At 41.5% G+C, this 127,636-nt stretch overlaps 1 protein-coding gene across 1 annotated transcript; it reads left to right on the forward strand.

The window, feature by feature from the left end:
- Positions 1 to 15,447: 15,447 nt before the first annotated feature.
- LOC126281387 (odorant receptor 43a-like) lies at positions 15,448 to 106,407 on the forward strand. The gene is made up of 7 exons (XM_049980313.1): positions 15,448 to 15,669; positions 23,001 to 23,144; positions 31,824 to 32,317; positions 40,244 to 40,343; positions 71,291 to 71,404; positions 76,299 to 76,454; positions 106,297 to 106,407. The coding sequence occupies exons 1-7, from the start codon at positions 15,448 to 15,450 to the stop codon at positions 106,354 to 106,356; spliced, it is 1,290 nt and encodes a 429-aa protein (XP_049836270.1). The 3' UTR covers positions 106,357 to 106,407.
- Positions 106,408 to 127,636: the final 21,229 nt, after the last annotated feature.

A 127,636-nucleotide genomic window follows, 5' to 3' on the forward strand; every position in this document is an offset into this window, starting at 1 on the left:
ATTTGAAAATAGATCAACATAAACATCAACTCCGCTCTTTTTATTGGTCATGAAAACCACACATTGCATTTTGTACCAACATACAGCGAGACCTTCAGATGTGGTGGTCCAGATTGCTGTACATACCGGTACCTCTAATACTCAGTAGCACGTCCTCTTGCAATGATGGTTGCCTGTATTCATAGTGGCATACTATCCACAAGTTCATTAAGGCCCTGTTTCTCCAGATTGTCCCACCCCTTAACGGCGATTCGGCGTAGATACCTCAGAGTGCTTGGTGGATCACGTCTTCCATAAACAGCTCTTTTCAATCTATGCCAGGCATGTTCGATAGGGTTCATGTCTGGGGATCATGCTGGCCACTCTAATTTAGCCATGTCGTTGTCCTGAAGGAAGTCATTCTCAAGATGTGCACTATGGGGGCGTGAATTGTCGTTCACGAAGACGAATGCCTCGCCAATATGCTGCCGATATGGTTGTACTATCGGTCGGAGGATGGCATTCACGTATTGTACAGCCGTTACGGCGCCTTCCATGACACCAGTGGCATACGCCGGCATCACATAATGCCACTGCAAAACAGCAGGGAACCTCCAGCTTGCTCCACTCGCTGGACAGTGGATCTAAACCGTTCAGCCTGACCGGGTTGCCTCCAAACATGTCTGTGACGATTGTCTGGTTGAAGGGATATGCGATACTCATTGGTGAAGAGAATGCGATGCCAATCCTGAGCGGTCCATTCAACATGTTGTTGGGCCCATCTGTACCGCGCTGCATGGTGTCGTGATTGCAAAGATGGACTCCTCTTTCGGGAGTGAAGTTGCGCATCATGCAGCCTATTTCGCTTAGTTTGAGTCGTAACACCACGTCCTGTGGATGCACGAAAAGCATTATTCAGCATGGTGGCATTACTGTCAGGGTTCCTCCGAGCTATAATCCGTAGGTAAAGGTCATTCGGTCATTCACTGCAGAAGTACCCCTTGTGTCGGCCTGAGCGAGGCATGTCATCGACAGTTCCTGTCTCTCTGTATCTCCTCCATGTCCGGACAACATCGCTTTGGTTGACTGGCACAAAGTAACAATGTGGACGCGATCGAACAGTGTTATTGACCGTCCAGGCATGCTTGAACAACAGACGAGCCGCGTACCTCCTTCCTGGTCTGGTGGAATGAACTGAACTGATCGGCTGTCGGTCCCCCTCCGTCTAATAGGCGCTGCTCATGCATGGTTGTTTACATCCTTTCGGCGGGTTTAGTGACATCTCTGAACAGTCAAAGGGACTGTGTCTGTGATACAATACCCACAGCCAACGTCTATCTTCAGGAGTTCTGGAAGCCGGGCTGATGAAAAACTTTTTTTGGTGTGTGTATAAACATAATTAAGTTTGTACGGAACCCCCAGAGCGAGAGTCGTACAAGCACATGTTTTATATGTAGCTTAACCCGTTTCGAAATCTCAAATTTCATTTTCAAGTGCATCTGTACAAACTATCAACATCATTTATAACATCACTCGGTCGTACCCCTTTATGTCTAGAGAGTAAATAATTATTGCCAAAGTAAAGGCTGGGGAACATAGCCACATGTGATGTCTGTGAGTAGCATTCGGTTTTTTTCCTTTTTTTTCAATCTTTGACTGGTCTGATGGGCCCGGCACGGCTTCCTTTCGCGTGCTAAGCTTTTCAGTTCAGAATAGGACTTTAAACTAACCCCCTCAGTTATTTGTTCGATATATCCAATGTCTGTCTTCGCCTACAATTTGTATGCTTTACAATTTCCTCTAGCACCATGGAGATTATTCTGTGACGCATTAACACATGTCCTGTCACCCTGTCCTTACTTCTTGTCAATGGTTTCCTCATATTTCTTTCCTCATCGATTCTGCGAAGAAACTCCTCATGTATTATGTTATCAATCTACCTAATTTTTAACATCTTTCTATAGCACCGCATCTCAAACGACTCAGTTCTCTTCTTTTCCTGCTTCATCACTGACCATGATTTATTTTCGTACTATGCTATGCTCCAAACGCAGATCCCCCGAAATTTCGTCCTCAAATGAAGGCCAATGATTCACACTAGTTGACTTCTTTTGTTCTGGAATGCCGTCTAAGCCTGAGCTAGTCTGCTGTTTATGTCCTCAGTACGTCATGCGTCATTTATTAGTGTACTTTGAAGGCAGCCGAATGACTTCACTTTGTCCGTTTTATTGTCCCCAATTATGGTATTAAGTTTCTCACTAATTTCATTTCTGCTACACCCCATTACTTTCGTCTTTCTTCGGTCTTCTCCCAATCCAAATTCTGTGCTCACTAGACTATTCTTTCCATGTCCTGTAGTTCTTCTTAGATTTCACGAGGATAGAAACGTCGTCAGAGAATCTTATCATTGATGTTCTTTCATCTAGAATTATGATCCCACTCCTGAACCTCTCTTAAATTTATGTCATTGATGTACAAGTTGAACAGTAGAGGAGGAAGACTGCATCTCTGTCTAACAAAAATTTTAATGCGAGGACTTCACTCTTGTTCTACAATTTTTATTGTTGTCCGCCCCTGGTAGCTGAGTGGTCAGCGCGACGGAATGTCATACGTAACGCCCAGGGTTCTATTCCCTGCTGGGTCGGTGATTTTATCCGCTCAGGGACTGGGTGTTGTGTTGTCCTAATCATCATCATTTCATCCTCATCGACACGCAAGTCGCCGAAGTGGCTTCAAGTCGAAAGACTTGCACCCGACGAACGGTTTACCCGACGGGAGGCCCTATCCATACGGTATTTCCATTTTTCCATTCTTGTTCTTCCTTCTTGGTTCTTATTACATGTATTCCAGCGGAAAAAGCTCGTACCAGAGCACAAAAAAGGCAAATCTGTTCCTGTTCAAAATTCTCTGACTGAAAAGTGGGGTACCAGCTGCCTCGTTCTACCTTTAAAAGTTTTCCAAAAAATTTTGGCATGTGAATATATTCACGATTTTTTATGCTGATAGAGAAGTAGACAGTGGCAGTGGAAAAGAAACGGAAAATAAATAAATTTTAGAAGACAATAGACAATGTTTGTGGTACAGAAAGAGTGAAGAAGACGATGGCTGTGTGGGAGAAAGAGAGATAAACAGATAAATATATTAAGAAAATTTTGAAGTTATTTTAGAAATACATCGTAAAAGCTTCAGCCTTTAGATTTACATCTCCGTCTTCGAATCCGCGACTCGGTGCTGGTATCCAAAAACCATGTTTTTGGGGTGTTTCTCGATAACGGATGAAGGTTTTGAAACCGGGAACATGGCACTTCTAGATAAGTGTTCAGAGAATATACCACTACAATTTGAGCAGTTTACTGCACTTATTATTTAGATATCCACTGTTAACGGCGAGAAATGGGTTTTCTCAGGAACCGCCCATGAACTAAATAGTGCCTCCACAAGCCCTTTAAGGCGCACCGCGCCCGCAGCTCGTGGTCGTGCGGTAGCGTTCTCGCTTCCCGCGCCCGGGTTCCCGGGTTCCATTCCCGGCGGGGTCCGGGATTTTCTCTGCCTCGTGATGGCTGGGTGTTGTGTGCTGTCCTTAGGTTAGTTAGGTTTAAGTAGTTCTAAGTTCTAGGGGCCTGATGACCATACATGTTTAGTCCCATAGTGCTCAGAGCCATTTGAACTAAGGCGCACCGTAGAGAACGTCTAATGCAAGAAGAACCAGCCGATTCGTGCCTTGGTTTTTAGAGCGACTGAGAAATGACATTCTATAGGCCTCTGTCCGCACCCTCTTATCGTATTCTAAAGGTCCTTACAGCTGGCTCACATGGGACGAGGCAGCTAACATTGACGTGGACTTGGGTGAGACGTCTGACCTCAGGAGAGAGAGCGCCAGCGACACACAGGACGAGCTGGTGAATATGATTTGCGTTCCAGCGTTCGCAAACCACACAGTTTCTTTACGAAAATGGACGCACATCCATAATATCCGTATTCTCGATACTGAATTGACTGCCAACACTCTGAAATAACCTACTTCATCACATAGATTTCACTATCGAGATTCGTTCCGTAATTCCATTCGAATGGAAGAGGATATTTTTACAAGATATGTACCCGCAAGCCGGCCGCTGTGACCGAGCGGTTCTAGGCGTTTCAGTCCGGAACCGCGCTACTGCTATGGTCACAGGTTCGAATCCTGCATCGGGCATGGATGTGTGTGATAACCTTAGGTTAGTTAGGTTTATAAGTTCTAAGCCTAGGGGACTGATGACCTTAGATGTTAAGTCCCTTAGTGCTTAGAGCCATTTGAATTTATACCGGCAAGATACAAACATGAGCCAGTCCATAAATCCAGAGATAGGTACACGTTTCACAGAAAGTTTAATAATGGATAAGTTGTAGGTGAAATTTGAATTTCCTTTCGGACGTAGAATGGCAGCCGCGTTAACGTTTCTGCCCACTGGGGAAACATTCCAGGCCAGTCGTTGGTCTTTGCAAGAAGAATTGCAGCAAATACTTTATTTATAATAACAAATATCGAATTAATAAGAAATACCCAGAATCTTTTAGGAAACAGAAGGTGAAGAAAACTGGTACGAGATGGTCTCAGATCTACTACCTTTATCATAACAACTCATTTTTAAAAATTTTTTGGTTACCTTTTTCTTTTTTTAACCATACCCACTTTTTTATTTTTCGTTCTTATCTTTCTCCCCTCGACTACAAAAAAAAAATATCTACTTGTCACCGCCAAGAAAAAAAAAAGGAACTGTGCTTATTCAGGCGTTGGTGTCTATATATGCCCGAACTCATAATAACTACCCTATTACTTAAAGAGGAGAGGAAATGAAGAAAGTATGGGAGGAGAACACACAGGGGAGCAATGAAAATTGAAAATGAAAGGAGTTTTGTAGTGGTCTCTTTTTTTCGAAATTCTGAGAGTCGGTCGTCCCTTCGGATGGTGGAACATGTAAACGCGTCTTTTCGAAATTTTTATGGAGATTCTGTTTGTAGTTCGTTCAGAGCATTGTGTCAGCAAAATAAACATCAGCATCTGACGTCTTGGAAGTTTCAATTGGAAGGCATTCCATGAAAGGCGTTTCATAGAAAATCTATAAAGAACTGCTTGCGTCTGGGGTTGCAAACAAGTGTGCGGTGTCGATCATTAAAGTACGTCCATTAACCAAGTTCCCATTTCACGTTGGGGTCAAAAAGGTAGCAGACCGTATGGTCATGTATCCAGTTCACAGTGTTAGTTTTTGTTGCAGGGTAATAAATCACATCCAGGAATACAATGGTCTGGAAAGCGATCTGAGCAGGTACCTATTGGCTAAGGTACTCCAAGATATGCTACATAAGCCTCCAGACACCAGACGACGGACCATAGAAGAAATGGTAGGTATCTCTGTCGTTCACAGCACAATCAACACATAGGGGAGTGACGGTTAGGCGGATGCTGTGGAAACGAAACTGGTTGACCTGTTTGCCATTGATGGTCATACACCAGGCCGATACATTTGTAGCGCTTTGTGTACTATCTTTGTGCGGAATATTCATGGATGTGGTAAGGATTGGAGAATGTAACTCAATTCTAGAAAGAAATACAAAAGTGATCAAAGGAGGGGTGGGGAGTGGAATGTCTGATAAAATGACTGAGGAAGACGTGGAGACAGCACATGTTCATGTAAAAGCAGTCTGGCTAGGCTGGGACTTTCAGTTGTGAGCTAACAAAAAGTGCCGTAACTCTAGTAGCTCTGTCCAGCAGAAGGAATAAGTCAACCCCACCACGCTCCTATAGGAGGGCAAGGGAGGCATATAGAACTTTGAGTAACTTCCCAGTACATACAAAGGGTCCCATCGCAGTCAACATATGACAGGCAAGATTAGTCGGGAGTGGTAACACCTGTGCTATGTGAAGGATGCGAGATGAGTGGTAGACATTCATGTATCATGCATGCTGCACAATGTCAATGGATCTAAGCTGAAGATCAACGAGGCCAGCACAGATCGTTTGGAGAAGACGTCCGCCGTTTGATGCCAACACACGACGAAGGTCATTCATAGAATCAATCCCCAAGTAGTGGACGGTAGTGACCACACATAGAGGAGTGACACATCTCTCAAGTAGGCCCTCTACTACGAGCAGAACCTGAGATTTTGAAACGTTAAGAGAACTTTCCAATGTCTCACCCTACGAGTATGTCGCCAGTCATGTCAGAGCCACGCGGACATCAACTTCACTGCGTAGGTGAAGGCCGAGATCGTTAGCATAGGCCACACAAGAAATGAACTATCCATGCAATTACAGGCCCACCAGGTTTTGGCAAAGTTTCTGGAGTAGGGTTCTAACGCCAGAGATCACGGTATCATGCAAAGTGGGTAACCCTGTCCAATGGAGCACTCAGTCGCTAGAGGCACCGTGAGGAATCCATTACAGAGTATTCTCGAACTCGCTCTCCTCAAGAGGCGCATTACCACTTAAACTATATTAGCAGACTTCATCTATGGTCACGTCTTCCTGAATTTCTAAAGCCATGTCCTCTGGTACAGTGTTTGCAGTGAATGCCGCTACTGCCTTTGAAGGCTGGGTTGTGTGGAATGCCAACGTACAGCCAGGTGAAATGGAAATCGTGACCAGTGGCGCATTGCGTATTATATCGTCATCCTTCCTCATTGGCGAGGATATGTATGAGAGCACGATGACGATGACGGCATTCTGTAAGGAGGTGGTACGTCATGGCATTTTGTGAGGCAGTCACGGCTGCAGGATCTGACAATGGTATCTTCCAGGTGTCGTTGTATGAGTGAAGTGTTATTGCCCCACAAGCATTGATGGGCGAAGGTGTCATTGCAAATGGAGGCTTCGTGCTCAGAGAAAGCTAGAGACCAAATTCGGCATGTCTGGTGTCGCCAGCAAAGGAGCTTGTGAGGCAGATATGGTTGAGGAACTGAATGAGTGCGGTGTATAGAATGTGAAACGTGTACGGGTGTCATGAACCTTTGTCCATGTGACAATAAGATAAAATCAATCGATGATGACAGAGAGGGACACACATGGGGAATGTTGTGGGAGTTGATCAGTGGGCACTTACGTGGAGTTGAAGTTCCCACTAGGGACCAGATCATTAAGCGACCCTTAGAAAGTGGCATAAAAGGAGTGTCATTCGCGACATCGACTGGAGCCAGAAGGTGAATATACATTTAGGATGCGGACACCAAATAGCGTGAGGACCATACCTCCAGCATTAGGAAGGTACACTACATCTTCAGTGGAGAGCCCTGCACTACTATTGATGGGCGCTTGGGAGATGTGGGCTATGTATCTAGTGGAAGTGTACACATCAGTGATGACCGCTTAATGGAGGAAGGCAATATTGACATCAGTAGCGTAAATGGTGTCTCTGAATATTTCCAGTTAATATGGAGCCTGAGTGGGGGCGAGATTCATTGTCGCAATGTGGTATTTTTGTGGACGTTCTCCCCTTATTGGTACAGATGGTCCTGCAGAGCTGTCCAGCTGGTGTGAAACATCTGGCGCAGCCACTGTGGCATCATGAGTCCAGGAGGCTGAAACTAGTGGCGGACGACTGCCATCCTCAACAAGGGCAAGGGGTGGTTACGACGCGACAGTGACATCTGGGGAATCTCCCTCCGTGGAATCCGTTGTTGTTTGGCGAGACCACAGGTGATGGAAAGGATGTTCCTCAGATGGGACCACAGGAGCAGCCACCTTTGCCGTCAGGTCACTCAAAGGGATATCACTGTCTTGTGTCTGTAATGCCATATGAAGAAGTGTGTCATTGAAGGGCATTCAACTTCGCCCCTTCCGTTTTCGGGATGACCGCTACTTTCAGATGTGCTATTCTGTGTCAGAATGTGCCTGCCCATTGTCTGACGTTGTGCCTGTCTGGAGGAAAGCAGAAGTAGGCACCACACTCGATTCGATGTCCATCACGTCGAATGGACCATCCATCGAGTTCTGGGGTTGTTGCTCTCGCCGACGTCAGAGGAGATGATGCCTTTGAGGTCTCGCCCTCATGTTGGTCCTGAGGGGGAGTGCTGGCAGGAAACAGGTGCATCCAGAAGTGATGCGTCGGAGTTGCGCATAGCCTAGGTGTAGGTGTCAGGTAAAGGACTGACTGTCACTTTGGGAGCTGTGTCACCAGTCTGGATCAGGAGAAAACGGCGACAGAGACTATCGTACTTAATATGAACCCCTTGTCCACATCCTGTACATGTTTGTGGCTGGCCATCATACATGATGATAGCTTGCACGCCACCTGTCAACATATTATGGTGGTACGTGTTTGGACTGATCGATCTCGATTTGTCAGAGAACGTCTCCCATTTTTCCGCTATATGGCTTACAACTTTGCTGTAAAATCCGAAGGCTTCAACGACTACGTCTTGGGGCACCTCGAAAGGGTGCTCAAACACCCGAATTGTTCGGAGACCGAAACCAGCGTCGTCTACCATCACCTTCCCAGCACGCCCGTCAGAATGTTTGTACTTTAGTCCGTGTGCTTATTGTCGAACTAAGTCATTTTAATGTAGACGATGCTGCCGGTCATAGAGAAGTGAGTACCTTCCACTTCTTGTTTGTCCAGGCGTAGATGTTCCAGAATGAGTTGTTCGATTTCATAGGCGCATGGTAATGCGTATTCGGTTTGGAATGTAACTTTAAGTAACGCTCGGCGGTAAGGGTGCGTCATAGGGTACAATAAGATGGAAGCTGTACAACATAAACACCACAAGGTGGACGTGAACAACTCATTTAGCAGAGCTCTGTCCGGCGCGCGAAGCCAGTCGACACGCGACCACGGCCGAAATCCTACTGACTAATGACCACACAACGCTATCAACTACTCTACAGTTCCAACACAGCAACCGGATCTCCTCAGACGGTATAGACTGCATGTTGGCTGTATATACAAATGTCATTTGATATTTAATATGCATATTATATAAAAAAAGACGCGCTTTTGACAAGCTGTCATTATTCGTAGCATTGAAAGGGTGTAACTTTGTAGCACCCAAGTTATGACACTACAAGTATGACTTACAGGAAGCCTGTATCTACCGATAAGTAGTTCCTTGTTCTTTTATTGTAGCGAATTGTAGCTAAAATGACTCATTTTAGGCACATCCTCAATTTGCTGGTGCTCTGAACAGCATATTTTCATACCACGTAATCTGTGAAATGGAAAACCCACCACATACGACGTTTAGGCCAAACAATATTCCGGTTCCTTTGTTCTGTTTATGACGTAAAACGGTATCGCATCTCACTGCCACGTTCCTCTCCGCGGGACAAAAATCTGACATGCAAGAATTTATTTCACGCTCCGCAGTGTAGTGGAATGTGTTTTCCACGCTGAGATGTCATCAGCTTTTTGTCCACGTGCGTTTTCACATCCGTCAGAGGACGGCTTACGCAAGATGTACGCTGGAGGTAGCAGAACAACCACACAGTCGTCTTAGTATAACGGTTCTCTGAACCTACCCAGTAGTGTATCACGTGAACAGCTTCGTCTTATTTCCAAAGATTCCCGCTGTAATTCCTCAGAATCTCTGTTACAATTTCACAGGGCTATATCGATTTAACCAGCGCGTCTCTGAAACCATTCGAGGCCTGTCGTGACGCTGGCCGCTGTCATGAATACCTGTCAAGGTCGCCTAAAAGAAAAAGTTAGAAGTCACAGCCCGTGACAGCGCTACTGGCCGCACTGTACCTAGAGTACATCCTTTCTTCAGAAGCTTCCGGACCCTGTGCTGAAGGGAATATGAATGAAGAAAATCCGCTTGCATCATCACTTTCTTACAATTTTATTGTACAGTTTCATTATTAACTATGTAATTATCAGTTTTACTTTTATTAGTTTAATAAGCATATTTCAGAAAGGAGTTAAAGTCTGTGTTCAAAATGTTCTCCACCAACATCCAAGCAAAATTGTTCACGTCGAAGCATGTTAAAGAAAATACGTTTCGGTACTCTTTGAGGAATGTTCGAAATTCCTTCACATACGTTGTTTTTTAAGTGTCAAGTGTTCTCGGATTGTTGCGGTAGACTCTAGCTTTTAGAAATCCCCAGAGGTAAAAGTCACACGGTGACACGTCGGGATAGCGGGGTGGCCACAAGCCCTTATTAATGGTCCTCTCTTCTGTAAAATCAGTATGTATACGAGCTGAGGACATATCCGACATATGAGAAGTTGCCCCATCTTGCTGGAAATATGCAGAACACTTTCAGTTTGGACTTAACAGAGCCGAAAATTCTTTGTAGTGATGCAAGTAAACATGTGTGTTGACAGTTTCTTTGAAGAACAATGGCCCAATAATTCTGATACCAGATAGAGCACACCATACAACAATTTTTAAACCGTGTAACGGCTTTTGCAGTATGCCATGGGGATTCTCTGTAGCCCACTATCTTGTGTTTTGTGAGTTAACGTAACCCGACTGATGAAATCAAGTTTCATCCGTCGAAAAAAGGAGGAACGGATCAAAATGATTTTCCAGCAACCAATTACAGTAATGTGTACGCTTACCCTTATCCGCTTCTTTTATTTGCTGAACAGCAGCCACAGGGTAAGGTTTCATTTTTAAGCCATGAAGGATGCGTTGATATGATCTGCGAAATATTCCACATTGCTGTGATAAACGTCGTGTTGACATGTAGGGACTTCTTTCAATGAGTGCCGTCACGTTTGCCACAACTTCAGGTGTACGTACCGTCGGTGCCTTACTTCTCTTTGAATTAACAACACTGCTTGTCGAGCGCCACTGTCTCACTAGATCATGAATCGTTAATTTTGCAGGAATATTTCTAAGGAAACTTTTCAAGAAAAGTGTCATGAACAACTTTAATGGATTCAGACCGCACATATTCTTCAGCAATGAACACACGTTCTTCAGTGGAGTAAGGCATGACAATGAAGTACACGGTTTATAACGACTACTTTCCGTATGAACTATTCACACGCTACTGCTGCTGGAAGGTGCCAAAGAAACTGACAAGCTAGTAATGCTACTCACGTGCGTTCGCATTCCGGTTCGGGCCAGTTTTATCTGCGCCACTCTGTATATATATATTTATACTATTAGACTATGTACTATTCATCGTCCACATGGCACTGCTATGTAATGCTCCACACTAGAAAAATACTATTAGGATGGACTTCCTCACATTTAAACCTATATTAGATATCAACGTATTTCTATGTTTCAAAAAAAAAGTTCTTGGTATTGCCAGTCTCCAATTTTTATTCCCTTTCCTTCTACTATCATTAGCTAAGTGCGTGTAGTACATAGCAAAACTTGTTTATTAGTTTTAGTGTCTCGTTTGCTATTTCTTTTTCTAATGTAATTCACTCACCATCATCTGACCTAATTCAACTTTTGTTGATGTCAGCAATATAATATCTTTGAAAGACACTATTCATTCCATTTAAATAATCTTCCAAGTACTTTGCAGTCTCTGACGGTATGATGTCATTTTACTCGGCCCAGTCTCATTAATGCGACCACTGCTTACGGTTGACGTCAACGTGCAATAACCACTCTCAGACGGCAGATGGCAGCACCAGTAGCAGAGGGTGTATAAAGTGTGTGGGGAGACGCGGGAAACAGTGCAGTTGTTGTTATGATGCGGAAACAGAAAGATTTATCAGACGTCCCAATGGTCATGATCATTGGCTTTAGGGCCTAAGATCGTAGCATTGCTACGTGCTTAAAGTATACCATGCATGGCAAAATGGCACTATCCAAAACCCGCGTCTAGCAACTGTGGTGCATGACGGACCAAAGATGACAGAGGTGAAAGACAGCTGACTAGACGTGTATGGGTGAATAGACGTTTAACGGTTGAACACCTGACCGCCCACATGAATCAAGGGTCCAGCAACAATGTCTCCTCAATGAGCGTTGAGCGAAAGTTGCTGCGTACGGGCCTCCGCAGCAGGCGCCTGGTACATGCACCCATGCTGTCTGCTATTCATTGGCAACGAAGGCTGGAATTCTCATGCCAATACCGCAACTGGAAGTCCACTGAGTGGCGAAAGGTAGCGTTTTCGGATGAATCACAATTTAAATGCGTAGGCTTCCGCGGCCAGTATCATTCGACATAAGACATTACTGGGTATGGTAACGTGTCATAACGTATAAAACTACTGCTGCTGGATAAAAACAAACGTTTCGGCCATTGTTGCAGCGGACTACTTCTGGGTCTACCAGTTCCTGTGCTTGGTCCACTAAAATGCTCAGGAATCCTCTTCCAAATGTCCACAGCTTGCAATTCTCTCTTGCAAAGTTCGATCGGACATTGGTTGAGATTAATCTACGTTCACTAACAACAGCAATTCTTATCAGTTTTGATACCGGCTGTCAATGACAAGGAGTGACACTCATCTCCAGACTCTGCCAGTTAGGACCTTTTTACAAACACTGCTCTTGCGCCATTTTACATGGCTGAGATAGTACACAATTCTTTGTACACACAACAGACAGACAGCGTTGGTACACCAACAAACCGGACAACTTCGTTCTCGGTGTAGTCATGGACACTTCTCTACACACTAGCTCCTTGCCACCATTCTGTCCTGTCAGCCCGTCGACCCAGGTTCCCGTACTGGTTCCGCGCATCCAACAGCCACACACGCACCAGTTTACCGTCTGACGTACGTCGGCAATGGAGGATCACGTGACCATCTGGTACCAGGTCTATATCATCTGTAGCACTCTAGTAGAACTAGTGCTCTCTTTTACATGGCTCACTAACATTCGTCCGGTGAGCCCTTTCAGTGATCAAAGATCTAATGCATGCACTCGGAACCATATGTAATCTGTTGCTTCAGATGATAAGTACTTTACTAAATAATCTGTTTCGCAGCGCGGACGTTCAGGAAGAGAGTCAGTGAGGTTTTGGAAGGTACTGACAGGGATGTGGAACCATGCCGACTCAAGTTCCGTTTCCAGGTGCGCCAGGTTTCTCGGTTGAGGATCCATGGCGCGAACAGTCCGGTCGAAGTGGTCCCACAAATTATCGGTTGGATTTAAATCCTCAGAGTTTCGTGGCTAGAGGAGTATGATAAACTCATTTTGGTGCTGTTCGAACCACGCACGTACACTGCAAGCTGTGTTACACAGTGAATTGTCTTGCTGGTAGGTGCTGTCGAGTTGGGGAAAACACAAAATGCATATAGAGGCCGACATGGTCTCCAAGGGAGACACATATTTGTGTTCATCCATTTTGCCTTGCCTAATGACGAGATAATTAACCAGACCACAAGGCTCCCTCCTCTGGCCTGAACCCCTTCTGACAGTTGTGGCAGATTGTTTGCTTTTAGGCGGCCATCTCTCTGATGGAGCATAAATCGTGATTCGACATAAAAGTTTTCTGGATATGGTGCTGCGCCATAATGTATAAAACTACTGCCACTGGATAAAAACCAACATTTCTGCCTTCTTCTGGGTCTTCTGGGTCTCCCAGAAGAAGGCCGCTGCAAGAGAATTGCAAGCTGTGGACATTTGGAAGGGGGTTCCTGGGCGTTTAGCGTAACAAGCACAGGAACTGGGCAGTAGCTAACTGGAAACGTGTAGTGCGGTCCGGCGAGTCGCCTTTTTACCTCTTTCTAAATCATGCGAAGTTTGGCCGTCAGTGAATAGTAGGTGTGGTTTAGGGCGGAAACGGGTCAGTGATATTTAAAATGTCATTTTTGTACGATGAGTTGAGATCACTAGTTTGCCATGAACATGAACTACGAGGGGCGTTCAATAATTAACGCAACATATTTTTTTCTAAAAGTCATTCGGTTTTATACAGGATTCCAACACACCATATTATTCCCCACTCTTCTGGGTACAAAACCCTATTTTTCAACATGCTGTTCTATTGTCAGATGTCAGAGTGAAAGTATTGCTGCTCCAGTAACCGCCCGATCAGTCACATGTTGCTTCCCCTGCAGTGCATCCTTCACTGAACCAAACGTATGGAAGTTGGAAGGTATGAGATCCGGGCTGTTGAGCGGATGAGGGAGATGAGTCCACTGAGCTTTGGTGAGCACCTCCTCAGTTTGCACACTTGTGCGGAGCCTTGCATTGTCTTGGGGAAGAAAAAGTTGGTTTGCATTTTTGTAGCGATGAACGCGCTGAAGTCGTTTCTTTAATTTACCGAGGGTAGCAGAATGCACTTCAGAGTTGATCGTTGTACCATGAAGGAGGATATCAAATAGAATAACTCCTTCAGAGTTCCAGAAGGCCGTCGCCGTGACTTTACTGGCTGAGGGTGCGGCTTTGAACATTTTCTTTGGAGGAGAAGTGGTGTGGCTCCATTCCATGGACTGCCACTTTGTTTCCGTTTCTAAGTTATGAACGCATGTTTCCCGCCTGTGATGAAGTTCGACAAAAATTGCCACGATCAGCCTCGTAACGCGCAAGCAGTTCCGAACACGTGGTCCTCTGTTGCTCTTTATGGTCTTCTGTTAGGCGGCGAGTAACCCAGAGGGCACACATCTTTGAGTACCCCAACTGATGGACGAGTGTGTCAACACTACAAACAGAGATGTCTTGTTAAGTAGGGAGGTGTCTGATTGTGTTCCGTCGATCTCCTCGAATGAGAGTGCCCGCACGTTCCAACTCTGTAAAAGTCACTGGTGCGTGAGGCGCGCGGGAAAGTGGATAGGTCTGCGTGACTTTGTTGCGGTGATGACGGACGCCTCATCCAGCCACTCACCATGCTTTTGTTCACTGTCGGTTCTCCGTAGACATTCTGCAAGCACTAATGACTATCTGCCATGCTCTGCCTTTGCACCAAAAGAAACTGGAACTCACCTCCGTTACACACACCGTCCAATCTTGGATGAATTAGCGGAGCACTCATGATTCGGTAGGGTTCGTGCAAGGTGTGCGTGCAGCCAACGCCACCTAGAGAGAAGGCCTCTGCGCTCCCTGTGAACAGCATGACGGGTATCCAAGAGTAGTCATAACAAAAGGAAGTGACAAGTGTCTTATAACGTTGTGCTGAGCATGGGAGTACGTGAATGTAGTACAACGTAACTGTGTTAGAACGTTTTTAACGTTATTTATGTGATGCACTGTTCAAATTTGTGTTAGTAACAGACAAAATGCCGTACAGATGTTGTGTGACCGAGTGTAAAGGCAATTACCCGACGGGACCGAAAGTTGAAATTTTTTCATTTCGAATCACATAAAATATCCAGGACTATTTAGAAGAGCAAGTGAAATGTAGCAGTCAACATCCTGGCTATGTTTCAGCTCCAAGGGATCTGATCATCCATGAATGACTTTCGCTAAATACGGCATACCCGAAGAAACTTGTGGGTTTACTTCTTTACAGAATATGGGCATTATTATGTCTAGAGGCAATATTACGCGGTCTTGGCATGACGTGCACTGGGAATGACTAACTTTTTGTCCGGTGTTCTCAGCTGGTGGTGGCTGACCGCCCCCACAGCCCGTGTCAGGATGCGCGACGAGGTGGACGAGCTGCTGGCGCCGTGCGCGGCGGCGCTGCGCCTGCTGGGCATGTGGGGCGTGGCGACGCGGCGCGGCGTCTTCGTGCTGCTGCTCAACCTGGCCGGCACCGCGTGCGCAGCCGTCACGCTCGCCTTCCAGCCGCCGCGAGGCCTCGAGCGCCTCGCCATGAACGCCTACGTCTGCGCACAGGGTACTCTCCTCTCCGTCAAGGTACCGCATCCCCACAGTGTGACCGAGTAGTCACAGCACCCATAGCTCACTAGAATGAGGTAGCAACAGTCGTGGGACTACGATAACCACTTACACATATGGGAGCACTTTCACGTACACAAGATACAAAAGGCACTGAATTGGCGGACCTGTCATTTGTAGACAAGTGGTTCGAGAGAAAAAAAATTCCAACGTTGTTATGGATGCACGACAGGAGCTAAAAAAAAAAATTCGATAGCGAAACGGTAGTTGTAGCTCCACTACTGGCCATTAAAATTGCTACACCAAGAAGAAATGCAGATGATAAACATGTATTCATTGGACAAATGTATTATACTAGAACTGACATGTGATTACTTTTTCACGCAATTTGGGTGCGTAGATCCTGAGAAATCAGTATCTAGAACAACCGCCTCTGGCCATAATAACGGCCGCGGTACGCCTGGGTATTGAGTCAAACAGAGCTTGGATGTCGTGTACAGGTACAGCTGCCCATGCAGCTTCAACACGATACCACAGTTCATCAAGAGTAGTGACTGGCGTATTCTGACGAGCCAGTTCCTTGGCCACCATTGAACAGACATTTCCAGTTCGTGAGAGATCTGGAGAATGTGTTGGGCAGGGCAGTGGTCGAACATTTTCTGTATCCGTAAAGGCCCGTAAACGAAATTCAACATGCGGTCGTGCATTATCCTGCTGAAATGTAAGGTTTCGCAGGGATCGAATGAAGGGTAGAGCCACGAGTCGTAATATATCTGAAATGTAACGTCCGCTGTTCAAAGTGCCGTCAATGCGAACAAGATGTGACCGAGACGTGTGACCAGTGGCACCCCATACCATCACGCCGGGTGATACGCCAGTATGGCGATGACGAATATATGCTTCCAATGTGCGTTCACCGCGATGTCGCCAAATACGGATGAGACCATCATGATGCTGTAAACAGAACCTCGATTCATCCGAAAAAATGACGTTTCGCAAATTCGTGCATCCAGGTTCGACGTTGAGTACACCATCGCAGGCGCTCCTGTCTGTGATGCCGCGCCAACGGTAACCACAGCCATGAGCTCCGAACTGATAGTCCATGCTGCTGCAAACGTCGTCGAACTGTTCGTGCAGATGCTTGTTGTCTTGCAAACGTCCCCATTAGCTGACTCAGGATCGAGACGTGGCTGCACGATCCGTTACAGCCATACGGATAAGATGCCTGTCATCTCGACTGCTAGTGATACGAGGCCGTTTGGATCCAGCACGGCGTTCCGTATTACCCCCCTGAACCCACCGATTCCATATTCTGCTAACAGTCATTGGATCTCGACCAACGCGAGCAGCAATGTCGCGATACGATAAACCGCAATCGCGATAGGCTACAATCCGACTTATATCAAAGCCGGAAACGTGATAGTACGCATTTCTCCTCCTTACACGAGGCATCACAACATCGTTTCACCAGGCAACGCCGGTCAACTGCTGTTTGAGTATGAGAAATCGGTTGGAAACTTTCCTCACGTCAGCACGTTGTAGGTTTCGCCAACGGCTCCAACCTTGTGTGAATGCTCTGAAAAGCTAATCATTTGCATATCACAGAATCGTCTTCCTGTCGGTTAAATTTCACATCTGTAGCACGTCACCTTCATGGTGTAGCAATTTTAATGGTCAGTAGTGTAGATGCATAGGACATTCCATTTCGGAAATCGGTAGGGAATTCAGTATTCCGCGATCCACAGTGTCAAGGGTGCGCCGAGAGTGCCACATTTGAGGCAGTACCTCTCACCAAAGACAAGGCAGTGATCGATAGCCATCACTTAACGATCGAAATCAGAGGTGTTTGTGTAGACTAGTCAGTGCTAACACACAAGCAACACTGAGTGAAACAACAGTAGAAGTCAAAATGGTCCTTACGACGAACGTATCCGTTACGGCAGTGCTGCGAAGTCTGGCGTTAATGAGCTATGGCAGCAGACGACCTACGCGAGTGCCTTTGCTGACGGGACAATATCGCCTGCAGCGCCTCTCCTGGGCTCGTGACCATATCAGTTGGAACTTAGACGATTGGAAAACCATGGTCTGGTCAGATGAGTTCTGATTTCAGTTGGTAAGGACTGATGATAGGGTTCGAGTGTGGCGCAAACCTCGCGAAACCTTGGTCCCAGGTTGTCAAAAAGTCACTTTGGAAGCTGTCGGTGGCTCCATAATGGTGTGGACGTGTTTACATGTAGTGCGCTGGGTCTTGTGGTCCAACTTGACTGATCACTGCCTATAAATGGCTATGTTCAGCTGCTTGGAGACCATTTGCAGCCATTCGTAGACTTCATGTTCCCAGACAACGATGTCACGAGGCCACAATTATTCACGATTAGTCTGAAGAACATTCTGAACAATCCGAGTGTATGATTTGGTCACCCAGATCGCTTGACATGAATCCCATCCAACATTTTTGCGAGAGGTCAGTTCGTTCACAAAATCTTGCACTGGCAACACTTTCGCAATCATGGATAGCTAAGTGGCAGCGTGGCTTAACATTTTTACATGAGACTTCCTACGACTTGTTGAGTCCATGCCACGTGATCTGCTGCATTACGCCAGCGAGAAGGAGGTCCGACACCATATATTAGGAGGTGTCCCATGAATTTTGTCACCTCAGCATATTGTGTCTGAAGGTAAAAACTTCTGGGTTCTGAAGCCACATCATGGTAATTCCTCTTCAAATTTCTTCTTCAGTACTCGATGTTTCTTCAGGACTTTATTAGCGTTTCTGCGTGGCTAAACAGTTGGAAGACCAATGTCATATTCACTTATAAAATAATGTTTCCCAATGTTTGTTCTGAAGAGGTACAGTTATTTAGTAAAATTATTTGTGGTGGTGTTGGTGGGTTATTATCATTGGATATTCAGCGATGACAGGCAGTGGAAGAGATGAAAAATGTTCACCAAAACATTCTTGTCGTACCATGTAGTTGTGTTTGTGGTTGTTGTTTGTATTCCCGAATATTGTGGCTGTGTATTTACATCTTTCACCTTCAGCACTCTTTTGGTGTTCTCAGCTGGGTGAACACTGGGGAAGACCAGTGTCACATTCAATCTCCTTTCCTTTATTTCATCTCCTTCATTCTCTCTCAGTTGCGCCCACAAGAGAAACTGTGCGTTTCACTAGTTAGCCTTGCCTGACTGCTTTATTTTATTCTTCTTTTCCCAAAATATTTCATGAATTCGTTGAGCTGTTTCCTGCGTTCCTCTGTCCATTGCTTTCCAGCGGTCTTTTTAGCTTTTTCTACAAATGTGTCCTTTGGAACCAGGATTCCAAAGGCACTGCGTCCTCTGATGACATCGTCTGTTGGTGTTCATTTCTCCTGTTTAATTTCTTAGAGTCGAGTGATTTTTAATTTTTTGAATTTATTATCTTAAGTAGTTTTTTAGTTAATCTAGTGTCGTCGATTCTGCAGAAGTGACGATAGAATTTGAAGCATCGTCTGTGTATTGGATCAGTGAACCCGTCTATTGCTGTGTATCGGTCTGTAGTTCCTTCTATCCATATGCCATTTATATTTATGGGACCAAAAATTTTCTGAGAACTTTTTGCTCTTACTTTCTGTTTACATTAATGTTTTTGTGGCCTTCAAGAGATGGATCTTTTGAGGCATTTAATTCTCGAGACGTGACAACTGTCTTGTAATCATGAAGTTTCACGTTACTGGATACCAGTCGTTTATTCCTGTGATTCCATGTTATGCTGTTCCTTGAGTTTGATTGCTCTTTATAAATTCGCTTTACTGTTTATTCCAGATGGTACTACGATTTCTCCAAGAAATTTAAGGTCGACAGACGTGATAGTGTCCCCTTTTCTGTGTTTATTACTACCATTTTTTTTTTGACATAAAAAACTTGATGCTAAATATGTCATTGCAACTTATGCCACAAGAACAATATTTCTTTTTCTTTGTTAACCTACGAAAAATCTAATGCACACACATCCATGGAAAAATTAGGCGATCTGGTCATCCACAAAATGAAATAAGTCTATCCATCTATTTGAAAATTTCTGTAAACGTTTCAAGCTTACTAACTGAAGCGACTGTTCGATTCTTTGTGAAGACGACTGCTTTCAGTTTCATCGATGAATAATAATTGAAGGGTAATCATCAATAAAACTACATCATGTGTACCCCAGAAAGCAGACAGGACTGCTAATCCCAATGTACAAAAATAATTTACTCGTTAGGAGGAGCGTCGCTGATCGTTCACTAACGATGCTCCTGTCTACAGGAAAATAACATCGCTAGATAACTGCAATGGAATGGAGAATGCCGTAGAGAAGATTTTCGTTTGACACAAACTGTCCATTCGACTTCAGAATAGATCACTACTATGTAATGCACATAAACAGGATGAAAATCCTTTATTTTCATTTAAAGCACCGGTGATAACTCTCTATACCGCCACATCAGTTATTTATCTGCAAGTAATGCTACTAAATGATACAGAGCGGGGTGTAATATACTTGTTCTCACCTGCGTTGCTGTTATCAACTATGAAAAATTAACAGCTGAGAGCATTATGGGCCAAAATAACGCATATTTTGCACAGACAAAGAAATGAGACCAAGCAGTATTACCAATTTTTTATTTATTTGGCCACTCTTGTTGCACCTTTTGATTCACCGTAGCTCATTGTTAAACATTCTCCTCGGGTTTTTCAAACTCAGTGGTGAATTATTTATATTTTTGGTTAGCAATAGAAGGACAGTGCCACTCAATTTGCTAGTGAGCGTTGTTTAACATTTAATAAACAGCGTACGTTGTAATTTAGAGGGCTTATATTTCATGACTTTTAATGTATCGTGAAGACTTTTAATGTACTTTGTTGGCTATTAATTCCTGTAAAACTGAGCAAATTAAAGGATCACAGGCAGTCATTTTAACCGATGTGATATTTTTTATGTTTCATGTCTCTAAAGGCACAATTATGGATGTTTACATCCACTTATTTTATTTCATTGTTGTGATCGCGTTCCCTTTTTTTGCTTGCCATTTTACTTTGTTTAGTGGAACAGTGAACATACGTTAGTTGCAGTTCTCTGTGAAAGCGTTGTTGTACTCGGCAGAAATTTAGTACTCCTCATTATTACGGTGAACGTTTTCGTTCAGAAGAGCTTCCACGATTTCACAAAATTACGAGTTAACATTGTCGACTAGATGCCTCGTCTGTGCCTGTGCACCTTTTTATCATCGTGCTAGACCTTGGGGTGTGTTTGCAAGGAATGGACTGGGTGCTGTGTTCCAATTGGACCTATCATTGACTGGAAATGATTATGTTCCGCTACTTGGAGGCCTTTTGCAACCATTCAGGGACTTCATGTTCCCTGCACAATTCGAGCGAATGGTTCAGCCACCCGGATCACCCGACATGAATCCCGTCAAACTTTTATGGGACCTAATCGAGATGTCAGTTCATGCACAAAATCCTGCAACAGCCACAGTTTCGCAATTACGGACGGCTGTAGAGGCAGCACGGCTTAGTATTTCTGCAGATGACTTCCAATGACTTGTGGAGGCCATATCGTGTCCGGTTACTGCACTATGCCAAGCGAAAGGAGGTCAGACACGGCATTAGGAAGTACACTCCTGGAAATTGAAATAAGAACACCGTGAATTCATTGTCCCAGGAAGGGGAAACTTTATTGACACATTCCTGGGGTCAGATACATCACATGATCACACTGACAGAACCACAGGCACATAGACACAGGCAACAGAGCATGCACAATGTCGGCACTAGTACAGTGTATATCCACCTTTCGCAGCAATGCAGGCTGCTATTCTCCCATGGAGACGATCGTAGAGATGCTGGATGTAGTCCTGTGGAACGGCTTGCCATGCCATTTCCACCTGGCGCCTCAGTTGGACCAGCGTTCGTGCTGGACGTGCAGACCGCGTGAGACGACGCTTCATCCAGTCCCAAACATGCTCAATGGGGGACAGATCCGGAGATCTTGCTGGACAGAGTAGTTGACTTACACCTTCTAGAGCACGTTGGGTGGCACGGGATACATGCGGACGTGCATTGTCCTGTTGGAACAGCAAGTTCCCTTGCCGGTCTAGGAATGGTAGAACGATGGGTTCGATGACGGTTTGGATGTACCATGTACTATTCAGTGTCCCATCGACGATCACCAGAGGTGTACGGCCAGTGTAGGAGATCGCTCCCCACACCATGAAGCCGGGTGTTGGCCCAGTGTGCCTCGGTCATATGCAGTCCTGATTGTGGCGCTCACCTGCACGGCGCCAAACACGCATACGACCATCATTGGCACCAAGGCAAAAGCGACTCTCATCGCTGAAGACGACACGTCTCCATTCGTCCCTCCATTCACGCCTGTCGCGACACCACTGGAGGCGGGCTCCACGATGTTGGGTCGTGAGCGGAAGACGGCCTAACGGTGTGCGGGACCGTAGCCCAGCTTTATAGAGACGGTTGCGAATGGTCCTCGGCGATACCCCAGGAGCAACAGTGTCCCTAATATGCTGGGAAGTGGCGGTGCGGTCCCCTACGGCACTGCATAGGATCCTACGGTCTTGGCGTGCATCCGTGCGTCGCTGCGGTCCGGTCCCAGGTCGACGGGCACGTGCACCTTCCACCGACCACTGGCGACAACATCGATGTACTGTGGAGACCTCACGCCCCACGTGTTGAGCAATTCGGCGTTACGTCCACCTAGCCTCCCGCATGCCCACTATACGCCGTCGCTCAAAGTCCGTCAACTGCACATACGGTTCACGTCCACGTTGTCGCGGCATGCTACCAGTGTTAAAGACTGCGATGGAGCTCCGTATGCCACGGCAAACTGGCTGACACTGACGGCGGCGGTGCACAAATGCTGCGCAGCTAGCGCCATTCGACGGCCAACACCGCGGTTCCTGGTGTGTCCGCTGTGCCGTGCGTGTGATCATTGCTTGTACAACCCTCTCGCAGTGTCCGGAGCAAGTCTGGTGGGTCTGACACACTGGTGTCAATGTGTTCTTTTTTCCATTTCCACGAGTGTATATCATGACTTCATCAGCACAGAACATGTTTGGTCTAACTGGACGAATAAATCTTTGTAGAGGATCTTGAGCTTTTTTGTAAACGAGTATAATGCTGTAGAATCGTCTGGAAGGACGTGCAAGAAAATATTTTCTCATGCCCATATTTTCTGCGACATTGGGTCATTTATAACAGGGCTCGGCTTTTTTTATCTGCCAGATCCGTAACATTACAACCCCGCACTAGTTTACACAGCTTCAGATGCATTAAGCAGCTGAGCTCCCGTGCACTCACAGTCGCATTGTGTGCAGGTGGCCGCCTTCCTGTGGCACAGAAAGCGTCTGCGGCAGCTGGCGCTCCAGCTGGTGAGCTGCTGGCGCCAGTTTGAGGATGTAGGCGGCGGCGTGCGCGCTATCTACCGCAGCCAAGCTGCCAGGGTCGTGCGCTACATGCAAGTAAGTCGCTGCTGATTTGTTCTCACTTCCAAGCGGAAACACATGGCTGTTAGAATAATGGAAACACATAAAAAGTACTGGATAAGCTACCTTTAACCACTCGATGAGCGCTCATTCCGGTCGTATTGGATGCGTTATACAGTCTTTCCAGTAGAATTATGCACCGTTGAGTTTCAGTGTCGCTTCATAATGGGGATCTGCGGCTGCAGAGCTCAGGATTAGTTTCAAAGCATCTTTTTCAACTAATCTCCATAATGTCCTAGACTGATAATTTCGTGGAGTGTAGTATATGCTGAAGTTCATTCCCATGTTGATCACACGATGACTGAGACATAATCTTTAACAACCAACGACTGTAAAATACAGAATGTGGCAGAAAAACGGGCTGTTTTAGTTATTCTCTGAAAGTGAAATGGCATTATTGGCAACACTGGATGTTTGTAATGTACGGGTATAGCAGGTAGGTGCGCGATTTGCTGAGATGGAGCGCTGGAGCAAAGCTGAACGTGCTATGGCTGTGAAGACCTTTTACAAGAATGGTGTCTGTGTTGCTGCTGCTAGACGGGAATACCGTCGTCATTTCAACTTTAGGTGGAGTGGTGGCAAATGTAGTCAGGTTATCGGTGAAAAACTTTCAAGCAACAGGAATAGCACATAAGATAAAATCGTCAGGTCGGCCCAGATGTTGCTGCTCACAGGAAATAATAGAGGGGGTCCAAAATGTTCTAACCAAGATTCCAGAGCGTTCCATGATAAAAATTGCGGCAGCAGTGTGAATGTACTATCACACCCAAAAGCGTTGCACCTTATTTGCATACAGACCACATGGCGTAGCTGTCATGCAGGTAATCGAAACTTTTTCCACTACAGTCATTTGATTGAACAAAATGGATACCACAAAAGTTCACTAGAGAACACTGATATTTAAGTTAACCAGTCCGGAAGTAAATCAACACCACAATACTGTAAATACCAGGAAATGTGCCATTAGAGATGAGACAGTCCTTAACGCCTGTAAACTCAATTTTATTACAATAAGTGATATTTGAAAATCACTACCAAACTTATAAGAATTTGTGTTAACTAACTCCATCACATAAGTTATTCCACTAATCTTCAGGCAAAATTAAATATCTTTATGAACAAGAGATTTTGAGACAATATCTCGACTCCTGAAGTTCTATTACAACTTGAAGTATTTTCGCTCTTTAATAGATTTTCTCATACCTGGGTAACGTCGTTCCTGATATGAATGGTTGGTCGTAAATTGGATATTGAACTAATCAGTTAAAAGCAACGCCTTTAACAGCGACAAGCGCTCTATGGAAACCTCAAAATCAACATCGTATCACCAGTAAATTCTCTGTACTCATGATTGAGCAATTATTTGAGCACCGTTTTAAACTTAACCTACAACCACTGTAACTAACCCAAGCTTTCGTGCCTGGCAGAGACTCGATCACAGCAACGTTCGTCACGTGACTAAGCGTAAAGAGTCGTAAAATATCAAAGTTTTTATCAATATCGGTTAGCAAATCTGAAAATTTTTGTGCCCTACCTAGAATCCTGTCAACATCGTTATCTGTCAGTTAACTAACCACGAAAAAATTTAATATAATTTCAAGTTACAAAGTTTGCACGTGTTTAAAACGAAGTGCCATGATGTAAAGTTTTGTGAGGCGGACTAGAACCCTTCACGTAATCAGATTATTAACTAAGTAAAACCGGATGTTAGATATAGAAATTTTTCACCATCAGCGAGATATCTGATTATGAACTGGGGATACATTTTTTTTGCCTGTGCAGGAATCGCATCTGGCACCTACCGCCGTTGGTTCCTGTCCACGAATTGTTTGCTCACCAGTACTGAGATGTTTGCATGTTCGATTAGAAATAACAGCACCTATCGTTATGGTTGTCAGCACCCGAAGAGACATTAAAAATGAAAATTCATCAGTAATAGGTTGGTGTGAATACGCTATGGCTTGAAATGAAACCATGAATATTTCTGTGCTGGACCAGGATTCGAACCCACATAAGTGTCTCTTTTGGAGGCCTAGAAGAGTTTGCAGTCTTGGTGAAAACAGCGAGACTACATCGTTCTGTGTGAGTGAGATACCCAGAAAGAGGATATCCGTATCCGAATCGCAGTCCAGCACCAAATTTTTCTCGTCTCAAGTCCAAATGAAATAAGAGCCCTGTGACCTGAAGTGACTATTGGCCCATTAAACAAAATGAACTTTAGAGCGTAAGGAAGCTCACTGGCGACAGAGTTTCTGATTTCATCGACAATCAATGATGAATTAAAGTGGCTATAGTACATCCCAGGAGTATGGTCCCAGGGTTCATTTGTGCTAGGCACTGTGTTCCATGTACCAGACAATAAGTCAAAGCATGTCTCCCAACAATAAACAAACACAGTTCACAACCAGATTGTACAATACAACAACCCTTGGTCATGTTTTTCCAATGGTACCAACTTTGGGAGCAGATATGTCTCCCCCCGCCAGTTTAAGGAATGTGGACTCACAAATACAAGGTATAAATAGGTAGGGGGGAGTCTAAACATTCATGGTGGTGTCTGTTTGTACTATATCGTGTCTCCCTACCACTTTCGCGCAACGACGCTCTGAGTGTGTTTTTTAGGGAATTGACTAGTTTGAACCTGGGACCTGTTGCTGGTAAGGAGACGCCAGACCACACATGACATGTAGAATTCAGAAGAGTTCAGTGAGACTAGCGATGATATAACCAAATACTAAATGATCTCAGCGTCAGCTCCACTGCTCTCCCTGTAAAAGAATCTTAATACTAACTAAATATAGTGGAAAGGGTTCAAGGCTTTCCTATTTTTAGTTAGCTGGTAAAATAAGGAAGAAAAAGCAGTTAAGTTTACCATTGATAATTTTATTCTACTCTTAAAACATCGTTTATAAATTGCAATATTGATAAAAGGAAATGTTTCAATACAGGATGGTAAAAACCAACTGCGTTCAACAAAAATGTGAACGAATATTCCCTGAATGGGTTTCCAAGTTCTACAATCGATCGAAGGATGACCTATGCCATATCACATCTATAATCTAGGTTTAATTTAAGTTTCACAAAAGAGAAAACTATCAAAATGGTCTACAGTGACCCTCAATTATCTTTAAGTACTTATCTAACTTGTCGTAAATTACAGTGGCTGATGTGGCTTCTCAATAACTATATAAAGGAATCATCGCGTTTCAGATCTGTTCTTCAAGTGGCAAATGTGAATACCATGAGTTTTAATTAACGATCGACACTAGTATTACGCGAAAGGGGGTGTAACAGATGAGACTTCTGCAGTTTTGAGTGAAGCCTTATGCGCTCAAAAATGCGGCATCGCGTGCGTTCATTACCTTGTCGGTGTTTAAGCAGTGTCAGGGCGGCTGCGGCCGGCGCAGCAGCCATCCAGCTCGCCGTCTCGGAACTAACTCTCCTAACTTCTCCTTACTACAATTTACCGAAGTTAGTTTGAAAAAACTATCTGGCTATGTTTTCATCTGACCAATCAGGGTCTCAATGTTAACCTTAAGCTCCGCCTACAAAAATTCTGTCTATCCAATGAGAAACGTTATATTTTTCGTGGTGGGGCAATGTTTTTAAAGTTTGCAACGTAACAGAGACGCTGAAAAGTCTCACGCTAAAACGTGCGGGTAGTGTGGTCCTTTTAGCGTTATCGTAAGATCTATACTGTTCTTCTGGAGGGCTCTATCTTTTAACATGGGCTGGGGGGTGGTCCTTGACGTACCTGAGAAACGAAAAAGTCTCACGCTAAAACTTGCGGGCGGTAGTGGCCCTTTTTTTGTGTTATCGCAAGATCTATACTGTTTTTCTGGAGGGCTCTAGCTTTTAACATGGGCTGGGGGGTGGTCCTTGACGAACCTGAGACGCTTTACCTCACGCTAAAACGTACGGGTTGTGTGGCCCTACTGGTTAGCTGGTGCCATAGATGTCCAGACCTTCCCTTATCGTAGGGCCTTCTAGCTTAACACGGTTCTGCTCTCGGCTTCTGTCCTCGTTTCTCCCCTCGGAACTGCGTCTGCCTCACAGTGAGAAGGTACGACATGCATTTAGGCATTCTTGTGTTAGTCTGTGGCATTCCATTTGCTCACTCGTTACTTGTATTACTTTGGTTAATTTAATGTCACAATTTATTCGGAGCTATGTGACATACTAGTAGATTTGCTTATTATGTCAGGGTTTTCATGTAAGGTGTTGGATTTGCCTGACACCTTACAGGAGTTAGGTTAACTGGACAGATTACGTAAACTATTCCTTGCTTGTAAACTCTAGTGAAAGTTGTTTCCTATGTCTTCCACCAGATGGCTAAAGAAATTTCTCAGATCAAACTACTTTCGAATGGCTTTGTTTGTTTTGAGAGGCCATAAAAATTTTCCTGCTCATTTTATTTATTGTTTACATGTTATTTCAAAACGAGTACTATGAAATGATGTGTAAAATGCCTCGTATTAGAGTAATTTTTGTGTTCATTTGAAAACTGGTCTTAGGTTTTACAAGTCTGTAATGTTTTCGAAACTATGAAGAATGTAATAAATTATCATTAATATTTTATAAATATCAATTCATTTTGTGAGTATGGGTTGCAGTTGTATGTGTAAAATATTTTCTTTTGTTCTCTAGGATCAGTCGACTGAACGCCACTTTTCAAAACAATCGTTTAATTGAACTTCAGAGTGCATCAACATTCAGAATATGCATTTCTTACAGGGATCTAAAATACAATTTCAGAATTGCGAATAACAAGCAATCAGCAATGTTGTGTTGTTGTTTTAAACATATCTTATGTATAAAAATAGTATTTACGTAGTACTGCAATATCAGTTTAGGATAACGTCAAAGAATTTGTTGATAGGAATTGTGATCGATTTTGCTTTTTTAAATGATAATCGAATATTAAATTACGCCGGCTATTCGGAAAGTAAGGTCTGGTCGATAGTGAAGTGGAAACTATAGTGAAAGTCCGATGGAGGTTTGCTTACATGTGTTCGATAGTGTCCCTAGTATGCCCGTGAATCTCGCTCTTTTCAGTTCTGAGGGCACAGTGAGCACGTAAAGATGCCTAGAACAACTACGTCTCCCTCCAAGTAAGGGTGCCCTCTGCGAGGTTTCGCCTGATTTCATGCACCTCCACACAACGTACCTGTCATAAATTTCCTTCTTCATGACAATGAGGACGCCCCTGAAGTGTTTTCGATGGAAAGTGTTTGGTCACCCATCATACAGCCCGGACTTGGAGCGCTCTTATTTTCTTCTCTGCTCACATGAATCGCTGGCTACGAAGAAAACATTTTGGTACAGGCAACAAGCTGCAGATCAACACAAATAATTGGCAGAAAGCACAGTCTTCTATGACGAGGGTATTGAAAAGTTGGTGGAATGCTACGATAAATGTCTCAGTCATAGCGGCGAATATATACAGGGTGGTCCATTGATCGTGACTGGGCCAAACATCTCACGAAATAAGCGTCAAATGAAAAAACTAAAAAAAACGAAACTTGTCTAGCTTGAAGGGGAAAACCAGATGGCGCTACGGTTGGCCCACTGGATGGCGCTGCCATAGGTCAAACGGATATCAACTGCTTTTTTTAAAAAATAGGAACCCCCATTTTTATTATATATTCGTGTAGTACGTAAAGAAATATGAATGTTTTAGTTGGACCACTTTTTTCGCTTTGTGGTAGGTGTCGTTGTAATAGTCACAAACCTATGGCTCACAATTTTAGACAAATAGTTGGTAACAGGTAGGTTTTTAAATTAAAATACAGAACGTAAGTTGTTCCAATGTGATACATATACCTTTGTGAACTTATCATATCTGAGGACGCATGCTGTTACAGCGTCATTACCTGCAAATACCACATCAATGCAATAAATGCTCAAATTGATGGTCGTCAACCTCAATGCATTTGGCAATACGTGTAACGACATTCCTCTCAACAGCGAGTAGTTCGCCTTCCGTAACGTTCGCACATCCATTGACAATGCGCTGACGCATGTTGTCAGGCGTTGTCGGTGGGTCACGATAGTAAATGGTCTTCAACTTTCCCCATAGAAACAAATCCGGGGACGTCAGATATGGTGAACGTGTGGGCCATGGTATGGTGCTTCGGCGACCAATCCATCTGTCATGACGTATGTCATTCAGTACCGCTTCAATCGCATGCGAGCTATGAGCCGCATATCCATCATGTTGGAAGTACATCGCAATTCTGTCATGCAGTGAAACACCTTTTAGTAGCATTGGTAGAACATTACGTAGGAAATCACCACCATTTAGATTGCCATCGATAAAATGGGGGCCAATTATCGTTCCTCCCATAGTGCCGCACCATACATCGTGGATTTTCCGTTGCCCAATACTGCATATTATGCCGGTTTACGTTACCACTGTTGGTGAATGACGCTTCGTCGCTAAATACAACGCGTGCAAAAAATCTGTCATCGTCCCGTAATTTCTCTTGTGCCCAGGGGCATAACTGTACACGACGTTTAAATTCGTCACCATTCATTTCCTGGTGCATAGAAATATGGCATGGGTGCAATCGATGTTGATGTAGCACTCTCAACACCGACGTTTTTGAGATTCCCGATTCTCGCGCCATTTGTCTGCTACTGATGTGCAGATTAGCTGCGACAGCAGCTAAAACACCTACTTGGGCATCATCATTTGTTGCAGGTCATGGTTGACGTTTCACATATGTCTAACACTTCCTGTTTCCTTAAATAACGTAACTATCCAGCGAACGGTACGGACACTTGCATGATGTCGCCCAGGATACCGAGCAGCATACATAGCACACGCCCATTGGGCATATTGATCACAATAGCGATACATCAACACAATATCGACCTTTTCCACAATTGGTAAACGGTCCTTTTTAACACGAAGCAAATACCGTCCACACTGGCGGAATGTTATTTTTTTTTCTTTATTGTGATTTCATTCCCCTGCCCCATATGGGCAGGGGAGGGCTGTCAGTGGCACAATCCGCCGCTCTTCAGCCGAGCGACATTACAACTAAAACAAGAATAAAATGATGCATACATAAGGAGATAAAAAAGGGGAACATAAAACAGAGTAAGGGGAGAAAATGGAGGTAAAATATACACTGACATGGAGACGTTCATGGGGGACAGTTAAAAAAAGTCACCAGAAAGTTAAAAAACACAATTTGCGATTCTTAAAACACAGAGAAAACACTGCATGCGCAGGCACAGGTTAAAAGTCGGCCACAGTAGTAAAAACACTCTGGAACAACACACTTGAAACCCACTTGGAGCACACATGACGAACAATAAAACTGCCAGGCGGAACCTGCCGAGGGAAAAGGTCAGAGAGTATGGAAAAGGAAGGGAGAGCAAGGGGCAACTGGGCAAGCGGCGGGATGAAGAGAGGAGGGGCATCAGTGGGTTCACAAAGAGGCAGGAGACACGTGGGGCGGGAGAGGAAGAGGGAAGACAGGGCAGGAGGGAGCGCAGAGACACTGGAAGGATGCACAAGATATGGAGGGGGAAGCCGCTCAGGAGGAGGGAGGGGGAGGAAAGGGAGCCCAGAAGAGGAGGCAGGAAGAAGGGGTTATTGTTGGTAGGAAGGGTAGATGTCAGGGCAAAGCTCATCATCCGAGAGGGATAGACAGTGGAAGTTGTGTTGGGAAAGGAGATGGAGGGTGTGGAGATGGAGAGAGTATGGGACACAACGGTAAAGGTGCGGCAACTGGTTGGAGGTTGAGAGGATGGGAGAAACCAGGGGGTGAGGGAGATCAAGGCGGCAGACAATATAGAGTGTGCGGATGTGTTCAAGGAAAAGGAGAAGGTGGGAGAAGGGGACAAGGTCGTAGAGGATGCGCATGGGGGATGGAAGGCGCACGCGGACGGCGAGGCGGAGCGCATGGCATTCGAGGATTTGGAGGGCTTTATAGAACGGGGGAGAGGCGGAACCCCAAGCGACGCTGGCATAACAGAGGATGGGGCGGATCAAGTATTTGTAGGTGTGAAGGATGGTGGAAGGATGCAGACTCCACGTCCGGCCGGACAGGAGTTTCAGGAGGTGGAGGCGGTTGTGAACTTTGTTTTGGATGGTAAGGAGATGGGCGGAATGTTACGCGATACCACTTACTTATACGTTTGTGACTATTACAGCGTTATGTATCACAAAGCGAAAAAAGTAGTCCAACTAAAACATTCATATATCTTTACGTACTATACGAATATGTAAGAAAAATGGGGTTCCTATTTTAAAAAAACGAAGTTGATATCCGTTCGACCTATGGCAGCGCCATCTAGCGAGCCAACCATAGAGCCATCTGGTTTCCCCCTTCAAGCTAGACGAGTTTCGTTCTTTGTAGTTTTTTCGTTTGACGCTTATTTCGTGAGATATTTGGCCCGGTCACTATCAATGGACCAGAGTGTAGAGAAGTGACTGGAAGGTGTAGCTAACTGTGCGAAATATTTTTTTTTTTTTATTTTTCAATGTGGTTCCACTTTGCAACCGACCGTCACTTCCATTCTGAACAGCCCTCATACATTACAACTTCTGTCAGTTTCTCCTGTCCTAATAGCACGACGTTACTTGGGAGATAGCACGGACGTGTAGCTCACTCTGCAAGAAACCTGCCTGACGTGCGACAGGTGATGACCGGGATCCCGACGATGATGTGGATGCTGGAGCCGCTGTTCTCCGGTGGAGAGGATTCTCCGCAGGGGCGCAGCCTCCCTCTGCCCACGTGGCTGCCCGACACCCTGCAGCAGTCGCCCACGTACGAGCTGCTCTACGTGCTGCAGGTGTTCACAATCGTCGTCGCGATAGCCGTGTCCGTCTACCTCAACATCTTCTTCGCGGTCCTCATGCTGAGCACCGCAGCCGAGCTGCACGTCCTTAACAACAACATGATGGCGATGGGGAAGTTCGGGGACAACGAGACGGCCGAGAGCTACAGGGGAGATGAGGGAGTACAAAGAGACGGGGTCACTTCCAGTTTGTTAAGCAGTCATCGTAGACCTCGTGGAAAATTAGTAGCAGCGGGCCACTCGTTGCCTGTAGCTGTGTGCACACACAATGGTAGTCACGATCAGATGTATCACCAACTAATAAAGAATATTCGGCATCATCAAGTGATCCTTAGGTAAGTTGATTACTTATTTCTGTTAGTTTGACACTGGACGAATTGTGCACTCTGTACAGCAAAAAAAGGATATATGCAGTTGGCTGTAAAATTTGCAACACCAAGAAGTCGATATGCAGCAAACGTCAAAGTTGATGGGAAGTGTACTACATGCTTCGATATGCAACCACACAAAGGAGCTAGGAGTATCGTATTCCTCCCTTTCGCTGAAGACAGCAATCTCACCTGCAAATCTACATCTACACCTACATGATTACTTTGTAATTCACAACTGAGTGCCTGACAGAAGGTTCATTGTCCCACCTTCGATCTATTTGTCTACCATACCATTATCGCTTAGCGCGCGGACAAAACGAACACTTAAATATTTCTGCGTGAGCTATGATTTCTCTTATTTAATTTAGATGTTCATTCCTCGTTATTCAGGTGGGCGTCGACAGAATATTTCCACAATAAGAGCAGAAGCTGGTGACGGAAATTTCATGAGAAGATCCTGCTGCAACGAAAATTGCCTTTGTTTTAATGACTGCCATCCCACTTCACGTATCATAACCGTGAAGCACTGTATCCTTATTTTAACTTTTTCGATGTCCTCCATCGATTCTATGTGTCGCGGATCCCACAGCGCACAGTAATACTCCAGAAGAGGATATACTAACGTATAGACAATTTCTTTGGTAGACCTGTTGCATTTTCTCAGTATTCTGCCAATAAATCTTAGTTTTTGGTTTGCTTTACCCACGACATTCCAGCTTAAGTTATTTGTAATTCTAATCCCTAAGTACTTAGTCCAGTTTATAGCGTATAGTTATGTGTGATTGATCATGTAACTGAAGTTTAGCAGACTCCTTTTAGTACTCGAGTGGATGACCTCACACTCTTCGCACTTGGCCCTTTTCGCACCATATAGATATCTTGTCTAAATCGTTTTGTAATTTGTTCTTATCATCTTATGACTTTATAAGACGCTAAATGACTGCATCATCTACAAAAAATCTAACAGTGCTACTCAGATTGTCTCCTAAATCGTTTATGTAGCTCAGGAACAGCAGAGGGCCTATAACATTTTCTTGGAGAACACCAGGTAATGTTACTTCTGTTTTACTCTATGACTTTCTGTCACTTACTACGAACTGTGACCTTTCTGACAGAAAGTCACGAATTCATTCGCACAATTGAGACGTTAGTCCAAAGGCAAACAATTAGATTAGAAGCGCCTTGTAAGGTACGGTGTCAAAAGCCTTCTGGAAATACGGAATCAGTTTGACATCCCCTCCTAACAGTAATTCTCCTTCGTGAAAATAAAGAGCTAGATGTGTTTCACAAGAACGATATTTTCCGAATCCGTTTTGGCTATTTGTCAATGAATCGTTTTCTTCGAGATAGCTCATAGTGTTCGAACACAGTATATGTTCCAAAATCCTTCTGCAAATCGACGTTACCAACATGGGTCCGTAGTTCAGCGCATTACTCCTATTTACTTTCTTGACTGTTGGTTTGACTTGTGCAGTTTTCCAGTCTTTAGGTGCGGATCTTTCAACGAGCAATCAATTGTATGTGACTACTAAATATGGAGCTAATGTATGAGCATACAATGGCAGGATCCTGACTGGGATACAATCAGGATCAGAGGCCTTCCCTTTATTAAGTGATTTCATCTGCTTCGCTACACGCAGGATATATACTTTTAACTTACTGATGTTGGCAGCTGTTCTTGGTTCAAATTCTGGAATATTTATGTCGTCTTTTTTGATGAAGAGATTTCAGAAAACCATATTTAGCATTCCTGGTACAGTGACACTGTCATCAGTAAAATCACCATTGTTATCGAGCAGTGAAGGTATTGATTGTGTCTTTCCGCTGATGTACTTCACATACTACTAGAATATCTTTCGATTACACTAGTTAACAGCCATTTTGCATCTGGGATGTGATACGTCAACTAGTATGTACAGGGTGTTTCAGAAATGACCGGTATATTTGAAACGGCAATAAAACCTAAACGAGCAGCGATAGAAATACACCGTTTGTTGCAATATGCTTGGGACAACAGTACATTTTCAGGCGGACAAACTTTCGAAATTACAGTAGTTACAATTTTCAACAACAGATGGTGCTGCAAGTGATGTGAAAGACATAGAAGACAACGCAGTCTGTGGGTGCGCCAATCTGTACGTCGTCTTTCTGCTGTAAGCGTGTGCTGTTCACAACGTGCAACTGTGCTGTGGACAACATGGTTTATTCCTTAGAACAGAGGATTTTTCTGGTGTTGGAATTCCACCGCCTAGAACACAGTGTTGTTGCAACAAGACGAAGTTTTCAACGGAGGTTTAATGTAACCAAAGGACCGAAAAGCGATACAATAAAGGATCTGTTTGAAAAATTTCAACGGACTAGGAACGTGATGGATGAACGTGCTGGAAAGGTAGGGCGACCGCGTACGGCAACCACAGAGGGCAACGTGCAGCTAGTGCAGCAGGTGATCCAACAGCGGCCTCGGGTTTCCGTTCGCCGTGTTGCAGCTGCGGTCCAAATGACGCCAACGTCCACGTATCGTCTCATGCGCCAGAGTTGACACCTCTATCCATACAAAATTCAAATGCGGCAACCCCTCAGCACCGCTACCATGGCTGCACGAGAGACATTCGCTAACGATATAGTGCACAGGATTGATTACGGCGATATGCATGTGGGCAGCATTTGGTTTACTGACGAAGCTTATTTTTACCTGGACGGCTTCGTCAATAAACAGAACTGGCGCATATGGGGAACCGAAAAGCCCCATGTTGCAGTCCCATCGTCCCTGCATCCTCAAAAAGTACTGGTCTGGGCCGCCATTTCTTCCAAAGGAATCATTGGCCCATTTTTCAGATCCGAAACGATTACTGCATCACGCTATCTGGACATTCTTCGTGAATTTGTGGCGGTACAAACTGCCTTAGACGACACTGCGAACACCTCGTTGTTTATGCAAGATGGTGCCCGGCCACATCGCACGGCCAACGTCTTTAATTTCTTGAATGAATATTTCGATGATCGTGTGATTGCTTTGGGCTATCCGAAACATACAGGAGGCGGCGTGGATTGGCCTCCCTATTCGCCAGACGTGAACCCCTGTGACTTCTTTCTGTGGGGACACTTGAAAGACCAGGTGTACCGCCAGAATCCAGAAACAATTGAACAGCTGAAGCTGTACATCTCATCTGCATGTGAAGCCATTCCGCCAGACACGTTGTCAAAGGTTTCGGGTAATTTCATTCAGAGACTACGCCATATTATTGCTACGCATGGTGAATATGTGGAAAATATCTTACTATAGAGTTTCCCAGACCGCAGCGCCATCTGTTGTTGACAGTTGTAACTACTGTAATTTCGAAAGTTTGTCTGCCTGAAAATGTACTGTTGTCCCAAGCATATTGCAACAAACGGTGTATTTCTATCGCTGCTCGTTTAGTTTGTATTGCCGTTTCAAATATACCGGTCATTTTTGAAATACCCTGTATTTGGTGTGTAGAATCCGAATATACCTTTCAAAATGTTCTAGCACGTACCATTTTTGAGTTTTTAAAGTTTTTTTTCGGATTCAGTATTTTGCTGTTCTTCTGTTTTGATGTTTAATTGTTGGTTTTTGATTTGCAGAGGAGAGCTAGAAGATGTACAAATCGTCAGTAATTCAGTGGTGTGAAAGAGATCCTCAGTGAGTGTTTCTTGTGGAAGATAGTGCAAAGTTTTTGTGTTTGAAACCTACACTAAGAAAAATGGCAACTAGTAAATCTCCTTGCTGTCTAAACCACCCCGACAACTTTTGTTATGTGTGTGGGAAATTCACTCCAAAAGCCCAAAGAAAACCAATCACTGTTTTGGTTAAGAATTCACATAAATTGTATTTTGATCGTACTGTTGGTGATCAAGATAACAATTTTGCACCTCATATTGCCTGCATAACCTGCAGGAAAACCTTAACCGAGTGGTTGAAAGGAAAACGCCGAGTCATGCTGTTCGCTGTTCCGATGCTGTGGTGTGAGCCTAATGACCGTTATTCAGACTGTTACTTCTGTCTTACAAATATTTTGGGACATTCAAGCAAAACTAGACATAAAATAAAGTATCCAAATGTATCTTCAGTGCATTTGCCTGTGCCCTATGATGAGGGGTTGCCTGTTCCTGTCTGTAACTTGAAACCCACGGAACCAGACACCACGTCATGTGAATCGGAAAGTACTGAACATATAGAAGAGTGCTGCCCTCTATATCATGACACTTCGCCTCAGCTCTTCAACTAAAAGGAATAGAACGATTCGGTTCGCAATCTAAAACTTTCGAGACAGCAAGCTGAGCTCTTGGGGTCGAGACTGCAACAACGGAATCTTCTAGCTCCAGGGACAAAAATTTCCTGTTTCACATCAAGAGGTGCTTCCTTCCCTCGATATTTTGATATTGACTTCACCAGTGTATTCAGCACCCCAAAATCAGGTAAATCCACCCATTTACAAATCAGATGCAAAAAAGTTAAAATTTGTTAAGTAGTGTTATCTGTCAGATTTCGAGATACACTTTTGTCGTGGAAAATATTAAAAGCATCTCGCATTGTTCGCGCTCCATTTCGATCTTCTGCAAAATTTCGACTATCTTGAGGGTTTTGCGTTCTTTCAAATTTGCCATACTTTGTTCGTTCCTTCTGCAACAATGTTCTAATGTTGTACCATGGGAAATCAGTTTCATCTCTTATTAATTTGTTTGGAATATCTCTCTCAATAGCAGTCAATACTATTTGTTTGAATTTAAACAGCATCCGGTTTACGATTACAAATTCAGATTGGAAGCAGTCGAGACTACCTCTTAGGAACGCCTCTGTTCACTGTTATCTTTAGTTCTTCCTTTTTCCTGTTGCTTTTTACCGTTTGGATGTGGGGTCGACACTGCTGTATAGGTTTTGGCAGTGTTAGCGGCTTTTGGTGTCCAGATGTCCTTCCTGACACCAGGAAGGAATCTGTGAACCCCATGTGTCTGCTTGTAGTATAGATTACGTGTTTAGGTGGGGTAACGGTTTCTAAATGTTTTCGGGGCACAGGTCCCAGCCCAGTATTTACCTAGTTGGGGGTGGGAAACCACCTAAAAACCACATCCAGGCTGGCTGACTCATCAGACCTCGTCGTTAAATCCGCTCCTGGTTCGTCTTCCCCTGTCCCGTTTTCTTGCAATGCTCGGTTTACATTTCAGCAAGATAACGCTCGCCCGCACACGGCGAGATTTTCTACTGCTTGTCTTCGTGCTTGCCGAACCTTACCTTGACCAGTAAGGTATCTTACCAATTGAGAAAGTTGTGGATTATTATAGGCAGAGCCCTCCAACCATCTCGCGATTTTGACGATCTAACAACAACTCTACCAATCAATGCCAAGCCGAATAACTGCTTGCGTAAGGGCCAGAGGTAGACCAAGAGGATACTGACTTGCTCTGTTTGAGACGCTCTTTCTCTTGAATAAATCATTCAGTTTTTGTGAAATTGTAATAATTTGCTTTTTCTTACATATACATCGCGTCTCCCGATGTCCTTCTCATTCGGATAATCCCATCGTGGCGTGTCTTCTTCTTTCTTTCTTTCTTTCTTGAAATGACAATAATCACGTTATGTGTGCAGCAGTTCAGATATACAACCATGGTCACGTAACGAGAAACAAATATTGTATTCCATTTTAAAAGCGTTGTAATCTAGGAAATCTTGTCAGTATTGTATTTCGTAATCTGTTCGTTATTATTATGCTATTACACATCAATATTCAGAAAGTGAAATGAAATTAAGTAGAACTATTGTCAAAAATCAGTTACAAGTTAAAACATTTTGAAATAGAAACTGTTGGCAACTAACACTAGTTTCCAATTTAGAGACAGGGAAAATTGTTAATACATTAAAGAAACTCAGTTCATTTGCAAACATTACGTTTTCCATGGTAAAATGATTTCCTGTTGAAAGGTACAAGAGGATGCACGTCTGACGAGGTATGGCCTAACCGTCCACACGTTATGTAACTAATTTTAAAAATATACAGAATTTTATTCACCATAAAACTCTGTAACTGAAGAATTAACATTATGCTCAAAATACCTTTCATATGTCATCCAGCACTTAAATATGTCGAATTTGCAATGTTTACAAACGCTCCACAAAACACAACCTCACCTCTAAAAATGGTTCAAATGGCTCTGAGCACTATTGGACTTAACTTCTGAGGTCATCAGTTCCTTAGAACTTAGAACTACTTAAACCTAACTAACCTGAGGGTATCACACACATCCATGCCCGAGGCAGGATTCGAACCTGCGACCGTAGCGGTCGCGCGGTTCCAGACTGCAGCTCCTGGAACCGCTCGGCCACCTCGGCCGGCACCTCATCTCTCTCAACAACCAAAACAGTAAAATATTCCGGATACTGTTTGTGGTGGTCTCTAATGTGCTGTCCTTCATGTTATTGTAAATATTGGAACAGCGAGCAAGAAACATCATGTGTTCTTAGCTAAACTATCCTCTAGGTACAATACTCTCTGCTACGCGTTGGAGAGTAAGAGCCACAAGTTTCACTTAATGTTCTCCCGATATACACAAAACAAATATTCTTGTATTTGTAACAGCATTGTGTATAATAGCTTCTAAAAAATACACAAAACAAATATTCTTGTATTTGTAACAGCATTGTGTATAATAGCTTCTTCTCCTTAGAAAGTTTTTGTTTTGAAACCATGTTTAGTCATAGAGTAAGTATTTCACTCTACAGCGCAACGTGCGTTCGTTTAAAACTTCATGGCAGACTAATATTCTGTGATGGACCGGGACTCAGATCTAGGGCCTTTCCTTGAGGGTAGGAGAAAGATTCTAGCCGAAGCTATGCCGCGCTGGTGCCTCGTGAGTTGGGCTCGGGTAGCTCTCCACGCGAACCGACTATTGACAATTTACATCAAACTTTATTGTTTGGAAATTAGTTGCTGGTGCAATAACCACTTAGGGACAGTTAAAATTAATAAAGGAATTAAATAAAAAATACACCTGTTACTGAAACTAGGAGGACGCGAGCTGATGCCATCATAAATGCTACTTCGGAGACTTATTGAAATATGATGTCAGCCAGATTAACAAAGTTAAGGATGTGCTTCATTGCCCTCATTTTAGCTATGTGTAAATAAGAAGAGTTTTTCCATTAAAGCGTCCTGCATATGTTACTCAATCTTTTATTTCCATCACCACTAAAGAATTTTATATCTACATTTCTTTCGTGACCATAGTGGATGACGCTGTGATTTGTCCTTAAAATCCAAGGTGGTCATTTTCTCTGAGGTATGTGTATTCCAGAAGAAGATTTAAGTTTCTCAAGTATTTAGTAGTCTGCCAAAATTCCAGATCCGCCACGCTGTTTGAACCTAAAGTTTCGTATTTGATCATTCTATATTAATAACTGTTCTTGATAATTTTACGCTCGATGTGACTATTCTTCCCGTGTAGAAGTGAAGGAAGGCACAAGAGAAAGTAATTTAAACAAAGGGCAATAAAGCTTTAGAACAAAATTGATGGCCTTAGCCTTTCCAACTCTCATTTCGTTTGTAGCTGCAGGCGATTGAGCTTAATCTCTTGGGAGCATGAAGTGTTAGCTAACTGAGTTGCTTGTAGTAACATTTTATTCACACTCCCTTAAAAATGACGAGGTATCGCAGGCTGCGATAAGAAAGTGAGATGGTGTCCGTGTAACTTAAAAACAGTGATAAGTTAGCTACCCTACGGCTAATCTTAACTAACTTACGCAAAAAATTATTGTATTACGAAACTTAAACTGTAAGTTTTGGTTTAAACTAGGTGTAAGGGTGTTCTAGTGGTATAACATTTCAGATGTATTTCGGTGATATTTGCATAACTAACACTAGTTTTCGTTATTTACAGGTCTGTTGCAGAGCTGCAAAAAGCTATGACTCACTCTATTTTCGTTCTTCTCTTTTTAAACATGCTTAATATTTGCGTCGTCATCTTCGCTGGAACTACGGTAAGTTAATTCTTAACAATACACGCATAACTAAACAGGGAAAGTTGTTGCTGAAAGTGAATGTTGTTTCCTCAGGCTAGGTCTGTACACAAGATGTAATGATAAAATGTGGTATTACTAGAACCAAGGTGCTTCATAAGCTATTTTGGAATATCTTTCTTCATTAAAGCACGTATTGCAAAAAATGTGTCCGATTTCTATACGCTGAACGGGTCAACTGAATGATGGGGTCAACTTGTCGGCTTTGACCAATGACATATTTTAGCCATAGATATTAGTTTGTTTATTTTCGAGCCATAGATAATAAATTGGTTATCTTCTGTGGCAAAGCACCATAAACGTATATAAAAATAAATTAATGTACTATTAAGAGATAGATATTATGTACGCTTTTTGTCGCTTGTGGTAATTTTTAATTATTTGTGTACATATTTTGAATTATACCTTTGTCTGATACTGAGTCGTTCCAGTTGCTGATCCCTCTCCCATTGGTTTGTATCCTGTACTACGTAGGTCAAATGAAGAATAGGTTACTAGTACCAATCAAGGCGAAAAAACGACAAACGTAACACTGGCATCTTGGACCTCAACTAAACTACGAAGGTTGTATCCTATACTTCAGATGAGCTATATAGGTCAACTGAAGTACAGATACAAACGTTACGTTTGTCGCTTTTGTTACCTTCACTAGTACTATTATCCTAGTCAACAGTTGATCTATGTAGGTCAACTGACGTACAGGATACAAATTTTACTTGTGTCTCATATCTCGCCTTCGCCAGTACTAGTATCCTATTCTTCAGTTGACGTATGTGGGTCATACAGGAAGTACAGGATATAAATTTTAAGTTTGTTGCCTTTTTTGCCTTCGCTAGTGCTAGTCTTATTCCTCGTTTGACCTATATAGGTCAACTGAAGTACACATCACGAATTTTATGTATGTCGAATTATTAGCCTTTGCGATTACTAGTATCCTTCTCTTCAGTTGACGTATCTAGGTCATCTAAAGTGCAGGATAAAAATTTTACGTTGCTTGCCTTTTTTTGCCTTCGCTAGTACTAGCATCCTATTTTTCAGCTGACCTATGTAAGTCAACTGAAGTACAGGCTACAAATTTTACTTTGTCGCTTTTTTCATTTTCGCTAGTACTAATACCGATACAAATTTTACTTAAGTCGCATTTTTCGCCTTCACTAGTACTAGTATCCAGTTCTTCAATTGATCTAAGTAGATTAACGATTGTTGGCTTTTTTTTGCCTTCGCTAGTACTAGTATCCTACTCTTCAGTTGATACTAGGACTAGCGAAATCGAAAAACCGACATACGTAAAATATGTACATATGCCATCTGAGGTACTCCAAGCCAAAGTTACGTACGTCGCTTTTTTTTTCTAGCACTGGTATCCCATCCTTCGGTTAACCTATATAGGTCTTCTGAAGAATACGATACTATGCTTTTGCACTGTGAAAAAAGGTGATGTACGTAACATAACGTCCGAAGTATGGATGTACGTCATATATGTTCACGATATGTTTTCTATGTACTACAAATCTGTGGTAACTTGTGACGCAATTGGTCAAAGCCGACGGGGTGTATCCCATTCTTCAGTATTCCCCATTAAACTCTCGCTAATCCAGCTCTCAGTAGTTCGGCCTCTCAGTAACGCGACCCACATCCGGCCTCTAAAGCTTCAAGCACAAACGACGGGCACAATAAATCACTGCGTTCAACAATATTGTTCGTTAGTTACAACTTGAAACAATGCTGTACATTCCTGGAGGAGGAGAAATGAAGAACATGTTGTTAAGTAGCTGAATGGGGAAAACTGTAAGATACACTCCTGGAAATGGAAAAAAGAACACATTGACACCGGTGTGTCAGACCCACCATACTTGCTCCGGACACTGCGAGAGGGCTGTACAAGCAATGATCACACGCACGGCACAGCGGACACACCAGGAACCGCGGTGTTGGCCGTCGAATGGCGCTAGCTGCGCAGCATTTGTGCACCGCCGCCGTCAGCGTCAGCCAGTTTGCCGTGGCATACGGAGCTCCATCGCAGTCTTTAACACTGGTAGCATGCCGCGACAGCGTGGACGTGAACCATATGTGCAGTTGACGGACTTTGAGCGAGGGCGTATAATGGACATGCGGGAGGCCGGGTGGACGTACCGCCGAATTGCTCAACACGTGGGGCGTGAGGTCTCCACAGTACATCGATGTTGTCGCCAGTGGTCGGTGGAAGGTGCACGTGCCCGTCGACCTGGGACCGGACCGCAGCGACGCACGGATGCACGCCAAGACCGTAGGATCCTACGCAGTGCCGTAGGGGACCGCACCGCCACTTCCCAGCAAATTAGGGACACTGTTGCTCCTGGGGTATCGGCGAGGACCATTCGCAACCGTCTCCATGAAGCTGGGCTACGGCACCGCACACCGTTAGGCCGTCTTCCGCTCACTCCCCATTATCGTGCAGCCCGCCTCCGGTGGTGTCGCGACAGGCGTGAATGGAGGAACGAATGGAGACGTGTCGTCTTCAGCGATGAGAGTCGCTTCTGCCTTGGTGCCAATGATGGTCGTATTCGTGTTTGGCGCCGTGCAGGTGAGCGCCACAATCAGGACTGCATACGACCGAGGCACACAGGGCCAACACCCGGCATCATGGTGTGGGGAGCGATCTCCTACACTGGCCGTACACCTCTGGTGATCGTCGAGGGGACACTGAATAGTGCACGGTACATCCAAACCGTCATCGAACCCATCGTTCTACCATTCCTAGACCGGCAAGGGAACTTGCTGTTCCAACAAGACAATGCACGTCCGCATGTATCCCGTGCCACCCAACGTGCTCTAGAAGGAGTAAGTCAACTACCCTGGCCAGCAAGATCTCCGGATCTGTCCCCCATTGAGCATGTTTGGGACTGGATGAAGCGTCGTCTCACGCGGTCTGCACGTCCAGCACGAACGCTGGTCCAGCTGAGGCGCCAGGTGGAAATGGCATGGCAAGCCGTTCCACAGGACTACATCCAGCACCTCTACGATCATCTCCATTGGAGAATAGCAGCCTGCATTGCTGCGAAAGGTGGATATACACTGTACTAGTGCCGACATTGTGCATGCTCTGTTGCCTGTGTCTATGTGCCTGTGGTTCTGTCAGTGTGATCATGTGATGTATCTGACCCCAGGAATGTGTCAATAAAGTTTCCCCTTCCTGAGACAATGAATTCACGGTGTTCTTATTTCAATTTCCAGGAGTGTAGAACAAATTTTAAGAGATGAAGAAATAATCGGAAGTGTACAGGAAAGTAACAGTGACAGGGAAGGAAAAAAAGGAGGAGAAAGCATAGAGATTTCTCACACTGCTGATGCTGAAGGTGCAGACATCTTCTGGAGTATATTAAGCATCAACCAGATACATGTCATCCTGATGTAATGGTTGTAAAGCTGTCGTATGCCGGCGCCGCGTATCATCATTGCGATTACTAAAAATTCGGGACATGTTTCATTCGAGAACTTCGTTTCCTATGAAAATGAATGAATCTTAGGATTTAATAAAATATAGCCCATATGTGTTTATATTAACTCTCAGACATTCTCAATATTCCGGTACTTCCGCTAATGTGGCACCCATATGTGCAAGAAATGCCCAGATCACCGACAGTCAAGATCGCAATTACACTATCAACTTGACGCAAAATATAACGTCATTTAAATGGCCGTCAAGCAAGAATTTCAGTCAAATTGCTATTTTAGAATAATTTCTCTGTGATTCGGACTTAGTTTTATCTTAACGTACTTACTTTCTTTTCAAGTGTGAACGGTTTTGGTTTGATGAAGTAAGTTTTGCTTTTTAAATAACATTTGATCAAACTTCTCTTTGCAAAAAGATATTGATAGCATCCCTCATACAATGAAATAGAGTATCCAAATAGGATACTCCTACTTGCAGAACATCTTGTACTGGTATCTTCAAATACATAATGTTTGTGGTTATTACGTTACGTAGGACATCACTTAAGCTACACCAAGGAAAACCAGTTGCTGATTACGTAATATTGATCACCACTAAAAGTGATATGGTAGTAAATCACATTTCATTGGCATATGTTTGCAAAGATCCGAGGGAATGGAGGAAGATAGGGATTTAACGTCGCGTCGAGACAACCAAATCATTAGAGACGGAGCACAAGCCGGGATACAGGAAGGACGTTGAAAGTGTACGCTCTTGTCAAAGAAACTATCCCAAGATTTTCCTTAAGCGATTTAGGAAAATAAACATAACTGGGTTGCAGGATGATAATTTCAAACGCCATCCTACCTAATGCATATATAATGTCTCCTCACTGCGCCGCTCCAATGGTCCCGAACTCAACAATGAGACGACGTCCATCACTAAAATTTTAGACAATTGAAACGCTTCAGCCGCGACTAGAACACTAGGTAAGTTGTTTGTGTATCTATTATAACATTAGAAACAGGACAAATTCAGCTTAATACAGTCAGAGAGTCCCTTTAGTCAGCCATAGTGCCAGTAGTGTCAGTGTCGCCCTAACCGCCGTCTGCTTCACGTCTGCTGTGCAGCGAGCTACCTTAATTTAAGTATTAACTGTATTTTTCTTACTTGTCACTTCTTCTTCTGCGTGTTTTTGCTTTTAGGAAGCTTTAATAGTCGAGTGCTATTAAGTGTTCCATAGATTTCGTGTTTGTTTTGAATACAGTCAGAGAGTCCCTTTAGTCAGCCATAGTGCTAGTAGTGCTAGTGTTTGTTTTGAATACAGTCCAGAGACAGGTAGTGCTATTTTCCTTGTTTTCTACAAGGAGTGGTTAGCAATCACACTTTAGTCAATAATCAACCGCCTTTAGTGAATTAGCAGTCTATTTAAAAGTTTCTTCACACTCTATAGTAAATTGACTTCTTAGGATGGATAGGATGTGTGGCTGCTGTGTACGGACGCAGGAGGAGCTGGCCACTCTTCGCGAACAGCTGAGCGTGTTGATGGCCGCGGTCAGCCGTCTTCAGGCTGCTGCCTCGGAGTGTAGCGGCAGTGGGGAGTCTGGTGCGTCGCAAGGTACACCCCAGGTGTTACATGCTTCACCCACTGTCCCTGCTGTCGAGACATCTTCGCGGGTACCGGGCGCGGTTGGGCCACCCTCTCCCCAAGGGGAGTGGCGGGTTCAGCGGCGTTCGCGGCGCACGAGGCGGAGGGTCAATGTGGAGGCTGGCCGTGTGGCATCGCCCGCTCTGCCTGTGAGTGGACATGTGGCAGCTCCTTCAGCAAGGTCCGAGCAGGCACATGGGGGGAGGGGTTTATTAGTTATTGGGAGCTCCAATGTTAGGCGGGTGATGGAGCCCCTTAGGGAAATAGCGGAAAGGTCGGGGAAGAAGGCCAGTGTTCACTCTGTCTGCTTGCCGGGGGGTCTCATCCGAGATGTGGAGGAGGCCCTACCGGCGGCGATAGAGAGCACTGGGTGCACACGACTGCAAATTGTTGCTCATGTCGGCACCAATGACTCCTGCCGTCTGGGTTCAGAGGTCATCCTCAGTTCGTACAGGCGGCTGGCGGAGTTGGTGAAGGCGGAAAGCCTCGCTCGCGGGGTGGAATCAGAGCTAACTATTTGTAGTATCGTTCCCAGAACCGATCGCGGTCCTCTGGTTTGGAGCCGAGTGGAAGGCTTAAACCAGAGGCTCAGACGATTCTGCGGGGAGCTGGGGTGCAAATTTCTCGACCTCCGCTATCGGGTGGAGAAATGTAGGGTCCCCCTGAATAGGTCAGGCGTGCACTACACGCCGGAAGCGGCTACGAGGGTAGCGGAGTACGTGTGGAGTGCACATGGGGTTTTTTTAGGTTAGAGAATTCCCTCCCTAGGCCCGACAAGACGCCTCCTGAGACGCGGCAAGGCAGTAGGCAAAATGCAACAAGGAATAACAATATTAATGTGCTTATAGTAAACTGCAGGAGCGTCTATAGAAAGGTCCCAGAACTGCTCTCATTAATAAACGGTCACAACGCCCATATAGTACTAGGAACAGAAAGTTGGCTGAAACCAGACGTAAACAGTAATGAAATGCTAAACTCGGATTGGAATGTATACCGCAGAGATAGGCTGGACAGTGAAGGGGGAGGCGTGTTTATAGCGATAAGAAGTGCAATAGTATCGAAGGAAATTGACGGAGATTCGAATTGTGAAATGATTTGGGTGAAGGTCACGGTTAAAGCAGGGTCAGACATGGTAATTGGATGTCTCTATAGGCCCCCGGGCTCAGCAGCTGTTGTGGCTCAGCACCTGAAGAATAATTTGGAAAATATTTCGAGTAGATTTCCCCACCATGTTATAGTTCTGGGTGGAGATTTTAATTTGCCGGATATAGACTGGGAGACTCAGACGTTCATAACGGGTGGCAGGGACAAAGAATCTAGTGAAATATTTTTAAGTGCTTTATCTGAAAACTACCTTGAGCAGTTAAATAGAAAACCGACTCGTGGCGATAACATATTAGACCTTCTGGTGACAAACAGACCCGAACTATTTGAATCAGTTAATGCAGAACAGGGAATCAGCGATCATAAAGCGGTTACTGCATCGATGATTTCAGCCGTAAATAGAAATATTAAAAAAGGTAGGAAGATTTTTCTGTTTAGCAAAAGTGACAAAAAGCAGATTTCAGAGTACTTGGTGGCTCAACACAAAAGTTTTGTCTCAAGTACAGACAGTGTTGAGGATCAGTGGACAAAGTTCAAAACCATGGTACAATATGCGTTAGATGAGTATGTGCCAAGCAGGATCGTAAGAGATGGGAAAGAGCCACCGTGGTACAACAACCGAGTTAGAAAACTGCTGCGGAAGCAAAGGGAACTTCACAGCAAACATAAACATAGCCAAAGCCTTGCAGACAAACAAAAATTACGCGAAGCGAAATGCAGTGTGAGGAGTGCTATGCGAGAGGCTTTCAATGAATTCGAAAGTAAAGTTCTATGTACTGACTTGGCAGAAAATCCTAAGAAATTTTGGTCCTATGTCAAAGCGGTAGGTGGATCAAAACAAAATGTCCAGACACTCTGTGACCAAAATGGTACTGAAACAGAGGATGACAGACTAAAGGCCGAATTACTAAATGTCTTCTTCCAAAGCTGTTTCACAGAGGAAGACTGCACTGTAGTTCCTTCTCTAGATTGTCGCACAGTTGACAAAATGGTAGATATCGAAATAGACGACAGAGGGATAGAGAAACAATTAAAATCGCTCAAAAGAGGAAAGGCCGCTGGTCCTGATGGAATACCAGTTCGATTTTACACAGAGTACGCGAAGGAACTTGCCCCCCTTCTTGCAGCGGTGTACCGTAGGTCTCTAGAAGAGCGAAGCGTTCCAAAGGATTGGAAAAGGGCACAGGTCATCCCCGTTTTCAAGAAGGGACGTCAAACAGATGTGCAGAACTATAGACCTATATCTCTAACGTCGATCAGTTGTAGAATTTTGGAACACGTATTATGTTCGAGTATAATGTCTTTTCTGGAGACTAGAAATCTACTCTGTAGGAATCAGCATGGGTTTCGAAAAAGACGGTCGTGTGAAACCCAGCTCTCGCTATTCGTCCACGAGACTCAGAGGGCCTTAGACACGGGTTCACAGGTAGATGCCGTGTTTCTTGACTTCCGCAAGGCGTTTGACACAGTTCCCCACAGTCGTTTAATGAACAAAGTAAGAGCATACGGACTATCAGATCAATTGTGTGATTGGATTGAGGAGTTCCTAGATAACAGAACGCAGCATGTCATTCTCAATGGAGAGAAGTCTTCCGAAGTAAGAGTGATTTCAGGTGTGCCCCAGGGGAGTGTCATAGGACCGTTGCTATTCACAATATACATAAATGACCTGGTGGATGACATCGGAAGTTCACTGAGGCTTTTTGCAGATGATGCTGTGGTGTATCGAGAGGTTGCAACAATGGAAAATTGTACTGAAATGCAGGAGGATCTGCAGCGAATTGACGCATGGTGCACGGAATGGCAATTGAATCTCAATGTAGACAAGTGTAATGTGATGCGAATACATAGAAAGATAGGTCCCTTATCATTTAGCTACAAAATAGCAGGTCAGCAACTGGAAGTAGTTAATTCCATAAATTATCTGGGATTACTCATTAGGAGTGATTTAAAATGGAATGATCATATAAAGTTGATCGTCGGTAAAGCAGATGCCAGACTGAGATTCATTGGAAGAATCTTAAGGAAATGCAATCCGACAACAAAGGAAGTAGGTTACAGTACGCTTGTTCGCCCAATGCTTGAATACTGCTCAGCAGTGTGGGATCCGCACCAGGTAGGGTTGATAGAAGAGATAGAGAAGATCCAACGGAGAGCAGCGCGCTTCGTTACAGGATCATTTAGTAATTGCGAAAGCGTTACGGAGATGATAGATAAACTCCAGTGGAAGACTCTGCAGGAGAGACGCTCAGTAGCTCGGTACGGGCTTTTGTTAAAGTTTCGAGAACATACCTTCACCGAAGAGTCAAGCAGTATATTGCTCCCTCCTACGTATATCTCGCGAAGAGACCATGAGGATAAAATCAGAGAGATTAGAGCCCACACAGAAGCATACCGACAATCCTTCTTTCCACGTACAATACGAGACTGGAATAGAAGGGAGAACCGATAGAGGTACTCAGGGTACCCTCCGACACACACCGTCAGGTGGCTTGCGGAGTATGGATGTAGATGTAGATGTAGAATGCACGGCCCCAGTGATCCGTGGGGTACAGAAGAACAAAAGCGAGATTGCTCAAACTGATTTGTCACATGTTGGGAATCACAATCGTTTACTGTCACTGGCTTCCCCTCAACGACTAACTCCTCCGCCGCCTCTAAATTACAGTTGCCAAATGCTCCTAAGAAATCACTGTTTGTCCCAGGAACTGGTTCCATGCCTAAAATTTATTCTTCATATCAGTAGAGAGCCTAAAGACTTTGTGCCTGGGTAAGGCACTGGGATGGGATTGACAGCCGAGGGTGACTCAAAGACGTTCTATCAAGAGCAGATCTGGAGATCTTGCTGGTCGCGGGAGTGCCTCAGAAACACGCAGGCTGTTCGCAGAGACACGGGCCATGGGTGAACGAACACTGCCCTGTTGAAAAATGACGCCAGTATACTATTGCATGAAAAACAATATATGAGGATGCAGGATGTCAGTGACATATTGTGGTGCCATCAGAGTTTGCCCTAATCGCTGTCAGCCATCACCTGAAGTCACACCAGATGGCTCTCCACATCACGACACCAGGAATAACACTTTTGTGCTTCTCCAAAACACTGGAAGAATAAGACCACTTCCCAGGTCGCCGCCATAGTCGCTGACAATGGTTATCTGGGGCACTGCAGAACCGCGATTCTTCGCTGAATACATTTTGATGCCGTTCATCAGCAAACCACGCTTCCCAATGACGGCACCACTCCAGATACAGCCGTCTATGTTATGGTGTTAAGGGTTATTTTATGTCCTACGCTGCCAATTTTAAATTATCGAATTTTGTACCCATTATCTTGGAAACTTTTTAAGACACCAACTTACAATTTTCCATAATTATTGAATGTATCTTTCTAGATACATTGAACTAGAATTATTACAAAACTTGTATTATGTGACATGTTTTTTTCTTCAAACACTCAGTTTTTTGACAGAATTTTGTAAATAAATGAACGTAAAAACAAAGCAACTCAGGATATTTTAATTATTCTAGTTGCATATGTGTTGAATCTCACACTTGGAATGCTGTGAAAATTTCATGTCTCTATCATCAGTACTTTTTTAGAAAACGGATTCTTTATTGCAAAAAATGTAGTTCGGCGATATTGATGTTTAAAACTTTTTTATTACAAATTCTTACACAGATTTACATTTCTGCATCTTTTATTCATTAGAATTGCCCTGGTCCACAGTCTGTGTCTTCTTCACTGTCACAACTGTCCAGTGCTTCCCTCCTCCTCTTTCTTGCTTCTTTTGTCATTTGCTGAGCAGCTAACTCTGCTTCACATACACGGAGCTTATCCAGTTCCCGCAGTCCTTTAGCTGTGTTCTGTGCAAATCTTACCCCCAACTCCTCCAGAACATGAAGTCTTTCATAGTTCCCACCATTAAAAGTTATTATTTCATTTTTTTGGACGATGTTTTCATTGCGTTCTGTGTTACGCCCGCTCGCTGCGTGGACACCAATCAGACTGCCTGGAGCAACATCAGAGTTGGCAGCACCTAAAGAGGACGACTGGATCGGAACTCGAACTATCGTGTATAAAAATGGAATTCACAAGACTGAGCACCCGAAAGCGGACCGTAGAACGACTGCATTTCGTCTATGGAAGATATTCTAGAAAACTCTCGCCTAGCTCCATCCAGAAATGTGATTATATCCGTGAATTTTTGTAATATTAGAAGAGTGCTGAAGAGTGTGTAAGTCACAACAATAAACTACGCGTCGAATAACGTCGTATAGAGGACACTGCTAACTTTAGAGTCATAAGGCGAACAAATACATTTTTAGGCACACGGCACCACACAACATTATTGAAAGACTCATTCACATTCTGGGTCTTCCCACGTAAACAGTTCTTTCGTAGCTCAGAATTTGCCAGATCTCTGTAAATAGATTTGATTGCCTCCGTTACTGCCAAAGGAAGAGAATGTTTATGTGTAAATTCATGCAGAGTGTCAGAAGATTCAGCTTGCCCATATTTACACCAAGTGTTTGGTAGAGTGGACACAAAGGATGACATGGCTTTTCATCGGTTGATTTTCGATGAAAGAAAATACTCTACACTGCTCTTTTCATCTTCTCTAAATTATCTGCCAGTATAACGACGTAACAGTCCATTTCTTGCCTTTTGTGAGAAAATGAAACGCCTACAGCTGTCCTTATGATCTTATTTGCTTTTTGGCTACAAGTTTTGGCAGTACTAGTATCAGAAACAAAGGACTGATTTGTTTATTCGCAATGCCAACTTCTGAGACGTAGCAGTAGGTACAAACAAAACAATTCACAGCCTTCTAGACTGTGTAGTTCCCAAAATACGACTTCTCAACTGTGGCGGTATATGTGTCACCCCGAAATTTGACAGTCACACGTCAACATTCAAAATATTATTTGAAGGCCTCGCAATTGTTTGATTTTAATGTATTATATACCAAAATGTTCAAGAAAGTCCAAAGTACTTTATGGAGTAGAAAACAGAAAAAGTCAAATTTCAACAAATTTCACGTACAATGTCCCCTTAATGGCTGCCAACGCCTGCAACGATAATTCCTTACCGTGGTTGGTAGTCTCCGACCAATGGTGCGGGATGCCACAGAATGTTCTAGAGAGTCCATTACCTGTTCTTGGGTGGCAGGCGCCGATGTCAAGCGGTTACGATTTTCTTGGTGTACAGTACGGCGCTTCTCTATTCTACTGTTCAGACGTGGTCAAGCAGAACTTTGGCGCCGAGACTGACTATGCTGACTTTTTCATACAGTCCTACGTTGGGCATACTGTCACATCCAAATGCCCCAGAAATCTGCTATTGCACAATTCGCCCAGCGGCCAAATGGAGAGCCACAATGAAGTCTCTTTTCAAACTGTCGAGTACTAATAACGCTGTCTCTCAACAGTGTGAAGCATCTTTATGTCCTCCACACAACATCTGATGTTGTTCAAGCCCCCTTATATATCCCACCAGACCTGGAAACAACACTAAAATGAACAACACTAATACACGCTGGTGTTCGTTCTCTATCACGGAAAATAGCGACAGAAATCATTTCCACGCCCACTGATGGTGTGAACGTGTACGAAGTTACATAGACATTCGAACACGTCTTCTGGTTTCTTTTTATAAGGCAGTGTAGATCCATCAATATATCAATCAATACTCTACGGAAATCTGTCCTCATTTCCTCTAGACGACGTTCTTCGACGTGTAGTTTATTGTTGTGATTTACACACTCTTCAGCACTCTTCTAATATTACAAAAATTCACGGATATAATCACATTTCGGGATGGAGTTAGACGAGAGTTTTCGGAAATATCTTCCATAGACGAAATGCAATCGTTCTACGGTCCGCTTTCGGTTGCTCATACTTGTGAATTCCATTTTTATACACGATATTTCGAGTACCGATCCAGTCGTCCTCTTTAGGTGCTGCGAACTCTGATGTTGCTCCAGGCAGTCTGATTGGTGTCCAGGCAGCAAGAAGGCGTAACACAGAACGCAATGAAAATATCGCCCACAAAAATGAAATTAACAACTAGGATGAGCGCGAGAAAGTACTCTATAACTCAATCACGCCGAGAAAAGCAGAGGGATCACATGCAATAGTTCCATCCGTCAGATGTTGCTAATGGTGTTCCAGTGATTTAGGCTGGCAACGACTAGCAACAGAACAGGCTCTGCTAACAGTATACTATGCCTTCCACATCGCTGGCAACGGGTTCCACACAACGCTGGTCACTACTTTGAAGAACAGTAACAGGTGCAAACATATAACTCTTTTGTATCGGTTGTTAATAAATAGTTGCCACTATTTAAGTTCCAACCCTCGCATTTTCATGTACAGCGGCTGGGAAAAATATAGAAACACCTAAAACACAACATATTGACATGTCTAATGCGGCTATCAATCGAAATAGCTTCGAGTCGTCTAGGAATGGATAAATACAGATCCAGCATGATTTCCATGCAATACTAAATAATTCCTCCTGCAAAATAGTGACAAGTCCAGGTAACGATGATGGAGGTGGACACCTATCACACATCTTTCTCCCCAAAGTAAGCCACAAAGGCTCAATAATACTGAAACCTGGGTACTGTTATGGCCAGGGGAGACGCGACAATTCATCCTTATGCTTACAAAACGAGCCCTGGACGATGCGAGCTTTGCGAACAGAGGCTCCTTCACCTTGGAACACTGCATACCGTTGGGGACAGTTCTGATCAGACTAAATCGTCACGTAATCCTTGGCAGTAATGTAACCTTGCAGAATAACCATAGGCTCATGGGAAACCACGTTATAGCTGCCTAAAATATCACCGAATAAACGCCATGTTTCATTCCTCGGATGTAATCTTGGCCAGAAGTTAGAAACAGTGTGAAACAAGACTCTTCCGAACGAATGACATTCTCCCTTTACTCCAAAGTCCAGGTCTTATAGCTTCGTCCCCATGTTTTTCTGTTACGGGAATTTTCAACACCGATGACTAGTTTTGGACTTCCAGTTCGCCTTGCAAGTCCCTGCTTACAGAGCTCCCTTCGTATTGTTTTGGTTCCGAAGGGTTCGCGGTAGCGACAGTAAGTTCTGCAGTGACTTTTGGACATGTCGTACTTTAATTTTTCGTCACAATCTTCTTCAGTGTCCATCTGTCGCTGTTACTCAATACATTCATTTGTCTGCGTTGTGGCTTAGCGGATCATGTATTTCCACTTGCCCTGTATGAAATGTATATTTTAGAAACGGTGCCTCTTGAAACACCAGACACTTCGGCTTCATGGGTTACCGAAGCACTGATCACACGAGATTCAGTACTTTGCTCACGTTCGAAATGCACTCACAGCTACACAGAACAATAATCTGACTGCGACAGACACTTGGAACGTATTGAGGTCATTGTATAGGCGCCGTTCGGTATCACATACAAGAGCGGAAGCTATAGGCTTGACTACCATGTATGCAAAGGCATGTATTTCTGGCGCATTTCCATATATTTGTTCAACCTCTGTAGGCACTGCACTTTAGGTCACTCCTGTCGGGTACTCTGCTGTGTTTTCACAGTCGATACTTTTTTTGTCAGTCATTTGTTAACAATAGTGCAAAGGATTTCTTCACTTATTTATACACGATTTGTTACGTTTATTTATGTTAAGGATGAACTGCCTGTCCCTACAGGAAAGTCGATCCTCTACAAGTCTTCGTGAATTTCACTGCAGAGTCTAAGTATTGTTACCTACGTGTACACAACAGCACCATCCGCGAACAGCATTGCGTAATCCCCGACTTAATCAACTGGATCATATTTTGTACACTAACATATCGGAAATATACATACACCCCTGTCTAACGCGGAACTGACCATTAGATGTCACAAGAGGCAGATCGCATGAAAGGATGCAAAGACTATTGCGTTCTCAATGAAGAAGCAGTAGTAGCAGCATGGATCGGACACGATACCTCAGACAGTCCGAGCGTGGACTACTCGTGAGCCCAGTCAGTAGGGACAGACAATTTCGCGTGAACGATAACACGACATGTAACGTGAAATAAGATGTGTTTACAGACTTAATGCTAATCTGGCTGTTTTTGCAAAATATCCAGAATTTGATAATTTATTCGTTCCCTTCTAGAAATGTGAATGTAGCTGGTAACTGATTGTTATTTATTGCTGAAATTCGATCTAGCTTTCTCAAGGCTGAGCTACACAAGTAACTTTTAAAATGACCATTTATTTCCCGCGCAAGGAATTGATGCCTAGATGTGACCCTAGCCAGTAATAATTATACATGGTGTTCACTAACAGTTTGAAAACCTTGTCAGGGTGTTGCAAGGTAGGCTGTGCTGAGAAATAATTGTTGCAAAAAATATTCTATACGGTGGGCCGTTTCCGAGTTAATGACCATTGACTTATTTCTCAGCGCAACCTGCCCTGCAACACCCTATAACCTCCCCACAAAATAAAATAGTGTAACTTCCCCACAGAATAAAATAATATGAATAATACTCTCATTTAGCGTAACTACCCAACAGTGGAAATATAATACAATGTGACAAACCTATACCCTTCCAATAATTGACAGTCAATTTAACCTGGTAAATTTTGGATGTCAGCAATGCTGCGTCATGGCCCTGATACATCATTCTAGATAAACTGAAAAATCTTACCTTAATTAGATCGCCGGATAACGCGTATATATCTGCTCCTATAAGAAATTTTCCTGGCGCAGCTAAGTGCAAAGCTGGCCGATGGATTTGTCTTATATAAAAGGAAAGAACTGATTTTTTTCAATAATCGGAATGGCCAAAGATTGGAGAAATTAGTGAAATCTTTAAATTGAGATAAATGTCAAAAGTTACTTTTTATGAGAAAGATTATTACTAACAGTTTTTTTTAAACATTTACATGGGACTTGATGTAACAATACTACATATGCGCGAGGCTGCTTTTACCTTATCCTACAACGCTCAGGCTCTGCCATCGCTGCACACGACGGGCCCAGCCAACACGATACACCAGACCAGACTGCTTGCTACCAACAACTAACTGCAACTGCTACACAGTTCCTACTGCAGTCAATACTGCTCTTTGGTCTCAGATTCTCTTCTAGCTTACATATCGCAGGCAGCGCGTGAGCAATACATCGAAATTACATCAGCTCGAGTAGGCTAGCAACAAATTCTTTAATTATGGACCTCTTACATAACCCTCTACTGGGGGGCAAAAATTTGGCAGCGATGGTGAGTCAATTGGACTTGCCATGAGCAACAAATTTTTCTATATCTATTTAGTTTACTAAGGCTACAATCACAGAGTATATACATCATTGATAAGTGCAGAACATTAAGAAATTAAATACAGTGCACATGCACTGAGTACAAAACATATGCAGAAATGACAAAGTATATACGCAATGAGAACAAAATATATTAACAAAATAGAGTGCACACACACTGAGTACAAAACATATCATTTTACAAGAATTTAAATGCGCTGTATAAGCCTTTACTATTTTACAGGAACTAGGAAAGGAATGGGAAGGATTGCATCATGGTTGTAGCACAGTAGGTTGCACGTAGCTGCACTGAAAGTCCATATCTTTCTACAGAAGCACAACACCAAGTGAGACAATCTGAAGTATTTATCAGTGTAGCCAAGACACTGAAATGTTGTATTAATATTCAATGTTATCATTTTGGTAGTACATTAGGTACACCATACAGTGGGACCATAATAACATCTCCATCGTTCAAGGTTGTGGACAGCTTGATATGTCAACACCATATTCTTGTAGAATCCATACTCTTACAGCAACGTAGAATTAGTGCAAAAACCAATATAGTGCTCCATGATCATGAGGATGGACAGGATAAACGGATATTGCAGTAATTAGGTCAGAAGGTGAAGGACACATTAAGTCTTATGCTAGTCATCATAGAATTACACTAGTGTATCAACCGATATGAACAATATTGAGTATTACGAAACACTATTCATAACTCATCTGACTGAATCAGTGGCATTCATTGGCCAGTTACAAAGTATTCATATAGTGTTACAAAACATTATTCAGTGTTATTCACAAGTCAATCAGTGGCATTCATTGGCCAGTTACAAAGTATTCATATAGTGTTACAAAACATTATTCAGTATTATTCACAAATCAATCAGTGGCATTCATTGGCCAGTTACAAAGTATTCATATAGTGTTACAAAACATTATTCAGTGTTATTCACAAGTCATCATTTAAAACAGGAGCTATTGAGTTACTGACATTCATTGGCTAGTTACAAAACATTATTCAGTCAATCAGTGGCATTCATTGGCCAGTTACAAAGTATTCATAAAGTGTTACAAAACATTATTCAGTGTTATTCACAAGTCAATCAGTAGCATTCATTGGCGAGTTACAAAGTATTCATATAGTGTTACAAAACATTATTCAGTGTTATTCACAAGTCATCATTTGAACAATATTGAGTATTACGAAACACTATTCATAACTCATCTGACTGAATCAGTGGCATTCATTGGCCAGTTACAAAGTATTCATATAGTGTTACAAAACGTTATTCAGTGTTATTCACAAGTCATCATTTAAAACAGGAGTTATTGACATTCATTGGCTAGTTACAAAGTATTCATATAGTGTATTGGCACTCATTGGCCACTTACAAAGTATTCATATAGTGTTACAAAACATTATTCAGTGTTATTCACAAGTCATCGTTAAAAACAGGAGTTATTGACAATCATTGGCTAGTTACAAAGTATTCATATAGTGTTACAAAACGTTATTCAGTGTTATTCACAAGTCATCATTTAAAACAGGAGTTATTGACATTCATTGGCTAGTTACAAAGTATTCATATAGTGTATTGGCACTCATTGGCCACTTACAAAGTATTCATATAGTGTTACAAAACATTATTCAGTGTTATTCACAAGTCATCATTTAAACAGGAGTTATTGAGTTACTGACATTCATTGGCTAGTTACAAAGTATTCATATAGTGTTACAAAAGACTATTCAGTGTTATTCACAAGTCATCATTTAAAACAGGAGTTATTGACATTCATTGGCTAGTTACAAAGTATTCATATAGTGTTACAAAACATTATTCAGTGTTATTCACAAGTCATCATTTAAAACAGGAGCTATTGAGTGTAGAATCAAGCTACTGGTGTTTATATATGATATCATGTAAGTGACATGAGACATATTTAAAATGTAAGACATTGGAACTATTACTCAAGGTCAGTAGTCCAATAATACATAGACATAATGGAATCAATACACAAAAAATTTGCATTATCTTTAGGACTAAATATATATCTTAACCTGGTAGCATTATTTGGTTGTATACTGGTAATAGTTGGGACTTGTAATATTTTATTTTTTTGCTAGCAATGCATTGTACTGGGATCGATAATTAATTGCTGGGGCATGAAAATATATGCTTTTGACTTATTGCTGGAAATAAGGGTTATTAACGTCATTTGTCATGAGTCAGCTGTAGCAAGGTTATGAAACAAGTACAGTATATGTTATCACATTCATAAATGATAGACACAACTGGGTAAAACAATGCAAGTACTAGAACAGGTTTAATAAGTAACAGGTTTAGTAAGTATCATGAAAAGCTTCTCCTGGAAAAATACAAAAGGGATTATTGAGCTGAAAGAAGAAATGCATATTATCCTGCAAAATAGTGAACTTCGAATTAACAGGTAATGAAACGTGTACTTAATATGTATGTACTCTAGCTGTCTTTTCCAAAACGTTCAGTCATTATACCATGCGACATAAGACATACTGTCAAAAGGAACTGCAACAAATACTTAAATAACTACATAGCATTTCTTAACTAACAGTAAATATTATCATCATCTGTAAAGAAAAACTTCATTATTCATATTACCATATTCTTCATATAACTATTCATCATTTATCATCATCTGCAAAAAATAGACACTTCATTATGCATATTCATATTACCATTTACTTCATACAACTATTCATTATCATTCATTACTTCATGTAGTATAGAGTTTCTTACTTCTAGCATATTTCATCACTAAAATTAACATCTGTAGTTCTGTCTGATAGTCTGCATCAATCGCCTTGTATTCTGAAATAAAAATAATTAGTCATGACTGCTATCACACGATGTGTATAGTATATTCTGGTTAATGCTTGTTAATTCTGCTCCATTTACTCTTCATGACAAGATATTGCATTTTCTTTCCTTCATTCTGATGGTAAAATTTCCATTTCATAGTAAACAACTGTGGTTGTTTAATTCATTTCTTTTACACGATATTGCTTTCTGAAAAATGATGAATAAGGATTAATATCTTGCATTTAATCACATACTCATTAAATAAAAACTTGTTTCTAGTAATATAATTAAGCATACAGCATAGTATGACAGAAAACATATTAGGTCAAAAACATAGACAATTTTCAAGTGCAAAAAAATGTATACACAGTATCATAATGTAGTAGCAAAACATGTAAAATAGTCAAGATGTTGAGATATCATAATGCAAAATGTCAATGTCAACTGATGTTTGTTATATCTTAAACATTTCATAGTGCATACAGACAAAAATTCTACTTTCGATAGGAAAACAATCATGCATACACAAAAAATCGACAATGTGCACGGTCTGATATATAACGACAAGAAAAGCGACCTGCTAACCTTACCTTGCCGGGCACTTGCCAGGAAAAAATATGATAATCATCAGTAAGTGTTCATATCAATAACCGGAAAAGGTATTAAAATGTGATAAATCATAAAGTATGTTCATTCGATAAAGGGTTTAATATTGGAGACATGGTGATTGCCTTTGCTTTTTCTGGTTCTCAAAGTTTCAACATGTACCACATTGGGATGAGGAATGCTGCGAATTCTGTATGGACCTGCGTATAGAAGTTCAAATTTACTGCATCTACTCTTTCCTCTGTTGGATAAATAGTGTGTGCGTACTAGTATCTTCTGTCCTATGTGAAAGTCACGGCGTGTACAAACCTGTTTTTGCTGTCGTCTCCGGCGCTCTGCGGCACATTTGATGTTGTTGAGCGCAATGTCAATTATTTCATGGTGGCGTAGTCGACGGGATGTAGGAAAGGATGCTAATTCTTTGATTTTGTTAGGTGGTTCAACATTTTTCAATATAACAGTCGGAGATAGCATAGTAGATTCATTTGATATGGAGTTAATTACATCCTGGAATGAGAGTATGTGTGTATCCCAATCAATATGTCTTTTATGACAGTACATTCTACACAGTTTACCAATTTCTTTCATCAGTCGTTCACAAGGGTTCGAAGAAGCGTGATACTTGGATATATAGAGCGGACAAATGTTTCTAGCTCGTAACATACGTGTCCATATCGCAGATCGAAATTGTGGTCCATTGTCAGAAATTACTTTCATTACATGCCCTACATGAAATAAAAAATGCTTTAGAAATGCATTCGAAATAGATTTAGCAGTAACTTTGCGCAATGGAGCGAAGGTAACAAATTTCGAAGTGAGTTCAACAGCGACAAAGATGTAGCAAAAACCTCTATTAGTTCTGGGAATTGGTCCAAAAATGTCTACAGCGGCCATGTGTCTCAATTTAACAGGTACAATGGGATGTAACGGAGGAATATGTGAAGTCGTGTCTGATTTAGCTTTCTGGCAGATTTTACATGACGCTAAAACTCGTCGAATACGTTTCTCCATGTTGGCAAAATAACAGTTCTGTCTCAGTATAAGAAAACATTTTCTGGCTCCATAATGTGCGTAACTTAAATGAGTATACCAAATTAATTTGTTAACAAGTTCGTCAGGAATGCGTAATAACCAGTTGTTGCCGTCAGGGTGAGAGCGGCGAAACAGAATGTTATTGCGTACCGTGTAATGGTTTCTAATGGTAACGTTATTCTTATCTTGCCAAAGGCGTTTAATTTCTTTCCACACGTTGTCTTTACTCTGCTCTTGTGCTATGTCTCGTAATGACGATGAAATGAAATTTTCAAATGCGACATGTTGAATATACATGACGCTAAAATTTGCTTGGCAGAAGTTGGTTGCGATGTTTTGCTGATTGTTGCTGAGAGAGCGGGATAGTCCGTCTGCTACAATATTTTGTGTACCGGGAATGTGAAGAATTGTAAAATTAAATTCCTGTAAGTAAAGTTTACATCTGCTTAATCTGTCATGTGTAAATTTAGCGGAAAGTAAAAACTGAATAGCTCTATGATCTGTGTAAACGGTAGTATGTCTTCCATAAAGAAAATGCCTAAATCGGGTAAATGCCCGTACAACACATAATGTTTCAAGTTCTGTAACAGAATAATTGCGTTCAGCAGGTGACAGAATGCGACTTGCAAAGACGATGTTTCTAATTACTGTATTACCATCTTCTTCAATTTCCTGAAAAATGTGTACGCCTAAAGCTGTGTTAGAACTGTCGGTGGCAATGGAAAAATTTCTAGTAAGATCTGGGTGTGATAAAAGTGGTGCATACAACAAAGCTTGTTTCAAATTAACAAACTCAGATTGTGCTTGGCTATCCCAGAACAAAATAGTGTTTTTACCCGTCAGTTGGCATAATCTAGGGGTGTCTAAAACAGAGTAATGAATAAATTTACGGAAAAAGTTAATTAAACCCAGAAAGCTGCGTAGTTGTTTCTTCGTCGTTGGAACAGTAACGTCACGTAAAGCTTGAAGTTTTTCCGGGTCAGGCGCAATGCCTTCTGCTGAAATTACATGTCAAGAAATTTTATGGAAGTTCTGCCAAAGTGCGATTTGTTAAGATTAACTGTGAGTCCTTGTGCACGAAAAGTTTGCAACAGTTGTTCCAGAATCAAATTGTGTTCAGACCAGTTAGCTTCTGCAATAAGAATGTCGTCTACATACGTTGTGATTCTGTCTTTAAGTTCTGTCGGAAGTATATCATTCAAACCGCGAATAAATGCTGCTGAAGAAATTGTTAAACCGAACGGTAATTTGCAAAATTGATAACAGTCACCAAAACAGAGAAATGCTGTGTACTTTCTGCAGTTCGGGTGGAGCTGAATTTGCCAAAATCCCGATTTCAAATCTACAGTGGAATAAACAGCAGTACCATGAAATTTCTGTAGAAGTTCTTCTAGTGTCTGTGGGCGATCTGTTCCATTAATAATAATGTCGTTGATGTGACGTGAATCAAGTACGAGGCGAAGAGAGCCATCCTTTTTCTTAACAATATGGAGCGGATTTATGTACGGACTAACTGCTGGTTCAATAATACCTTGGTCAAGCATAGCTTGCAATTCTTTCTTAACCTGTTCTCTGTGAATATACGGAATGGGATAATGTTTAGCTTTAAATGTGTCGTGCTGTTTAACTTGAAATTCATACATGAAACCGGACATAGTACCAGGGATGTTGTCAAAAACCGGAGCTTGCTGTAAAAGAATTCTGCGTAGTTGCGTACGTTCGTCGTCTGTATTTGCACTGCTCTGTTTAACCTTATCCGAAATCATTTGTATAACGTCATAGTCGGCTTTGTCTGGTATATTATAGTTGTGTACGAACGTATCTGTGAACAATGTGGAATGACAGTCTATGTTAGGTGATGCACAAATGACCTCTGTCCGATTAATTGTTTGTTCTTCTGCAGATAAAGAGTGCTGAAAATCTAATGCCAGTTGTACATTTTCATCCTTTAACATTAAATAGGAATTTTGAAAGTCAATAATTGCGTCGTGTTGTACCAAAAAATTCGTACCTAAAATAACGTCTGTTGTCAATAAGGGAACAATACAAAAATTTGAGTGGAACGTATGGCCTGCAATACAAAATGATAAGTGTGTCCCTAATTTTACATCTACTCCTTTACCAGATACTGCTCCTTTTACTTTAGGTTTGCCTAATGGTAACGTAGGATAAGTATTCTCTTTGTTACAAGCGTTGAAAGTTTCTTCATTTATAACTGACATAGGTGATCCAGAGTCGATTACTGCCGAAAATGTGGATGATCCAATCTTTACGTCAATGACAGGGTGGGAAATGGTTTTTTGAATTACTGGTTTTTCATGCAAAAGAGTGTCTTGGATGTCGTCAAATGTAATAACATTTTCGTGAACAAGAGTCTGTCTGTCAAAAGTATTGCTTACATCGCTGGAAGGATCAATCTGTGCTGTATCTAGTCAAATTCTATCTGACGTGCTGTTATTTGCGGGAGGATGCTGTGGCATTTCCACTATTTGTACTTTTCTGTTATTTCTCCCTGACGTATTACGTTGGGGATGATATCTACCGTCTGGTTCATTCATGACAATCTGTTGTTGCCGATGATTCTGCTGCTGGTAAGACCGACTGTTACGCTGAAAACTGTGCTCATTACTTTTACGTCTGTCATAATAATCGTTGCTATACGGCGCATTGCGATATGAGTTGAAATGGTGTGTTCTCTGTACGTAGTGATTTCCTTGTTGCTGTGCGTTACTTTTTGGTGGAGCCGACGCTATACGTGTAGGCGGCGAAACATCAAAGCTTGGTTGACCTTGCAGACTACATTGTTGGTTAGGTATGCTATCTGACTGGTTTTGTTGATGTTCTGGGGAAAAGCATCTATTGTTGCCAAAATGTCTTTGCTGTTGCTGATAACTGAGGATACTGATAATTAAAATTTTGTCTGTTATTAAAGTTCTGGTGGTTGTCATTCCTGGACCGTCTATCACCTTTGCTATTAAAATAGCGTGGCTGATCGTAATTTCCGTATGCTTGTTTGCCTTGGTTATGAAGTGAAAAATTTTTGTTAATGAAGGAATAGTCTGATTGCTGAACTTCCAAAAGCTGTAACAGATCTCTGAATGCCGAAATATTTTCTTTCTGCTGACCTGTTAAAAGTGATACTCTTAACGATCGTGGTAATTTAGAAATACATAATTGGATAAGTGCTGATTCACTGTATGGCTCACTTAAGTATTGGTTTTGTTGGACCATGTGCTCAAAAAATTGCGTGACAGTGGGAAAATTTGAGTTCTCATAATTTGGTAAGCTAATTAATTGATCCTTGATTCCGCGCTGTGTCGTCTTCGACCAATACGCTGACAGAAAGGCATTCTGAAATTCTTCTACCGAGTAGCACTGTCTCGCGATCGGTCTCATACGAGTTGCCGGTTCGCCTTCCAAAAAACTGCAAATAAATTCAAGTTTGTGTGTCACGGGCCAAGTTGGTGGAAAAGCAAAGCTAAATTGTTGTATCCAATCCAAAGGGTGAATCTGTGTTCTGTCATTTTTAAATACCTTAAATTTCCTAACAGACAGAAAGTGCTTGTAATCAAAATTTTCGTCTCTGAATGTCTGAACAGGTTCAGGACTGTATGATAATCTGTTTGTCTGTGACTGTTCGGAATCTAAGTCACGTACTCTCTGTTAATTACCTAAATTGTACTGGCTGTGTGAGTGTGAGAAATGTTCGGAAAGTGGCGTATGCTGTGATGTGTTAAAGGCTGAAATATTTTTCATCTCCGTCAATTCGTGCTGTAAAGATGACAATTTTCTACGTAATGTATTATTGGACAAATCTATCTCACTAATCGTCTGCTGTAAATTTTGGAATTCGGGAGTTTGATTAAACGAAACTGGTGACGTATCGTCTGATTTGGTGTCATTGTTATTTTCGATAACGTCAATACGACTGGCCAATTCATCAAATTTTTCAGTCAATGCTTTAACCTGATCATCATTTTTAGTGTCACAAGCATTAATTTCTTTTTGGATTTTACGGGTAGTTTTGTTCAATTTCTTAACGTCTGCTTTAATGACATCGGGATCCTGTATTTATTCTAATTGTTCAAGTCTGTTGGTCATTGTCTGAAAGTCTACTGTGTGAGTGTCTGTTTTTGTTTTAAGATCGGAGATTTCATCATGCAATTCGGTGTTCAACTGTTTGATTTCGTCTGATACTGTTGCAATATTGTTGTCTACGTATGTTTTCGCCTTCGTAAATAATTTAAGCTTATCTTCCTGTCTCTGTGCAGTAATTGTATCCATGACTTGTTTCTTTACTTTGCTCTGTTCCTGTATGAATTTACAGTAACGCGTTTCACTGTTTTGTAGTTGGTGATTAAAACGTTCGTCAATTAGGCTGTTCTGTTGTTCGAATTTCGTGTCTACTTTCGCATCCAGTGTGCGTGAAAGTTCTGATGACATTAATTTAAACTCGTCGCGTAACTGTGTTGCGTTCTCAGAACATTGTTTAGCGACTGCACTAATTTCATCTCTAAGTAATTTGGTTGTGGCTGCATGTGTATTACATATTTCTTGTGTAACGGATCTAATTTCTTCACTACTATTCCTAGCACTAGCCTTAATTTCCTCACGTAGCTGTTTTTTAGCTTCATTACACTGCTCGGCAACGGCTGTAATCCGTTCAGTAAGCGGTTCAGTAGAGGTATCAAGTTTTTCATTAAGTTGTTTGTTCGATTCATTAAGTCGTTTGAAATTGTCGTCTTGTTCTTTCTTCGATTGTTTGAGATTTTCATTAATTTGTATGTTCGATTCCTTAATTTGTTCTTTGAGATTTTTATTAACTTGTTTGTTCGATTCATTAACTTGTTGTTTGAGATTTTCATTAAGTTGTAGCAATAATGCCATAACTCGATCCATGCCAAAATTAGCTGCTGTATTCTCTGTGCTGTGTGATGGTGTATCTGCATGTGTCACGTTTTGTATAACCATTTGGTCATTGTCTGATTCACAAAAAGGTTTGCTAATCAGATGTGCTGTGTTGGTCACTGCAGCGGAATCAAATAAATCTGACGTGCTTTGTGTATATTGGTCACCTTCGTTAAAAACAATTATCTGTTCACTACGTAAATTTTGCAAATCAGGTGTTTCAAACTGGACAGCGTTCATTGTAACGGAACGTGCCGCGTCATCAATTGTCGTTAAATTAACAGAGGACACAATTGAATTTGTTTGCTCATCATTAGCATCAAAATCATTACTAGTGATCGACACACAATGATTATCTGTAATTAGAGGATTATCACCATTACACTGAGTGTCGCTAGTATTATCAGTCAAATTATTCGAGTCAGTTTTTTCACTCCTTGCACATCGCGATGCACTGTTAGCAGTTTTGCGCGGCATTTTCACAACTCAAAGTTAAGCACAAAATCAAACAAAGACAAAGCAAAAATGGAACAAATACAGTGACAACAAAGAGCAATAAATTGCCGATGATCTGTGAAAGAAAAAGTGACAAATTAGTAAATGCGTTGCGCCAGATGCAAACTACTTTTAATATTAAGTAAATAAGAGCAGATATATATCTGACCACTTCTCAAAAATTCACAAAAATACAATCCTGGCCGGTTATCGCCAAGTGTAACCTCCCCACAAAAATAAAATAATATTCTCACTACCCAACAGTGAAAATATAATACGATGTGACAAACCTATAACTGTTCAATAATTGACAGTCAATTTAACCTGGTAAATTTTGGACGTCAGCAATGCTGCGTCATGGCCCTGATACATCATTCTAGATAAACTGAAAAATCTTACCTTAATTAGATCGCCGGATAACGCGTATATATCTGCTCCTATAAGAAATTTTCCTGGCGCAGCTAAGTGCAATGCTGGCCGATAGATTTGTCTTATAAAAAAAGGAAAGAACTGACTTTTCTTTTCAATAATCGGGATTGCCAAGAATTGGAGAAATTAGTGAATTCTTTAAATTGAGATAAATGTCAAAAGTAACTTTTTACGAGAAAGATTATTATTAACAGATTTTTTTAAACATTTACAGGGAACTTGATTAACAATACTACATAAGCGCGAGGCTGCTTTTACCTTATCCTACAACGCTCAGGCTCTGCCATCGCTGCACACGACCGGCCCAGCCAACACGATACACCAGACCACACTGCTCGCTGCCAACAACTAACTGCTACTGCCACACAGTTCCTACTGCAGTCAATACTACTCTTTGGTCTCAGATTCTCTTCTAGCTTACATATCGCAGGCAGCGCGAGAGCAATACATCGAAATTACATCAGCTCGAGTGCGCTAGCAACAAGTTATCTAATTATGGACCTCTTACAACCCTTATAAGCTTTTCAGATTGTTTCTGACCACCGTGTATACAGGGTGGTCCATTGATAGTTATCAGACCAAATATCTCACGAAATAGGCGTCAAGCGAAAAAACTACAATGAACGAAACTCGACTAGCTTGAAGGGGGAGCCGACCGATGTGGCCGAGCGGTTCTAGGCGCTTCAGTCTGGAAACGCGCGACCGCTACGGTCGCAGGTTCGTATGTTACCTTGGGCATGGATGTGTGTGATGTCCTTAGATTAGTTATGTTTAAGTAGTTCTAAGTTCTAGGGGACTGATGGCCTCAATAGTTAAGTCCCATAGTACTCAGAGCCATTTGAACCATTTTTTTGAAGGGGGAAACCAGATGGCGCTATGGTTGGCCTGTTAGATGGCGGTGCGATGCGTCAAACGGATATCAACTGCGTTTTTTAAAAATAGGAACCCCCATTTTATTACATATTCGTATAGTACGTAAAGAAATATGAATGTTTTAGTTGGACCACTTTTTTCGCTTTGTGATAGATGGCACTGTAATAGTCAGAAACGTATAAGTACGTGCTATCAAGTAATATTCCGCCAGTGCGGACGGTATTTGCTTCGTGATAGATTACCCGAGAAAAAATGGACCGTTTACCAATTTCGGAAAAGGCCGATATCGTGTTGATAGATGGGTATTGTGATCAAAATGCCCAACGGGCGTGTGCTATATATGGTGCTCGATATCCTGGGCGAAATCATCTAAGTGTCCGGACCGTTCGCCGGGTAGTTATGTTATTTAGGGAAACATCAACCACGACCTGCAACAAATGATGATGCCCAAGTAGGTGTTTTAGCTGTTGTTGCGGTTAATCCGCACATCAGTAGCAGACAAACTGCGCGAGAATTGGGAATCTCAAAAACGTCGGTTGCACCCGCACCATATTTCTATGCTCCAGGAATTGTACGGCAACGACTTCGAACGTCGTGCACAGTTCTGCCACTGGGCACAAGAGAAATTACGGGACGATGACAGATTTTTTGCACGCGTTCTATTTAGCGACGAAGCATCATACACCAACTGCGGTAACGAAAACCGTATGCACTATTGGGCAACGGAAAATCCACGATGGCTGCGACAAGTGGAACATCAGCGACCTTGGCGGGTTAATGTATGGTGTGGGATTATGGGAGGAAGGATAATTGGCCCCCATTTTATCAGATGGCAGTCTAAATGGTGCAATTTAAGCTGATTTCCTACGTAATGTTCTACCGATGTTACTACAAGATGTTTCACTGCATGACAGAATGGCAATGTACTTTCAACATGATGGATGTCCGGCACATAGCTCGCGTGCAGTTGAAGCGGTATTGAATAGCATATTTCGTGACAGGTGGATTGGTCGTCGAAGCACGTTCACCGGATCTGCTGTCCCCGGTTTTCTTTCTATGGGGAAAGTTGACGGATATTTGCTATCATGATCCACCGACAACGCCTGACAACATGCGTAGCGCATTGTTAGTGCATGTGCGAACATTACAGAAGGCAAACTACTCCCTGTTGAGAGGAATGTCGTTACACGTATTGCCAAATGCACTGAGGTTGACGACCATCATTTTGAGCATTTATTGCATTACTGTGGTACTTACAGATAATGACGCTGTAACAGCATGCGTTCTCGGAAATGATAAGTTCACAAAGGTACATGTATCACATTTGAACAACCTAAATAAAATGTTCAAACGTACCTACGTTCTGCATTTTAATTTAAAAAACCTACCTGTTACCAACTGTTCGTCTAAAATTATGAACCATATGTTTGTGACTATTATAGCGCCATCTATGACAAAGCGAAAAAAGTGGTTCAACTAAAATATTCATATTTCTTTACGTACTACACGAATATGTATTAAAAATGGGGTTCCTATTTTTCTTTAAACGCAGTTGATATCCGTTTGACCTATGGCAGCGCCATCTAGCGGGCCAACCATAGTGACATCTGGTTTCCCCCTTCAAACTAGACGAGTTTCGTTCTTTGTAGTTTTTTCGTTTGACGGTTATTTCGTGAGATATTTGGCCCGGTCACTATCAATGGACCACCATGTATACCAAAATCATATTTCCCGATCTTTGTATACAACAAATCGTACAAAAGCGATGCATTTGGAGTGACCCTTTAATGTAGTGCCTCAACTGAACCCCATTTTTTTGTCGTGCGTAAGTATAAATACGAAAACCAACCAGTACGGCATTTTAGCTACACTAAACATGGCACCAGCTGTGTTTGCTATGATCAGCCAGTCAGATTTCTGACTATGCTACACATCAGGCTGTCACCACATACTTCTTTTCACAAAATAGTCAAAATAATACTGAGCAACTATTGAAGTACCATTCTGAGTGTTCTGTTGGACCACAGGAAACACGTGTTTGTGACGTCATACGTTCTGTGCTGTGATTGCAAACACATCAGGTGCCATAATGACCAAAAGTACTGTATTTGTTGGTTTTCATATTTATACTTGTGTACTGCGAAAATGTGAAGTTTAATTGATGTGCCGTATTAAAGATATCTCCACAACCTGTCTTTTTTAGGTAAGATATGTTGTATAAAAGTGTCGGGACACGGGATGGCCGGCCGTTGTGGCCCATTGGTTCTAGGCGCTTCATTCCCGAACCGCGCTGCTGCTACGGTCGCCGGTTCGAATCCTGCCTCGGGCATGGATGTGTATGATGTCCTCAGGTTAGTTATGTTTAAGACTTTAAGTAGTTCCAAGTCTAGGGGACTGATGACCTCAGATGTTAAGTTCCATAGTGCTTAGAGTCATTTGAACCTTTTTTTTTTTTTTTTGACATGGGACCTGTTGTGCTGAAGGCAGTTTGGCTCTCATATTCAAATACAAACTCGGAGCAACAGTTTTCACGTTATAGTGAAGTGTTGATGTTTTGGAAGCTAAATGCTTCATCAGCGAAATCAGAAATTATAATAATACATTTTTAAGGTGCACAGTTATTTGTTTTTTAATTGATAACATTTACTGGGTTTGACGTAAAATTGCTTTTCTTCAATAACAAAAATAAATTTTGATTTTTGATTTAATAGTAATAATGATACTAACAAGAATAATAATTTAACTGACAAGAACAATTTCATTTGCAACACAGGAAAACAATGAAATACGACAAAAATAAAGAACGTATTTGAAAAACAGACCATTAGAAAATAACATCAAAATTTCCAAAAAATAACACCGATTTTAGCAAAAAACAACACCAAAATCTCCTGACAATCACAAAACTGCTCAAATGCTCGGCAAGCTCACAATTCGCCGTTTATCGCACTTATTACGACTAAACCTTGCGCAGAGTCTTTTCATTTGCAAATGTTTGTACCCTGCTAGAATTATTCTCGCCAGAGGTGATCTCTTCCATACGATTGCCCTTGTGAAGAAGTCGTGAAAAGGTTATCCCCCACGCACTGACAACTGCGCAACTGCCTGTAGGCCTTTATCGTTGTTCACTCTTTTGATGCTCCAGGAATGTGACTATTAGCTGTCTCCAAGCATAAGTAAGTCGGTACTTGTTCCGATAGCAAAATCGTGAGCTTCTTTTAGAAGGAGTGTACTGGCGAACCACTGCTGCCGATGCATTTAATGTTCCTTACCGCCCCTCCAGTAATATTAATCAAGACCAGACGTCACTCAGTACACTATACAAATGACGAATAACCCAGTATTTCATTTAGATTGTGTCACACACGTGCATAACTTTGCGCTTCCGGCGTATAGAAACTCATCTGAATGAACGTGTGTAACGAAATGAAAGAACAATCACAAGTCACTTCCAACACGTAAAAACAATATTAGTCTGTTCTCCAATAAGAATTTGTTACCCGAGTTATCCCAATTAAACAGCATTGCTTTCATGTGCTAAAACTTTTGGGAGCGATAATACGGAAAAGAAACCGCCTACGCTGAGGCAATCAAATCTCTGATTCCTCCCTCATCTCCAGTCACGTAGCGTTGAAAGTGAGGTAATGCTTACCCAACAGGAAAGTGTCAATTTTTTCGCTCTCGCCCCACTCTCAATGTCCATCTGTGAAGTTTTCCTGTCTCGTAGAATGCAATAAGGCCGAAAAGAAAATCCGTTTCAAAACACAGAGTAAATGAAACTAAAGTCTCTCGGAGCACTACGAGGCATAAGTCGGGACAATTTTAAAAGTTGTTTCCCTTTATAGGTGAATGTTGGGAATAGCGCAGTAAGTCCGTTAAAGACAATTCTGATAAAGGCGCATTATGTCAGTTGGCCTGTGACGTACAAAACGTAGTACTGACAAATAGTTGATGTGCTCGATTCCAGTTTGTATACGTTAAGAAAAAAAAGAAGAAGAAAGATGGCTATAACTTCCCCTGACAGCGAGAAGTACGTTCTGGGTATAGTATCCGACGTAAAAGTCTCCTTTCCGATCAAAGAATTACACATATCAATGAACCTTACTATAGTATATATTCTCAAAATTTGTTCCTTGCGTTATTCCAGATTTTTAATGAAATTATTACCTGGCCAGTTATCAGATAGTAACAAGTAACAGAAGTCTGTCTTTCTTTGTCACTTACTAATTTGTGTAATGTCGTGTACCAGCTGTTGCAGAAGCAAGCAGACCAAGTAGCAATGTACAAGATGTTGTTCAGCGTTCCAATTTACATGTACGAGACTGGATTCTTTTGTGTCGTTGGACAAACCATTATTGATCAGGTGAGTACACTAATATTTCATTAATATTACTTTTCTTACTTATTCACTCAGCAGACAATCCCTTCCCTCATAGAGGTCTTCCATGTATTCTTTCCACCTATACGCTTTCTCCTCTAGGTTTAACAGCGGTATTCATTCAGCATTCATAATTTTGACATTTTTTCTTTTAATTTCACATAAGATTCGTTACAGCGACTGTTTATTTCTTAATTTCCTCACATTTTTGCAGCAGCCATTTCGGCTTGGGTTATCTGAACTTCCTGAATATTTCATTCCTAAGTGGCGTATCGCTTTTTCTGAGCATTTTCTGTATTTCCGTCTTCCGTCGACAAATTTTATTTATTGTGTTACCCAAGTTTTTCTTTAGAGTTAGCTTCCTTGTACCTAAATTTGTCTGTCGAAATTCGATGACTAGTCTTTTTATTTCCTCTTCAACTGAACTGCTTACTGTCGTATGCATCATTGAATTATCTAAAGTTGCAGCGAACGCCAAACGCATCGCATAATTCCCAGTCGTTAAGTATCCCGCTTCGTTGCACATTGATTCTTCATGGCAACTTTCTTGAACTTCAGCCTTCTCCTTCTGAGTTTGTAACTGCTCCTGGGTACACCTTACAATCCAATGCCTGGTTTCGAAGTCTCTCTCTCATCATGATCTCATTCAACTGTTTTCTTTTCCAACGAATAGCTCCTCGTCTTGTGATTTTTGAACAGTGTATTCGCTATTACTTGCTGATATTTTGGCAGAACCCAGTCTTTCTCGTCTCTCATTGCTACTGCCGAGTCCACATTCTCGTGTAATACTGTCTTCATTTCCCTCCACTGCCACAGCATTTCAGTCACGCATGATTATTAGATTACCATCATCGTTTACGTACTGAGGTACCCACTGAATTTCCTCATATACTCTCCTTGTCCTTCACGTATTGTTTGTGGCATCGTTATGTATACCTGAATTACCGTTGTTGGCGATGATTTGCTGTTGATTCTGAAGAGTCTTGGCTACGAGGCATCAACTTTTCAATCCTGCTTAGAAGAATCTCTTGATGCTGTGACCGAGCTTCCCGTAATCGGCAGCTGAGACGGAGCATGTGAATTCAGCGGTGTAATCACGCCAGTCTCACACCCCCAGATTTTCTTGAGAAAAGACAATGAATGGATCCAGGTGTCCGTTCTTTGTGTTTCTGAGACACTGAGAAGGCTGCAGCGTAAAGCAAGTCCGTTTGTGTGTAAAGGAAGGCTCTTAAGCTACCCTGCTCAAGTGTCTCCGGTCCTGAAGGAACTTGGCGATGTCTCCCAGCTGTGAGTCAGTCTTCTAAACGGGACAGTCCCTTGCACAGTGAAGCGCAAGTCACAGTGTAACTAGAATCATTTTGTTGAGAGCTAAGTGCTTTAAAAATACTGCACAAGCAAGCACAAATAATCGTCGGCAGTTATAATTTTCAATGAAGAACAGCAAATATTTTCCCAACAAAAATTTGGCAGTGAAGCTGCAGGGTCCCTGAGAGCGCGGGACCCGTAGTATGTGATACATGTGAGACCGGGTGTTTATAATTAAAGTTCAGTTACACGCAGGTCGCCCGCCCGGTTAGCCGTGCGGTCTAACGCACAGCTTTCCGGGCGGGAAGGAGCACCTGATCCCCGGCACGAATACGTCCTGCGGATTTGTGTCAAGGTCCGGTAAACCGGCCAGTCTGTGGATGGTTTTTAGGCGGTTTTCCAACTGCCTCGGCGAATGCTGGCTGGTTCCCCTTATTCTGCCTCAATTACACTATGTCGGAGATTGCTACGCAAACAAGTTCTCCACGCACGCGTAAACCACCATTACTCTACCACGCAAACCTAGGGGTTACACTCATGTGGTGTGAGACTTTCCCTGGGGGGTGCACCGGGAGACGAACCGCACAATAACCCTGGGTTCGTTGTGGGGTGGCGGAGGGGTGAAGTGGACTGCGGTAGTCGTCGTGGGGTTGTGGACCACTGCGGCTGCGGGGGGAACGGAGCCCCTCTGTCGTTTCTAGGTCCCTGGATAACGTACCATACAATACAATAAGATACAATACACGCAGGTCTAATGTGGGCTGTAATTACTGTCTGGCAGCGACTCTTGGCAGGTATTTTAATGTGTTAATGCGGAACCGGTTTTCGCTCGAAAAGAATTAGTTCCGATTTTGGCCACGAGGTGCAAATCTAGCGCTGTAGGTCATTTTGACGTATCCGATGCTCATAGTGAACAACTTGCATATGTTGCTATTAATGATAAAATCAACATCATGCCTTTCTCATTTGATTGATCCTCCCTGCCCACGTCCCATACCTAATACATGATCTATTTAAACATTTATATACGTCTTTCCTGCGTTCGCAACGCCAATTTTGCATCTGATGTCTAAAATTAGAACTTTTTTTCCAGCGTAAATCATTTCGACATTAACGCATTACAGTATCTACCAAGACCACACTAGACATTAGTGCGTAGCTGCCCTTTAATTACAACTAGAGCATCTGGTAAAATATCGATAAATCGATATTTCTTCCAAAAATATCGTTATACATCGACAGTACCTCATTCACCGAATGCCGATGATTTTCTTTTATATTCTAATTTTTCGCAGTTTTCGGTACGTATTTGTTCTTTTGAAACTGTAGTATAACATACTACTTTTTGAGCTTTCGACAAGTCCAATCTTTCTTTTTGCATGTTCGAAGCAGGTGTTGGTGACTCAAAGAAGAAGTCCAACTGGGAGTGGTGGTGTAAATTGAATAACAAGATTTCCGATGTGAAGAACAATTTTAAGGCAGCTAGTGTGTATTTCTTCATATCAACATTCTTCAAAAAGATTGCTGAAAGTAATGAACAAAAATCTAAATGACAAGATTGATCTTTGCGGTGGGCGGAAACGTGTGAGGGGAAATGTTAACCTAATCGACGCTCAGCTTTTCCAATAGAAACAGCAACGTTTAACTTCACCAGTAAAACTGCTAGGTCGCTGGCGTTTGCAGAAATGAAAAAAAAAAAAAACTGAAATATCGACATTAAGTGTTCCGGACAAATCAGATATATCACGAAACCGAACGACGGCCCCATCGGACACCTTTTATTGTGCCACTTGGATGCAGTTACTATTGTTAGAAAAGTGGTTATTGCTCAACTTGAACGTGCAGCGTTTTCCTTTCAGTTCTTACTCTAAAGGGGGAAACAGGTAACGGCCCGTTGATGTGCAGAATATGTAGTAAGAAATCAATACTTAAATAAACAACTCTAAAACCGGTGGTATACGAGTACTTACAATGTGCAGCTGATATTTTCATAGATCGGTATTTTTTCGTCCATATATCGGTACTTCATTAGATACACTCCTGGAAATGGAAAAAAGAACACATTGACACCGGTGTGTCAGACCCACCATACTTGCTCCGGACACTGCGAGAGGGCTGTACAAGCAATGATCACACGCACGGCACAGCGGACACACCAGGAACCGCGGTGTTGGCCGTCGAATGGCGCTAGCTGCGCAGCATTTGTGCACCGCCGCCGTCAGCGTCAGCCAGTTTGCCGTGGCATACGGAGCTCCATCGCAGTCTTTAACACTGTTAGCATGCCGCGACAGCGTGGACGTGAAACGTATGTGCAGTTGACGGACTTTGAGCGAGGGCGTATAGTGGGCATGCGGGAGGCCGGGTGGACGTACCGCCGAATTGCTCAACACGTGGGGCGTGAGGTCTCCACAGTACATCGATGTTGTCGCCAGTGGTCGGTGGAAGGTGCACGTGCCCGTCGACCTGGGACCGGACCGCAGCGACGCACGGATGCACGCCAAGACCGTAGGATCCTACGCAGTGCCGTAGGGGACCGCACCGCCACTTCCCAGCAAATTAGGGACACTGTTGCTCCTGGGGTATCGGCGAGAACCATTCGCAACCGTCTCTATGAAGCTGGGCTACGGTCCCGCACACCGTTAGGCCGTCTTCCGCTCACGCCCCAACATCGTGCAGCCCGCCTCCAGTGGTGTCGCGACAGGCGTGAATGGAGGGACGAATGGAGACGTGTCGCCTTTAGCGATGAGAGTCGCTTGTGCCTTGGTGCCAATGATGGTCGTATGCGTGTTTTTCGCCGTGCAGGTGAGCGCCACAATCAGGACTGCATACGACCGAGGCACACAGGGCCAACACCCGGCATCATGGTGTGGGGAGCGATCTCCTACACTGGCCGTACACCTCTGGTGATCGTCGAGGGGACACTGAATAGTGCACGGTACATCCAAACCGTCATCGAACCCATCGTTCTACCATTCCTAGACCGGCAAGGGAACTTGCTGTTCCAACAGGACAATGCACGTCCGCATGTATCCCGTGCCACCCAACGTGCTCTAGAAGGTGTAAGTCAACTATCCTGGCCAGCAAGATCTCCAGATCTGTCCCCCATTGAGCATGTTTAGGACTGGATGAAGCGTCGTCTCACGCGGTCTGCACGTCCAGCACGAACGCTGGTCCAACTGAGGCGCCAGGTGGAAATGGCATGGCAAGCCGTTCCACAGGACTACATCCAGCATCTCTACGATCGTCTCCATGGGAGAATAGGAGCCTGCATTGCTGCGAAAGGTGGATATACACTGTACTAGTGCCGACATTGTGCATGCTCTGTTGCCTGTGTCTATGTGCCTGTGGTTCTGTCAGTGTGATCATGTGATGTATCTGACCCCAGGAATGTGTCAATAAAGTTTCCCCTTCCTGGGACAATGAATTCACGGTGTTCTTATGTCAATTTTCAGGAGTGTATATCTAGGGCTGATAGTGATACGTTTTTAAATATCGATATAACGATCCCGGATATTTAAAAAAATATCAACATCTCTAATTACAACCATCGGGTACATGTGCTGTGCATGCCCAGGGGGAGCGGCTGTCCATGTCGGCGTTCGCCAGCGCCTGGCTGGACAGCCCCAGGAAGCTGCACCGCCTGCTGCTGGTCTTCATGCTGCGCTGCACGCGGCCGCCCACCATCACTGTCGGCAAGACGTACACCCTCTCCAAGCGCACCTTCCTCCGGGTACGTATCTGCAACCCTGCCCAACCACTAAGTCATCTCAACCTGAAACACTAGACTGCTCTTCCCAAACAGCACGTCGGAAGAGTTAAAGAATGGAGTGATGCATACCCACAAGATGTTCACTGTGCGACAGTTTGAAAGTTCGGATGTCACTCTGAAGCAAATCCCTCTTGGTTTTGTTACGTTGACTTTGTATGTCCAAGCCAGATTATGTTGGTCAAGGAATATTTTTTTTAAAATCTTGCCACTAACGTCTTGTTAGTTTCGCTGTCCTGAGGAAAGATACCACCACTAAGGGGGCACTCCAAAATTATGTCCGGCATTGAGGTAAGTATAAAACAGAGGTGTATCACTGCATTCTTCTCTGTCAATATGCTGAGCCAATTGAAATCCACTGACACTTGCTAAAGGTGTAGGGAGGCGATACAGCGTACGGGGCTATGAGAGGCGGAAGGTACTGCATTTCAGTAGTGGTACAAAGCATGTGCAGTAAAAGTCACGGCCTAGTCCAACCTGCACAGCTGACATCCCTCATAATGAGCAGCGTTTCCATCCCTCATAATAAACAATTTCTCGATCAAATCCCGAGCGGTTCTAGGCGCTACAGTCTGGAACCGCGCGACCGCTACGGTCACAGGTTCGAATCCTGCCTTGGCCATGGATGTGTGTGATGTCCTTCGGTTAGTTAGGTTTAAGTAGTTCTCAGTTCTAGTGGACTGTGATTGGCGGATTACGATCAAGGAATTGTGTGTACAGATGAATATCTGCTGTAATGTCTTGTACAAGATGTTATGCAACTTTATTATTGAAAATGTTTACGAGATGCGTACTCCAGATGTCCACACGAGACTGAAAAATACACGAATGGAAATTTTTCGGGACCTGCTGGAACAATACCATAATAAATGGAAGCGATACGTAGTATCACTACTAGCAACCACGATCCAAAGGAGAGTCAATGGAGATTAGATTAGATTAGAATAGAATAATATTTGTTCCATTGATCATGAATGCGACACTTCGCAATGATGTGGAATGTGTCAGGTTAATGAAAGATGTCTGTACAAGATATTAAATTCCACTAAATACTGCATGACACTAATGTTTAAGGTTTTTTCCCTTAATTTATATCTAAAAATTCAGCAAATGAGAAGAAGGAGTTGTCATCTAGAAATTCTTTTAATTTATTTTTAAATGTTAGTTGGCTATCTGTCAGGCTTTTGATGCTGTTTGGTAGTTTCACCAAAGTCTTTTGTGGCAGCATAATTTACCTCTTTCTGTGCCAAAGTAAGATTTTACCCCGTATAGTGAAGATCATCCTTTCTCCTGGGGTTATAGCTATGCACACTGCTATTACTTTTGAACTGGGTTGGATTATTAACAACAAATTTCATAAGTGAATATATATACAGTGAGGATCCCTAGATCCTTAAATAGATGTCTGCAGGATGACCGTGGGTGGGTTCCAGAAATTATTCTGATTACACGTTTTTGAGCAATGAATACTTTTCTACTCAACGATGAATTACCCCAGAATATGATGCCACACGAAAGGAGTGAATGAAAGTAGGCATAGTAAGCTAATTTACTGAGATTCTTATCAGCAAAATTTTGCAATAACCCTTATAGCATACGTAGCTGAACTCAGACGTTTCAGCAGACCATCAGTGTGTTGCTTCCACTTTAGCCTCTCATCAATGGACACACCTAAAAATTTTGAAAATTCTACCTTAGCTACAGACTTCTGTTCAGAGTCTATATTTATTACTGGAGTTGTGCCATTTACTGTACAGAACTGTATATACTGTGTTTTTTCAAAATTTAAAGAAAGTCCGTTTGCTGATAACCACTTAATAACTTTGCGAAAAACATCATTTACAATTACATCACTTAGTTCTTGGTTTTTGGATGTTATTACTATATTGGATCATCAGTAAAAAGAACTACCTTTGCATCTTCATCAATGTGGAATGGTAAGTCATTAATGTATATCAAGAACAGTAAAGGACCTAAGACTGAACCCTGTGGGACCCCGTACTTGATAGCCCCCCCCCCCCCCCCCAGTTTGAGGAACCAGCTGTTGTTTTACCATTACATGAACCACTTTTTTCAACTTTCTGCATTCTTCCAGTTAAGTATGAATTAAACCATTTGTGCACTGCCCCACTCAAACCATAATGATTTAGCTTATCTAAAAGAATTCCATGATTTACACAATCAAAGGCCTTTGAGAGATCACAAAAAATACCAATGGGTGATGTCCAGTTATTCAGAGCATTTAATATTTGATCAGTGAAAGCGTATACAGCAATTTCAGTTGAAAAGCCTTTCTGAAAACCAAACTGACATTTTGTTAGTACTTTATTTTTACAAATATGGGAGGCTACTCTTGAATACATTACTTTCTCAAAAATTTTTGATGGAGCTGTCAGAAGAGAGATTGGGCGGTAGTTGTTGACATCCGACGTATCCCCCTTTTTACACAATGGTTTTACAATGGCATATTTCAGTCTATGGGGGAAACACCCTGCTCCAAAGAGCTATTACATACGTAGCTGAGAATCCTACCTATCTGTGGGGAACAAGCTTTAAGTACCTTGCTGGAAATGCCATCAATTCCGTAAGAGCTTTTACTTTTCAGCGAGTTTATTATTTTACTGATTTCAGAGGGAGAGGTTGGTGGAATTACAGTTGTTTCAAACTGCACAGGCATGGCGTCTTCTATTAGTATCCTTGCCCCTTCTAGTGAAGATCTAGATCCTATTTTCTCCACAACATTTAAAAAAATGATTATTGAAAATATTTTCAATTTCTGATTGTTTGTTAGTACACTTGTCATTCAGTTTTATGGCACTAAAGTCTTTCTGTGCTCTTGGTTGCCCTATTTCCCTTTCAATAATATTCCAAATTGCTTTAATTTTATTATCAGAGTTACTGATCTCAGACATGATACACGTGCTTCTAGACTTTTTAATAACTTTTTTTAGTACCACACAATAGTTTTTATAATATTGAACAATTTCAGGATCAGTACTCCCTCTTGCTGTTAGATACAGTTCTCTATTATAGTTGCAAGATATTCTTTTTCCTTTAGTTAGCCAAGGTTTTTTATATGTTTTCAGGGAATTATGTTTAACTTTTTTCTTGGGAAAACAATTTTCAAATACTCTTAAAAATGTATCGTGAAATAAGTTGTATTTCAAGTTTGAATCGGGTTCCTTATACACTTCATCCCAGTCTAGCCGCTGTAGGCTTTCCCTAAAGTTTGGAATATTTATATTGTTAATTGAACGCACTGCTTTGAAAGTCTGATTTGATATACTGCATGGAGCACTATGGGACTCAACTGCTGTGGTCATTAGTCCCCTAGAACTTAGAACTACTTAAACCTAATTAACCTAAGGACATCACACACATCCATGCCCGAGGCAGGATTCGAACGTGCGACCGTAGCAGTCGCACGGTTCCGGACTGCGCGCCTAGAACCGCGAGACCACCGCGGCCGGTGCATGGAGCTATGTCATGTACTGTAACTAGCTGTGCACCATGATCTGAAAGACCACTCTCAACAGGATTAGCATTTATGTCCTTAAACTTATTTTGGTGTATAAAAAAGTAAGCTATCAATGTACTGCTGTTCTTTGTTACTCGAGTAGGAAAATCAATGACGGAGCACAAATTGAAAGAACTGAGCAATACTACAAGGTCATTCTTCCTATTACACTGTTTCAGGGAATCAACATTGAAATCCCCACAAATGATATTTTGCTTCCCCCTGTCTGACAGATAGCACAACAAAGCATCCAAGTTTTCTAGAAATAGCTGGAAATTCCCTGAGGGGGACCTATACACTTGCTTCCATACGTTGCTCTACACAAATTTTTTTTAGTTTCTAAATTTTTAACACTGTGGAAGCTTTTGACATATATGGCAATTCCTCCTCTCATCATATTATCTCTACTTACATGTGCAGCTAATTTGTACCCACTGATGCTAACCGTTTGCATATCAGTGACAATGTGTTGCTCAGACAGGCATAGTACATCTATTATATTCTCAGTTTCTATATCTTCTAAACAAAGCAGAAGCTCATCAATTTTATTCTTCCATCCCCCAATATTTTGATGAAATATACTAACATTATTTTTCACTTTACTTTTGTGAGTATCTTGACCTTTTCTAACATCTTTAGTACTTGCCTGGCTGAGTTTTCCACTGGACGCTGGACTGATGATTTTCGAATTCTCCAAAAAAGAAGGGGTTCAAAGTAAAGCAGTCTGCAAACAAAGTAAAGAGCACAGTCTTCTGGGATAGGCAGGGTATAGTTCTTTTGGTTGTTTCGGAGCTTAAGATGAATGTTAATTCAGAAGGTCGCAACAAGAGACCAAATAGACTGAAAGCCAAAAATTCCAGGAAGTTGAGGGAAGAAGAAGAAAACTTCTACTTGTAACATGATAACCCTAGTCCACCATAGTTTTCTGGCCATGGATCTCATTGCCAAATTTGAATGGACTGTCCTGCAACGTCCCCCATACTGTCCATCTCTTTGGCCTGTCAATGAAGCCTTATGTGGCCCGCATTTTCCAGACTCAGATGCTTTCGTCAGAGCTGTAAGACAATGGCTAGCCATAGCTGGTACGCGATCTTATGAGGGTGGCATACAGGCTCCTGCTCACCGTTGGAAAAAGTGCATAATGAATGATAGAGAGTATCAACAAAAATGATAGTATGTAGCTGAAGTCTTACCCTATTAAACTCTGACGTTGTGCTCTCAGTACCTGTTGAAGTTTCCATAAAAATAATTGGGAGTCGTTAGTTCGGGAACGACTCTCGACATTCTATTGACATAGCAGCATCTTATACAAGAGACGTCTAAATCTGTTGCTAACATTAATTTTTTTCCTGGAGGACAAAGGCATAGTAAACCAAGGAACAGTTTTTGATAGATAGAATTACAATGTTGTTTCTCGACAGTTAAATATTTGTACGGCAGATTGCATTCTCTTTCCATGATAATGAGACCAGTGACGATGCAGTTAGAATGCGGAGGTAATGGAAGTTCATTTGCAAAAGTCGGGACGTCATTAACGTAACTAGATAATGAAACAAATATTTGTAAGACGGTGGGAGCTGAATCACATGGATTTGCATTCAAATTAGTTTTTCTCTTTGTGGGAGCCGGAAGGCTGCTAACGAGCTACACTTTCTGGTCGTCTTTCAACTTAAGTTTGACTACCATTAAAAATTTAGGCCCTCATAAAACCCAGTCTGTGCGTAGGCCAGTCTTTTGCGATAACCCGAAGTAATGCTGGGAACCTATGACGTATTTTCGCGGACCAAGGTAATGGCCTAATGTCAGAGCTTTTAAAACAGCTCTTAGCATCGCACTCGTCCATCCCACCATCATTACGTTTGAGATGAGTTTCCTGTTAGCATGCTGGCCGCTGTAACTCGAAAGAGGCAGTATTGGCCTCAAAATCGTATTCTTATGAGCTCCTCTAGTTTTCTCCAAATACTAAGTTTCTTTTGTTTCTGATCACATCACTGACTATATAGACCTACTGCCTGCTTTGAATATGACCACTTCATCCTACTGAATCTACAATGCAATGTGTTAATTCGACCTTTAAATCATTTTTCTCACGATACTTTCTGCATCTTTACCCGTAATTCGGTGCTATTAGTCCATTAGGAATATGTATGGTTCCTATAACTATGCCCATTTCAGTTATAATACGTTGACTATTTACGGAATTCAGATGTCTTATTCTTATTATGGTTTGTGGTGTATCTCCTTCGTCAACAGTCTGTCTGAATAAATACACGAAATATTAATTACAAAAGGCGATTAAAATAGTTTCCGTTCGAAGGCCACACTAACCCCTTGCTTACATATTGGTACTTACATATCCATATTGTAGTAGCGCTGGGTTGCATATACTCTGCAGCAACGCCCGCAAATGAAAACTTTTTGATCCCCTCTTATAATTTAATGTCTCATGGTTGAAATAACCCTGCAAGTAAGAAATGATATTTACTGTCTTAATTAAGGGAGCTGCGATTAACGATACGAGGTACAAATGTTGCGACTGAAAGGCGTGGACGGATGACAAAGATACGATCTACGGTTGTTCTCGCAGATATGCGCCGGCTAGCCGCACTTTTTATTAACAGAACAAGGTAGTTATACCGAGCGACGAATGTTAAATAAGCTGGTAATTAACGGTGTTTTCAATATACACAGGCTTTTTACTAACAGAACAAGGTACGTTATACCGGGCGGCGAATGTTAAATAAGCTGGTAATTAAGGGTGTTTTCAATATACACAGGCTTAGCAACACTATCAGACTGCACGCTAACGATTCTGAGACGTACAAAGTTTAGGACGACTTGGACTGCATTTACATTTGGTTTAATTAACGTCAGACCTGACAGTATCTGAAAAATGGTTCAAATTGCTCTGAGCACTATGGGACTTAACATCTGAGGTCATGAGTCCCCTAGAACTTAGAACTACTTAAACCTAACTAACCTAAGGACATCACACACATCCATGTCCGAGGCAGGATTCGAACCTGCGACCGTAGAGGTCGCGCGGTTCCAGACTGAAGCGCCTAGAACCGCTCGGCCACTCCGGCGGCCCGACAGTATCTGATTACAAGATTTTATATAAATATAACTTTAGGAATAACACTAAAAAGTCGTATGAACTGGGAAGAACACATAACAGGAATCTGTATGGAAAACCACATGAAAGTCTCTTGTGAGGCTATCTCTAGTGTATTAATCCAAAGTTGGAAGTCCTTATCACGTAGATATGACAGCAGATATCGAATTCTTAACAAGTCAGCATAGCCAGTACGGTAGATCAGAGGAGATGGTAGGATACCACAAATGGGAATCTTTGGGGAAAAAAGGCGACTTCATGCACGCGAAACACTGTAGGGTAAATTTAGAGGAAGTCTTTACAACAATTCTGTCGCCACTGTCGTATATATCGCGTTGCTATGAAATTTCTGTCTCTTTAATATGGTTCATTTGTCTTCATGAAATGCTCTTTTCATTTCATGCATGTATATATGAAGGGTGATTCAGATTAGTTGTTCGTCTCATATATTTCCGAGATCCTCAATAATATCGTAATTATGTTTTCGCGCAGATGAAATCCTCAATAAACGAAGTGTAGGCTCTGGTCATGGCTATATTCACGGTATGAAAAATACAAATGGCTCTAAGCACTATGGGACTTCATCATGGTATGAAGAAATAGGTACTAACCGCGCTTTTTCAAACAGAACTGGGAAAATTTCTGCTCCATGATTCGTACATCTGAAAGAGATGAATGCAAACGTGTTCCACTTTCCGAATTCAGATAAGTAGTTTTGATGATAGCAGTATTTATACCTCAATATTTCCCTGCTTTGAGCATCAAATTGGTTGTTATCACGCACAACTGTTGCGTCCGGTTGATGGGACTCCGCTGATAGAGTCTAATTAATGTCATCTGTTACAATTTTTAAATAGTGTCTTGGTGGCAGCTGATGTTAACTTCTGACCGATTTCGGTCTTTCAATTAGGGGACATCATCAGAGTTTGCACTGTAATAAGAAAAGTAAAAGTGCTATATTACATAGACAAGTCAATGACGTAGAAGAATACTCTAAAACGATATATCCTTACCCATCTGGATGACGGCGATGGCGCCTGAACCGCTGTGGAGGCTTCAGTCATTGTAACTGATGCTGATGGCTAAGCAGCCACGAGTTATATAGGGTAGAGAGAGGGCGCTCCATAGCCTAAGGCATCGGCGTCAGACAGTGGGGAAAGACTTACATATTGCTTTGAGTCTTCATTTTTAAATATTTATCTTTTAAATTTAATTAATTCGTTTATGGTTCATAATCTATGTTAGACCCAGCCTCATAAAATGCATTAAAATTTAGTGTAATTCATTAAGTGAGGTCCACAGCTACTGGTATTTATTCGTAACAAAACAAGGTGTATGGCATGTTGTTGTTGTTGCCTTCAGTCCTGAGACTGGTTTGATGCAGCTCTCCATGCTACTCTATCCTGTGCAAGCTTCTTCATCTACCACTACTTACTGCAACCTACATCCTTCTGAATCTGCTTAGTGTATTCATCTCTAGGTCTCCCTCTACGATTTTTACCCTCCACGCTGCCCTCCAATGCTAAATTTGTGATCCCTTGATGCCTCAGAACATGTCCAACCAACCGGTCCCTTCTTCTGGTCAAGTTGTGCCACAAACTCCTCTTCTCCCCAATTCTATTCAATACCTCCTCATTAGTTATGTGATCTACCCATCTAATCTTCAGCATTCTTCTGTAGCACCACATTTCTAAAGCTTCTATTCTCTTCTTGTCCAAACTATTTATCGTCCATGATTCACTTCCATACATGGCTACACTCCATACAAATACTTTCAGAAACGACTTCCTGACACTTAAATCTATATTCGATGCTAGTAAATTTCTTTTCTTCAGAAACGATTTCCTTGCCATTGCCAGTCTACATTTTATATCCTCTCTACTTCGACCATCATCAGTTATTTTGCTCCCCAAATAGCAAAACTCCTTTACTACTTTAAGTGTCTCATTCCCTAATCTATTTCCCTCAGAATCACGCGATTTAATTCAACTACATTCCATTATCCTCGTTTTGCTTTCGTTGATGTTCATCTTATATCCTCCTCTCAAGCCATTGTCCATTCCGTTCAACTGCTCTTCCAAGTCCTTTGCTGTCTCTGACAGAATTACAATGTCATCGGCGAACCTCAAAGTTTTTATTTCTTCTCCATGGATTTTAATACCTACATATACCTACATATGGCATATTGATACGAAACGATTTTTACCATCAAATAGATAAGAAATCTTATAAATGCAACTCGTTATTCTAATAGTTGTGACTATTCTAATAGTTGTGACAAAACCGTTAAACAGTCCCACAAATATTACTTTATGATACCAGTAGCGCCAACGATTTTCGATTTTAACTTAATTTCTACATTTTCACGGCTCTTCTTAAGACGACCATTCAAGTCAGGAGACGCCTAAATATCAGTAAATAGAAAGGTGAAGACCGTAGCTCGTAGTCTTGCGGTAGCGTTCTCGCTTCCCACGCATGGGGTCCCGGTTCGATTCCCGGCGGGGTCAGGGATTTTTCCTGACGACTGGGTGCAGTTGTGTCGTCATCATCATTCATCCCCATTTCGGTCGGAGGAAGGCAATGGCAAACCACCTCCACTAGGACCTTGCCTAGTACCGCGGTGCGGGTCTCCCGCATCGTCCCCTACGCTCCTCGGAATATGGGATCTCATCATCATCATCAGAAAGATGAATATCTGTCGTGCGCTATTATTAAAACCAACAGCCGTCAACACCTGCAACAGAAAATTATGACTAACCCGATCAAACGCATGATAAAAATCAAAAGTAAACCTCCCGACACGGCAATAGTGGAAACGACCGAGATAAGATCACGAGATTCAGCAACGGGAGCCAAAAGTACGACCCTGGACACAACTTTGATAATGCGCGATAATGTCAGCAAGCAAAACCGACAAGCAACTGTTTATCACCAGCGCTACGACTTTATAATCAAAATTGAGTAGCGTTATCGGTTAGACCTGATCCACGGACAGATGTCCCGTCTTTTTGGGAATTGAAACGATTTTTACGAGCTTAAAGGAGGCAGAGATATGTACCCCTTGCACCAATTCATTCTCCATAGATGTTACCGTATCTCCTATCAGAGGCCAAAACCGAACACAAACTTCCTTGGAAAGCCCATCCAAATCCGGTGATTTGCGAGAAGGAGACCGAACTACAACGTCAGATATCTGATCATTGTGAAAAGTTGCCAAAGAGCCCTCTAGAAGAGCTGGAGTAATTGCACTGTTAAAGAGGGAAATAAAATCAACTGACCGTATACCGTCTGATGCCACTCCTATGTAAAGATTGGAAAATACCGGAAAGTTTATGCGTTATATCAGGTTGGGATGGCCACTAACGTACATCTATAGGACGAAGGGTAGTGAGACATGTCCTCTGAAATCGCGTTCGAAGCCGAATCAGATTATACAGAAATTTTTGAGAACATTTCTCTTGGAGTACAGCGGCTTTTTTTAATTACTTAAAATTGAATGTCAACTGTCACAACCGCACGCAACTTCTTTTTTATGAGGTTACCGGTTCCGGTCTGTTTTAGACATCTTCAGACCTCACACCATGATGGTAGATAGTGGCTGTGAACGGAGCAGGCGCTACGACTCTACGAACGCTAACTCGCCGAGTCGTGGCGCCTGCTCCGTTCACAGCCACTATCTACCATCATGGTGTGAGATCTGAAGATGGATTAAATCATACAGAAACAGGTAACCTCATAAAAAAGAAGTTTCTTATGGTTGTGACTGTTCATGTTCATTTTTAAGATTATACAGAGACGCCAACTCATCATGGAGAATCGAATGCAGCTGAGATCGCAAACGAAGACCATCTAATTGTAGTCTTTCGGGTTGCAGGAGTTTCTCCTTCACACGGTGAACTTCTATAAGTCTTAAAGGGACGTCTGAGGCACTATCATAAAGACCACGAAAGTCACTATACGAAAATTCCCGAGTCCCCATTCCCACCGCTTTTCCAGCCCTAAAGCGCATAAGGGCAGTGATTAGCCGAAGTTTGGCAATGTCAGCCCACCAGTCCATAATTGAGGGATAACGCACTGTCTAAATGATTGCCTATCCCACACGACAGCAATGATATCATCCAGAGAGAGGACCACCAGACATAAGATATTTAACTTCCAAATATGGCGAGAAAGATGTATCTGCTGCGGGACGTGGTAAAGAGCCATTGAAACAGCACAGTGATCAGTGAAGCTGGCAGGGATTACATCAACTGACAAGAGATGGCTCTATAATGAAGCAGACAAACAAAAGTGGTGCAGTCGACTACTAGAAGTACTGTGTAAAATACGTAAAATGCACTAATGCTAGTGTGGGATATCTGCAGGTCCAAGAATCCTGTAGGCTCAATGGCGACAGTACATCATTAACTTCACAACAATCATTATAGTTGGATGTCCGATCCACACGACGGAAGGCGCAGTTGAAATCTGCCCTCACCAAAATATTTAGCGGATTTTGACGAAGTAAATAAATAACTTCTTCCTTATAAAAGCTCGAGCGGTCATATGTACGACCAGATCCAGATGTAGCACAAAGAAGAATTAAGTCAGCATAAAAACGATACCCTATACCCTGACCGTAGTCCAGCGTTTCAGAATCTGTCGACGGAATGCCATCCACATAAAGAACGGCCATGCCAGTAGAATTTTCTTGCGCAGTATTAAAAAACATAGAATACCCAGGATTAAACGCATCAAATAATACTTCTTGCAAACACACATCAGCTTGGGAATCATAAACAAACTGTCGTAACGCAGCATGCCGTAGTGGGGAGCTTATCGTGTTAACATTTAAGGTAAGAAACGTATGCACCTGCGATAAGTAACACATGTAAGGCATGAAAGTAGAACTAGGAAAAAATGTACGCATCAAGTCCCACTCTCCCCAGTACCAGCAGACGGCGCTGACAAAGGTACAGGATCTGAATCCTCTCCACCGGAAGGTGCAGATTCCATGCGTTGTTTCTTTCGTCACGACGCTGCACGCTCACTTCAAAAACGTTTCACACCACTCAGTGACAACATAACTTCTTGACGCGAAAGGGTAGCGGCTCATCAAAGACCGCCGTGAGGAGGGAGGAGTCACCAATCCACGCAGCCGAAAGCGAGAAATACCACCGGGAGCGACGAAAGTCATCATTGGGTAAATAAAAGACTGGCAAAGCAGCGTCTGAAGCTGTCTGCAACATCTGACTGCCCGGAAGAGAATCCGTAGTAACCTGTTCTTCCGTCGTATAAGATTGAGGAATAAATGGCATTTCACTAAAACATTGGAAAGGCGGAACAGCAGACGATGTTTCTGGTAAATCATCGGATACCACCGGAACAGACGTTTCTGGGGTGGAGGAGAGGACGCACGTGCAACATTCATTTCAACATCAACAGAACCAACCTTGTCAACCATGGTGAAACAAGAACCGTAATTATCGACGGTATTCATAACATCACCACTGAATGAAGCACCATCCGACACCAACACAGTCTCGGAGAGGCGGTATTGGGAAGGGGAGAGTAGAGGAGGGGGAGGGGGAGGTGGGGGGGGGGGGTGAGTTCAAAATCTTCACCATCCTTAGTCCGCCGGTGTAAAAGTTGTGCTACCGATGCCGGCGCCTTAACGGCAACAGGGGCCGCATCTGGATCTGCCGGTAACGACTGAAAGTTGCGCGGAGTGATGGCCAGCGTCTTCCCAACGTCCTCCAAAGCTGGAAAATACTGTCAGCAGACTGCGAAGACACTAATTCAGCTAAAGGCAACGGACGACGTTTTTCATAGGACGACTTTAAAACCTTAAAACTGAGAGGACAGTGGATATGAAATGGCCACTTTCATTACGTAGGAAGCAGGTTCCTTCTTGCCCTGCATATGTAAGATGATTCCGGTGACCACAAACATTCAAGTGTGAAAGTATATTCTTTTGAACACACATTTCTACGGTTCGGATACCACAGAAACATAGCAAGCAATGTTTAACAGACCAGCTTTCCCGCTTAATATACCGAACGACTCCATAAGGAAACATAAGAAAAGAATCGTTCACTTCGGGTGGAAGATTGTAAACTCTAATCGGAATATACTCGATCGCCGCATTTGCAAGGAGGACAGGATTAACGGAACCATCACGATGATTAAACGTCACCTGAGAATGAACCCGAGAAAGACGCCGGTCTACTTGCAAGGGGTCTGGAAACTTCACAAAAAGTGCGTGCAAATCAGAATCAAAATAATCAGTATCTACTTGATCAGATGTAACAAGAATCATATCAACCAACAAACATTGAACTTCCAGAGAGCCGGGTTGCACATGATACGTACTCTTGTCAAAACTGAAACGAACGGTACCCAGACGAAAGGGTTCGTGGGAGACTGGACAAACACGGCGCGGGCAGAGAACGCCGCCGCCAGGGCACAACCAACAACGAACTCCGATAGGCAAGAACGATGTGTCACCGGCCGATATACACACGAAAATGCGTACACGGAAGTTCGACACACGCGGTGCTGCTATACAGGTGGACGTAAGAACAACCTGCTCACTCGACCCGCAAAGCGAAACGAGCTACGGACATTACCTTGCTAATATCTCTACAAAAACATATCTCCACAAACAATTTAGAGCGAAAGATGATTTGACAATTTTCAGAATTTGGTGGTGTGACGTGTTTTGACTGTGGCGTGCTCTCCTGCTGTTGGTTGGACCACAACCCAACTCCCTTACACTAGGCTGGTGGAACACCGAGCTGCGCGGCAACCGACCTGCCTCGGGGAACGAGTTACTGGTTCTTCCGAAAGACGGAGCCTTACAAAATATTTTAATTTGATAATCAGTGTAACAGGGTTATAGATACAAAATCAAATAGCGATAATGCAGGAGTAGGTTTAATAATGAATAAAAAAATAGAAGTGTGGGTAAGCTACTACAAACAGCATATTGAACGCAGTATTGTGGCCAAGATAGACACGAAGCCCACGCCTACTACAGTAGTACAAATTTATTTGCCAACTAGTCCTGCAGATGACGAAGAAATTGAAGAAATGTATGATGAGATAAAAGAAATTATTCAGACAGTGAAGGGAGACGAAAATTTAATAGTCATGGGTGACTGGAATTCAATATTAGGAAAAGGAAGAGAAGGAAATGTAGTAGGTGAATATGGATTGGGGGTAAGAAATGAAAGAGGAAGCCGTCTGATAGAATTTTGCACAGAGCATAAATTAATCATAGTCAACACTTGGTTCAAGAATAATAACAGAAATTTGTATACGTAGAAGATTCCTGGAGATACTAGAAGGTATCACGTAGATTATATAATGGTAAGACAGAGATTTAGAAACAAGATTTTAAATTGTAAGACATTTTCAGAGGCAGATGTGGACTCTGACCACAACCTATTGGTTATGAACTGTAGATTAAAACTGAAGAAACTGCAAAAAGGTGGAAACTTAAGGAGATGGGACCTGGATAAACTGACTAAACCAGAGGCTGTACAGATTTCAGGGAGAGCATGAGGGAACAACTGACAAGAATGGGGGAAAGAAATACAGTAGATGAAGAATTGGTAGCTTTGAGGGATGAAGTAGTGAAGGCAGCAGAGGATCAATTAGGTAAAAAGACGAGGGCTCATAGAAATCCTTGGGTGACAGAAGAAATATTGAATTTAATTGATGAAAGGAGAAAATATAAAAATGGAATAAATGAAGTAGTCAAAAAGGAATACAAACGTCTCAAAAATGAGATCGACAGGAAGTGCAAAATGGCTAAGCAGGGATGGCTAGAGGACAAATGTAAGGATGTAGAGTCTTATCTCACTAGGGGCAAGATAGATACTGCCTACAGGAAAATTAAAGAGACCTTTAGAGAAAAGAGAACCACGTATGAATATCAAGAGCTCAGATGGAAACCCATTTCTAAGCAAAGAAGGACAAGGGCGAAGTACTTGATGGCAATATTGTGGAAATGGAAGAGGATGTAGATGAAGATGAAATGGGAGATATGATACTGCTTGAAGAGTCTGACAGAGCACTGAAAGACCTAAGCCGAAACAAGGCCCTGGGAGTAGACAGCATTCCATTAGAACTACTGACAGCCTTGGGAGAGCCAGTCCTGACAGATCTCTACCATCCGGTGAGCAAACTGTATGATACAGGCAAAATACCCTCAGTCTTCAAGAAGAATATAATAATTCCAATCCCAAAGAAAGCAGGTGTTGACAGATGTGAAAATTACCGAACTATCAGTTTAATAAGTCACGTTTGCAAAATACTAACGCGAATTCTTTACAGACAAATGGAAAAACTGTTAGAAGCCGACCTCGGGGAAGACCAGTTTCGATTCCGTAGAAATATTCTAACACGTGAGGCAATACTGACCCTACGGCTTATCTTAGAATCTAGATTAAGAAAAGGCAAACCTACGTATCTAGCATTTGTAGACTTAGAGAAAGCTTTTAACAATGTTGACTGGAATACTCTCTTTCAAATTCTGAAGGTGGCAGGAATCAAATACAGGGAGCGAAAGGCTATTTACAATTCGTACAGAAACCAAATGGCAGTTATAAGAGTCGAGGGGCATGAAAGGGAAGCAGTGGTTGGGAAGGGAGTGAGACAGGGTTGTAGCCTCTCCCCAATGTTATTCAATCTGTATACAGAGCAAGCAAGAAAGGAAACAAAAGAAAAATTTGGAGTAGGTGTTAAGAATACATTGAGAAGAAATAAAAATTTTAAGGTTCGCCGATGACATTGTAATTCTGTCAGAGATAGCAAAGGACTTGGAAGAGTAGTTGAACGGAATGGACAGAGTCTTGAAAGGAGGATGCAAGATGAACATCAACAAAAGCAAAACGAGGATAATGGAATGTAGTCGAATTAAATCGGGTGATTCTGAGGGAAATAGATTAGGAAATGAGACACTTAAAGTAGTAAAGGAGTTTTGTTATTTGGGGAGCAAAATAACTGATGATGGTCGAAGTAGAGAGGATATAAAACGTAGACTGGCAACGGCAAGGAAAACGTTTCTGAAGAAGAGAAATTTGTCAATATCGAGTATAGATTTAAGTGTCAGGAAGTGGTTTCTGAGAGTATTTGTATGGTGCGTAGCCATGTATGGAAGTGAAACATGGACGATAAATAGTTTGGACAAGAAGAGATTAGAAGCTTTTGAAATGTGGTGCTACAGAAGAATGTTGAAGATTGGATGGGTAGATCACATAACTAATGAGGAGGTATTGAACAGAATTGGGGAGAAGAGGAGTTTGGGACACAACTTGACTAGAAGAAGGGATCGGTTGGTAGGACATGTCTGAAGAATCAAGGGATCACCGATTTAGTAGTGGAGGGCAGCGTGGAGGGTAAAAATCGTAGAGGGAGACCAAGAGATGAATACACTAAGCATATTCAGAAGGATGTAGGCTGCAGTACGTACTGGGAGATGTAGCAGCTTGCACAGGATAGAGTATCATGGAGAGCTGCATCAAACCAGTCTCAGGACTGAAGAACACAACAACAATCAATGTTTTGTTCTCAGCAATCTGTGTTACACGTTTACACATTTTGGCACATTGCTTGGCTAGGTTTTCGTTCATAGGGGTCAGTTGTGATCTATCGGACACGTGTAGTTATAACATACAAAACTTTAATAACGATCATGTTAAGGCACAAAGTGCATGCTACCAAAGTGAGCGCGGTTTTTGTACAGATGTAATTGTTAAGCTGATTCAGTGAATACTAGTTTCCAAATTCACGTGAACTGTGAAATACAGGTACAGCGGTTGGACAAAAATATGGAAACACTGCGAGAAAAGCTTTCTTGAACATTAATGCAGATGCTAACCAAACCTGCAAGATGCGCTGTTATGTTTGACCACGGACCAGGGCCTTTGCTAGGTCTTCTGCCGCCCTCGGCGAGAACTGGAAAAATGACACCCCTTCTTTTTTACTGCCATCGGCCTCCCCATTCCGACCCCCTCCACCACCACCAACATACAACGGCACCACAACGTAAATCTCCTATTATACTTTTAATCATTAATCTAAAGTGACCAAACGTCCTCATTTTCTGAAGACAGTCCTCAGTTCAACTGACGCATGAAAAATGATCTGCAGAGACAAAAGCAAAACACAAGCTAGCGCATGAAACCCGCTCCAGGGCTCGACATATATGAATCAAGGTAATATTTGTTTATGTTTTGTACTCGGTAGTGGCTGTTTTACTTTTGAGGTAGGTAGAGGCAATGTGTTTACTTTCGGCAAAGTAAATAAAGACTTATTAAGTAACTCTTCCGTATGCTTCTAAAAACTATTCAATGTTTTCATTTTTTCTCCTTATTTACTCAATTTTTTCGCTGTTTGATTTGAAATTATTTTTTCTGCCTTTTACCGCCTCTAAAATTTTGCCGACTTAGATGGCGACCTAGTCTTGCCTAATGGTAGAAACGGACTAGCCATGGACGGCACTTGTGCATTGCCCTCAATACGTTGCAAGTGTGAGTCGTGGTCAGAACACTGCTCTCTATAAAACATCGAATAAAAACACTTTCAGCCGTCTAAATTTCCAATTGTTATGTTATTTGAGCAACCAGTTTCAGCGCTACATTATGTCATCTTCAGGTCCCTGACCGACATCTACGAAGAATCCCATCTCTGGTACAGTCAAAAAGGGGGCCAGCATTCGGTGACTGGTATCTGCAGATTTTTAAGTCTGAAATCCCTCCGATCGTCACTTGCAAGCAATGTAAAATTTTGTCAACCTATCTGATAAAAAACTCTAAGAACTTTTGACCTTATGTAAAACCATCAAGCTTTCAAATCATCTAGTCATTCACGGAATATAACGGAGAGAAGGACAAAATACTAAACTCGGTCTTCCGAAATTGTTTCACCACAGAAGATTATAACAGAGCTCCTCTTTTCAATCACTGAGCGAATGTCGAAATGACAGATATTGAAATATCCGATAGTGGAACAGAAAAGCAACTACAGTCGCTTAGTAGTGGAGAGGCATTAATGATCAGGTGAGGTAGCTGTAAAATTCTACATAGATTACGCGAAAGAACTTGCTCGCCTTCTAGCAGCAGTTTATTGTAAATCGCTGGGGCAACGAAGCGTACATAACGACTGGAAAAAAGAGCAGATCATTTCCGTTTCCAAGAAAGGCTGTAGGTCAGATGAACATAACCATAGACCTACATCGTTGAAGTCAATCTGTTGCAGAACCTCTTCTACAAAAATCAACATAGATCCGCAAAGAGAGATCCTGCGAAACTGAGCTCACTCTGTTCCCCCATGAGCTCCGTAGCGCTGTGGACAACGGTGGTCAGGTTGATCCCGTGTCCCTTGACTTCACGTAGGCATTGACATCATCCCACACTGACGTTAGTAGAAAAAAAAAAATGAGCTCGATGAGAATCAGACCAAATTTGCGTCTGTATTCAAGACTTTCTTGTAGATAGAACTTAACACATCGCTCTTAAAGGAATAAAATCGACAGATGTAATTTTCGGAATACCCGAAAAAAATATGACAGCACCTTACTGTTTACATTGTACATAAATGATACCGTAGAAAGTGCCGGATACTCTTTAAAGCTGCTTGTAGATGATGCGGTTGTCTATAAGATAGGAGCAACGCCAGGAGGCAGTACAGATTTGCAGAATGACCAGCAGAGTATTGATGAATGACGCAGGCTATGGCAGTTAACCTGAACGTATATAAATGTAAGATACGTAAGGCACCAAATTTTGCCACTATACATTTAATGTTTTGTAAATTGTTTGCGATTTATATTTACGATGCAGAATTAGATTATTAAACATTTCAGTGGCTGTTATTGGCTAGCGCCATGCACTAACAATTTCTGTAGTATTCCGTTTCCGGGAGTTAGACTGAGTGTTGAAAGAAAGGGCGAAGTGGGCTATCCTCAGAAACCACTTGGCTAGACGGATTGGGAAAAGACTTGTCGTGTTCTGCAGTGGCGGTCATAAACTCCCCTGAGTGAGGGAACAGAGCGAGGAGGCAGCGATTTACAAAGCAGGGGGCCACAGATCCCCCGCAGCATGGACAGTGCAGATGGGAATTAGCATTCCGGTGGGCCAAATAAAAATAAAAAAAAATCAGAATAGTGTATGTGGCTAAAGGGCCTCGAGGGCAGAACAAGGCGAAAAGACATCCTTTTCATCCTTTTTAGTGCGAAGGAAGGTGCGAGGTCACAAACGATGGTCACGAGCTGGCCTCCAAGGAATCTCCTCACAGAAGTACCAGGACACACCTCCCACCAACAAGCAGAGACGCGGTTTTGATTGGCGGTGTGCTAAGAATGTAGGAGGAGGAATGTAAACTTCCAGCAAATCTTCTGAAAGGTTCAAATGGCTCTGAGCACTATGGGACTTAACACGTTAGGTCATCAGTCCCCTAGAACTTACAACTACTAAAACCTAACTAACCTAAGGACATCACACACATCCATGACCGAGGCAGGATTCGAACCTGCGACCGTAGCGGTCACGCGCTTCCAGACTGTAGAGCCTAGACCCGCTTGGCCACTCCGGCCGACTCTTCTGAAAGGAATATGGGTTTCAGGTGGCGGTGATGGGACCAAACTGCTGAGATCATCGGTACTTAGGCTCACACACTACCTAAAGTTAGATTAAGTTACGAAAAGGACAATACACACAGCCTGAGGGAGGTCTCGAACCTCCAACGGGGGTGAGGGAACCGCGCGAACCGTGGAAAGGCGCCTCACACAGCGCGGCTACCCCGTGCGGCTATGGTAACAGTGATCGGTTCTTGATGATCAATAATAAAAAAATAGTCAACATTGCAGAATGATTTATTAAAATGACCAGTTTTGCACAGTTCAAGGGCCATCTTAAGGTTATGAGCTCTATAAAGATATGATAGAGCTGGTTCATTACGGAAGTCAGCCTACACATAACATATATAAACATCAGAAATACTGTAATGTGGTATTTGGCTGGAGCTATACATAACGTGTACCAAGGATCAGAAATACAATAACGTGGTGTTTAGCTATTTGGCTGGAGCTAGTGGCGTGGGGACTAGTTCTGTGTGGTCACAATGATAATTCTATTAGTGCCTGCCTGTCAGGCGTTAAATGCAGTACCAAAACGTACGCATTTTCTGCAGTACGTCACCTGCAGCCGATGGGAATTTAACTTACGTAAATAACATTGTAACTTGTGAATAAACTGTAAAAGAAATAGGACAGTTGGGTATACAGCACTGTACAAATTGACTGTTAAAACAAATGATACAAATTTTTAATAATCTTGCCATATATTTATGAAAGACATTAAAGTAAAAACACCAATAGAAACAGCTGTAAGATTGTTGAATTCCACCTTCTTAGCACTTCTATAAGCTGTTTCCATAGAAATACCGATAGGATGGCTGTTGGTGGTCAAAGATAAGCTGTAAGGTGCCATTTCCATCGAGACGCTTCATAACGACCCCATGTGACCTGATGTATGGAGGATGCTGTTATCATGGAGATTTCATTCAGGTGGCCGTTAATGGTTACAGATGAATTTATCGAACGCTGTTCCTAGAGAGATGATGCAGTTGGAACAGCCGATGGCCACCATAGATGCAACTAGAAAACGATGTGGCACCTGCAATGAATGCGAGTTGTATCGAAGTAAATACGACTGCAGGTGTAAGTTGATGTTATATCATACGTTGCTTGAAGTTATCAGCACTATAATGCTCTTCAGAGCATTCAAGTCGTAACTGGGTGGGAGAAAAATAGAAAACAGTTAATGCCAAATAAGTTACAGTACGAAATAAATTGTGTAGAGCATGATATTCTTTTTTAAGTTTAAGCTTAATAAAAAGAATAAAAACATGAGTTCTTAACGGTGGAAAATTTATATCATGTGTATTGGAAACATAGGATGAGTCAAGTGTTAAAAACCATTACTATATTGAAAAATTGTTATTTATTAAAAATATTTATTAACAGACATTTAAATTATGTGAAGAACGAAGAAGGAGCAGTCCTTTCCTTTATTATATTTTATTCCTTTATTATATCTTTCCTTTATATCTTTATATATTTAATCGCTATTGTATTTTTATTATATCAAAAAGATTATTTCAGAAAAATCTATTTGTTCATTTAGCAGAACAGAAGGATTATTATTATGATGAACGAAAATTTCCTGCTCTTCCAGTGCATTCAACAGTAGCCCTTTGGGGGACAGTACGCAAAAATCCAAGGCTATCGCTAATATCACCTCCCACATGTTTTTCATTTGTGAGGTGTTATCCGAAGATCGTCTTGTTCTGTGAGGTTCCTATCATGAGTTCCTTAAAATGTGTTTTAAAGTTACATCTGTTTGTCCAATGTATACCTATTCTCAATCTCTACATGTCAATTTATATACCCTCGAGCAAGAATAATGGTCAACAGCGATTCCAATCGAATTCTTTAATTTATTTAGGAGGGAGTTTGCGGGTTAAAAGGCAATGGAGGTAATTTTAAAAAGCCTATTAGTCTTAGTGGATACTGTTATCACATAAATCATTTTGGAAAATATTTGTTTTCCGCTAATTTAAGGTTTTTTGGTTGACATAAATCATTTTGGAAAATATTTGTTTTCTGGTAATTTAAGGTTTTTTTGTTGAACTTTTTGATGTAGAACATCAACAATTTTTTAATCATAGTCTTTAGCAACATCAGTTTGCTCCAGAATCTCTCCTTCCTTTTGTTGTTGATCAGGTGTAAGTGTTAATTTTAACATCCTGTTGACATTGTTAGAACAAATCTTTTTGTATTTTAATGGGTGGCAAGAACGCATTAATAATGGCATCAGTCACTGTTGGTATCCTAAAAATAGAAAGAAAATGTTTATGATGATTGTTAGAGATAGTCAGGTCCTAAAAATTTATGGTTCCTTGATTTTCATATTTGAGTGTGAAAGCTAGATCTGGGAATGCATCATTCAAAACAGTGGTTAAATTGACATCTCGTAAAATCGGGTGTACTGCCGGTGGTCCGCGTCTTCCCAACATGATATTTCGACGTCGTAACTCGGCGTCTTCATCAGGTGTTCCCTGAGACTGGTTGGCGAGCTGACCTCGTCCCATATTTATGCCTGGGCGGTGTGTGGTGCTCCCTATGCCGTCCGTGCCCGCTGTGTCCATTTCTGTTGGTGGTATCAGTCTCTAGGCGCTTCCTCTTCGGTCCGCGCCCTTTGCGGCTCTCTTCTGAGGTATCGGACGTCCCAAGGCGTTCCCTATTGGGTCCGCGCCCGATAGGCGCGATCCTAGCACTATCATGGCTCTGCTGAAGCTCATTATGCTGTCCGCGACCGCGGCGAGTTTTTCTCGTGGCCGAGCCATTGTCCTGGCCTTCTGAACCCGGTATGCGCCTGTGAGGTGCGCTTCCTGTGGCATCCGGCTGTTGTTGGAGCTGCATATTATGATGGCCATCCTCCAAGGAGCTTGCTGCCGCCTGGTGTCGCGTATGCCTTTCTGTTCCGTTACTTATACCCTTGGACGTCTATAGTTCATTCCTGGAGGATGGAACTTCCTTCCGTTGTTTCTGTAGTAGTTCCAAAGCAGGATTCCACGCAGTACTAATCTGATATCCTGCTTCTCGGTTGATCAAGTTCTCCGTCATCTTGATTTCAATCGATTCATTAATGACACTAGCCCAGAATCGGGGGGTCTGAGCCAGGATCCTAGTTTTGTCATACTCCATGGTGTGCTCAAGGTCAAGGCAATGTTCTGCTATTGCAGATTTAGTTACCTGTCGTAACTTGGTGTGTCTCTGGTGTTCTTCACATCTTATTTCAACTGTTCTTGTAGTTTGACCGATGTAAGCCATCCCGCATTCACACGGTATATGGTAGACACCAGGTTTCCTTAACCCCAAATCATCCTTGACAGTTCCAAGGAGCGTCCTGATCTTGTTAGGTGGGCAGAACACACTCTTGATATTGTGTTTCTTCAGGAATCTGCTGATCTTGGCAGATATGGGTCCCGCATATGGTAGAAAGGCTACTTTCCTGGTCTCTTCTTCCTGCTCCTCTTCTGTTGCCTCAGGTCGTCTGGTGGGACGGAGCGCTTTGCGGATGTCCCTGGTGGAGTATCCATTGTCTGTGAACACTCTTTGTAGATGTTCTAATTCCGCTGTCAGGCTGTCTATGTCAGAGAGTGTTATGGCTCGGTGCACGAGTGTTCTCAGCACTCCATGCTTCTGTGCTGGGTGATGGCAGCTGTCAGCCTGTAGATATAAGTCAGTGTGTGTTGGTTTCCTGCACACACTGTGGCCTAAGGTGCCGTCTGCCTTCCTCTTTACCAGGACATCGAGGAACGGGAGCTGACCATCACTCTCTAGTTCCATGGTGAACTTGATGTTGGGGTGTCTTGTGTTCAGATGGTCCAGGAACTCATCCAGTCTTCTCTTGCCATGTGGCCAGATGACGAATGTATCATCAACGTATCTGAAGAAACACGTCGGCTGGTAGGCAGCAGTTGTAAGTGCCTCATCCTCGAATTTCTCCATAAACAGATTCGCCACTACCGGAGATAAGGGGCTGCCCATGGCCACTCCCTCAGTCTGCTCATAGAATTGGCCTCCACAAAGGAAGTACGTCGATGTCAAAATATGCTTGAAGAGATCCAGCAAGGCTCCGTCAAATTTCTCACTAATAATATCGAGTGTGTCCTGAGGTGGTACCCTGGTGAACAGAGACACCACATCAAAACTGACCATGATGTCTGTGTCTGAGATCCGTAGGTTGTTGAGACGTTCCACAAAATCCGAGGAGTTGCGAATGTGGTGGACACACTTTCCCACATATGGTGCCAACATCTTCTTAAGGTGGGAGGCTGTAGGGTAGGTGGCTGCGCCGATATTATTGACAATCGGGCGAAGTGGTACATCCTGTTTATGGATCTTAGGTAATCCATACAGTCTGGGTGGTACCGGTGCTTTAGCTATTAATTGTTTGACCACCTTCTCAGGCCATCCTGTTTCCTTAAGAAGAGACTGGGTTTTTCTATCCACTCTATCGGTGGGGTCATTCTCTAATAGATTATAAGCAGGGTCCTCCAAAAGTTGACCGATCTTCTGGTCATAGTCAGTCTTTAGCAGTATGACAGTCGAGTTCCCCTTGTCCGCCAGGACCTGATGAAGACGCCGTGTTACGACGTCGAAATATCGTGTTGGGAAGACGCGGACCACCGGCAGTACACCCGATTTTACGAGATGTCAACAAATCGCCGGGAAAGTCTTAGAAATTACAGTGGTTAAATTATTTAACTTATTTTTTGATCCATTCTACAACAAAGTATGCCATCTATGTATCATTTGTAGCACATAATTATTCTGAAAATTTGCAGGTTTACCCCAAAAAAAGTGTTTTCTACATGACTGGCAAAAATATTGGCAATAGTGCTGGTGTGGTAATTTCCCATTACTAGGTCATCATTCTATCTATAAGCCCTGTAGTCAAAAGAAAAAATGTTCAAGGTTAATGTAGTCTGAATGAGTTTAATGAATTCCACTATTTCTTCACAGTTCATAATACTGTGTTTTAGCAAATTGTTTTCAATAATACAAATAGTTTTGGCTATTGGAATATTTGCATATAGGTTCGTGATGTCTAGTGAAGCAAATCTAGGTGGGACAGTTACAGGTGATTTTTGTTGTTAAAACATAACTATTTTTGATATTGAAGATATTTCCAAAGATGTAAAATTCTCTTAAAATTTCATTCAGCTTTTTTTTTTAGAATATATAGAGGGCAGTTACTGTTATTAACTAGGGGGCATATTGGCTGTTCAGTCTTGTGTAATTTAATTTGTGAACTAAGTCTCAGCAATTGTAGGTTCATACATTTTAACTGTAGTTTATCTTCTGGTAAAAATAAAAAAATATTGTCATAAATTAATTTTCTTATTGTGGACTGAAACTTAATAGTTTGTTCTTTAAATACTTGTGTTAGGATGTTCTCAGTGAAAACAACTAATTGTCTTGGAGATGTATTCTTCTTCTTTAATTATAACCAGAGTACTGACATTATTCACTTTTGTAATTCTGGAGTGATGTGATTCCAGTTTCTCATTAATACTTTCATTAACTCTATTTCTTGAAGATTTTCATTTTTGTGTTTCAGCTTCTTTTTCTCTATTATTATTTGGTTTTAATAGCAGTTTTATATGTGGCTCGTTTAATTTTTCACATTAGGGCTAATTCTAACGTAAGCAATAATGCATTTTATGGTTGAATGATCTAATGTGTGAGTTAAATTATATTTAGCCCCTTATTGAGCAATGTCATTATGCAAGAAGAAAATTGGATATCTGTTAGATTCAACACTCATGGATAAAATTCGTTTGTGGAGGTTGGTCAAAGAGAACCTCTAGTTACTGACTGATAAGATTAATTTTGCTGTAATTCTCAATAATGCAATATCATATATAAATTATTTTTTCCATAAATTTCATTATTCAATATAGAAGGTAGGGACATTTGATTACTGAGTGAGGGATGCACATTCTTAGGTCCAAATCACCCTTCTTTTTATAGACATCCCTAATTTTGTATTTCATCCATAGGATGCTGCTTTTCCACTGTTCAAAGGAGGAAACATGAGAATTAGTACTGATTTTCAGCATTGCATGTTTGATCTGATGCTAAACATCACTTGATGAAGCTAATTTTGAAATTTAATTTCTTATTTTTGGTTCTCAGTAGTTTAAAATATGCAAAAACCTGTCAAGGTAAAGCATTCATAATTTTAACCAAAATGGGAAGGAGGGAGCAACGATTTGTTCTTAATGAACAGTTAGAAAAAACAGTCAAAATGGCAGAATCATTTATTAGAATGACCAGTTTCGACACATTTAAATGGCCCTTTTCAGATTACGACCACAGTAAAGATATGAAAGTGCTTGTTAATTAGGAAGGTCAGCCTTTACATAACATACACGAGGGTCAGAAATATTGTGACATGATATTTCGCTGGAGCTTTAGATAATGTGTGCAAAGGATCAGAAATACTGTAATGTAGTTTTTATCCATTTGGCAGAAGGCAATATTACCCACAGCCTTGGAATTTACATACTATTTCTAAAGGAATATTCTTGAACACATTGCAAGAGCTAGAAATTCTTGTTCATCACAAAAATAATCCTTCGGCACTCCTAAATGTACCAATAGATTTTCTTAAAATAGCCCTTTTCGACTTTTTAGAGATATAGTACAGGAAAGGCTACTGCTTCTTCGCTCCTCATTTCTTCGACTGTTATCTAAATGTTTTTATTAAGGATTTTTAGAAAGAACCAAATATTTTAATAGTTTTTATCACTTGAGTCGTCCTACATTTCCAATATACTTGTTATAAATTTTCCGCCGTTAAGAATTCATATTTTTTATTCTTTTTATTAAGCTTAAACTTAAAAAAGAAGATCATGCTTTACATAATTTCTTTCATATTGTAACTTATTTGGCATTCCTATTTTTCTCCCACCCAATTACGACTTCAATGTTTTTCAAGCATTCTAGTGCTGATAACTTCAAGCAGCATGGCATGACTTCAACTTACACTTGCAGTAGTATTTACTTCGATACAGGGTGCATACATCGTAGCTGTCACGTCGTTTTCTAGATGCATTTACGGCTACCAACGGCTATCGCAACTGCATCATCTTCCTAGGAACAGCGTCCGATAAACACATTTTTTAGCCATTGACGGCCACCTGGACGATGCCTCCATGGTAACAGTGTCCCCTATACATTACGTCGCCTGTGGTCGACATGCAGCGTCTCCATGGAAACGGCATACGAGTATTACAGCATATCTTTGACTACCACATTTCCATGGAAACGGTGTCACTAGAAGTACCAGGAAGCGTCACCAATTATCGTTCAAAGTCCCTACAACTGTCTTTATTGGTGTTTCTATTTTAAAGTCTTCGATAAATTTATAGTAAGATTATTGAGTATTATTAAATATTCTCACATTTTCTCGCAGACGTCGCAACACGCCTCGATAGTACCATTGATTGTTTGTACCTATTGAACGAATTCATAAAGAACTAATCCTTCAAAGTCAAAGATAACTATAAGCATGAGTTTGACATTTGACCTGATCTGACGAACTTTTTTGATCTTGGCGGCCATTTTCCCCCTTTCCCGATCCATTTTGAAGATTGAACCTTGGTCTCAACATCATAACAGTAGACCCACGTGTCATCACCAATTACGATTTTCTTTAAGGCACATCTCGTTTTCATTTGCGCGATCGAAAAGCTCTTCACAGACTGCGATGCGAAGGTCCTTCTGGTCTTGACTCATGATCAAATGGTTCAAATGGCTCTAAGCACTATGGGACTTAACATCTGAGGTCATCAGTCCCATAGACTTAGAACGACTTAAACCTTACTTAACCTAAAGACATCAAACACATTCGTGCCCGAGGCAGGTTCGAACCTACGTCCGTAACAGCAGGGCGGTTCCAGACTGAAGCGCCTAGAACCGCTCGGCCACAACGGCAGACCTTGACTCATGAGCCACGGGGTGAATTGAGCGGCAAAACGATGCATTCCAAGATACTGTGTCAGGACTTTTTTGACGTGATCCAACTAAAATTTCACACTCTTCTGCAATCTCTCGGACAGTCGGACTTCAATTGGCACGCACAATTTCGTTGACGTTCCTGACATAAACATCGTCGGCAGAGGTAAAGGGCGTCCTGAACCAGGGTAATCTGTAACTTACGTCTGGCCATTTCTAGAGCGTGTGAACCATTCGTAACACCAAGTACGGCTTAAGCGCTCATCACTGTAGGCTTCTTGCGTAATTTGGTGCGTGTCTGTTGAAATTTTCCTGAGTTTCACGCAAAATTTAATGCAGACGCGTTGCTCCTCCAATTCTGCTATCTCCAAAATCGCAAACTATGTGACACAACGTTCTACTCAGTATAGCACTGTACAATAATTAACAGACGTACAACAATGGAACTTCCGGCAACTACACGTTAAACACAGGCGTGTGCATGGATGCCAACGGCATTTTGCTGCAACGTGCCATTGGCGGGAAATTGCGAATGTTCCGAGATTTTTTGGACAGACCTCGTGCAAATACACTATTGATGAGAAACTGCTGGAAACACTATCTACCGTAAAATATCTAGAAGTAACTATCCAGTGCAACCTTAAGTGGAATGACCAAATAAAACAAATAGTAAGTAAGGCAGATGCCAGACTGACATTAAAAGGAAGAATCTTAAGGAAATGCAACTCATCCAAGAAGGAATTGTCTTAAGACACTTATTCGACGGATTCTTGAGTACTGTTCAACAATATGGGATCCTTACCAGATAGGCCTCATAGAAGATGTAGAGAAGATGCAACGAAGAGCTGCTCGTTTCCTTACAGAATCCTTTACTCGGCGCGAGAACATTACAGACATCGCTGCGAACTCAAGCGGTGGACATTACATGAGACACATGTACATCACGAAGAGGTTTACTGTAGAAATTTTGAGACAGTACTTTCCGGTACGAGTCGAACTACAAACACCTCGCGTAGTGACCACGACGAGAAAATTCGAGAAAATAAGAACGAATTCAGAATCTTACCGACAGTCATTCTTCCGACGTGCCATTCGGGAGAGGAACTGAGCAATATGCGTCAATTATTGGAGTCAGAAGTACCCTCCGCTACACAGCACTAGGTGACTTGCTGAGTATGACGCAGACGTCTCGATACTGCAGTGCACCGACTTTCGCAAGTTTGTGTCATTCATATTCGTTAAGATATTTTAACTTGTCATGATTTTATTTATAACTCTTGCTTATTTCTTTTAATTGTACTCATGCTAATAATCATGCTGTTAAGCGCCCTAAAGCCCCTGTGACAAGTCTGTTCCCGCGTCAGGAGGCAAAATTCCAAGAAGTAAATGCATATTTAGTATTGATATTCAAAACTAATATTCATTGTTAAAAAGAGGAAATCATTAGCGGTAAGTAGTCTGCGCAATTTGTTCAATACCCATATCCATGGTCCCCGTGGTACACAATGGCAGCTGGGGAACGTACAGTCGACAGACAATAATCAGATTTGACTAAAATGTCTAGGATTTTCAAAGTCTTTCTCCTGGTTCAGCAGTTTAAGTGATGGCATTCCCAGGCAAGTACAGCGTCACAACTATTGCTCGCTGAGGGTGGCAGCAAAGTTAAACAAGAACAGTTGACATGAAGTGTTACTAACGGGTCCGACTTTTACCGACCAGCACTTAGAGGCCGGTGACCATCTTATCACGTCCTTAGTATATATAGTCTATTGGTGGCTCATAACATAGTAATTTATGTAAGTTGCCAATTAATAATAAGATTAGGTACATATGCTGTCAAAGGTGCCTCCCGCAATGTCACTGTTGACTCTTGAACAAAGGCGACGATCACTATGTAAGAATACTGGTGAAACCCACCGTAACCACTCTACGATCTTGTAGACCAGCGAAAGATGACGGATACAATAAACGTTCCAAAGTAGCACGTTCTCGCGTGTACTTTATATTGGTGATCCACCAATTCCAGTAACACAAAAGATTGTGACATATTGTCTCGTACTGCTATTACATTTCTCTGAAAAGCAAGTCATTCAGACAAATTGTACACTCATCTTCATTCTACACACTGCAGAACTGATTTACTCTTTTTGTCCGTATACACCGTAGAACTTATTCACTCGTTTTGTTCTATCCTCCACTTGATTTATGATTAAAGAAGCTACTGCAGAGGTTACAAACAAGGAAAGAACAGTTCTACGATAGTTTGCTGTAACTTACACGTTTCGTTCTCAGACAAAGAAAAAAATATATGCACTTGCTGATATTTACTTTGGTTTTTGCATTCTTATACGTCTAAGTTTTTGTAGTTACGTGTTGTTAGAGAAAACATCTTTGTATTAATAAAGTTTAGTTATAACTCAGTTATTTATATTTTGACTAGAGAAAATTTAGTTACTGAGTGAGAAACAATTTTGTGTTAACTGGATGGTATAAGAGCATAAGAAATAAGCTTACTGATACTTTGAATGCAATGTGTTCTCATATTACTTTCACTATGCTGTAACTAAATAGAACCCGTTTTACTTCTTTCTCTCAGATACTGAATGGATCGTACACAATGTTCAATATGTTGTACCAGTTCCAGAGGAAGAGGTAATGTCAGTCATGGAAATGAATATTTGAACTGGTGGATCACAGACATCAACTTCTTACTGTTTTGTATTAGCGTAGTTTAAGTAAAGATAGTCTACCACAAAATGTGTAAAGAAACTAATATTATGAAGATAAAACGTAAACAAGCAGCATCGTTGTCTAAAATTCATTTATAGTTATCCTCTCCCTGAAGTTTTTGTTGCCTTAAGTTGAATAACTGCTCCATTACGTTTGTTTCATTCAGGGCTGTAAAGAGAAGCCTTTGCTCATAATGAGGACAAGTAATTGTTATGATGACCTAAAGCAGGTTCCAGCACATACTATCGGCAAAACTGCTTATGAAAGCAATAATGGCATGCGACCGCTTTCTGCGTGACCGTTGGTACGTGAAGTACGCTCAAAAAACAAAAGAGAGAGAGCGCTGTCTGTGGAAAGGTAGAAGTTCTAATCCTCCTCAGGCACACAGTTTAGTGTCATAAACGTTTAATACGGAATATATTTCGGTATAAAATCACTCATTGTATGTCATCAAATCAAGGTGAGGAAATAGATATATGATGCGTAAACTTATTGGATTCCAAGCCGTCTGGAAAAGTTTAAATGCCTTCCCCCTGCACATTCGACAAATGAATTCCGCAAGCCTGTCCGATCCAGTCATACTGTGTACCCTTTCGCCTTTCTTCCTTATCTGTAGAAACATAAAACTGAAGGTGTCTTTAAACTTCCCTGACATTCACAGAAATATTTATTTCATTCTCGTCTGTTGTGTCGTATTTTTTCAAGTGTCACGTGGTTTGAAAATTACTGAAATTATGGAAGTTGTTATTGTTGCTTTCCCTGAATTCCGTAATCATAATTTTTTAGTATTATCACTAATGTTGTAACCACAAACATTGTGATAATTGTTGCTGTATGATTAAAAATATTTGACAGAATGATGAAGCTCTACAAACAATGATCAGCTTGAAAGTAGTCTTTTTGTTTTATTGTTTGGTAACATAATTGATCATAGAGAAACCAGGGAAGAAGGATGTATGTCCTGCGCTTGAAATATATTTCTTACACTGGAATATTAACGGCGCTACCTTCCAGGTACTGGTCCTAGACTCTGGGATAATACTTTAAAATTGATAACTTGGTTGATTTATGTAAAAATGCGTCGAACTCCATCCGCCTGGAGTTCCACCGCGCATAAAAATCATCAATTTCTTGTTCTTCTTAACTGTCAGCTATTACATCATGACACTTTCATATCTGTTACTATACATCAATAAGAAGTTCTGACCTCCTCGACATGGTGGCATCTCGAGAAATCTTGTGCACTTGGATGGGTGAGGACTCGGTAAGCTCCATTAATTCATGAGACGTGGGATGTAGTGGTCTACTTCTGGCCGGTTGCAGATTAAATCGGTGACGGTGCTGCAGGTCGAGTTGGTCAATGACAGTGTGATCGGGGGTCTTTAATTCTCTAATTTTACCCTAAGACTGCGAGAATGCTCTGAGACTCCCATTAGCACAGAGCTGGACCGTAAATTAAGCACTATGCTCGAGGTGTCAGAAATATGTAGAGCGCTGTCTGATATGCTTTGATGATATATGTGCTCGAGAATTAACAAAGAATGAACGTCGTCTACCCACATTCGCAATGATCCTTGCAAAGTGGAGAAGGGGTGGTTTAGCTACGATACTGAGATTAGGAAACATGCTGTCGCATCGGTTGGTGTTGAAATTAATGTAAAACTGCTAAAATTGTTCACACTATCAACAGTGATGCTTATTATTAAAGTACGTCGATGGTGTCTTTTCCATCTCATCTGTCCACTGTCACGCTGTTGGTTACCAAATAATGATTACCTGACATCGCTTGTTTGAGTTGGAGTAAGGGCTTTGCTGGAGGTACAGCACCTTCTGGAGTGGATAGCATTGAAACAGTGATTGCGCACGTGACTGCAATATAATGAATCAGTCGAAATGGAATGTAGAGTCATCAGCTATTCCATCACTATGACAGGTGAGTTTAAACGTAGAGCTCGTGGATCACCTTAGGACTGTAGTTTGGAAACTCTCCACAACGCGACCAAACTCTTCCAGTTTCCTTATGTTGTAATTGTCTTTATTTAAAATTATCCAGTGTGTGTGGTGTGTTATGGTAGCCGCAGTAACAATACGATTTACACTGTGTGACGTCTAGTTTTCTTCGAGAGGCCATGGATCAGAAAGTTTTAATGTCGGTTTAGAACCTGACAGAGACCACGAAGTCGTGGTAGAAGAAACAAAATGGCAGTGTACAAAACGTGCTACAGCACAAAAAAAAAATAGTTTCAAACAACGAGACAGGGGCACAGGGAGCGTCTCTTGCGATTTACAGTAAAGTCCACGAGATACGAACATCCTCCTACAGTACAGGTGATGAAACTTTAAACTGGTCTCTGCAGTGGATCGATACCTGTATTTTTAATACAGTTTTCCCACACCTGTAGCAGCAGCAGCAGCGGTTTGACGTGTCACTTCAGTGACGGATGGGCTGCCCCATTAGCATTGCTAGGAGGAATGCACCCTGTGCTGTTCTGGGAAGCATTGGACCCCCACTGCAGCTATGCGTCATCTCGATGTCATTGGTGCCTAGGTAAGTTCCATATTGGATGAAGTTAGTGGAGATTTTATAGTTCATAATATTTTTTTTTCTGTTAGATGGTACAGAATAACGATGATAGCATTTTGGGCTGATAGATGTGAATGGGCGCGGATCTGCTTTGGGCTGTAGTATCTGTATCTGGTTTGGAGACGTACCACAATGCGCGCATTTCGACAGAACTGTCAAAATACAGTCCTGTCGCACTAACGCATGTCGTTCTGTTTCTACATAGGTTGCAGAAGGTGGTGGGTATGGCTTTCTTCGACTTCTTCTCAGTTCCTAATTAAATTGGAAGGATCACATGCGCAAAGCTGTAGAAATGGGAGCTGTTGCAGGATGCGTAGGGGCAGACTAAAACCAGGTTGCAGTTTACTGTTTCATCTAGGTTCGCGAAAGGTGACTCATTTCGAGACACGAGAGTGCGAGAAATATGATTCACTAGTGACTGTATTCATTAGAGGACTTCTCCATAGGATTCAATGCAAGTATATGGTTGAAAGGAAAGTCTTGATTCCAAATCATAGAGATCATTTCTAGCGGATAGCGTAACACTAGAGATCTGAAAAGCTAGTGTACACTTCTTATGACCTCAATCAGAACACCATCTACTACTGTTCTGATCCTTCTCAATCAGTCGTCACCTATAACTCAGTGGATATAGCGCAGAACTTCTGACTTGGTATCGAGACAGATTACGTCACAAATACTGGAGAAATATCTAGTGGCGGTAGCGTGAGGAGGTTGCCAATAGTGGTTTCATACAAGTTTCTTAGCCGAATCACTTTCAAAATAGAGCGGTTTTATGACAAGGTTGCATCGTAGGTTACATGTAACCGAACTGCCGGTCTGATAATATACACTCCTACGATCACCGTCTCGATATTTGTCTGGAAAAACCACGTGATTCTTAGGTAGTGCCATACATGGATTTATGAAGCCCATATAACTTTTAACATGGATACTCGTGTGCACATGTAGAACCAAGACCGCTTGTGACAATAACGTACAGTAGTTGATGGGATCAGGTTTTTTAACATCTGGCGGTTTGTAAGACGATTAAACCTGTTTTTCTAAGGGATGGTGGTAGCACTCGCAAGAAAAACTTATGAGACATACCCACCCATAGTTGATTTTGGGACAGTATTAATTCGTATTGCCAGTGTTCGGTTATGGACTAAGTATTATACTTAATAGTTAGGGGTGAGTGATAGGTTTGCCTTGAGCACCAGCCTTATAAAGTATGTGTTTGTGCTCAGACATGTGCAAAGGAAACGACTATGTCCATTCATAAAGAAGGTGTGGATTTGACGTCGAGTACTGTGATAGCAAAGGGAAGAGTATGTCAAGTCATAAGGATGGTACATATATTTCTATTTCCAGTGCTACAGGCGTCAACAGGGGATATTTCCGATACTTCGCTCATTGTGGAATGTCGTTTAACTGAGACCATCGATCATAACATTTAGTTGTAAGTACAGGGATAAAATATAAATGTGACCAATTTCTTACGATGATGATTCTACCTGTGCATCCTTGGTGTGCAGTACCGGTGACCTGTGTGGGGATGATTCACATTTCCCATTAAAATTAGGATCTGTCTGAATGGAGAGGCCTGCTGGATCATAGGAATGTAGGCTTCTTAACCAGGTTGACCTCTAGACGACCGAAGAGCGAACTATTACTTAATATATGTTGGATAGCTTTCGTGATCACGTGGATATTTGAGAAGATTCAATATGGACGTGTCTTTATGCTGGGCCGCCCTTGTAAATTGTTTTGTTGACTGCTTCTTCACATTTCGTGTTTTTATTTAGTTAAGAGATCATCGATTGCTGTGTATACATCCAGAAGGTGGAAGACGCTTTTCGTGGTTCTATAGACATGAGAAACACGTTATTTGATTTCGTAAATTATAGGATGATTTGGAATCTGTTACATCGCCGAAATTGGTATCAGCGAGTGGAAATATCAGTTTACTCTTTTCTTTTTGTCGAGTTTTTTTCACGTAAATGTTTTCGCAGACTGGATTAGTTTCTAGTTACTCTATGGTTTAGAGCACGCACCGCCTAGCTAAAGTTTCGGCTTTCTGGAGGAATAATTTCCTGTCCACCTATTCAGAATTATGTTGCACGAGTGACTGTGTGCTTGATATCGAGAAGTACGGCGTAAATGGTGTAATATTCTAGCAAATCATGTGAAAATACATGTGTTCTTGTAATCCCAGAGTCTAGAGATGAGTGTAGAAAAGCGAACAAGCAAGGGAGCAGGTTCAGACCAGAAAGAGTAACGCGTTTGTGCCGAGCGGAAACGAGACCGAATCTGTAGAACATTTCTTAGAGTGATTTCGGAGTGCTGAGGGTGCTCTGGTCGAGCGTTGGGAGTGGATGACTTGTGACCGTTGGCTGTGGGAAAATATATAGTGCTGTGAGTTTATATGGTGCTGTCCGTCTTCGCGGTATATTTATGAATGGTGTAAAAACGGATGATGTTGCTTGGCACAGGATATGAATTGTATGTTTACTACATCGACATGCTACGTGGTGATATGTTGCTGGGTTGGAGATCTGTTTCACACTCTAACATTCACGCTCCTGTCCTCAGTAGGGGAGCAGTGTAATTGAGTACGAGTCTTTCTGTACTTGACGATATGTAGGGGCACTTTACAAGGTTTAATTGTTGATGGGATAAGGCGATCTGTGTAAAATAGTTCTTTTGCCTCTGAAAGTCTCGTCTGCAGAAAGAAAGACCAGTCGCATGGTGCTTCCACACCGGCGGCATCAGTAATTCGGAGGGTAAATTCGGTAAGAGCCAATCATAATGCTCGATTCACTCACACAACATCCATTGTGCTGAGATATAGACATTGCAGTGAGAAAATCTGCGTATGTTGAAAGCAGGAAGGTAAACACGTGATGGACATGGTGCCATGTCACGACCGAGAGGAAGAATGCATTTTGCGTTATTCGGCGCTATTTTCGTAAGCAGGTTCTGTTCGGGCATGACTTTCCATGCATACAAGCTGATACCTTTTAGATAGTGAGTCACCATGCGGACACTTCATGGCAATGCGTCAATCAAGCTGGGGCAGGTATGCATGGCTGGAAGCAGCCTGTATGTTCCGTTATGATCACAAGGGTGAAAGCAGCCTGTGTTATTCTGGAACAGGTTTCTATAGCAAATTCTGTGACGTCAGTATCCATGGGTATAACATCAGCAATGGCAAGCACACGTGCTGACCGGAGGCGTTTCATGTATGGGATCGGTGTGAGCACACATCCTAGTTCTACATCCATACACCGCAAGCCACCATATGGTGTGTGGCGGAGGCTACCTTGAGTACCTCTATCGCTTCTCTCTTCTATTCCAGTGTCGTATTGTTCGTGGAAAGAAGGATTGTCGGTATGCTTCTGTGTGGACTCTAATCTCTCTGATTTTATCCTCATGGTCTCTTCGCGAGATATACGTAGGAGGGAGCAATATACTGCTTGACTCGTCGGTGAAGGTATGTTCTCGAAACTTGAACAAAAGCCCATACCGAGCTACTGAGTGTCTCTCCTGCAGAGTCTTCCACTGGAGTTTATCCATCATCTCCGTAATGCTTTCGCGATTACTAAATTATCCTGTAACGAAGCGCACTGCTCTCCATTGGATCTTCTCTATCTCTTCTATCAACCCTATCTGGTACGGATCCCACACTGCTGAGCAGTATTCAAGCAGTGGGCGAACAAGTGTACTGTAACTTACTTCCTTTGTTTTCGGATTGCATTTCCTTAGGATTCTTCCAATGAATCTCAGTCTGGCATCTGCTTTACCGACGATCAACTTTATATGATCATTCCATTTTAAATCACTCCTAATGCGTACTCCCAGATAATTTATGGAATTAACTGCTTCCAGTTGCTGACCTGCTATTTTGTAGCTAAATGATAAGGGATCTTTCTTTCTACGTATTCGCAGCACATTACACTTGTCTACATTGAGATTCAATTGCGATTCCCTGCACCATGTGTCAATTCGCTGCAGATCCTCCTGCATTTCAGTACAATTTCCCATTGTTACAACCTCTCGATACACCACAGCATCATCTGCAAAAAGCCTCAGTGAACTTCCGATGTCATCCACAAGGTCATTTATGCATATTGTGAATAGCAACGGTCCTATGAGACTCCCCTGCGGCACACCTGAAATCACTCTTACTTCGGAAGACTTCTCTCCATTGAGAATGACATGCTGCGTTCTGTTATCTATGAACTCTTCAATCCAATCACACAATTGGTCTGATAGTCCATATGCTCTTACTTTGTTCATTAAACGACTGTGGGGAACTGTATCGAACGCCTTGCGGAAGTCAAGAAACACGGCATCTACCTGTGAACCCGTGGCTATGGCCTTCTGAGTCTCGTGGACGAATAGCGTGAGCTGGGTTTCACACGACCGTCTTTTTCGAAACCCATGCTGATTCCTACAAAGTAGATTTCTAGTCTCCAGAAAAGTCATTATACTCGAACATAATACGTGTTCCAGAATTCTACAACTGATCGACGTTAGAGATATAGGTCTATAGTTCTGCACATCTGTTCGACGTCCCTTCTTGAAAACGGGGATGACCTGTGTTCTTTTCCAATCCTTTGGAACGCTACGCTCTTCTAGAGACCTACGGTACACCGCTGCAAGAAGGGAGGCAAGTTCCTTCGCGTACTCTGTGTAAAATCGAACTGGTATCCCATCAGGTCCCGCGGCCTTTCCTCTTTTGAGCGATTTTAATTGTTTCTCTATCCCTCTGTCGTCTATTTCGATATCTACCATTTTGTCATCTGTGCGACAATCTAGAGAAGGAACTACAGTGCAGCCTTCCTCTGTGAAACAGCTTTGGATAAAGACATTTAGTATTTCGGCCTTTAGTCTGTCATCCTCTGTTTCCTGACAGTTGAAAATGAATTGAGATTATTGTTTTATATCTTGTCTGTATATGTTTTAGTAATGAGCGGTGCTAAGGCAGACATGTCATGGTGCACAGAGAGAGTTTTTCCATGTATTTCTTAGATTTTGTTTTATAAATTGCTACTTTAATTAAATAAATGAGATTCTAAAAATTTACACAGCTGATTTAATTTTAATATATTTGCATCAGTGAGTTAAATTTTCAGAAAAAGAGAACAGAGTGATGTCTAATATGCTTCTGCATCAGTAAACAGCTAAATGTAACACATAATATATGAGAAAATGAGATGTTCTAGCCTTTTCAAAAATGATGTAGTTATCTTAAGTTTGTACAGATGCAATCAACTACTTCACATTATCGTTGCAAAAAAGTAGTAAGTATGATTATAGATTTATTCATTATTGTAGATTTTTTTAGAAGACTTGCTACCTTTAAAACAACTTATTTACAGTATTCAGAAACGCACTTAATGTAAACAATTTGGTAAGAATACATTTTATAATTTAATTCATTACTTAGTAATTCCACAATTTCTATTTGTTTCTATGCCCCTTCTTCCCTCAGCACAGTATCATTTCTATATGACTCTTGAACGTTTTTCTTTTCTCGTGATAGTTTTTTTTTAATTTGATACTTCTGCCTCATCAATTACTGCACCCAAAATGTTGATTGTAAGTACGAAAACTAGCTCTTAAATATCCACAGATTATCCATTCAAATTCAGTTGTGCAAAGAAGTACAAAATAAAAATTTTTCAATATATTTCAGACACAAAATTCAACGAAGTGGCAGTTCAAATAATAACTTATTCATCCTTTACTGCTATACACTTATCTGAAGGATCTCAACAACAACAAAATGGTGAAATTGAATTTGATTCTTTATATAAACTGTCTTATATTTGCATCTAAGTAAAAATGGTATGAAATAATAATAAATACTACAATGGATATCCTCAACAGATTTACAAATCTTGTGCAGCTTTAGAACAAACTTTCGTTATTCTGTTAATTCAATAGGGTACTGTGGAAGTTTCTCATGTACTTAAATTTGTGCTCTAATTACATAATTTCAAATAGTATAAGATTAAGTTGACATTCTCTAGACATAAATAAATAGAACGAAGAATTTTACTAACAGATGACTGTGCTTTATTACTATGGTCAAATGTTACGGATAAACATGATTTGTTCTTGTATTACACATGCATAAATTCAAGATCAGACAGTTCTACAGACTTGTAGAACAGTGTAAAAGAAAATAGCTTTTAATCACGTATGAACTTCTTTACATGTTACATTGCTAATCACATAGAGTATTTATAACTGTAGAAATTATTTTGATAGGGTACACCTATATAGTATCTTACCAAGATCAAGTACTTAAAATAATAGTCATATCACAACCCAGATAGGATTAACATAAAAAAGGTCTGAGTTGTAGTAGCTGAAGTGCTGTCTGAATGACACTTTTGAATGGGACAAGACAGTTACCATAATTAAAAAGTAACTGTATTGTTATCTTAAATTACACATCAGGATTATAATGGACAATTTACTGATTACTGTGTATTTTCATTTCATGTTCAGTTTTGTAGTAGCCACAAACAGTATGATGATGTAATGAGAATAAAGTAGCAGTGGAAATGCCAAGTTTTACATCTGTAAGCTAGTACAAAACAAGCTATACAGTTTGTAATGACTGAAAGAAGGCTACATGTGTCACCAACAAAATTTTGCTGCAGTGCTGCAAATGAAAATAGTGACAACTTAAGTGTTAATAAAACTAATATCTGCTCTTGCAAAAAGACCAAATGTTATGGTTTGTTATTAATAAGCAAAGCAAAAAGTGTGTCAATTGTAAATGGTGTAAACGTGAGCATGTACATAGTTTTGTGCTACTTCTGATCTGGTAGTCAGAGAATACTGAGGTAAAATGTACATGTAAATGAGCCATTCTTTGCAGTGGGACATTGTTAATTTGACTATACTACATTGGACAGAGATCAACTGTTGTCAGGCTTCAAGAGCAATATTTAAATAACTCTTCATTAAAATAGATTCATTGTTGTCTGCTCGAAATAAATGTACTACATTCTTGTATTCTTTCTTTAATTATAAAACAGATTGTGGTTCCATTTCAAGCAGTAACTGTGTGTTCTTTCTTTAGTAGTGTAGAACCCCCTCCCCCCCCCCTATGAACCATGGACCTTGCCATTGGTGGGGAGGCCTGCATGCCTCAGGTGCGACCACACTGGAGGGATATCTGTTGAGAGGCCAGACAAACTTGTGGTTTCTGAAGACAAGCAGCAACCTTTTCAGTAGTTGCAGGGGCAACCGTCTGGATGATTGACTGATCTGGCCTTGTAACATTAACCAAAGCGGCACTGCTGTGCTGGTACTGCTGAAAGCTAGGGGAAACTACAGCCATAATTTTTCCCAAGGGCGTCCAGCTTTACTGTATGGTTAAATGATAACAGCGTCCTCTTGGGTAAAATAATCTGGAGGTAAATTTGTAACCCATTGGGATCTCTGGGCAGGCACTACTCAGGAGGACGTCGTTATCAGGAGAAACAAAACTGGCGTTCTACAGATCAGAGCATGGAGTGTCAGATCACTTAATGGGCAGGTAGATTAGAAAATTTAAAAAGGAAAATGGATACGTTAATACAAAATCAAATAGCGGTAATGCAGGAGTAGGTTTAATAATGAATAAAAAATTGGAGTGCAGGTAAGCTACCACAGAATAGTGACTGCATTATTGTAGCCAAGGAAGACACAAAGCCCACACCTGCCAGAGTAGTACAAGTTTATATGCTGAGTAGCTCCACAGACAAAGTGACTGAAGAAATATATTATGAGATAAAAGAAATTATTAACATAGTGTAGGAACACAAAAATTTAATAGTCATTGGAGACTGGAATTCGATAGAAGGAAAAGGAAGAGAATGAAAAGTAGTGGGTCAATATGGAATGGGGGTAAGGAATGCAAGAGGAATCCACCTGGTAGAATTTTGCGCACAGCATAACTTCAGCATATATAACTGTTGGTTTAAGAATCATGACAGAAGGTTGTATTCGTGGAAGATGCCTGGAGACACTGGAAGGTTTAAGATAGATTACATAATGGCAAGACAGATTTAGGAATCAGGTTTTAAACTGTATGACATTTACAGTGGCAGCTGTGGGTTTGGGCCACAATCTATTGTTTATGAACTGTAGATTAAAACTGAAGAAACTGCAAAAAGATAAGAATTTGAAGAGATGTGACTTGGATAAATTGAAAGGACCAGAGGATATAGAAAGTTTCAGAGAGAGCATCAGGGAACGACTGACAAGAACAGGGGAAAGAAATACAGCAGAAGAAGAATGTGTAGATTTGAGGGATGAAATAGTAAAGGTAGCGGAGGATCAAGTATTTAAAAAGATGAGGGCTAGTAGAAATCCTTGGGGAACAGAAAAGATATTGAATTTAATTGATAAAAGTAGAAAATATAAAAATGCAGTAAATGAAGCAGGCAAATAGGAATACAAACGTCTCAAATATGAGATCGACAGGAAGTGCAAAAGGCTAAGCAGGGATGGCTAGAGGACGAATGTAAGGATGTAGAGGCATATATCACTAGGGATAGGATAGATACCGTCTACATAAAAATTAAAGAGCCTTTTGGAGAAAAGAGAACCACTTGTATGAATATCAAGAGCTCAGCAGAAAGACCAATTATAAGGAAAGAAGGGAAAGTAGAAAGGTGGAAGGAGTATATAGAGGGTCTATACAAGGGCGATGTACTTCCGGACAATATTATAGGAATGGAAGAGAATGTAGATGAAGATGAAATGGGAGATACGATACTGCGTGAAGAGTTTGGCAGAGCACTGAAAGACCTGAGCCGAAATAAGGCCCCGGGAGTAGACAACATTCCATTAGAACTACTGACGGCATAAGGAGAGCCAGTCCTGACAAAACTCTACCATCTGGCGAGGAAGATGTATGAGACAGGCGAAGTACCCTCAGACTTCAAGAAAAATATAATAATTCCAATCCCAAAGAAAGCAGGTGTTGACAGTTGTGAAAATTATCGAACTATCAGTTTAATAAGGCACAGCTGCAAAATACTAACGCGAATTCTTTACAGACGAATGGAAAAGCTGGTAGAAGCCGACATTGGGGAAGATCAGTTTGGATTCCGTAGAAATATTGAAACACGTGAGGCAATACTGACCTTACGACTTATCTTAGAAGAAAGATTAAGGAATGGCAAACTTACGTTTCTAGCATTTGTAGACTTAGAGAAAGCTTTTGACTATGTTGACTGTAATACCCTCTTCCAAATTCTAAAGGTGACAGGGGCAAAATACAGGGAGCGAAAGGCTATTTACAATTTGTACAGAAACCAGATGGGAGTTATAAGAGTCGAGGAACATGAAAGGGAAGCAGTGGTTGGGAAGGGAGTGAGACAGGGTTGTAGCCTTTCCCTGATGTTATTCAATCTGTATATTGAGCAAGCAGTAAAGGAAACAGAAGAAAAATTCGGAGTAGGTATTAAATTCCATGGAGCAGAAATAAAAACTTTGAGGTTCGCCGAAGACATTGAAATTCTGTCAGAGATTGCAAAGGACTTGGAAGAGCAGTTGAGATTGCCTTGAAAGGAGGATATAAGATGAACATCAACAAAAGCGAAACGAGGATTATGGAATGTAGTCGAATTAAGTCAAGTGATGCTGAGGGAATTAGATTAGGAAATGAGACACTTAAAGTAGTAGATGAGTTTTGCTATTTGGGGTGCAAAATAACTGATGATGGTCGAATTAGGGAGGATATAAAATGTAGACTGTCAATGGCAAAGGGAAGCGTTTTTGAAGACAAGAAATTTGTTAACATCGAGTACAGATGTCACTTCATGTGACTAATGAGGAGGTACTGAACAGAATTTGGAAGAAGAGGAATTTGTGGCACAATTTGTCTAGAAGAAGGGATCGACGGTAAGATTGTTCTGAGGCACCAAGGGATCACCAATGTAGAATTGGAGGGCAGTATGGAGGATAAAAATCATACAGGGAGACCAAGATATGAACACACTAAGCAGATTCAGAAGGATGTATGGTGCAGTAGTTACTTGGAAATGAAGAAGCTTGCAGAGGACAGAGTAGCATAGAGTGCTGCATCAAACCAGTCTCCTGACTGAAGACCACAACAACAGTGTAGAACCTCATTTTATTAACTAACATTGGAGAGGTTTTGCTTATATATACAGGCAAAAGATAGTTGTTAATTTAAAAAGCGACACGAAAGAATTGTTCAGCTGTATTTTACAGAATTATAATCAAAAGCCCACTGAGCGGATAGTCTTTCGAGGAGACTGAAACTACATGGACCAGAGAATAGAATTGTGCGATTTATCAGTCTGACTTAAAGTTTCAAAAAGGAATAACAACAAAAATATTTATCTTTAGCTGTGGTACTTCATTGCACTACAGATCACAATAAAGTGCACATACAGATATAATTTTCTCTGGTGTAAGTGACTTATGAGATTGCAATGTATGGATTTTATTCCATTTAATTGATTTTGGGGTTTCACACCCTATCATGAGATATGACTGAATCTTTGAGAACATATATTGAAAATAATGAATGTCCAGTGTAGGTATGTCATAATTTACAGACCACATCATACAAACTGAAGTATGGTAATTCTATGACACCAGCAAAACTCTACTACCTCTCCACCACACCATCTCAGTCTGTTGGAGGAGAAATGATGTTTGGACAGCGTCATGGCACTGCAGGTTTTCAGTTTTTATCTGATGCATTCTGTGAATGGTGACTGCAGTAATAGTCAGATACTGAAATTAGACATACCTTTTTGTCTATTAGTGTACTTGAGTTTTATTGGATATCTCATTGGACAAGATACACTGAAATTGAATATATGGTGTCAAGTAATCAAATTGTAGTTCGACAAGTCATCTAGGTGGGATGATGTAATTACAGATGCCTATCCCTTGAAAACATTAATGTAAGGGTGTAAAAACAAACACTGGACTGCATGACCAAACTCATTAATTTTATGAAGCAGCTAGTTTGCAGACAAAAATAGTGATAGTGTACAACATGAAATACTCAGAAATTACAACAGTTTCCTTTTTTAAGGAGCACAAAACAATAAAACTATGTGGTGTTGAACTCACAGGTGTACAGTGCGTACGCTAAAATACAAAACTACAAAATGTCTTTATAGACAGTGTTCTGTGTAGAAATTAGTGCTATAATTTGTAGATTAAGCAGTCATTCAGCAGTCTATGAATCTGTCTTCTGCAACTGTGCATGCATCCACTCCATTATTATTTATATTACAAATTTTGTGGTAGAGACCATATTTTATGGGCATACGAGAGCCCATTACTGTTTCGCTCCTGCATTGTTGTTTCTTCTTTTTCTTTTGAAGCATTAATTATGTCACTACTTAAAATGCAATGTATCTTACCATTGTAGTGTCTGCTGACTAGTTTGCCAGGTAGTAATTAAAAACTGTTTACATACAGTGGCTTTCTTGCATTAAGTGACATTTCATTTTATAACAACTCGCCTCTGTAAGTGAGGTCACTAATGTACACCCATGCAATGGCGTTTGACTTTGTAATCGAGTCAAAGTCCAGTGGTGGAAGACATATTGAGTGAAAGTATTTGGCCAGCATGGGGTGACAAAGGGGTGGCGTAAAATTCCTAATTACCAGACTTCCTGCCAATGTCCTGAAGTAACTTACAAACTTCTCTGTGTGTTTCATTGTGCAAGGGCATGTGACACCACTAATGGTGAACCATCTGACATAAGTGTTCGTTAATCTTGGCGACCCCCATTCAAGAGGAAAAAAGCTATGTGCTGGAAACCTATTTCATCCTCTCACTTCTCTCATCATCAAACAACACAGTCATAATAACACATTGTACTCACATCAATTAGCTAACCTACATTCGTCAGAAACATTTAAAATAACTGGTTCGCACCATAAGAAAATGTGCCATTTTACGTGAAGGAAGAAAACACTTTCTAATTGGCAAACTCAGCCTACCTCTTGGCGTCTCCATGCAAACAATTTCTAGACCTATATGTATGACATCAGTCTGTTGTAGAATTCTGGAATATGTTTTTAAAAACAATGATCATGTGAAGCCCAGGCTGCCCTATAGGTCCATGAGACCCAGAAAGCAGTACACAATGGCGCTCACATTGACGATGTGTTCCTCGTGTTCCGTGAGGCATTTGCTACACTTCCGCACTGTTTCTTAATGAACAAAATACGAGTGTACAGAGTATCAGACAAACTGTGTGATTGAGGAGCTTGTAGAAAACACAACACAGAATGTCATTCTTACACTCCAAGATGGCCGCCGAGTAAGTGACATCAGAAACTATTTCCAGAAAGTTAAGTGATTTAGACAGGAATATAATTTAGTTTAACACCGACAACAAATTAAATACGTGCGTTAGTGTATCGTTTAGTCTTGCCGTTAAAGGTTTCACTTTTCTTTGCGTTTTTTTTTCAGAAACACGAAAAGATCGTAATTTCGCGAAGTCGATTTAGACTTAAATTTTGTAAACATGTTTGTTTCTTGTTTCACGGTAATTTGACTAGTTTCTCGGTAACAAATAAGTAAACTACCGTAAATAGCGTAAAACTTCATTGTTTTTATACAGATTTCAGAAAAATGGCCTAACTTTATATCAGAAACTTGCTTATATACATTTGTTTATAGGCCCAATTCTCGTAACGTTTTTGGAGAATCAAACTTAAAGTATCTCGTTTAATTGTCCTTTCTTTTCATTCCATCGAGTGAAATATATAATAAGTAGCGTATACCTTCATTGTTTTAATTCAGATCTCAGAAAAACAGCGGATTTTTAAATCAGGAACTTACTTATCTACATTTGTGAATAGACTTAGTCCTTGTAACGTCTTTTTTTTATTTTCGGTAATTTAATTGATTTATTCTAGCTAAAGAATTATTTTTGCCATGACTGAGAAGTGCCTCATTTGCCATAGAATTGTTAGTTCCGGGGTTTGGTGTGATGGATGCAGTAGTTTTTTTCATTGGGGGAACTGCAGTGGCGTGGGTTTCGTGAAATGGATCAGGCTCATCAGTGGTTATGTAGGATTTGCAGCAGAGATAGGAAGATAGTGGAACAGGAGGGGAAAATTGCTCCCTTCAGGCTGAGCTAGATCAGGCTAGGGAAGGTCTGGGCAGGTTAAGGAGGGAGAAGGGCAAAGAGAGGTGGGAAGTGGCAACAGGTAACAGAAGGAACAGGCCTAGAACTAAGTCTGACAGTTTTGTGGTGAATGTCAAAAATAAATTTGACCTGTTGCTTCAGTTAGAAACTGATGAGCCTCAAGCAGAATTAGGTGTAGACAAGACACCACAAACTTTCAACAGGAAATTGAAAAAGAGTGTAGGAAAGTCATCGAAAAGGAAGAAAGTTTTGTTGTTAGGCAGTTCTCATGCCAGAGGTGTAGGCCAACTTCTGCAGGAGGAATTAGGACCAGAATACCAGGTCACAAATTTTTCAAACCAAGTGCTAGTCTGGATCAGGTGACAGTGGATTTAGGTTCACACTGTAAAGGATTTACCAGGGAAGACACCATGGTTATTGTGGGAGGGCCAGGGAACAGTATCGACAGAGATTCTGGGTAAAGTATAGAGTGTGACCTGGTAAAGACTGCGTCGGCATTGAGACACACCAATGTTGAATTTTTATCTATCCTGAGACGCCATGACAGGCCTCATTTTAACTCTTCTGTTGGGAGAGTTAATTTTGAGTTGGAACGGCTGCTTGGGCCAGGTGCGGGGGCTCATATTGGTGTGGTTCCTGTTGATTCTCTCAGTAGGTGGGACTATACCAGGCATGGCCTACATCTCAACAGGAAAGGGAAGGATAAACTGGCTGGGGTAATAGCAGGAAATTTAAGGGGGGGAGGCACTGCCATGAATGGTAAAATACCAGTGGTTACAGGTGTTGGAGCAGCACCTTTTTTAGGATAGGTAAGACAGAAAGAATTCAAGTTCTACGAGAGGTCAGGATTGAAACAATTAAAAAGCACAATTCTTACACATTGGATCACCAATCACAGCTGTCAATTATAAATTTTCACGAGTCACCAGAAGTTTTATCTCCACCACGTTGTATCTCAGTCCTAGGTAATTGGATTGATGAGTTCAAGTCACCCAACACAGTAGACATAATCTGCCTCTCTGAACACCATGTGACCACCGGTGTAGGACCTAGGCCTTAAGCACAATGAGAAACTCAGACAGGAGAGTACTACAAATGTTAGAACAATGAAAGGTTCTCATAAAAGTATAATTATAAATAATGTAAGTATATTTCATCAAAATATTGGGAGTTTAAAGAATAAAATATATGAGCTTCTGGTTTGTCTAGAAGATTTAGAAACTGAGGACGAAATAGATATACTATGCCTCTCTGAACATCACATTGTTACTGATATGGATAAGGTAAATGTAAGTGGATATAAGCTCTCTGCACATGTAATTAGAGAAAATATAGAGAAAGGAGGAGTTGCCATATATACCAAAACTTATCATTGCGCAAAAAGTATAGGAACAAAAAAGTTTTGTGTAGAGAAACATATAGAAGCATGTGCCTGTGAGCTTAAAGTAACTAAAGGCACATTTATAATTGTAACCTTATATAGGTACCCATTGGGAAATTTTCATCTATTTCTGAAAAATTTGACCCCTTGTTGTGCTATCTGCCAGACAGGGGGAAGCAAATTATTATTTGTGGGAACTTCAATGTAGATTCTCTGAAAGAGGGTAATAGGAAAAATGACCTTGAAGTATTACTCGGTTCTTTCAATTTGACACCTGTTATTGATTTTCCTACTTGGGTGGTAAAGGATACCAGCTCACTGATAGATAATTTCTTTATAGACCAAGATAAGTTTAACCAGATAAATGCTCAGCCTGTTGAGAATGGTCTTTCTGATAATGGTGCACAGCTAGTTACAATATATGACATAGCTCCATGCAGTAGTACTAAACAGTCCTCCAAAGTAGTATGTTCAGTCAACGATTTAACAATTGCAAATTTCAGGGAAAGCCTACAGCAGTTAGACTGGGATGAGGTGTACCGTGAACCCGACGCCAATTTAAAATATAATTTATTTCATGACACTTTTGTAAATGCATTTGAAAACTGCTTCCCCAAGAAAATAGTTAAATATACTCATAAGAAACCATGTAACAAACCATGGCTTACTAAGGGCATAAAAATATCTTGTAACTGGAAAAGGGAACTGTATCTGACAGCAAGAAAGAGTAGTGACCCAGAAACTATCAAACATTATAAAATCTACTGTGCTATATTAAGAAAAGTTATTAAAAAATCCAGAAGTATGTGTATCATGTCTGAAATCAGCAACTCTCATAATAAAATTAAAACAATTGGGAATGTTATTAAAAGAAAAACAGGTCAACCAAGAGCACAAGAAGACAGTATTACCATCAATTTGAATGAAAACTTTATGAACAAAAAGTCAGAAGTTGAAAATATTTTTAATAATCATTTTCTAAATGTTGTGGATATTGCAGGATCCAGGTGTTCATTAGAAGATGCTAGGCTGTTAATGGAAGAGGCCATACCTATGCAATTTGATACAATTGAAATCTCACCCACTTCTCCCTCTGAAATTAGGAAAATAATAAACTTGCTTAAAAGCAAAAACTCACATGGAATTGATGGCATTTTCAGCAAAATACTAAAACTTGTTCTCAACAGATAAGTAAGATTCTCAGCCACCTGTGTAATAGCTCTCTGGAACAGGGCATTTTCCCTGATAGACTGAAATATGCTATTCTTATACCTTTGCATAAAAAAGGGGAATACATCTGATGTCAACAATTACCATCCAATCTCCCTTCTAACAGCTTTATTCAAAATTTTTGAGAAAGTAATGTATTCAAGAGTAGCTTCACATATCTGTAAAAATGAAGCACTAACAAAATTTCAGTTTGGTTTCCAGAAAGGTTTTTCAACAGAAAATGCCATATATGCTTTCACCAATGAAATTTTGAATGATCTGAATAACCGAACGCCACCCATTTGGATTTTTTGTGATCTCTCAAAGGCTTTTGATTGTGTAAATCATGAAATTCTGCTAGACAAGCTCAAGGATTGTGGCGTGAGTGGGACAGTGCACAAATGGTTTAATTCGTACCTAACTGGAAGAGTGCAGAAAGTTGAAATAAGCAGTTCTCTTAATATGCAAACATCAGCACATTCATCAAACTGTGGAACTATCAAGAATGGGGTTCCATAAGGGTCTACCTTGGGTCCTTTGTTGTTCTTAATATATATTAATGACTTGTCATTCTATATTCGTGAAGAGACAAAGTTAGTTCTCTTTGCTGATGATACAAGTATAGTAATCACACCTGGCAAACAAGAATTAACTGATGAAAATGTCAATAATATCTTTCAGAAAATTACTAAGAGGTTCCTTGTAAATGGACTCTCACTGAATTTTGATAAAACACAGTACATACTGTTCCGTACAGTAAATGGTATGATGCCATTAATAAATATAGACCTTAATCAGAAGCATATAGCTAAGGTAGAATATTCAAAATTTTTAGGTGATGAGAGATTAAACTGGAAGAAACACATTGATGATCTGCTGAAATGTTTGAGTTTAGCTACTTATGCAATAAGGGTCATTGCAAATTTTGACGATAAACATTTTAGTAAATTAGCTTACTACGCCTATTTTCACTCATTGCTTGCATATGGCATCATATTTTGGGGTAATTTATCACTGAGGAATAAAGTATTTATTGCATAAAAGCGTGTAATCAGAATAATAGCTGGAATTCACCCAAGATCGTACTGCAGACATTTACTTAAGGATCTAGGGATATTCACAGTAGCTGCTCACTATATATACTCTCTTATGAAATTTGTTATTAACAACCAAAACCAATTCAAAAGTAATAGCAGTGTGCATAACTACATTACTAGGAGAAAGGATGATCTTCACTATTCAAGATTAAATCTAAATTTGGCACAGAAAGGGGTGAATTATGCTGCCACTTAAGTCTTTGGTCACTTACCAAATAGTATCAAAAGTCTGACAGATAACCAACAAGTATTTAAGAAGAAATTAAAAGAATTTCTGAATGACAACTCCTTCTATTCCACAGAGGAATTTTTCGATATAAATTAAGAAAAAAAAAAGAAAAAAAAAAGGAAAAAAATAAAAAACAAAAAAAAACAGAAAAGATGTTATATTAATTTAATTATGTTGTTAAATTAACTTAATTATGTCATGTATTGGAAAATTTGACACGTTCCATATCATTACGAAATATTGTATTCATGATCTGTAGAACTAGTGTTAATCTAATCTAATCTAATCTAATCTAATCTATTCTCAATGGAGAGAAGTCATCTGACACAAAATTAACTTTGGGCATACCCCACTGGGGTGTTACAGGTCCAATAATTTTCACAGCATATAGAAACGACATAGTAGATAACTTCACAAGTTGCTTTAGACTTTTTGTGGATGATGCTGTTTTATACTGACAAACATGTATACTATAAAATTGTAGCAAAATGTAGGAAGATCAGCAGGTTTAATGCTTGGTCTAGTCAGTGGCCCTTAGCACAAACAAACATAATGTATTGTCTATACATAAAGAGAAAGACCAATTACTGTATTGCTGCAGAATTTCAGAACAATTACTATAAGCAATCACTTCCATAAATATCTAGATGTATGCTTATGAAGCAGTTTAGGCAAGAAAGACCACATAAAACCAATTGCAGGTAAGTCAGATGGAAGACAGAGACTCTCACTGGAACAATACCCAGGAAATTAATCCATTCACCAAGGATGTAACTGACAAAACCCTCATTCGACCAATGCCTGAATACTGTTCATCAATTTTAGATCCATTACAGATAGATTTGATATTTTCTATTTATTTATTCTCTGTTTTCTTTTAGTCTGTTATTTCTATAAAAGAACAGATTGAATGTTGCACACTAACTGGCATGAATAAAGCATACAATATTTTAATATACTTTCAAACATGTTAGTCATAACTAATCATTATGCTATTTAAAGGGAAAATATCGATATAGAATAACTATATTAAAACAAAAAATAATAATAATAACTTTAAAAAAAGTCTACATAACTCCAATTGGCCATCGGGTGCACAGCTAGCTGTTCATCTGGTATCCAGGAGACACACACTACTTGTCTATTACACTATGGAGTATTCGAAGACCACAAGTTCTGTAATTTATAATGCTGGAATACATGACTATCACATCATACAACATAGTACTACACTGCACATAAAAACAATACACTTCAGTACTTGGTATTAATACCAAGCTGAAACTCTCATTTGTCTAGGGGTTAGCCCCTACCATGCTGAGGTGTAACTCAGGATTCACATGGGTTGTGCTACTCTACTACCGAAAGGGCAGATGGCTGGATTGGAAGATGGCTGTCAGGATCTCAGGAAGTCCTTCCTGGTCCTCCCCAAAGCTTATCTCTCTCTATTTACAGAAGGCAATTGTAGATTGGTGTTCTGCCACGGTGCATCTCACAGTCGTGATGTAAGACCTCTTCTTGGTTGTCTCTCAGCCATGTAGGCTTGTGGTTCATACTGATA

This window comes from Schistocerca gregaria, chromosome 7, assembly GCF_023897955.1.
Source record: "Schistocerca gregaria isolate iqSchGreg1 chromosome 7, iqSchGreg1.2, whole genome shotgun sequence".
NCBI classification, from domain to species: Eukaryota; Metazoa; Arthropoda; class Insecta; order Orthoptera; family Acrididae; genus Schistocerca; species Schistocerca gregaria.

What these genes read in the sequence shown, in the direction of transcription:
- LOC126281387 (XM_049980313.1), top strand. Translation starts at nt 15,448, where the DNA reads ATGCGCGACGAGGTGGACGAGCTGCTGGCGCCGTGCGCGGCGGCGCTG. An exon ending in CATCATCAAGTGATCCTTAG is followed by an intron (nt 32,318 to 40,243) that starts GTAAGTTGATTA and finishes CGTTATTTACAG; the next exon opens with GTCTGTTGCAGAGCTGCAAA. An exon ending in GACAAACCATTATTGATCAG is followed by an intron (nt 71,405 to 76,298) that starts GTGAGTACACTA and finishes GTGCATGCCCAG; the next exon opens with GGGGAGCGGCTGTCCATGTC.